Source organism: Amborella trichopoda, chromosome 11, assembly GCF_054954075.1.
Source record: "Amborella trichopoda isolate Santa Cruz 75 chromosome 11, AtrichopodaSantaCruz75HAP2 v2.0, whole genome shotgun sequence".
Classification (NCBI taxonomy): Eukaryota; Viridiplantae; Streptophyta; class Magnoliopsida; order Amborellales; family Amborellaceae; genus Amborella; species Amborella trichopoda.
The window spans coordinates 44,480,660-44,601,465 of NC_142346.1; the positions used below are offsets into that span (position 1 = coordinate 44,480,660).

A 120,806-nucleotide genomic window follows, 5' to 3' on the forward strand; every position below is an offset into this window, starting at 1 on the left:
TTTGGATCTGAAAAGTATACATGGGATTTAGATTACGAACCAGACCCGATTGGATCCAGAAATTTGGATATGAATCCGGATCTAAAAAGTATGTATGGAATTCGGATTCGGATCAGGATCAGGATCAAGATTCAGACCCAATTGGATCCAAATATTTATTTTATATCTATAAAATAATATATAACACAAAATACTAATATATATATATATATATATATATATATATATATATATATATATATATATATATATATATATATATAATATTTTAATTACTGGGTCGGATGTAGATTGTCCAAATTGGGTTATTTTAATTCTCATACTAGTTTAAAATAACCCAATTTGGTTTATTTTAAAGGGGTCTAAAGGGATATGGCTTTTGGGTGATGATTTGAGGTTTCAAGGTATCGGGTTGGTTTCTTATGTTTATTACACTCGAGATTAACTAGAATGATTATTTTATGAATTGAACAGGGTTGGATTTTATATCTAAAAAAGTAACTAGGGTTTATTAGGTTGTTGTGGTCCCTAGGTTAAGGAATTCAATAAAGATTAACCAATTCCAAAAAAATACGTTGCCTAAAATGTAAATTATCCCATTTTTAATTCTTAAGCACCAAAATTTGTTAATGATGAGCAGGTCGCACGCACATGGGGTCTTAAACATATTCACAAATGATGTTTCCCTAAGAACCTAGGATAGTGTATCTATGGTATATTATTTAGCAAGAGTTACCTAGGATAGTGTATCTATGGTATGTTATTTAGCTAGAGTTAAGGGGTGGACACTTGTCATGAATAGCTAGAGTTAAAAGGTCGACACCTGCCGCACGAAAATAAAAAAAGACTCTAATTCTATAAAAGATGTAAAATAAGAAGAGACTTCAATTCTATAAAAATTATAGTAGATATTTTAACCTTTAATTAAAAAACGAATAAAAAACTAATAGAAACAAGTCTCAATAATACTTAATGACTTTTTTATCGCCTCATGCATGCTAGAATAGAAGTAATGAAAAAGCGGATCAAAATCCATCAAAAACCCAACAACGGTGACCACTGGCAGCACATGCAATAACTACATGGACTCCCTCAACCTTGGGTAAAAAAAAATGTAGCGCTCAAGCTAACCCTAACTTTGGTTTAAAATGACAATTGTATATGAAACTAATGGACACGGTTTCTATGCGGCCAGTCCGCATATTGTAGAAATGCGGGTCTGACAATAAATATATATTTTAGATATAATTTGATTTTAATTTTTAAATAATATATAATCTTTAACATGGAGATCATGAATATGAAAAAAAAAAAAAAACTATGAATACTAATTATAGTAAGAAAACATTTGGGCTGGTAGTTACACTTGTTTTAAAATGGACCACCTATTTGCATCCATTGTAAAGATGTATGCTTTATACCTCTGGACCGCATATTGTAGAAATGCGGTCCAACCCGCATGAAACAATTTTCTGAAACCAATTGCATAGTTAAACTAGGTATCATTTAAATATGAAAAAAAAAAAATTTATGTAAGGTTGCAACCTTAAAATGTAGAATTAAAGGTGTACATAAGAAATCCATCATAAAAGGTTGCTTAGATATTGGAAAATCCTCTAATTGATCATCTCGACATCGATATGTATTAATATAAAAAGGAAAAAAAAATTCGCGTATGTGAAAAAGTGTCTTGCAACACATTATCTGAATAGTCCATTTTCTAGATTTTTATGTGTTTATAGATCTACTATATATATATATATATATATATATATATATATATATATATATATATATATATATATATATATATATATATATATATATATATATTAATAATTGGGTTGGATCTAGATCGAATCCATCTAGACCCGAATCCTACCCAAAATATGATTTCAATCCATAGCTGATCTATTTGATCCAATACTTGAATCTATACCCGGATCTAAATAGAGTGAAATTCAGGTTTTCGATCCAAACCAAGTAAATTCTCTGCTACACTCGTACTCTCCCCCCCTAAGCAAGGTACACCACCTCACTCTCTCTCCCCAAACTTTAACCCTCTCTTTACCCTAGGGGTGAGGAGGGGTCGGATTGAGGTTGAATCTGACCGGATCCGAAGACAATACATCGGATCCGGATTATATATATACTACATATATAAAATAAAAACTTACTATTAAAAAAATTGTATTGGATCCAGATTTGGATTTGGGTCGGATCTACCTGCACCCGGATCTGATCCAAATTCCAATTCGGATCTAACTTTTGGATCCAAATCCGAATTTAGATAGAAATTTTAGGTCCATACCGGGATCCGACTAGGGTCTGAAATTCGAATTTCAGATCTGAAACGGTTCAATTCTCACCCCTACTTCACCCTTCGTCTCTCTCTTCTCTCATCCTCTCCAAGCCGCTCCAACATTCTTTATCTTTACATAATCCCCCCAAAATCTCTCTCAATAAACTAATATAAAGAGGAAAAAGTTTGTATTGAGCCGAGGCTTTAAACAATCAAATCAGAGCCTACCTCAAAATTTTTATTAATAGAGGTTGTTTTGATGCCCAAATATCCTCAAATTGATCATCTCGACATCAAGATGCATGGACATGAGAAAAAAATGGATTTCAACTTTTGAAAATAGTGCATCTTGTAACGCATTTTATGACCGTTAATTTTCAAGTTTTCATAGATCTGCTTTATCTACACTATTTTTGAAGCTTTAAATTTTATAATTAAAGATGAAAATCGATGTTAAAGTTGTCACAAGATGTGGTTAGCATGCGGCCATGCCTACACATGTAGAAATGCGGGCGCTTTAATAAATTTATTTTTGAAATAGAATTCAATCCTGATTTTTAGAGAATATATACTCTTTAACATTGGAGATCATGAATGTGGATAAATAAATAAATTTTAAAAATTAAAAATAACAATTATAGTAAGAAACGTTTGGACCGTTAGTTGCAATTGTTTTTAGATGAATCACGTATATACATTTGGACCGCATATTTTACAAATGAGGTTCAGCTCGCATGAAACAATTGTTTTCTGAAGATCTTACCATTGTTATATGTTTTGATTATCAAATTTTCATGACAACTTCCTTTATGTAGGATAAATAATTAAGGGGATTTTCTACATCTTTGTATAATGTACATGCAGGTCACAATCATCTCCACTCATTAGATGTCAAATTGGATGGCTTGGAGTGAGTCACAAAGTCTGAGACTTTTTTTTTTTTTGGACTTTTTGTCTATTCGATATAGGGATGGCAATGGACCGGGACCCGACCCAGGTCCAGGTATGGGTCGGAATATTGGACCCAACAGGTCGAGTCCAGGTCCATGTGGTCCCAACCCAGACCCGACCTGAATAGTGTTATTATTTAAATAATATTTATTGTAGAATATTTTAATAATATCTAATAAAATTTAAGTAATATTTATATAAATATTACTTAAATTTTATTTTATATATCTAATATTTAAATAATGAAAAAGTATACAATGAGATCATTTATCTTTAGTACAATAATGAAAAAAATTTGCAATGAGACCATTTATTTTTAATACAAGGTGGTCACAATTAATCTTGACCATTAGATGTGAAATTAGATGGTTGTATTTATTCCATTAACCAAGATCAAACTTCAAAAGAATTTTTTTCGAACTTTGTAATACACCTAAGCTAACATATTTCACATCGGATGGTTGTAAGTAATTATAACATCCTTGTATCAAATGTAAATTGTCTCGTTGTATACAATCCTTTAAATAATACATGCATATATTTAACATAATATTTGATTTTTTTATTTTTTATTTTTTTTTGGGTCGGGTCCAATCGGGTTCAGGTCTAAGTCCCATAAATTTTTTTTGAGTTCTGACCCAGACCCGACATGACGCATTCACCACCCCTAATTCAATGATACTCTTACAATCACCCATTTTGAAATTGAAGGAACATGAATGATGGTGACCTCCTTGCACAAAAGATAAAAGGTGTGGTTTCCATAAGGTTGTAACATTAAACAATCCAATTAAAGGTGTAAGGAATTCTTCGGATTATCTATCTAAAAATCTATTTTCATATTTAATTATAAAATTTTAAACTAAAAGAATGGTTAAAATCAATTAAATATATAAACGTATGAAAATCTTGAAAATTGATGGTCTAGATAATGTGTTGTAAGATGCACTATTTTTGGAACTCAAAATTATTTTTTTTTATATTCATTCATCTCGATGTGGAGATGATTAATTAGAGGGTTTTTCAAAATTAAAACAATTATTTCTAATAGATTTTTTAAGTGCATCTTTACTTCTACATTTTAAGGTTGCAGCATTATATAAATTTTTTTAAAGATAAATGGTCTCTTAGTAGAGAATCCCATAATTAAAATGATCGCTCTCTCACCCTGTTTCTCTTTTGGAAATGATTGTATGTTGTTGGAATTTATGAAAATTAATTAGATGAATTATTTAAGAATAATTGAAATGAAATTGCTATAGAACTGGTAAATCATATCGATTTAAAGAGGGTTGTGCAAAACAAATTCCTGGAGTGCCTAGCCTAAAAAAAACATGAAAAACGAAACATCAAATAAAACTTTCATTTATGATGACAGCTGAAATGTAAGACACAATGATCGGCTTCTAAGATTTCACCTCAACTCTAGCTCCATGTCTATGCAGTAAGAAAAATAGGATTTCAAATAGACATACATATGTTTGTCTATGGAACAAAAAAAATAGCATTTCAAATAGACATACAGACGTTTATCAAGAAGGAAGAGACATACATGCATATGTTTATCAAGAATAAAAAGAGAAAATGTAAAAGTTTAGGCTCAATTATTAGGAAATCATTTCGAAGGGTAACTCAAGTATACCTCTCAACAATAATAGGATCTGGATCCTCTTTAAAAAAAACTGTACAAAAACTTGTCTATGTTTCTACAACTGCATAAACAACAAAAACTTTCACGGCTATTATTAACCTAGGTTAGACAGAGATCACGAGCCCATGGTTTTGCGTAAACCCCCAAGCGCCATTTCTTCGCTTAGGCTAGAGAGAGATCACTAGCCATGGTTTTGCGTAAACCCCCAGAGAGAGATCACAAGCCCATGGTTTTGCGTAAACCCCCAAGCGCCACTTCTCCGATTGACAATCGGCCATCAATACTTTGCCATCAATACTTTCTACAGTAATCCATATCAATACTTTGGACACTTCGTCATTTATGGAAAAGTAAAGTTTATGACAGAATTCTCAGAGAGATTTTAAAACGAGAGAGAGCTTGCTGCGATGAAAAAAAAAAAAAACGTACTCTTTAGATAACTAAAATAATATCGGTTAAGATTTCGATAGTAACAACATGATTTATATTATCCTATCTATCCCTAAATATTGATGTCCCTCGTAATATGACTTCTCTTAATCTACATACTACAAATCTTTCTACCCAACAAATTATTGCAAGGTTGTGTCCAAATTTATCTCTAAGAAAGTTGTAAGCACCGTGAAGAAAAAAATAGAAAAGCAAAATCTCCCATCACTAGACAATGGTATCATTTTTATTAATGATTTTGCCATTCTAACCAATTTCAGCTGGCTCAAAAAATATAAAAAATAAATAAATAAATAAGGCACAAAACTTTTGGGGTCTCGTAGTACTCATCTAATGTTTTCAAGTTTGCCTTAGCCAAGGGTGGTTGAGGAGATAACTTGATTGTGTCCATCGAGTCATGTCCGCCATGAAAATTGTTGAAAAATAAATAAAAGGTAAAATTTTGTGAAAAGATAGTATAATTTTTAAATATTTCATCTTTTATGTATTTTCTCTTCTTTTTCTATTTTTTCAATTATTTCTATTACTTACTTTTGATTTTTTAAAATTTGATTTATACAATGAATATTTCAGAAAAATCAAGAAAATCGAAAAAATAAAAGATTGGAACATGTCATAATAAAATTTCCCGAATCATACTAAAACCCCTTAAAATCATCCAAAAAGAAAGTGGTATTTTTTTTTTAAGAACTATTTTATATTTTAATCATATTTTTTTTGGTATCTCGACATGTTGCTATGGAATTCATCCCTACTCGGCCTCAGACCCAAGCCCGAGTTGCTCGGCCGATAGAGAGATTAAGAAAAGATTAAGAGAGACATAGATAGGGGAAAGACAAAAATAGAAATACAAAAGAAATATATAAAAGACTGATCAATATAATATAGAAAATTAAGGAATTGAGATTCAGAGGTAAAATTCCACCTAAATAAACATTCATCAATAAACATATTTATGATGGATTCCTTAGTCAAATTTGGTAAGAGAAAGGGATTTAAATCACTTGGAAATTCAAATTAATTAGGAATCCTAGTCTAGAAAAGAATTTAAAGCATGTGTGTGGTTGAGAATTTCAAATTATTTAGGAATCCTAGTCACAATTGGATCAAGTCCAGATCTATCGGAATCGGGATTTGGATATGAAAAGTATACATGGGATTAAGATTTCGATTCAAAAATTTGGATATGAATTCATATCTAAAAAGTATATATGGGATTCGGATCTGGATCAGATCGAGACCCAATTAGATCCAAAAAATCTGGATCAAAATCGAAAGTTGTGTTGCCGTTTTTCTTTTTGTGCGGTGTAGCCTCTTGCTTGTGGTTCCTCATTTCCGGTATTAGTGAACACTTTTTTTTGTTATTTAATTGTTCGTTGAAACTATTAGGCGAAACCAAATAAAAGAGTGAAAAGAGACCAACAGAAGATCAAGTAAATAGGAAAAGCGAACAATGCGAGTATACGTAAACATAGGAGTTTTATCAGTCTTATTATGGATTTCACTTTGTTTAGTCCTATATCGAAGGCACTCAAGGTGATCTCTGATCCAAGATAAATATATGTATTTACGTGAAATTGAGGAATTGAGAAAATTATTATTACTATATCCGCTGGCTGTGCTCCACATTAGAAAAAAAGAAAAATGTTTTTTGTAGCTAATAAATAAAATAAAATAATGTTATCTATGCACAAAAATTAAATAGTTTTTCAACATTTGACTAATTGACACTTCAATAATTTTAGGAAAAAGTTTATATAAGGTTGCATCTTTAAAATGTAGAATCAGCTATGCATCTCAAAAATCTATCGGAAAGGCTGTTTTAATGTTGAAAAATAGTCTAGTTGATCATCTCGACATCGAGATCTATGAATATTAAAAAAAAAAACTTTTTGAGTCCGAAAAATAGTGCATCTTGCAACACATTATCTACACCGTTTATTTTCAAGATTTTCATATGTTTATAGATCTACTTGATTTTAACCATTTTTTGGAGTTTAAAATTTTCTAATTAGATATGAAAATAGTTTTTAAGATATTTCTAAAAAAAATTTACAACAAAATTATGATAAATTTTGGAGGTGCACCTTAATTGGATTGTTTAAGGTTACAACTTTAGACAAACCGCACCCATAATTTTATATCCTTTTTGTGGGATTTGTTGCTATTGCTAAGGTGGCAATGCCCACAAAAATTTATGAGACTGGATCCGAGCCAAAAATCAAAAAATATATATATTTAAATATATTTAAATATTATGTCAAATAAGTACATATATTATTGAAACTAGCAGGAGCATATGCAGTGCACATAATTAATTAATAAGGTTGTATATAAAGTCATAAAAAAATCACTTAAAATCAATATACCTCTTTAGTCTCCTCCAATGTCCTAACATATTCCATATTCTATTATACATTGTAATCATAAACTTTTTAGTTCGCTAAACAAACTCATCTTCAACTTTTGATCAAATGTTAGCTCGCAAATTAGCTGGAAGTTATATAAATAAATGACTGAAAGGCTTATAGAAAATAAATAATAATAATAATAATAACTTATCACAACAAAAATATGTTATTCCAAAACCGATCATATTTAAAGCATGTGATTCCCAAATTAACAGTCAAAAGCACATAAAAGTTTGACAAGTTCATATGCCTTATATACTTAAATTTAAATTGTATGTTAATGAGATAGTTATTTGCATATTAAAGTAAAAAATATAGATGCATAAAATAAAAACAAGGGGAATGATTTCATGTAACAGTTGTATAGTAATATAATACAACCACATTTTTAAGAAACCATGTTTGTAGCATTTGTATCACCCCAAAAATTGCACATACCCTCTCTTCATTCCAATAGTCAATTTCCAAAAAAAAAAAAAATTGAATTTGCATCATAGATATGGTTAAAATGAGCGCCCTCTAACAATGAATCTATATCATTCATTTGGTCAATTTCAAGATCTAGGCTTTTACGATCTCAAAACCATTTTTGTTTATTTTCAAAATTGTTCATCTAATGATAACAAAGCTATTTAAAAAATTTGAAAATAGAAAAATCCTTCTAAGGCCTAGATCTAATCACCTTAACAAAATAGACAGCTTATGCTGATTGGGCTAAAATAACACTTCCTAAGGTGCATTTTCAAATTTTGTTTTTTTTGTGATTTTTCAATGGAATGACAAGAGTGTAGATTTAAAAATTGGGATCAAACAAATGGCACTAACATTATTTTTGAAGGTTGTTGCATTATATTACTATACAACCTTTACATGAAATCATTCCCCTAAAAACAATGATCAAAACAGTGGTAGCTACTATTTATGTCATCATGAAGCTCATGATTTATTGCCACCATATTGTAGACCTTCTTCAAAATTAAATTTTATCTCTGAATTCTAATACCCTAGATCGCACTATAGGACATTGAATTATACTTAGCCCCAAACCATAGTCCAGCCTTGGATATTCCGAGAATGTGCCAAAAATATCCTATTTTAGAAGCAAAATATATTTAGAAATCCCAAATCCTTAGCTTAAGAAAAAAATCACAAAAAAGAGGCTATTTCCGAGGGAGTGTAACTTGTCTAAAATAAGTATAGATAAGGATACGAAGTTCCTAGAGGGTGTACCAAAGCCAATTATAACAAATGATATTCAACCCTACTTATTCTAACCTCTTGCAAATAGATATTTTATATTTCCATTTCGATGGTTTCTCTAAATGAATACATAATACAACTTAATTTTTTTATATTAATATAGCTTAAACTTCACTCTTTTTTAAGGAGACTCCCCTTATATCCTCCTCTCCAGGCATATGGTGTCCTTTATTCTTGTGACACATGTCACCTTTTAACTATGGCTTAATAATATAGTATAGATAATAAATGAAAAGATTTAAGAATTGGAATGGGAAGGTATGTATGATAACAGTCCAATCTTTGGAAGAAGACAACTAAAAAGAACCAAGATGATGTAAAACTACCAACATAAAAAGAAAAGTGCCTCATTTTCTTAATATCATTTAGGTAAAAAGAGAAGAAAAAAAACTAAAAAAAAAAAAAAAAATCTGAGAAAAAAATACAGTAAAAACAAAAATCCAATAAAAAGACTGAAATAATATATTTAGGATTTCAATAGTTGGTTACTAGGGAAAATTTGGACATTCTATTGTACAAATTTAGATGGGAACTATAAACAAAAAAAAGGTAAAACATTTGCTCAAATAAGTAAAAAAAAATCAACAAAAATGAAAAGACATAATAGAAATCATTAAAACAATGTAGAAGATGAAAAAATACAAAAAAAGATGGATTATTTAAAAATTTGAGCCCATGAATAATTTTGAAAAATAAAAAAAGGGATCAAAAGTTTCCAATTCATCTTAAAACACCCTTAAAATCATCTAAGGACATATGTCTAATTTTTAAAAAAGTCACATTTACTTTATATTTTTAACATCTTTTTTGGTGTCCTGGCGAGTTGCCATAGAACTTGCCCCCACTCAGCCTCGACCACTGGCCAAGGTTGAGTTACTGAGTTACTTGCCTGAGTTGGACTCAGCCCCTGCGAGAAGCGATAATGGGATTAAGAAAAAAAATAAAAGAGAGAGAAAATGAGGATAAAAAATAGAAAAGTTAATATATATAGAGTAATGATCCTATGAGATCCCCCCACACCCAGGTAGTGTGAAAACTTTTCTAGATATCTGTGCTAAATTCAATGGTGATCCTTTAGGGTCCTATATACATGGGTGTGAGAGGGTCTCATAGGATCATTACTATATATATAAGTCTTCCCCAATGCCTATAGGCGAAAATGAATAGTGATTTCGTCTACCCTCATCACCGTCCAAAGTTTATCGCAAGGTCACGATTTGTCTAATAGTGTTTTATTTTTCATTTTTTTTCTACAAATCGGAATGCTTTGAAATTTGAACGTATGTACATCTTAGTGAAGCGCACCTAATAAAAATATAAAAAACAATAATTCAAAAAAATATATTGACCAAAATACCCCCGAAACTTTTAAGGGGTATTTTAATCAACATTTTTAATGTAAAATATATTTTTTTTATGAGCACATGCTCCAAATTTCAGGTCATTCCGATTTGTAAAAAAAAATGAAAAATGAAACACTACCGGACAATCGTGACCGTGCGCTGAACTTTGAACGGTAATGAAGGTAGGTGAAATCACTGTTGATTTTCGCATGAAAAATGAAACACTACCGGACAATTGTAACCGTGCGCTGAACTTTGAACGGTGATGAAGGTAGGTGAAATCACTGTTCATTTTCGCCTATAACCATTTTGTAGTATCTTCCTATATATATATTAAGCGAGAGCAACACCCTCTCTATTTTTGAGCTACGTGTCCTGCCATTTTAATAAGTCTCTCTCTCCCAACGTCTCTCTCATGTCATGCATGTTATCTCATGCCCATTCTCTCCCTTCTTTTAACCATCCATCTTTTTTAATAAATCCCCCCTCCCCGCTACATTTTTCTCTCATGCCTATGCATGTCATCTCATGTTTATCCATTTTCTCTCTTATCACATACAAATGTCACAAACACCTCTTATCACATACAAATGTCACAAACATCGCTTGCTAGAAGTGTGGTTTCATTATATTACAATTCCAAAATATGTGGTTATAAAGGAACATATGTTTTTTTATACAGTACATGGATAGGAATAATATTTAAATGTGAATTTAGACGAGATTTATTTAGTATTACGATGGTAAAATTACAAATGGTAAAATATAATGCCTAAAATTAAGGAATTGAGAATCCAACAATCACATATTTAGGACGTAAATAAGGAAGGGGGACTGAAACCCAACTAAGAGCACCATACGATAAGAGAAGAAAAAGAAGATCATATGTGACTAATTGATAATTAAATAAATTTTACAGGTGGGATGAATTGATCATTAAATAAATTTTATAGGTGGGATGAATTGATCATTAAATCATTTTTTATTTGTTGCTATAGAGTTATTGCATAAAGTACATAACATGGTTTTAATTTTTAACAAAATAAATACCCAAAAGTTTAACGCTCAAAAAAATAAAAAATAAATAAAGAGATATTCCCTTTGTATTAATAATAAGAGTAATGATCCTATAAGACCCTCCCCCACCCATGTATATAGGACCTTCAAAGGATCACCATTAAAGTTGGCACAAATATCTAGAAAATACAAGTCTCACATAGGAGAGGGTCCTATAGGATCATTTCTTTAATAATAAATGGAGGAATGAAAGCATGCAAGAATTGGAAAGAGGCTACTTGAATAATCTAATCTTAGAAAGAAGACGAGTAAAAAGAATCAAGACCAACAAAAAGTAGAAGAGCGTGTCCTCGCCTTGTTTTCAGTTAGGTAACCACCAAAAAAAGGGAAAAAAAAGAAAAGAAAAACTAAAAAAAATTGAAAATTGAAAAATGAGAAATTAACATATTAGGATTTCAATAGTAACAGTATGATTTAGATTATCCTAGCTATCCCTAAATATTGGTGTCACTCGTAGTATGACTTCCCTTAATCTACAACTTACAAATCCTTATACTTAACAAATTCTTACAAAGTTATACCTGCATCGGTGTCCAAATTTATCTCTAAGAAAGTTTTGAACACCTTGAAGAAGAAAAACAGAAAAGCAAAATCTCCCATGACTAGAGAATGGTATCATTTATTAATGATTTTACCATTCTAACGAATTTCAGATGGCTAAAAAACAAAAAAGAAAAAACAGAAGAAAAGCACAAAACTTTTGAAGTCTCATAGAACTCATCTAATGTTTTCAAGCCTGCCACAACCTAAGACCAGTTGAGAAGATAACTTGATTGATTCCATCGAGTCATGTCCACCATGAAAATTGTTGAAAAATAAATAAACAGTAAAAATTTGTTAAAAGATAGTATAATTTTTAAATATTCCATCTTTCATGCACTTTTTCTTCTTCCATATTCTTTTAATTATTTCTATTACTTACTTTTGATTTTTTAAAATTTGATTTATATCATGAATATTTCAGAAAAATCAAGAAAACAAAAAAATAAAAAATTGGAACATGTTATCAGAATTTTTTTTCCAAATCATACTAAAACCCCTTAAAATCATCCAAAAATAAAGTACTATTTTTATTTTTTAAGAATTATTTTATATTTTAAACATATTTTTTTGGTGCCGCAACTAGTTGTTGTGGAATTCCCCTCTACTTGGCCTCAGGCCCATGCTAGAGTTGCTCGGCCGATAGAGAGATTAAAAAAAGATTAAGAGAGAGAGAGGAGAAGACAAAAATAGAAATACAAAATAAATATATAAAAGAATGATTAATGAAAACTTACAAAGCCAAAGAAGAAGTTATTGTTGCTTCTCTTTACTTAGAGATACAATTCAAAGTGAGATAAAATTGATACAATTGAATATAAGATAAAATTGTTTGTTTCGTTAATATAGGACTTTAGTTAGAAGGGAATTAGGACTCAAGTTCGGATGTATATTGATGTCACAATATCCAAACTAAAGATAATTACCATATTATCCAACTTAAAGTTATACAATATAATATCCAAAAATTAAAGAATTGAGATTCCGAGGTAAAAATCCACCTAAATTCACATTGATCAAGAAATATTTATGATGGATTCCATAGCCAAATAAGGCATTTAAATCCTTCGCGTGGTTAGGAATTTCAAATTAATTAGGAATCCTAGTTTGGAGCGGGATTTAAATGAGGACAAGCTTTCTATGTTTTACCCTACAATATTGAAGTTCTATCTTCCTCTTATCCAACCGTCCATTCTAAATGGAGGGCTAAGATTGCCCCAATCACAATGTCATATCTCTAAACTAATTTATTTTTATAAACTATTTTGACACCGAATTTTGGGTCTCCATTCCTCTATTAAACTATCAGTAGCAAAAAATAAATAGAAACAAAAATTAAAAATAAAATACTTTGAGATGTTAGATCTAAGATCAAATGGTGAGTGGCTATCTTTATCAAAATTGGACGGCTAGATGGTAGGGGGAGGATAGAACTTCTATAAGGGAAGCATAGAAACCTTTCCATTTAAATCATGCCCGTGGTTAGGAAATTTAAATTAATTAGGAATACTAGTCCGATTTATGTGGAAAAAGGCTTGCTCTCACAATTGGATCGGGTCCAAATCTATCGGGATCCGGATTTGGATCTGAAAAGTATACATGGGATTTAGATTACGAACCAGACCCGATTGGATCCAGAAATTTGGATATGAATCCGGATCTAAAAAGTATGTATGGAATTCGGATTCGGATCAGGATCAGGATCAAGATTCAGACCCAATTGGATCCAAATATTTATTTTATATCTATAAAATAATATATAACACAAAATACTAATATATATATATATATATATATATATATATATATATATATATATATATATATAATATTTTAATTACTGGGTCGGATGTAGATTGTCCAAATTGGGTTATTTTAATTCTCATACTAGTTTAAAATAACCCAATTTGGTTTATTTTAAAGGGGTCTAAAGGGATATGGCTTTTGGGTGATGATTTGAGGTTTCAAGGTATCGGGTTGGTTTCTTATGTTTATTACACTCGAGATTAACTAGAATGATTATTTTATGAATTGAACAGGGTTGGATTTTATATCTAAAAAAGTAACTAGGGTTTATTAGGTTGTTGTGGTCCCTAGGTTAAGGAATTCAATAAAGATTAACCAATTCCAAAAAAATACGTTGCCTAAAATGTAAATTATCCCATTTTTAATTCTTAAGCACCAAAATTTGTTAATGATGAGCAGGTCGCACGCACATGGGGTCTTAAACATATTCACAAATGATGTTTCCCTAAGAACCTAGGATAGTGTATCTATGGTATATTATTTAGCAAGAGTTACCTAGGATAGTGTATCTATGGTATGTTATTTAGCTAGAGTTAAGGGGTGGACACTTGTCATGAATAGCTAGAGTTAAAAGGTCGACACCTGCCGCACGAAAATAAAAAAAGACTCTAATTCTATAAAAGATGTAAAATAAGAAGAGACTTCAATTCTATAAAAATTATAGTAGATATTTTAACCTTTAATTAAAAAACGAATAAAAAACTAATAGAAACAAGTCTCAATAATACTTAATGACTTTTTTATCGCCTCATGCATGCTAGAATAGAAGTAATGAAAAAGCGGATCAAAATCCATCAAAAACCCAACAACGGTGACCACTGGCAGCACATGCAATAACTACATGGACTCCCTCAACCTTGGGTAAAAAAAAATGTAGCGCTCAAGCTAACCCTAACTTTGGTTTAAAATGACAATTGTATATGAAACTAATGGACACGGTTTCTATGCGGCCAGTCCGCATATTGTAGAAATGCGGGTCTGACAATAAATATATATTTTAGATATAATTTGATTTTAATTTTTAAATAATATATAATCTTTAACATGGAGATCATGAATATGAAAAAAAAAAAAAAACTATGAATACTAATTATAGTAAGAAAACATTTGGGCTGGTAGTTACACTTGTTTTAAAATGGACCACCTATTTGCATCCATTGTAAAGATGTATGCTTTATACCTCTGGACCGCATATTGTAGAAATGCGGTCCAACCCGCATGAAACAATTTTCTGAAACCAATTGCATAGTTAAACTAGGTATCATTTAAATATGAAAAAAAAAAAATTTATGTAAGGTTGCAACCTTAAAATGTAGAATTAAAGGTGTACATAAGAAATCCATCATAAAAGGTTGCTTAGATATTGGAAAATCCTCTAATTGATCATCTCGACATCGATATGTATTAATATAAAAAGGAAAAAAAAATTCGCGTATGTGAAAAAGTGTCTTGCAACACATTATCTGAATAGTCCATTTTCTAGATTTTTATGTGTTTATAGATCTACTAAATATATATATATATATATATATATATATATATATATATATATATATATATATATATATATATATATATATATATATATATATATATATATTATAATAATTGGGTTGGATCTAGATCGAATCCATCTAGACCCGAATCCACCCAAAATATGATTTCAATCCATAGCTGATCTATTTGATCCAATACTTGAATCTATACCCGGATCTAAATAGAGTGAAATTCAGGTTTTCGATCCAAACCAAGTAAATTCTCTGCTACACTCGTACTCTCCCCCCCTAAGCAAGGTACACCACCTCACTCTCTCTCCCCAAACTTTAACCCTCTCTTTACCCTAGGGGTGAGGAGGGGTCGGATTGAGGTTGAATCTGACCGGATCCGAAGACAATACATCGGATCCGGATTATATATATACTACATATATAAAATAAAAACTTACTATTAAAAAAATTGTATTGGATCCAGATTTGGATTTGGGTCGGATCTACCTGCACCCGAATCTGATCCAAATTCCAATTCGGATCTAACTTTTGGATCCAAATCCGAATTTAGATAGAAATTTTAGGTCCATACCGGGATCCGACTAGGGTCTGAAATTCGAATTTCAGATCTGAAACGGTTCAATTCTCACCCCTACTTCACCCTTCGTCTCTCTCTTCTCTCATCCTCTCCAAGCCGCTCCAACATTCTTTATCTTTACATAATCCCCCCAAAATCTCTCTCAATAAACTAATATAAAGAGGAAAAAGTTTGTATTGAGCCGAGGCTTTAAACAATCAAATCAGAGCCTACCTCAAAATTTTTATTAATAGAGGTTGTTTTGATGCCTAAATATCCTCAAATTGATCATCTCGACATCAAGATGCATGGACATGAGAAAAAAATGGATTTCAACTTTTGAAAATAGTGCATCTTGTAACGCATTTTATGACCGTTAATTTTCAAGTTTTCATAGATCTGCTTTATCTACACTATTTTTGAAGCTTTAAATTTTATAATTAAAGATGAAAATCGATGTTAAAGTTGTCACAAGATGTGGTTAGCATGCGGCCATGCCTACACATGTAGAAATGCGGGCGCTTTAATAAATTTATTTTTGAAATAGAATTCAATCCTGATTTTTAGAGAATATATACTCTTTAACATTGGAGATCATGAATGTGGATAAATAAATAAATTTTAAAAATTAAAAATAACAATTATAGTAAGAAACGTTTGGACCGTTAGTTGCAATTGTTTTTAGATGAATCACGTATATACATTTGGACCGCATATTTTACAAATGAGGTTCAGCTCGCATGAAACAATTGTTTTCTGAAGATCTTACCATTGTTATATGTTTTGATTATCAAATTTTCATGACAACTTCCTTTATGTAGGATAAATAATTAAGGGGATTTTCTACATCTTTGTATAATGTACATGCAGGTCACAATCATCTCCACTCATTAGATGTCAAATTGGATGGCTTGGAGTGAGTCACAAAGTCTGAGACTTTTTTTTTTTTTGGACTTTTTGTCTATTCGATATAGGGATGGCAATGGACCGGGACCCGACCCAGGTCCAGGTATGGGTCGGAATATTGGACCCAACAGGTCGAGTCCAGGTCCATGTGGTCCCAACCCAGACCCGACCTGAATAGTGTTATTATTTAAATAATATTTATTGTAGAATATTTTAATAATATCTAATAAAATTTAAGTAATATTTATATAAATATTACTTAAATTTTATTTTATATATCTAATATTTAAATAATGAAAAAGTATACAATGAGATCATTTATCTTTAGTACAATAATGAAAAAAATTTGCAATGAGACCATTTATTTTTAATACAAGGTGGTCACAATTAATCTTGACCATTAGATGTGAAATTAGATGGTTGTATTTATTCCATTAACCAAGATCAAACTTCAAAAGAATTTTTTTCGAACTTTGTAATACACCTAAGCTAACATATTTCACATCGGATGGTTGTAAGTAATTATAACATCCTTGTATCAAATGTAAATTGTCTCGTTGTATACAATCCTTTAAATAATACATGCATATATTTAACATAATATTTGATTTTTTTATTTTTTATTTTTTTTTGGGTCGGGTCCAATCGGGTTCAGGTCTAAGTCCCATAAATTTTTTTTGAGTTCTGACCCAGACCCGACATGACGCATTCACCACCCCTAATTCAATGATACTCTTACAATCACCCATTTTGAAATTGAAGGAACATGAATGATGGTGACCTCCTTGCACAAAAGATAAAAGGTGTGGTTTCCATAAGGTTGTAACATTAAACAATCCAATTAAAGGTGTAAGGAATTCTTCGGATTATCTATCTAAAAATCTATTTTCATATTTAATTATAAAATTTTAAACTAAAAGAATGGTTAAAATCAATTAAATATATAAACGTATGAAAATCTTGAAAATTGATGGTCTAGATAATGTGTTGTAAGATGCACTATTTTTGGAACTCAAAATTATTTTTTTTTATATTCATTCATCTCGATGTGGAGATGATTAATTAGAGGGTTTTTCAAAATTAAAACAATTATTTCTAATAGATTTTTTAAGTGCATCTTTACTTCTACATTTTAAGGTTGCAGCATTATATAAATTTTTTTAAAGATAAATGGTCTCTTAGTAGAGAATCCCATAATTAAAATGATCGCTCTCTCACCCTGTTTCTCTTTTGGAAATGATTGTATGTTGTTGGAATTTATGAAAATTAATTAGATGAATTATTTAAGAATAATTGAAATGAAATTGCTATAGAACTGGTAAATCATATCGATTTAAAGAGGGTTGTGCAAAACAAATTCCTGGAGTGCCTAGCCTAAAAAAAACATGAAAAACGAAACATCAAATAAAACTTTCATTTATGATGACAGCTGAAATGTAAGACACAATGATCGGCTTCTAAGATTTCACCTCAACTCTAGCTCCATGTCTATGCAGTAAGAAAAATAGGATTTCAAATAGACATACATATGTTTGTCTATGGAACAAAAAAAATAGCATTTCAAATAGACATACAGACGTTTATCAAGAAGGAAGAGACATACATGCATATGTTTATCAAGAATAAAAAGAGAAAATGTAAAAGTTTAGGCTCAATTATTAGGAAATCATTTCGAAGGGTAACTCAAGTATACCTCTCAACAATAATAGGATCTGGATCCTCTTTAAAAAAAACTGTACAAAAACTTGTCTATGTTTCTACAACTGCATAAACAACAAAAACTTTCACGGCTATTATTAACCTAGGTTAGACAGAGATCACGAGCCCATGGTTTTGCGTAAACCCCCAAGCGCCATTTCTTCGCTTAGGCTAGAGAGAGATCACTAGCCATGGTTTTGCGTAAACCCCCAGAGAGAGATCACAAGCCCATGGTTTTGCGTAAACCCCCAAGCGCCACTTCTCCGATTGACAATCGGCCATCAATACTTTGCCATCAATACTTTCTACAGTAATCCATATCAATACTTTGGACACTTCGTCATTTATGGAAAAGTAAAGTTTATGACAGAATTCTCAGAGAGATTTTAAAACGAGAGAGAGCTTGCTGCGATGAAAAAAAAAAAAAACGTACTCTTTAGATAACTAAAATAATATCGGTTAAGATTTCGATAGTAACAACATGATTTATATTATCCTATCTATCCCTAAATATTGATGTCCCTCGTAATATGACTTCTCTTAATCTACATACTACAAATCTTTCTACCCAACAAATTATTGCAAGGTTGTGTCCAAATTTATCTCTAAGAAAGTTGTAAGCACCGTGAAGAAAAAAATAGAAAAGCAAAATCTCCCATCACTAGACAATGGTATCATTTTTATTAATGATTTTGCCATTCTAACCAATTTCAGCTGGCTCAAAAAATATAAAAAATAAATAAATAAATAAGGCACAAAACTTTTGGGGTCTCGTAGTACTCATCTAATGTTTTCAAGTTTGCCTTAGCCAAGGGTGGTTGAGGAGATAACTTGATTGTGTCCATCGAGTCATGTCCACCATGAAAATTGTTGAAAAATAAATAAAAGGTAAAATTTTGTGAAAAGATAGTATAATTTTTAAATATTTCATCTTTTATGTATTTTCTCTTCTTTTTCTATTTTTTCAATTATTTCTATTACTTACTTTTGATTTTTTAAAATTTGATTTATACAATGAATATTTCAGAAAAATCAAGAAAATCGAAAAAATAAAAGATTGGAACATGTCATAATAAAATTTCCCGAATCATACTAAAACCCCTTAAAATCATCCAAAAAGAAAGTGGTATTTTTTTTTTAAGAACTATTTTATATTTTAATCATATTTTTTTTGGTATCTCGACATGTTGCTATGGAATTCATCCCTACTCGGCCTCAGACCCAAGCCCGAGTTGCTCGGCCGATAGAGAGATTAAGAAAAGATTAAGAGAGACATAGATAGGGGAAAGACAAAAATAGAAATACAAAAGAAATATATAAAAGACTGATCAATATAATATAGAAAATTAAGGAATTGAGATTCAGAGGTAAAATTCCACCTAAATAAACATTCATCAATAAACATATTTATGATGGATTCCTTAGTCAAATTTGGTAAGAGAAAGGGATTTAAATCACTTGGAAATTCAAATTAATTAGGAATCCTAGTCTAGAAAAGAATTTAAAGCATGTGTGTGGTTGAGAATTTCAAATTATTTAGGAATCCTAGTCACAATTGGATCAAGTCCAGATCTATCGGAATCGGGATTTGGATATGAAAAGTATACATGGGATTAAGATTTCGATTCAAAAATTTGGATATGAATTCATATCTAAAAAGTATATATGGGATTCGGATCTGGATCAGATCGAGACCCAATTAGATCCAAAAAATCTGGATCAAAATCGAAAGTTGTGTTGCCGTTTTTCTTTTTGTGCGGTGTAGCCTCTTGCTTGTGGTTCCTCATTTCCGGTATTAGTGAACACTTTTTTTTGTTATTTAATTGTTCGTTGAAACTATTAGGCGAAACCAAATAAAAGAGTGAAAAGAGACCAACAGAAGATCAAGTAAATAGGAAAAGCGAACAATGCGAGTATACGTAAACATAGGAGTTTTATCAGTCTTATTATGGATTTCACTTTGTTTAGTCCTATATCGAAGGCACTCAAGGTGATCTCTGATCCAAGATAAATATATGTATTTACGTGAAATTGAGGAATTGAGAAAATTATTATTACTATATCCGCTGGCTGTGCTCCACATTAGAAAAAAAGAAAAATGTTTTTTGTAGCTAATAAATAAAATAAAATAATGTTATCTATGCACAAAAATTAAATAGTTTTTCAACATTTGACTAATTGACACTTCAATAATTTTAGGAAAAAGTTTATATAAGGTTGCATCTTTAAAATGTAGAATCAGCTCTGCATCTCAAAAATCTATCGGAAAGGCTGTTTTAATGTTGAAAAATAGTCTAGTTGATCATCTCGACATCGAGATCTATGAATATTAAAAAAAAAAACTTTTTGAGTCCGAAAAATAGTGCATCTTGCAACACATTATCTACACCGTTTATTTTCAAGATTTTCATATGTTTATAGATCTACTTGATTTTAACCATTTTTTGGAGTTTAAAATTTTCTAATTAGATATGAAAATAGTTTTTAAGATATTTCTAAAAAAAATTTACAACAAAATTATGATAAATTTTGGAGGTGCACCTTAATTGGATTGTTTAAGGTTACAACCTTAGACAAACCGCACCCATAATTTTATACCCTTTTTTTGGGATTTGTTGCTATTGCTAAGGTGGCAATGCCCACAAAAATTTATGAGACTGGATCCGAGCCAAAAATGAAAAAATATATATACTTAAATATATTTAAATATTATGTTAAATATGTACATGTATTATTGAAACTAGCAGGAGCGTATGCAGTGCACATAATTAATTAATAAGGTTGTATATAAAGTCATAAAAAAATCACTTAAAATCAATATACCTCTTTAGTCTCCTCCAATGTCCTAACATATTCCATATTCTATTATACATTGTAATCGTAAACTTTTTAGTTCGCTAAACAAACTCATCTTCAACTTTTGATCAAATGTTAGCTCGCAAATTAGCTGGAAGTTATATAAATAAATGACTGAAAGGCTTATAGAAAATAAATAATAATAATAATAATAACTTATCACAACAAAAATATGTTATTCCAAAACCGATCATATTAAAAGCATGTGATTCCCAAATTAAGAGTCAAAAGCACATAAAAGTTTGACAAGTTCATATGCCTTATATACTTAAATTTAAATTGTATGTTAATGAGATAGTTATTTGCATATTAAAGTAAAAAATATAGATGCATAAAATAAAAACAAGGGGAATGATTTCATGTAACAGTTGTATAGTAATATAATACAACCACATTTTTAAGAAACCATGTTTGTAGCATTTGTATCACCCCAAAAATTGCACATACCCTCTCTTCATTCCAATAGTCAATTTCCAAAAAAAAAAATTTTGAATTTGCATCATAGATATGGTTAAAATGAGCGCCCTCTAACAATGAATCTATATCATTCATTTGGTCAATTTCAAGATCTAGGCTTTTACGATCTCAAAACCATTTTTGTTTATTTTCAAAATTGTTCATCTAATGATAACAAAGCTATTTAAAAAATTTGAAAAGAGAAAAATCCTTCTAAGGCCTAGATCTAATCACCTTAACAAAATAGACAGCTTATGCCGATTGGGCTAAAATAACACTTCCTAAGGTGCATTTTCAAATTTTGTTTTTTTTGTGATTTTTCAATGGAATGACAAGAGTGTAGATTTAAAAATTGGGATCAAACAAATGGCACTAACATTATTTTTGAAGGTTGTTGCATTATATTACTATACAACCTTTACATGAAATCATTCCCCTAAAAACAAGGATCAAAACAGTGGTAGCTACTATTTATGTCATCATAAAGCTCATGATTTATTGCCACCATATTGTAGACCTTCTTCAAAATTAAATTTTATCTCTGAATTCTAATACCCTAGATCGCACTATATGACACTGAATTATACTTATCCCCAAACCATAGTCCAGCCTTGGATATTCCGAGAATGTGCCAAAAATATCCTATTTTAGAAGCAAAATATATTTAGAAATCCCAAATCCTTAGCTTAGGAAAAAAATCACAAAAAAGAGGTTGTTTCCGAGGGAGTGTAACTTGTCTAAAATAAGTATAGATAAGTATACGAAGTTCCTAGAGGGTGTACCAAAGCCAATTATAACAAATGATATTCAACCCTACTTATTCTAACCTCTTCCAAATAGATATTTTATATTTCCATTTCGATGGTTTCTCTAAATGAATACATAATACATCTTAATTTTTTATATTAATATAGCTTAAACTTCACTCTTTTTTAAGGAGACTCCCCTTATATCCTCTTCTCCAGGCATATGGTGTCCTTTATTCTTGTGACACGTGTCACCTTTTAACTATGGCTTAATAATATAGTATAGAAAATAAATGAAAAGATTTAAGAATTGGAATGGGAAGGTATGTATGATAACAGTCCAATCTTTGGAAGAAGACAACTAAAAAGAACCAAGATGATGTAAAGCTACCAACATAAAAAGAAAAGTGCCTCATTTTCTTAATATCATTTAGGTAAAAAGAGAAGAAAAAAAACTAAAATAAAAATAAAAATCTGAGAAAAAAATACAGTAAAAAAAAAAATCCAATAAAAAGACTGAAATAATATATTTAGGATTTCAATACTTGGTTACTAGGGAAAATTTGGACATTCTATTGAACAAATGTTGGGAACTATAAATTGTTCAAATGCAAAAAAAAGGTAAAACATTTGCTCAAATAAGTAAAAAAAAATCAACAAAAATGAAAAGACATAATAGAAATCATTAAAACAATGTAGAAGATGAAAAAATACAAAAAAAGATGGATTATTTAAAAATTTGAGCCCATGAATAATTTTGGAAAATAACAAAAGGGATCAAAAAGTTTCCAATTCATCTTAAAACACCCTTAAAATCATCTAAGGACATATGTCTAATTTTTAAAAAAGTCACATTTATTTTATATTTTTAACATCTTTTTTGGTGCCCTGGCGAGTTGCCATGGAACTTGCCCCCACTCAGCCTCGGCCACTGGCCAACGTTGAGTTACTGAGTTACTTGCCTGAGTTGGACTCAGCCCCTGCGAGAAGCGATAGTGGGATTAAGAAAAAAATAAAAGAGAGAGAAAATGAGGATAAAAAATAGAAAAGTTAATATATATAGAGTAATGATCCTATGAGATCCCCCCACACCCATGTAGTGTGATAACTTTTCTAGATATCTGTGCTAAATTCAATGGTGATCCTTTAGGGTCCTATACACATGGGTGTGGGAAGGTCTCATAGGATCATTACTATATATATAAGTTTTCCCCAATGCCTATAGGCGAAAATGAATAGTGATTTCGTCTACCCTCATCACCGTCCAAAGTTTATCGCAAGGTCACGATTGTCTAATAGTGTTTTATTTTTCATTTTTTTTCTACAAATCGGAATGACTTGAAATTTGAACGTATGTACATCTTAGTGAAGCGCACCTAATAAAAATATAAAAAAAAAAATTCAAAAAAATATATTGACCAAAATACCCCCGAAACTTTTAAGGGGTATTTTAATCAACATTTTTAATGTAAAATATATTTTTTTTATGAGCACATGCTCCAAATTTCAGGTCATTCCGATTTGTAAAAAAAAATGAAAAATGAAACACTACTAGACAATCGTGACCGTGCGCTGAACTTTGAACGGTGATGAAGGTAGGTGAAATCATTGTTCATTTTCGCATGAAAAATGAAACACTACCGGACAATCGTGACCGTGCGCTAAACTTTGAACGGTGATGAAGGTAGGTGAAATCACTGTTCATTTTCGCCTATAACCATTTTGTAGTATCTTCCTATATATATATTAAGCGAGAGCAACACCCTCTCTATTTTTGGGCTACGTGTCCTACCATTTTAATAAGTTTCTTTCTCCCAATGTCTCTCTCATGTCATGCATGTTATCTCATGCCCATTCTCTCCCTTCTCTTAACCATCCATCTTTTTTAATAAATCCCCCCTCCCCGCTACATTTTTCTCTCATGCCTATGCATGTCATCTCATGTTTATCCATTTTCTCTCTTATCACATACAAATGTCACAAACAGCTCTTATCACATATAAATGTCACAAACATCGCTTGCTAGAAGTGTGGTTTCATTATATTACAATTCCAAAATATGTGGTTATAAAGAAACATATGTTTTTTTATACAGTACATGGATGGAAATAATATTTAAATATGAATTTAGGCGAGATTTATTTAGTATTACGATGGTAAAATTACAATGGTAAAATATAATGCCTAAAATTAAGGAATTGAGAATCCAACAATCACATATTTAGGACGTAAATAAGGAAGGGGGACTGAAACCCAACTAAGAGCACCATACGATAAGAGAAGAAAAAGAAGATCATATGTGACTAATTGATAATTAAATAAATTTTACAGGTGGGATGAATTGATCATTAAATAAATTTTATAGGTGGGATGAATTGATCATTAAATCATTTTTTATTTGTTGCTATAGTGTTATTAAATAAAGTACATAACATGGTTTTAATTTTTAACAAAATAAATACCCAAAAGTTTAACGCTCAAAAAAATAAAAAATAAATAAAGAGATATTCCCTTTTGTATTAATAATAAGAATAATGATCCTATAAAACCCTCCCCCACCCATGTGTAAAGGACCTTCAAATGATCACCATTAAAGTTGATGCAAATATCTAGAAAATACAAGTCTCACATAGGAGAGGGTCCTATAGAATCATTTCTTTAATAATAAATGGAAGAATGAAAGCATGCAAGAATTGGAAAGAGGCTACTTGAATAATCTAATCTTAGAAAGAAGATGAGTAAAAAGAATCAAGACCAACAAAAAGTAGAAGAGTGTGTCCTCGCCTTGTTTTCAGTTAGGTAACCACCAAAAAAAGGAAAAAAAAGAAAAGAAAAACTAAAAAAATTGAAAATTGAAAAATGAGAAATTAACATATTAGGATTTCAATAGTAACAGTATGATTTAGATTATCCTAGCTATCCCTAAATATTGGTGTCACTCGTAGTATGACTTCCCTTAATCTACAACTTACAAATCCTTATACTTAACAAATTCTTACAAAGTTATACCTGCATCGGTGTCCAAATTTATCTCTAAGAAAGTTTTGAACACCTTGAAGAAGAAAAACAGAAAAGCAAAATCTCCCATGACTAGAGAATGGTATCATTTATTAATGATTTTACCATTCTAACGAATTTCAGATGGCTAAAAAACAAAAAAGAAAAAACAGAAGAAAAGCACAAAACTTTTGAAGTCTCATAGAACTCATCTAATGTTTTCAAGCCTGCCACAACCTAAGACCAGTTGAGAAGATAACTTGATTGATTCCATCGAGTCATGTCCACCATGAAAATTGTTGAAAAATAAATAAACAGTAAAAATTTGTTAAAAGATAGTATAATTTTTAAATATTCCATCTTTCATGCACTTTTTCTTCTTCCATATTCTTTTAATTATTTCTATTACTTACTTTTGATTTTTTAAAATTTGATTTATATCATGAATATTTCAGAAAAATCAAGAAAACAAAAAAATAAAAAATTGGAACATGTTATCAGAATTTTTTTTCCAAATCATACTAAAACCCCTTAAAATCATCCAAAAATAAAGTACTATTTTTATTTTTTAAGAATTATTTTATATTTTAAACATATTTTTTTGGTGCCGCAACTAGTTGTTGTGGAATTCCCCTCTACTTGGCCTCAGGCCCATGCTAGAGTTGCTCGGCCGATAGAGAGATTAAAAAAAGATTAAGAGAGAGAGAGGAGAAGACAAAAATAGAAATACAAAATAAATATATAAAAGAATGATTAATGAAAACTTACAAAGCCAAAGAAGAAGTTATTGTTGCTTCTCTTTACTTAGAGATACAATTCAAAGTGAGATAAAATTGATACAATTGAATATAAGATAAAATTGTTTGTTTCGTTAATATAGGACTTTAGTTAGAAGGGAATTAGGACTCAAGTTCGGATGTATATTGATGTCACAATATCCAAACTAAAGATAATTACCATATTATCCAACTTAAAGTTATACATTATAATATCCAAAAATTAAAGAATTGAGATTCCGAGGTAAAAATCCACCTAAATTCACATTGATCAAGAAATATTTATGATGGATTCCATAGCCAAATAAGGCATTTAAATCCTTCGCGTGGTTAGGAATTTCAAATTAATTAGGAATCCTAGTTTGGAGCGGGATTTAAATGAGGACAAGCTTTCTATGTTTTACCCTACAATATTGAAGTTCTATCTTCCTCTTATCCAACCGTCCATTCTAAATGGAGGGCTAAGATTGCCCCAATCACAATGTCACATCTCTAAACTAATTTATTTTTATTTTTATTTTTATAAACTATTTTGACACCGAATTTTGGGTCTCCATTCCTCTATTAAACTATCACTAGCAAAAAATAAATATAAACAAAAATTAAAAATAAAATACTTTGAGATGTTAGATCTAAGATCAAATAGTGAGTGGCTATCTTTATCAAAATTGGACGGCTAGATGGTAGGGGGAGGATAGAACTTCTATAGGGGAAGCATAGAAACATTTCCATTTAAATCATGCCCGTGGTTAGGAAATTTAAATTAATTAGGAATACTAGTCCGATTTATGTGGAAAAAGGCTTGCTCTCACAATTGGATCAGGTCCAAATCTATCGGGATCCGGATTTGGATCTGAAAAGTATACATGGGATTTAGATTATGAACCAGACCCGATTGGATCCAGAAATTTGGATATGAATCCGGATCTAAAAAGTATGTATGGGATTCGGATTCGGAACAGGATTAGGATCAAGATTTAGACCCAATTGGATCCAAATATTTATTTTATATCTATAAAATAATATATAACACAAAATACTAATATATATATATATATATATAATATTTTAATAACTGGGTCGGATGTAGATTGAATACATCTAGACCCAAATCCAATTCAAATTACTATTTATATCCATAGCCAATCTGTCAAATCCAATTCTTGAATCTATACCTGGATCCAAATAGAGTTCAAAATTAAAGTTTTGGATCGGTTAATCTATAACCCAAATAGAGTATGAAATTTAAGCTTTGGATCCAAACCGATTAAATTCTCAACGACACTTGTACTCTCTATCTCCCTAAGCAAAGCACACCCCCTCACTCTCTCCCCCCCCAAACTCTAACCCACTCTTCAGCCTTCGTCTCTTAGCTCTTTCATCATCTCTGTACTACTCCAAGATTATGGCTCTACAAAATCCTTCAAAATATCTTTCAACAAACTAATACAGAAAACCCCAAATCTTTTCATGAACCCTGAACTCAAGTCTCAAAACAGTAATTTTTTTGTGGAAGACAAGGATCAATTTTTGGTGTAGGATTGGCGAGGTTTATAGGTTTGTTGTGTTTTAAGTGTCCCTATTTTTTCATCTTGTACTTTTGTATATTACGAACTTAGCTCTATTATTTAATGAAGTCACAGTTAACACTAAAAAAACTACAAAGATAAGTTTAGATCAAGGGAGTAGTTTTTATAAGGTTGCAACCTTTAAACAATCCAATTGAGACACACCTCCAAATTTTATCATAATATATAATTTTGGTAAAAAAAATTCTCATGACCATCTCAAAATCTATTTTCATATCTAATTATAAAATTTTAAATTTTGAAATTGGTTATAATCCAATAGATCTATAAATATATGAAAATCTTGAAAATAGATGTTCTAGAAAATGTATTACAAGATGCACTATTTATGTGACTTTAAATCTTGTTTTTCTTTATATTCATATATCTTGATGTCAAGATGTTCAATTAGAGGTTTTTTCAACATTAAACAATCTTTTTTTAATAGATTTTAGAGGTACAAATATGTTGCAACCTTGTATAAACTTTTTCCTCGGAGGAAATAGGATGGTTATATTTATTTATGTTACTAGGAGGTCACAATTTTGATCTTAAACATTTAAGTCCAAGCTAAAATCCTCTCTTAGAATGAAGCATTTGGTTCATTACTCGAATCTGTCTGTGTTGAGTTCTGGAACATTAGAAGTTTCTTAAATTCTGGAACATTAGAAGTTTCTTAAGTTCTGGAACATTAAAAGTTTCTTAAGCAGGTTAACTTTTGAATTCTAGAGATGAGAACATCTTTTTATTTTTTCAGTATATCAATAGGGCATGCAATTTAGGTCATGTTTTTTACCAAATGTTACAGTTTAAGTTTCATCTTGGAGTTATAAATTTACTTGCTTGAAGAATTCAGTGACATTCACCTATTCTTTGTAAATGTATTTCTGCGTGGCCTCTTATGCGTCTATTGGTGAGAACCTATATGTGAAAAGAAAGGTATGGAGGTTAGAACCAATATGTGAAAAGAAAGGTATGGAGGTCAGAACCAATATGTGAAAAAACGAGAGTTGTTTTAATGTCATTTGAAAATGGACGCAGTTAGCATGTGGTCAAGCCCGCATATGTGGAAATGCGGGCCCCTTGATAAATTTATTTTTAAAATATAATTCGATTATAGTTTGTAGAGAATATATAATATGTAACATGGAGATCGTGAATGTTGAAAAATAAATAAATTTAAAAAATTAGAAATAATAATTATATTAAAAAAACATTTGGACCTTTAGTTTCAATTGTTTTTAGATGGACCACCTATATACCTTTGGACCGCATATTATACAAATGCGGTCCAGTCTGCATGAAACAATTGTTTTTTGAAGATCTCACCATTGAAAACATTCATGACAACTTCCTTTATGTAAGATAAATAATTAAAGGGATTGTCTACATCTTTGTACATGGAGGTCACAATCATCTCCACTCATTAGATGTCAAATTGGATGGCTTGGAGTGAGTTACGAAGTCCAAGAATTTTTTATCTTTTTTTGGAACTTTGTGTCTATTCAATATAGGCGTGGCAATAGACCGGGACCGACGGCAGGACCCGACCCAAGTCCGTGTACGGGTCCAAATATTGGACTCCATGTGGTCCCGACCTAAAGCCGACCCGAATACTGTTATTATTTAAATAATATATAATATTTAATATATAAAATTTAATTAATATTTATATAAATATAAGTATATATTTTTTGTTATAATATTTAAATAATGAAAAAGTATACAATGAGACTATTTATCTTTAGTACAAGGTGATCACAATTAATCTTGACCCTGTGAAATTAGATGATTGTATTTATTCCTTTGACCAAGCTCAAACTTCAAAAGAATTTTTCTCGAACTTTGTAACACACCAAGCTATCAGATTTCATATCTTATGGTTGTAAGTAATTGTAACCTCCTTGTATCAAATGTAAATGGTCTCATTGTATACAATCCCTTAAATAATACATGCATATATTTAATATAATATTTGATTTTTTTTTTTGGGTTCGGTCCAATCGGGTCCGTGCCTGGGTCTAGGTCTAAGTCCCATAAATTTTTTTTGGAGTCCGGACTTAGACCCGACATGACCCGTTGCCACCCCTAATTCAATGACACTCTTACAATTACCCATTTTGAAATTTAAGGGATAAGAATGATTGTGACATACTTGTACAAAAGATAAATGGTCTCTTTGTAGACAATCCCATAATTAAATTGCTATATCTCTCTCACCCTTTTTTTCTTTTGGAAACAATTGCATGTTGCTGGAATTTGTGGAAATTGCTTGGATGAATTATTTACGAACAGTTGAATTGAAATTGCTATAGAACTTGTAAATTATATTTATTTAAAGAGCATTGTGCAAAACAAAGTTCTGGAGTGCCTAGTTTTAAAAGAAAATCATAAAGAGAGAAACATCAAATAAAACTTTCATCTATGATCATAGCTGAAATGTACTATCTAGAATCAGTGATGGACTTCTAAGATTTCACCCCAACTCTGGCTCGATGTCTATGGCACAAAAAAAAAGAGCATTTCAAATAGACATACAAAATACTTTTATTAGACATGTTCACTGTTTGCCTTTTGCATATATATATATATATATATATATATTATGCCTAGCTAACCAACAAATACCCAAAGAATATCTGCTGGAGATGCTAAGGCTCCTACAGGTTACAACTTAAAACGTTACACCCATGAGGTCGAATATTGTCGAATATTGTTCAATGTGGATTCTGTTTTCTAACCTTGAAGAAAAAAAAAGACACGCATAGTATACAAAACACCAAAAGGGTCATGGGTCTATATATATATATATATATATATATATATATATATATATATATATATATTTTATTATTATTATTTTTTTTAATGCAAAAAATAGGAGGTGCAGAGTCGAGGGATAGTTCTGGTACACACTTATTGTTCAGGGAACTTATATGTTTTCTATGTTTTATTATTGGTAGTTCTATTTAGAGATATCCCTTTTAAACTTCCACATTCTTTTCTCTAATATATTTCGGCTCTCTTTTTTCTTATTACTGTGTCATCATAGAGAATACTTGGGTTGTTGGAAACATCCAACATAACTAATTTTGTATCCTGCGGATTATTTCACCAGATTGAAATTGCATGGGACTGCTGTGCTCTGCGTTTTGTTGGGGGGGCTGGTAGCCTTCCCAAATTTTATGAACGTGATGCATTTGAATCTGGACAGGTGCTTCTTCACATCTCTTACTTTTCATTGATTTGCTTAGGGTTAATCTCTAAGTTCTATTTTGATGTATGCATCTTTACTGCCGGGTCTACCCTGTTTCATTTTAGTGTATTTGAAGAGTTGCTGCATGTAACTGAAATGCCTAAGGACACTACCAATTTTTAATTATAAAAGTCTTCATTCAGATTGATGAATGGCTTGAATATGCACCTACGCTTTCGTCTGGGGCTGAATTTGAGGCAGCATGTGGCTACATTGATGGGTTCCTCTCCCTCCGTGCGTTCTTGGTGGGTCATAGTCTATCCATCGCCGACGTTGCAATCTGGTCTGGCCTTGCAGGTAACTCTGGACTGCTTAAGACATTTGTGCATGTAATATTTGCATATGTTTTAATTGAAATGGTTATCATATTTTATTGTTTCTGAAATATTCATATTTTATTTTCCTTAATAGAGTTTTGGTAGACGTATCAGGATATCATCCTTGTGAACTCCTGGAACTGAATTGGTCAAATGCTTCTCATTGTCTAAGCAGTAGCCATCTTTCTATCTTGTTTTGCAATGTGTTGTGTTGCTCTTCTAATTGCAAACCTGTCATTTTTGCAGGCACTGGACAAAGATGGGAAAGTATGAGGAAATCAAATAAATATCCAAATCTAGTAAGGTGGTTCAATTCATTAGCAACGGAATATCCTGCGCTTCTTAATGACATTACAGAGAAATATGTGGGTAAAAGAGGAGTGGGCAAGCCTCAAGCTATTAAACCAAAAGAAAGAGATGCGAGCTTGTCAAAAGGAGAGAGTAATGAGAAAGAAAAGGCTAGTGGTACAGCCTTTGAAGTTGCCCTACCTCATGCTGAAGTAGGAAAAGTATGCCTTCGATTCGCTCCAGAGCCTAGTGGGTACCTTCATGTCGGGCATGCCAAGGCTGCACTTTTGAACAGGTATTTTGCGGAGAGATACAAAGGCAGGTTAATTGTGCGTTTTGATGATACAAATCCTTCAAAAGAAAGTAATGAGTCTGTAGAGAATTTATTGATTGATATAGCGAGTTTGGGTATCAAATGGGATACTTTCACTTGCACGTCCAGCTACTTCAATGAATTGATGAAGATGGCTAAAAAATTGATTGAAGAGGGAAAAGCCTATGTTGATGATACCCCACGAGAGCAAATGCAGAAAGAGAGAATGGATGGAATCGAATCAAAATGTAAAAATAATAGTGTTGAAGAGAACCTGGCATTATGGAAAGAAATGATTGATGGAACTGAGAGGGGCCTGCAATGTTGTGTTCGTGGAAAACTTGATATGCAAGCCTTGAATAAGTCTCTTAGGGATCCTGTTTACTATCAATGCAACCCAGTCACCCATCATCGTGTTGGATCAAACTATAAGGTCTACCCAACTTATGACTTTGCATGCCCATATGTCGATAGCATTGAGGGGATAACACATGCTCTCCGAGCGAGTGAGTATCATGATAGAAATGAGCAGTACCATAGGATTTTGGATGATATGAATTTGCGACAAGTGCACATATATGAATTCAGCCGTTTGAATCTTGTTTACACTCTCTTGAGCAAGCATAAACTTAAGTGGTTTGTAGAGAGTGGGAAGGTTGAGGGATGGGATGATCCTCGTTTCCCAACTGTGCAGGGAATAATACGTAGAGGGCTGATGGTGGATGCGTTAGTGCAGTTTATTCTCTCACAGGTAAGAGCAGTTGTGAAACTTAAGCTCACTTACTCAATTAACCCAAGAATTTTTGAGTCAAGGGCAAGTTGTTGAGTGAAAGCATCGATGAATTGCCTTGGGATGTTGCAGAATGTTTATGCATATGGTTGTATACATATGGTGATTTTTCTGTGTTCTTTTTTTAATCTTTTTTATTATGCCCTTAACTTGGATTTCTCCTCTCTATTATTTTGTTCCCCTTTTTTTTTAGCTTCAATCTCCGAATTGCCCAAACAGAAAAACCAAAGTATTTATACTTTTGCACCGCTCAAAAAACACAAAAAAATAAATATTGAGAGGTCTAAAAATACAACCAATTGCTGAGAGGGACCCTTCCTCAGCTCAAGTTGCATTTACAGTACTTGAGTGGGGAAAGGTCCATCTTATCCATTGCTGTTGACACCATATGGTTTCTCTCAAAGAAAAAGACATTGAATGAGTTTTTAAGTTCGAAGTCAGCAAGTCACTATGGATTGTACTATCTAACAAATGCAGGCTTCAATGTTTGATGTTGGAAGTTGGCTAGAGGAGCTTGCCTTGTGTTTGTTTATGTTTGAAATTTTCCTGTGGACCGCTTCTCCAGATCACAATGGCAGCTCCTCATAAAGAAGTTTTTCTAACACCTCTGATTTATAGAATGGTTTGCTTTGTTTTTTCTATCGTTCTTGTAGCCTTTTTGGGACAAACCATTCAATATGATCCCATTTTATGTGAGGCAACAAAAAAATTCAAAACACACATACACATATTTTCATAAAGACTTATGTTTGATTGCCATTGTTTTTCCTTATTGTTTCAGGGGGCATCGAAGAATCTCAATCTCATGGAATGGGACAAGCTGTGGACCATCAACAAGAAAATCATTGACCCAATATGCCCAAGGCATACTGCTGTCCTTGAAGAAGAACGAGTAACACTGGTTCTATCTGATGGCCCAGAGACCCCATTTGTTCGGATCTTATCTAGGCATAAGAAATATGATGGTGCAGGGAAAAAAGCCACCAGTTACACGAATAGGATTTGATTGATGGTGCTGATGCATCTGCTATTTCAGAAGGGGAGGAGATAACATTAATGGATTGGGGAAATGTCATAATCAAAGAAATTCAGAAGGATCATAATGGTACTGTTACACTTTTAACTGGAGTTCTTCACCTAGAAGGGTCTGTTAAAACAACAAAATTGAAGCTCACATGGTTGCCTGAAACACCTGAGTTGCTTAGTCTTTGGTTAGTTGAGCTGGACCACCTCATCACGAAAAAGAAGGTATGCCCCAAACACCACATTAAGGCCCAAAGTCATTCATGTGTAGTTGTTTTTCTTTATATTATCTATGCCCTGGTTTAGAACTTCTTGGTAATTGTTTTTTCCCTATTTTAGAAGTGATGATGATTTTGGTTGAAATATTAGTTTGGACCTTTTCTATTACAAAAATGCATGTTGGGGCCAAAACATACGTATCACCTGTTATGCTCATGGGTTTGTTTCAATTCAAATGGCATTTGGAATGGCACTCCGTGTGTTCGTGTAAATCTGCTCATTAGAGTTCCAATTATGGGGGCATTATTTTCATTACTGGGATACAAAATTCAGCTGCTTTTTTGTGCATTTAGAACATGTTTTCTCTTAAATAAGCTTATAGTTAATGGCACAGAAATCAAGCTGAAACTGAAATTTTTGCTTTACTTATGAGCCGGTGATAAACCAGAATCATGCCTTTTCTATAGTAACTATCAAGTAATTTAATTAAGGGTGCAGTTTGCATACGGATGCATCCGTAGGTGTAGAGGTAAGGTGCACCTTCAAATTTTATCATGGTGTATAATTTTGATGTAAAATGTTCTTAGAATTATCTCAAAATCTATTTTTATATCTAATTATAAAATTTTAAATTTAAAAAATGGTTACAATCAAGTAGATCTACGAACATATGAAAATCTTGAAAATGGACGGTGTAGATAATATGTTGTAAAATGCAGTATTTCTAAGACTTCAAATCTTTTTATTTTCATAGTCATACATCTCGATGTCGAGATGATCAATCAAAGGGTTTTTCAACATTAAAACTACCTTTTAGTATGGATTTTTTAGGGGCATCTGTAGTTCTACATTATATAGGTAGCATCCTTATATAAACTTTTTCCTTTAATTAATTTCGTCAAAACACTGTCAAGTAATGCGATCCACCCTTCCTTTTTTTTTTTTTTCTATCTGATTGAAATTTTCTATTGGTGTGATACAGCTTGATGAAGATGAAGATTTTCTTGACGCTCTTAACCCTTGCACAAAGTGGGAGATACCAACCCTTGGTGATTCAAACATGCGCAACCTTAAGTGCGGTGAGATATTGCAGCTCGAAAGGAAAGGTTATTACAGGTGTGATGTCCCTTTCCTCAAACCCTCAAAACCCATGGTTCTAATGGCAATACCTGATGGTAGGCAGCAACCAGTACCAAGGCGCCCCTGCTCATTGTGACAGTTTTAATTTCAATGGAATATAACAAGGGATATTGGAGTATAAGATTACTTGATGTCTGAATTCGAATGGCCCCCTGAATTTGATTTGGTTGGAGTGAAATATTGGGGGCCATCTCCTGGTGGGTCTATCACAAAGGAATGCATGGTTAAATATATCAGATTTGTTCTCAAAACGGATGGAGACTTAACAGGTTTTCACGTATGGATTAGTTTCAAAGGAAAAAGAAATTGAAGAATCAGAAATCCCTAGCATATTGCAAGGTCTTTGATTATTCTAAGACAAAATGAATTAACATTCTGAAATCATATATTTTGGTGGTTCAGCTATAGGGTTCTAAGAAAAAATGAATTAACATTCTAAAATCATATATTTTGGTGGTTCAGCTATAGGAAACAAACTTAAGATGCAGTGTTTCTGATCATTAATGACTGCCACCCTATCCTTGTTCCTAGTCCCTGACTCATTATTAATTGACAGTGTATATGTTTTTTAACTCTCTCTCTCTCTCTCTCTCTCTCTCTCAGAGTATTGGCGCTGACGTAATGAAACACAGAGTATATCATATTGCCTCCAACCGTATGTTGTCAACACCAACGGATGAGATGCACCTTTCCACACTCAAGTACTGGAAATGCAACTTCAGCTGAGGACAGTTCCCTCTCAGTTATTGGTTGTATTATTAGGCCTCTCAAATATTTTTTTTTTTTTTGTGTATTTTGAGCGTTTTGAAAGTATATATACTTTCATTTTTCTTTTTGGGCAGTTCGGAGCTTGAAGGTGTTGGCCATCACCATCCCAAAATACAGACTGTTTTTAATTCTGAAAATTGTTTTGGGCCCATCAGTAAATTTGCCTTCTATTCATATCGAAAAGTATAGGGAGAGAATATAGTAATGGAACCATTGTTGATCTTTTACTATTTTATTAATATTGTCAATAAATAGTGGTTTTGATTTTATAATGGATGCATCAAACCAAGGTTTGAAAATTCGGCGATGTGGATTGAAATTGCCCAATTTGGAATGACAATCGTCTGGGCCGATGTCAAACCTGTTTGTTTTATTTTCAATATGCTTTTAACGTTTTTAAAATTTCTCTAATTCTTTGTTGTACTTCTTATCATAGTGAATCAGATCACTCAACTGGTTTATGTTGTGTTTTATTTTTCACACATTTTTTTATTGTTTGTGTTGTTTTATTTTTTTAAGATTTTATAATTATGGGTGTGGTTTGTTTAAGGCTTAGGCCCTAAACAATTAAGGTAAGGCATACTTTGAAATAGTGTCGAAAGGTATTTTCAAATAGTACAGAAAAGGTATTATTTCAGAACTGGAAATCTTTATGATGGCCTAAAATTTGTTTTCATCTCTAGTTATAAAATTTAGAGATTAAAAAATAGTGTAAATCAAACATAGATATGCACACTTGAGAATCTTGAAAATTGAAGGTTTAAAAAATGCATTACAAGATGCATTATTTTCAAGACTTGAAATCCATTTTTTCTTATCTCCATAAATCTCTGGAAGTTGATATGATCAAGATTCTTTAGCATCAGTAAATTTTTTAGGTGAGCTTTAATTTGAATTAAAACACCTTAACATGATCTAATCATATGGATGTAAAAAACTCCCCTTAAATGAACTAGCTGTATTTAGTTTCTAGATGGCTGAAGGGAAATTATTGCAAATGTATTTTAATTTAAGCTTAATTGAAAAAAACTCTTAAACTTTTGTTATCTCGTCTACACTTTTTTTCTTTATTTTTGGTTTTTTTTTTACCAAAATGACCTTCACGGTAGTCTTACTTTCGTAATACATATCATTTTATACGGTATTTAAAATACCGTAGTAACTTCAAGTAATATTACGATACTTTAAATTCTGTAAACCATGACCGTAAAGCCAATTACAGTACGTTAAGTACCGTAAAAACTAAAACCCTCTTATACGGCATTTAAAATGTAGTAAATCATTTTTTCATTTTGTTTATATTTATATTTTTCATCTCTAATTCTTTTTATGTTTATCTCTTCTTTTTTTCTCTAAGGAAACGAAGATGACATTGTAGGGAGAGAAAGAAGAGATAAAAAATAATTAGAAAGAAAGAAGAGATAAATATTAAAAAGAATTAGAGAGTGAAAAAGAATAGGTAAACATAAAAGAATTAGAGATGAAAGAGATAAAAAGAATGAGAAAATGATTTACGGCATTTTAAGTGTCGTGTAACATGAGTCAGTGTTTACGATACTTAAAATGCCGTATAAGGGTTAGTGTAAGTTTATGGTACTTAAAGTACCATATAAAATGCCCTCATTATTATGGTACTAAAGGTATCGTATAAAATTCTTTAAGTATTACGGTACTTAAAGTACCGTATAACATGCACTAACTATTATGGTAATACTATTACCGTGAAGGTCATTTTGGTAAAAAAAAACCAAAAAATGAGAAAATATGGTGCATATGAGATAAACAAAAGTTTTGGGGTTTTTTTTTTCCAATTAAACTTAAATTAGTTAAATTATATTTACGATAATTTCCCAAATAAAAACAAAAAAACATTTAATTTTCAATTTTATCGAACGTCTCCGAAGAGACTTAAATATTTTGTAGTGAGTGTAGGTGGAGTGGACCCTAAGCAGTCTTTAACATCTTTCTAACTTTGAAATAAGGGGAGGTTTTGGGGGCTGGTTCAGATACTTCGCCATAACCCATTTGATTCCCACTAATTCATGATCTAGATCACAAATTTCTTTCCCACCGATTCATGATCTAGATCACAAATTTTTTAGCACTAGCTTGTATTTTTTCTTTTCTTTTTTTAAAAGACAAAACTTCCCTTTTTCTTAAATATGTGATCCTAGGCAGATTGCAATAAGCTCATTTCATAAGACTTTTTTAGTATTTAGATGGTATTGCAGAATTGGATACGCTTCTTATACAAAATTCCTGTGCAGGCTGATCTTCACCAGCCATCAAACTTGATAATTGCTTGGAGCCTTGGTTAAGCTATAGCCAAGGTTCACTTTACTCTCTAATGCTTTTATTAGAGCTTGAAGGTGATGGAGCTTCGTTGGGGGGAAGAGTGAGAGAGAAAAAGAGCTGTTTACATGTGAGCCTCTACATAGTACAAACCAAAATGACAACCCTGGAATTCCAAAATTCCAATGTTGAAGTCATGTGCATAGAATGGGCATCCATATCCATGCATGTCAAGCATGTGTTGGCTTTACCACTAATTGCAGGAGACTTAAGCCTTGAATGTTATTGGGAAGGATACACTTTCTACAAGGCCTAAGCTTTATGAAAATAAAGTATAGCCTCACCATTAAGCTTCTTCTGAAAAGCATTTTGAGCATCAATAATCTCCATAATGGCTGTAAAACCAATTTTCAATATTGATTATGAAATTTGAAAGTAAAAAAACATATAGATCTTGGGGGTCCGTGAACATTTATTTTTAAGATGAAGTGGATGGTTTAGATAATGTGTTACAATTTACATTATTTTTAGGGCTTTGAATCTTTTTTTTTTTTTTACCACTATAATGGTCAAGGTCGAGACGAATAATTTAAAGGTTTTACGACTTTAAAACAACTATCTGCAGTGAGTTATGAGGTGAGGCTTTGCTTATTTTAATAAAACTACAGCCCTATCAAAATATTTTCCACTACATTTTCGTCTCCAAAAGGCATCACCTATCCATCTTAAAGATGGACGTGGAGTTGGGTCTCTCCAAGAAAACGTGAAATCAACAGCTTGAAATCTTCTTTCGAAAGATCATCATTTTTAGTATTCAAAGTTTATTTCTTTTTACACATTCATTACCTCCAGGTTAGAGATCATATAAATACCCAAAAAGTTGAGGAAAAATAACATATACGCTATAGAAATATTATCTATAACCCCTTGTTTTATAAATAGCCTATAGAACCCCTCAAGTTAAAAAAAAAAAAAAAAAGATGTTTAACCTCCTCCGATATTTTTTATTATCCAAATTACAATATTTACCCTTCTTTTTTCTAATAACCTCATTATATAAATGAAGTTTGTGATGTCTCTTTTAACTTGCAAGGTTAATAAAATGAGATAAAAATAAATAAATATTCATGAAAGTTTGCTAGAGAGAGATGGAAGAAGAGGATATGGTTAAAAAAAAAAAAAAAAAAAAGAAAGAGAGAGAGATGGAAGAAGAGGTTCACGGGTGAGAGAGGGGAGCTTTTTAAGCCTTAAATAATATGGTGATTTAAAAAAGTGGATAGTAAATACTGCAATTTGGCCAAAGAATAATGATTTGGTAGTCAACATTTTTTTAACTTCAAAGGGTTCTAAAAGCATTTGGATTAAACTCATTAAAGTTAGAGGGCGTATACATCTTTTCCAAAATCCAAAATCCGTCAAAAATAGATCATAAAGAGGGGACTTATATGTACATGTGAGTCCTAGGACGCATGAAAACTTTTGAACCTTTCGTTTAGCGCTTAATTCGTGCTTGACATGCAAGCAATTGCGCGGGGCGCGGGGTTTCGAAAAGCCCCTCACCGTCTCTCTCTCGCTAAAACCCTAGGGTTTTAGACAATCTGTCTCTAACACGCACGAAGAAGTGAAGAACAGAAGGTATCTCTCTCTAAGTTACCATTGTTTATGACGTATAAATGCTGTAAATTTTCTGTTAAATGTGTACAATGCCATGCAGAATGATTTCTCTCTAAATCTGTCAATTTTGTTGAATGCCCTGCTGAATGAGCAAAACAATGTTAAAACTGTAGAATGCCCTGTTGAATGATTTTGGAGGGTGGGGGTTAGTTGATTTTTTGTTTTTTTTGCTTATTAACATTTTTACTAAAACATTTTGGAAAGTTCAAATGAACAAAACAGGATTGTTTCTTGGTTTGGGCTATTGAGCTCGGTTATTCAGGAATCTTTACTGAAAATAAAGGTCCAACCACATCTTTATTTTATTTTATTTTATTGGTAACTGTACTTCATCAGTGACAAAACTGAAACACAATATTCATTTTCCTATACAAAATTAAAAGGTATCCATCCCATCACTGCTAGGAATCCTTTTCTAGTTGCGCGGATTCCACGTTTAAGACTATGAACAGCAAAATATGTTTATCTCCATCTTGCCTTCTCATGGGAACAAATGCTAGAAGATGAATAGCCAAATTTTTTAGCCATTGGAACCTCATCTCATACCGCTAAAACCAAGAGAATTACCAACTAATAAGAGTTTCTAAAACCATCCTCATTGAATAGAAGATCATGCTGCTTGGCACAAGTCTGACGTCATTTTACTTTATTTTTCATTGCATGCTTATGCATCATTTAATCACTTCTATGCTAGGCATAGAACTTTTGTGTCGAAGGAGTTTTTTTTTTTTTTTTTCAGTCCCATTGTGTTTTCTTTGTGAAGTTAGAATTCCAATCTAGGAAATTTGTTGGTGACTCAATGTTCTCAACTAGTTGTACTCGGTGTTCAAAAAGGCGGATTAGGCCCCCTAGGCAAACACCTAGAGAACTAGACGGTCCATATAGAGAAAAGAGGTGATTGGGCTCAATACCCAACCCCCTTAATTAAACTTCAAACTCTTTTATTTTTGAAAAAAAATGTGATTCACAGAGTTATTATGTAATTGTGCTATTTCAAACTCATACATACATGAGCTTGAAATTTAAATTGAATCACTAAAACTATAGAAGATTGAAAGTTGCCTAAAAGTCATCCATTACACCACAAAAAAAAGTCACAAAAACCATTTCATGTAGCTGATCTGTCATTAGATGCCAATATGCCATAGTTCCATAGCCAACCAGTGTTTAAAAATACAAGATGCGGTCCCGATGTGCTATTTCAAACTCATACATACATGAGCTTGAAATTTAAATTGAATCACTAAAACTATAGAAGATTGAAAGTTGCCTAAAAGTCATCCATTACACCACAAAGAAAAGTCACAAAAACCATTTCATGTAGCTGATCTGTCATTAGATGCCAATATGCCATAGTTCCATAGCCAACCAGTGTTTACAAATACAAGATGCGGTCCCGATGCGGTCGGGAGGCTGATGCGGTGATGTGGCTCAATGCGGTCCAGATGCAGATGCATCACCCCAATGCGGTCAATAAATATAAAAAATTCAAAAAAATCTCAAAAAATAGGTTAATGCATGGAAAACAATATGGAGGTAATTTATGTGATAGTAGATATTAAATTTATTCATTAACTCCAATATTATTAGCTATCAGAGACTCTGAAATTTAAATCCCCTGATGGAAGACATTAGAAATATAAAGTAGAAACTAGAAACTTGAAACTTGAAACTAACTTTATAGAAGACATCATATTATCATAATCCATAAACATCCAAAACCATAATCACAAATTCACAATTGCAAACTCTAAAGTTACAAACTCCAAAGCAAATTTTTTTTTATATCTTCAAATTCACAATTGCAAAATCTAAAGTTAAAAACTCCAAAGAAAAAAATTTTGATATCTTCTCCGCCCTTGAAACCCTCGATATGTTGACGAATCTATGCTTAGAGTTCTTCAAAACACCGCCCAAGCTAATGCCAGTCGAAAACAAACCAATGTCAAGAGCAAATTGACAATTTTTTAAAGAAAATTTCTGTCAACTTTTTTACCTCTTTGTTTGATCCAAAAACGACCACATTTATTGCTGTTTTTTGTGTTTTCGTGGGCACTATTTTTGGCCCACGAGTTATGCAGCGCATATGCTCCCCTACGCGATGCGCTTCGGGGCGCATAGCGCATTATGCAGCCGCATTTTAAAACAATGAAGCCAACAATTTACATCATCATTGCATCATTAGCAACAAACAAAAGGTCACAACTCAACAAAAATCAAATCTTGAAATAATTGAAGTCTTAACCAAAAAACTAAAAAATCAAAGGAATACAACAAATCCAATGGACTCAAATTGTTAATTGAGTTTCATCATCTCTACCAACAATGTCCCCAACCCTACGACCATACCTAATGTATTTGTATGTGATAATGATCTTAAGCCATCATCATCAAAGTCATCCTCCTTCCTCCATATATTCTTCTTCTTCTCTAGTCTCCTCTGTGTTTGCCTCCTCAACCTCACCCTCACCCTTCCCCTCTTCAACCAATTCCTTCTTCAACCAATTCCTTTGAGATTGAGATCTAGTGGTCCATACGGGGCTCAATTGCCTTCCAGTAGCTTTGTGAACTTACCCTAGGTCAAGTTCTCTTTAAAGATATTGGATTGTCTTCAGCAGTGACCAACCACTTCAATGTATCATCCTTATGTCTGACAATAATGAAGTTGATTACATTGCCATCTAGATGGTAGTCCTTCAACCTTTGATTATACTGAACAAAGACAAGGTCGTCAGTTCTTTTGCTCTAGCATGTTTCCCATTTTCGTATGTATTTATTGGATGATGCATGAATGCTTGATATATATATATATATATATATATATATGGAAAATGATCTTGTGAGCCAATGGGCTCACAAGAAAAAATGAGCCCAACGGCCGAGATTGAATCTGGGCCGATCTGACGATCGCAGATACCCAATAGTGTTTGAATTTTATTTTATTTTTCTACAAATCCAAATCACTTGGAATTTTAGGTGTGTGTTCATCAAACATAGGTGAATCTTCAAAAAATATAAAAAAAAATGTTTTACATAAAAAAATTAACCAAAATAACCCTGTAAATTTTCGAGGGGTAGTTTGGTCAATTGTTTTTTTGCGGATTTTTTTTTTTTATATATTTTTATTAGGTGCGGCTTGATGAGAAGAACACACGCCTAAAATTTCAAGTGACTTGGATTTGTAGAAAAAAAAATTGAAATTCAAAATCTACTAGACATCCGTGATCGTCAGATAGGTTAAGATTCAATCTAGACCGTTGGGCTCATTTTTTCTTGTGAGCCCACTGGCTCACAGGATCATTTTTCTATATATATATATATATATATATATATATATATATATATAGGAAAACTTTTCCCAACGCCTATAGGCGCAAATGAACTGTGATTTCGCCTATCCTCATCATCATCCAAACTTCATCGCACGGTCACAGTTGTCTTGTAGTGTTTCAATTTTCAATTTTTTTCTACAAATTCAAATTACTTGAAATTTGGAGCGTGTATATATCTTAGTGAGGTGCACCTAATAAAAATATGAAAAAATTAATTCACAAAATATAAATTGACCAAAATACCCTAAAACTTTACATGGTATTTTGGTCAATTTATATTTTGCAAATTATTTTTTTCATATTTTTATAAAGTGTGCCTCATTAAGATGTACACACGCTCCAAATTTCAGATCATTATATATATATATATATATATATATATATATATCTGAAAGACCTCTTCCATAACCACTTCGAACCACTACAAGTATAAGATTGATTGCTTTTCAATTTCCCAAGAAATTGAAGGTTCGATAAATCTTAGATTTAATCAAGGTTTTCTCGCTCAAGAAGGGTTTAATGATGTCTGGGGTGCCAAAATTCCCCGAACACTCGTTCCCCCCTTTTAAATTGGGGACAAATCTTATTTCATCCTTAGCTGAGTGCCTTTTTTAGCTCTCAGCATAGGGTTGTCAAGGCACCGCTTGGGCACCTAGCTATAGGCGGAGGCCTAGGAAGGCATCAAGGTCCTCCCCCTATGGCTACAGAGCGCTCCCACCTAGGCCCATGTGGTTCGAAGGCCTGCCCTCCCAAACCACCTAGAAGGCTGCATGATCTAGTTGTCGAACAGTGGTTGTAATAATACGTGGTGAATGATTGCTTAGACATTGTTTATTCATGCTCCAAATGATTGTTTATTCATCATATGAAAGAAGAATAGTGTTTTTTGCATTATTAGAGTTGTTTTCTTTGTTGGAAAGGTTGTGAATGATTATTTAAATATTTATAAGTGTGTGCAATGATGTGTTTGTAGTATTGATGTTTTAATTAATGAAAAAATCCTAGTCATTTTTTTAATGGACCGTGTGTTGGTATGCTTCAACATTTTGTCCTTTTCATTTTCTGCACCATTTTGAGTCAAATTTATGGTTGTGTCAGCTCGTTTAGATTTCAGGACTTGTAGCTAACATTTTGTTTCCCAATATTTGGATTTCCAGTTGATATGAATTTCAAGAACGTTAGAGTTCCAAAGGTGCCTGGGGGTGGTGCAGCTTCAGCATTGTCAACAGCTGCAGTACTTGGTGGTCTTGGTATATATGCAGCCTTCAACAGTCTCTACACTGTTGAGGGAGGACATCGGGCCATTGTTTTTAACCGTGTAGTTGGTATTAAAGACAAGGTATTTGATCTCCTTTTTCAAAGAGTGAATAGATTTAACTGACTCACATAGAGTACACTTGCTTTGGCCTATTTTATTTTTTCCAGTGGTAGGTGATACTTACTTCATGCTCGTAATTGATGAGTTTGCCATTGTAGCCCTGCATTTTCTTTTGAGAATTGTAGGGCTCGCAGCAGGCTGGTCCAGCCCTAGCCTTAGCCGGGTCCCCATCCTTATAGGGCCATTCTGAGCCCCACCCAACCGGGCAAGAGCAATTAAGAAAAAAAATGTTTTGGGCTAGGCTGGCTTGTTGTGGCCATGGCTCTGGTTTGGCCTGGCCCTCGGGCCACATTATGTGGCCCAGGCTCTGTTTTTTCTGGGCAGGGCTTCCAGCCCATAGCCACCCCTAGGAATTGTGTAGTAGTAATGCATGCTACCTAGATTACCAATAGTTTATTTGGTTATAGTTCTAAACTTGATAATGGAGGGAGGGGCTAATGAGGATTAAAAACATTGGTTTCTTCTTTTTGATGTAATTCCCAAGGCATGATCATTTCCTGTTATCGTAGTTAGAGAAGGAAATATTGTTCTTAGCTACCAATGTAATGTTAGGCTATGGCATTGTTGGCTCTTTCAAAATTCTATGGTATCTTAATTTTTAAAAATTAATGGGCACTTCCAAATTTCTATGGTATCTTAATTTTTAAAAATTAATGGGCCCTTCGAAAGTTCTAACTTTGTATTGACGCCACCTCTAGTCTCGTCAATCAAAATTATGTCATTTACGAACAACATACACCATGATACCTCATCTTATAGGTACCTAGTTCACTCTTCCATAACCTAAGCAAAGAGATATGGGCTCAACATTGACCCCTATGTAGGCCTACTATCACTGAAAATTCACTTGTCTCTCTACTAGTTGTCCTCACACTAGTTAGCGCTCCCTTGCACATATTTCTCACCATTTCATATACTCAGGTCTTTTGTGCTATCATAAAAAAGTAGTTTAGGAAATTATATATTGAGATTACTGCTGATGCGCCTCTCCTTTTGAGTTCCTTTATACATGCTTGAACTAATTATTTTTCTTTTATATGAATATGAGGAATTAGAAGCTGCTTACTGTGACATTGTATGATAGTGGCACCTGGAATGAGTTTATTTATTTTCAAATGAAAACTCAATCCTAGATCTGTTCACCTTCTCTCATCTAAGTGGCAATGGAAATCTATGTCCTGGTGATTCCTCCCAATGTCATTAGTGACCATTTTTAGTTTCCCCGTGAACTATACTTCTTCTTTATGTTGTTCATGCAATGTCTGCTGCTTTTGCAAGTTGGTGCGCGAAGAGAAACCCTTATCAAGCCCACCCTTTCCAACATCCCAATCTTTCAGATTTCTTTGTTCCATATGCCCGCCTCGATCACAGCCCTCTTGGAGCAAATCATGCACAATTTTCTTTGGTCTGGGACAGATGGCCACAAATAGCACCTCATTGCTTGGGATAAGGTCTGCTCTCCCATTGCTCAGGGTGGCTTCAGCATTCGGAAATTGAAACCTAACAACCTTGCTCAAAAGGGCAAGTAGTGGTGGAGATATGCCATCCAACCTGACCATCTTTGGCGACAAGTCACATATATTGCCACAGTAGCAAGGATTGAATCCCTCATTATAGGACCTCAGGCAGTATTTCAGGATTATGGAGATCCATCCTTCATAGTCGGTACCATCTTCTTGCAAACTTCCGCTTTCATCCTCGTGTGGGAGACAAAATTCAGTTCTGGAATGACCTTTGGCTTGCCTCCTCCCTGCTGCAAGACCTTTCCCCCCTCCTCACTCGCCTATCACGAGACCCCCAAGCAACTGTGGCTGATTGTTTCCCCCTTGGATATCCCGTGAGGTCGTGGAATCCTGACTTCCCCTTGTCTGCGCTTCCGATCGAGTCTTTCTACCCCTCTTAGGTGATGACACCCCTCCCCTTCAGGTTCTTTCACACTGGCCTCTATGTACCGCAAGATCACCTCGCCCCCTCTCTTCCCTCTTAACGCCCCTTCCATTGTTGCCAAAGCTTGGTTTTCCTTCACTCCTCCCAAAATGCAGATGTTCTGCTGGATTGTCCTGTCCCACTGTTCATATCCAAAGAAGAGGCCTCCACTTCCCCAATGTTTGAAAATTCGGCCGCCCCACTACCTAGGTGAAAAAAATTTAAAAACACCTAGGCGCAGTCTGGGCGGGGGCATTATGCGTTTTGCTTTTGGGCGCCTGCCTAGGCACCGCCCGGTGACAACTTGCTGACGGAGGAAGAAAACCCTTGGGTGAGGGTAAAAAATATAATTTTTCCCCCTAAAAAGGGGGTAAAGGGTTTTAAGGGATATTCTAAACCCCCAATAGAAAATCCGTGGCCTTTAGGGTGAGAAAAACCCCTCAAAAAGCACTCTTTTGTGATTTATCAAAAGATCAATAAATTTTTTATTTTCTCGATATCTTCCCAAAACAAAAGCAATAGTTCGTGGGTGGATTTGGAGCTTCTAATAGTTGATTTTGGGAACTTTTGGCGACCCCATAGACGAGGTTTGCACCGCGATTTTGATATTTTTATAGTATTATCATATTTGAAAGAGGGTTTTGATTTTATTTTGTACAACGTATTATGTTATGAATCATGTGTTTTTTCTTTTGCTTTTTTTTCTTTTACGATATATTTACATGTTTGTAGTTAAAAGATTGATTTTTTTGATGATTTACTGATATTTTTCTCACTTGGACGATGAAATTGAGCATATGTCGTATTCTTTTATGAATAATTGATTCCTTTTTTGTACAATGTGTCTTATTTTGATATTTTATTTTTTTCGTTTTAGTTTATTTGTTCACAAGGAGTTTGGGGCTCTAAAATTTCCCTAAAAACTCCTTAAGGCTTTAAACCATGGCCTAAGAACTCCCCTAGGCACCCAAACCTCCTAGGCAGCCGAATCCTTTTTTTGAGATTGCACTTGCCTAATAAGTGCGTTATGTGCACCATGGCCGAGGAGACAAATGACCACCTCTTCCTCCGTTGTGATTTTGCTAGCACCCTTTGGAGTAACTTGTTACAACCATTCAATTGGAATTGGGTTACCCTGGAATCCATCCCCCACCTCTTTCAGACTTCCCTATGGTCCAAATCCGGTCTCTCTCTTTGGGTAACCTCTATTGTTGCCACAATTTGGACCATCTGGCTAGAGCGAAACAATAAAATATTCAGGGGGGAAAGTAGAACGGCCCAACATTGTTTTGACAAAATCCTTGATCTCGTTACCTTTTGGGCCTCACCTCACGAGACCTTCAGAAACTTCTCCCTCTTCGATTTCCTCCAGAAATGGCAGGCCTTGCCGAATCTGCGTCCCATCAAACTGCAGTTAGTGATCTAAATAAGAAAGATAAAAAAAGAACACTTCTGTTAGTGTTGCTGCACTAAGTTTAAATTTAGATCCAGTTCTTTTGAACCTGGATTCAGAATATTATTTTCATCACAGGTTGATCTTTGTTCCCCGAGGCTCATTTATTGGTGTTGACCCTTCTAGAAGAAATCACCACATTCAATGTTTTAAACTTTGGTATGATAATCCTCAAGTTTTGAATGGTCCTGCATTTTTATTTTGCCAATGCCTTGAGAAGTGTTTTCCTGTCAATCGGGCAGGTGTGATTAATAACAGGTAGAAATGATGGCTTTGGTTACCAACTTAGCTTTTCTGAACTTTGGGGCTTAGTGGCAATCAATGAGGGATGTAAAAATTGTTGTTTACTTAGTGTGTAAAAATTCATGGCCTGAACACTCAGAAGAAATGGATGAAAGTTGGTCCTCTGAGTTGGTTGGAGAGTATGTATCATTTCAGTGGCTGCCATGGGCAAGGATCATAATGATGGTTGCAAGGGTTTTTAAATTTTCTTGAGCTCTACTACAAGATCGGTCTGGTTGGAACGTCTTCCCCAACCAACCAAACCTTTTTTGTTTTGAAGAAGTGGATGGGGACTAATTAGTAATTTTCTGTGGCCACGAGCTCTCGGACCCTGGGTTTTTGGTATTTCGCTAAATAGAGTAAGTTGGTGATGAGCTGAAGAGGGAGTTGTACCTAGAGACGGATGGTTGGGCCAAATCTATGAGATAGCTTGGAGGTGAGTTCAGGTTCATGGTGTGCTCATAGTTTAGAACTAGCCCACAACTCCATATTACTGTTTGTAAAGCAAGTTCGAGTCCAGTTTGTTCATGAGTTTAATTTCAAAGACACAAATAACTCCATATTGGGGTTTAAAAATTGAGTTTAAAGAAACTCAGCTGAGTTGTTGAGTATAGTCACCTAGGTTTTCCTATCTTTTCAGTGAGTGCAAGCTTCTCTGATTTTCTTTTATGCTACTTATTATGGAAGTTAAACCTTTTCTTTCTTTTCTTTTTTTTGGTTTGTTTTTGAGGGGGGTTCAAGTTGAGTTAACTTGTTGAAGTTGCAAGTAAACTTATGGCTTGGTCCGATTTGAATTTTAACTTGATTTTGAACAATGATTTGCATATCATGCTGTGGGAGAAGCTCAATGGAGCCTTTAGATTGCTGGCATTGGTTCTTGTACCTGTGAAAGGTGTGTGTTTTTTCCTACTATCGTTGCACAAGGTAGGCTTAACGCATTCAGTAAGAAAATAATTTGAGCTGCTAGTCTGAAATTGCTCGAACTAGAAACAGCCTTCAGCAAATCTAACATGTTATCAAGATTTTTAATTTTTCTAGCATGAAGATCATGGAGATCATAACATTTAGAAAAAAAAAAAAAAAAGATCATGGAGATCATAACATTTAGAAAAAAAAAAAAAAGATCATGGAAATCATAGCACCTATAACTTTTTTTGCTCATAAGCATAGCCCAGAAAACGGTCTAAGAAGGGTGATGGCGGACCAGGATTCGTGTAGCCAATGTGTCGGAGCTTGCTTTGGTTTGGTCTAAAAAATAAAGCAATTCGGTGCTTCGGCTAATTTGAGGAAAGGCTTCGAGTTTTTTTTTTTTTTTATAATTTTAAAATAGATATTTTTATAAACTTATAAAAAAATTATAAAAAAAAAAAAAAATTTAATATTAAATAAAGTTGTTACAAAATGAAAAATATCAAAATATAATATCGACTTACATTGAATTGATGGACAACATCCAGTGACTTAATATTGGTGGGCCTTTCAGAAAACCTCATTGAAATATTCAAACCGCTATTCAATATATCATCTCATTCCCTTCGTTGTAGTTTTGTACAAAGTGTCAAAGACCAATACGTGCCATCATTCCATATACATACAAAGTCAATCCCTATCATCATGACCAAAATTATTACCTTTTCAGTTTACACATGTCAACGTCATATGTATCATTTGCCAAAACACATAAAATTTTGGTGTAAAGAGCTAAGTTTTGGGGTCATGAATATAATTATTCGCTTCTCTTCAGTTGAGTGGATAAAACTGAAGGCTTTGGCCGTTTCGGCCTAAGCGAACCGAATCTAACAACATTGCGTTTAGCCGACCCCAATTAATTGGGAAAAGGCTATGATGATGAAGCTAGTGTTCATAAAATCGAACCGGAACGGTTAACCGGACATGGGCCCGGAAGCGGTTTAACGGCCTAATGGGTAAACCAGCCGATTCAACCATTCTAATCAGGCAAATCCTAGGCGGTCAAAAAAGTGTTGAAAAAATAAAAAAGATACAAAAAGAAATCTACTAAAATATAAAAAGCATATAAAGAATGATTAAAACAAAACACATTCAATGAAGTTGAAAACGTAATGAAAAAAATGGATTTTAATGAATCAATTTTTGAGTTAATGTGAGTATTAATTACCAAAACAAATTTTAATCTTTACCTAATGTAAAGAATATTAAAAAATGCATTACAAACCAAATTCCTTATTTTTGGGAATTTATATACATTTTGTTTTTTAATACCGGTCAATCACCAAAACCGCCCAAAATCGGAACTGGCCAGTGGCCGGTTCCGATCTAACCGGGCGGTTGGCGCTTAGATCGACCGGTGTTTCCAACAGTGGATGAAGCATAGCCCAAAAAACACATTTAACAGTTCTATAGGAAAGTTTGGTACTTACCCAAAAAAAAGAGAGGAAAGCTTGGTTCACTAGTGGCGAAGCAGCTAGTCGATGCAAATGCACCCACATCGATAACTTTTGAATGTTTCTAGCTGCTTTGAGTTAGCATCTGGGCTTACAAGGAATATGTCTAAAACCAAGATAATGGCTATTAGGATAAACACATCTGATTTACAGCAGTTAGCATGGCAAATGGCTGTGGAATTGGATCATCCCTAGCAAATACTTGGGCCTAGCGCTTTATATTGGTAGCCCAAGGAAAGCGCTTTGGAGTAGAGCCATAGAAATAGTTGAAAGGAAATTGGATTTTTGGAAGTATCGATATATTCTACAGGAGGGTGCATCACCTTGATAAAAGCTATCTTATTTAATCTCCCCTTATGCTTTGTGTTGATGTTTCAATTGCCTGCTTCAATACTAAAAAAACACGAGCACTGGCAACCAAGGCACAAGGAAATACCATTTGGCATATAGGAGTATTGAGAAGCCATTGAAGCACTATTGGAAAAATGGTTCTGGAAATTGGGGAGGACACAAAGGCACCTATGGAAGGTGGTCATAGCAAAATGTATGGAGTAGGTCCACACGATTGGCGGATGAAGAAATGTCCAAGTTTTAGGTGTTGGACAAGGCATCAAATTCACCAAGAAACAATTTTTGACTCATAACAGATTCCACATGGCTCTGGTACTTGTCTTAGGTTCTGGAAAGATTTGTGTTTTGAATCACAAACCCTTGCTGACAAATATCGAAGATTCACTGCAACTGCATCTAATTAATATCCCTATTTAGTAATGGTTGAGAAATGCGATGGTAAATTCATTGGGAGTCCTACTTTCAAGTGCAGCCTGAAAGAGGAAGAAATTGAAGATTTAATTGCCCTCCTTAACACCCTTCAGCAGGTATTGGTTCCACTCAGTGGCCAAGACAGGATGATTTGCATGTCCTAATATAATAGCAAAGGTGTCTTTCGGTTAAATGTTTTTACCAGACCTTACTTGTCTATATAAGCCATTATGGCCAGAAAATTGAGGAAAATCTCTGCCCCTACAAATTCCAAACTTTTGCTTGGCTGGTCGGTCTAGACAAAGCTCTTAACCGTTGACCATTTACAGAGTTGTGAATACCCATCTCCAATTGGTGTATTTCGTGCAGAGAAGCAGAAGAAGCAGTACTGCCTCTTCATCCACTGTAAAATGATTCAAGAAATATGGTTCCACCTTTTTTAAATCTTTTCGGCTTCCATTGGTCGTATCCAGATTTTATCGAGGGTCTCTTTCAACAATGGACTTCTCCACCAATTCCTACCCCAGGCCTGTTCTTCTGGCAAATTTGGATTCTTACTACCATTTGATCCATTTGGCAAAAGAACTTTCCAAATTATGTTTTCCAGCACATCAAGTATCAAAGAGAGAATCAAGGCTTTGGGGATACAGAAGTTTTGGGGTTAACCATAATCATTATTTTGGGGTGAGGAGATTCAGCTTTCAGCAAGCGTCATAACTCGGGCTAAAAATTATTGAAGCTTCCTCTGGTGATGACATATTGACGAAATACTAGAGATTGAGTCATCCTCTTTTGATTCTTTCCTTTTACTCTTGGAGAGAATCAAAGGAATTGGTTGACTCTGTAGCAATAGGAGGAGCAGACAGATCAAACTTAATCATTTCTTTGAAGGGATGGATGCAACATGCTTAAAGTTTTGTCCGCTTTCTTGTCAACACTTATATGCTTTAAGTTTTGTCCACTTTCTTGTCAACACTTATACCTGTTGATCTTTCTACAAAGAATATGCATTCAGAACAATACAGTTATAAAATAGAAAGGAGCTTTTAAATGAAAAAAATAAGCTTATCTTTTCCTATCTGATGGTTGTGAAATGCTCACATGATGAGCTTTGGGACTGATTCTTAGAAGAATTGATTTGTCTTCTGTCAGTGTTCTTCAAAAGCCATCATCAATGACAGGCTTTGCCTTGCGGCCTTGCCTTAAATCCTCCTTGGACACATAAATTCCTGGGCATTATGTCGTGAACTCTAATTCCCACCTCTAAATGTTCTCCCTGCTTTTCTCTGCCTATATTGTCTCACTTTCCTGTTCTTAGTTTCTTTGTACTGATTTAGGTTGATGTCTGCCATGGTATGAACAAGAACTTAAAATTAAGTTGGAGTAGAATTAATTGTAAAGAACTGAACTTCTTTCAGAATATTTGAACTGTGATTTGGGTTTTAATGGGATGCTTTTGGTTAACCTAGAGGTAGGTAGGATTGAAATTGGTATTCATGAACTGTTTCCTGTTAATGGGTGATAATGCTAAGTTAGAGTCTATTTACTGCATCTTTTTTGTGTGCTCACTAAAAAGAAAAATATGCTATTAAGCGAGAAAGAGCTTTAGCACATTCTGTTATCTGTAATGTGTCATCAACAGTAGTATGGCCTTTTTTGGGAGAGAATTATTTTTAATCTATTTTTGTCTTGACTTATTTGCAGGTCTATCCTGAGGGGACTCATTTGATGATTCCTTGGTTTGAGAGACCTATCATTTATGATGTCCGTGCTCGCCCTCACCTTGTTGAGAGTACTTCTGGAAGTCGTGATCTTCAAATGGTACATTCTGGAAGGTTATATAGTTATAGTTTTGGTTGCTCATTCTTCCACTGTTGATTAATTGGTATGTTGTTATTGGTTTTGGAAAAATTCTACCAGATTCTTATTTGTTTCAGAATATTAATGAAAATGCCACCCATGTTGACTCTCATTAGAAGGACCTGACCTCTCTCCCTCTCTCTCGTTTTGCACCAGAGAGAGAGAGAGAGAGGGAGAGAACTATTGATCTTTTGGGAAATTGTTGAACTGATAACAGTTCTGTTTATAGATCAAAGTAGTTAAAACTTTTGTAGAACTATTTTCAGAAAATGGATTTGTCAGGGATTCCTCTAAAAAGGATTTGCACTTTTAATTGATTTCGTTTTCTGTGAAATATCTGTTCTCTTACCTACCTTGCATTAGATTTTATTAGACAATTTGGCATGGAAACACACTACCTTTCACAAACTTTCTGTTGATCTTATCACAAAATAAAATAGGAAATAAAGTCTCTCTTTTGGTGCTTTCTTCAGGTCAAGATAGGTCTTAGAGTTCTTACTCGACCAGTGGCAGATCAATTACCAACTATCTACAGAACCCTAGGGGAGAATTATAATGAAAAGGTTCTGCCATCAATTATCCACGAAACTCTAAAAGCAGTGGTAGCACAATACAATGCAAGTCAACTGATTACTCAGAGAGAGGTACGGATTTTGAAGTTCTTCCTTTATGATGCTTCATCGTGGTTCTTGTATTGACTTCTGGTGGTTTCCTTGCTCTCTCCCACACATAAATCTGGTTCAATTGACATCAAACATATTTCTATTTATTTTTAAGTTTTTCTAATCTATTAAGGCTTTCAGGCTGTAAGTCGGGAAATAAGGAAAATATTGACAGAGAGAGCTGCAAATTTCAATATTGCACTTGATGATGTCTCTATTACAAGCCTTACTTTTGGGAAGGAGTTCACAGCTGCGATTGAAGCCAAACAAATTGCTGCTCAAGAAGCAGAACGAGCGAAGTTTGTGGTGGAGAAAGCCGAGCAAGACAAGAAGAGTGCTGTTATCAGAGCACAGGTGTGGAAAATTAGTCATTTATATACCCATGCCTTGAAACACTCCCCCCCCCCCTCTCCTCTTTCCTCCCTCTCTCTCTCTCTCTCTCTCTCTCTCACACACACACACACACACAGAGAATGCACACATATGAGGAGTTATTTTAGTAAGGAGTTTCTTCTGTTTTTCTGAAAATATAACTTGTAGTACAGTATTAGGTACAAAAAGTTTGCATTATACATAGTTACCGGGATCTCCTACTTTGGTAGGCGATCCCTACTAGAATCTCGATTATGTCTCTCCCGGAACGGATTTCTAAGGGATCTCGAATTTTAAATTTTGGGATTTCGTACCACATAGAAAAGGATCCCGATTCTTTCTGCTATGGATCTCGATCCCAACCTTAAAGACTAAAACAACAACAACAAAACTGATGATTTTCTTTGTTTATAGCCAACTAGCAACACAAATATTGCTTGCTTGCTATAAATAATGAGATCCCTACTTTAAAGAGTATGCATAATCATTGCTTATGATACACTTTAAAGTTGGGATCAAGATCCCAAAAGCTCGGGATCAAGATCCCCAAAAGGTTGGAATCTCGATCCATAACATTTGAGGATCTCAATACCTAATATGTGCATTGTACGAAAGGCGTTCCCAACCATAGGGTTCTTCTAGCATTTCACGATCCCTCGCTCCCGATCTCAATCCTGGTACCATTCTTGCTCCCGATCCCAACAACTATGGTATTATATACTTTCATCTTTATTTAAAAAAACTAGTGTTATATATCAAAATTGGATGTTTACAAAATCTGACAAAAATTGCTGTTTGTACAAAATTGAATGAAGGACACTTGTTTCTGTACAGCAATTTGGCTGGGGGGTTGGTTTTGGTACGTTCAAAATTTCTGTGTTATGGTTGTAATTGTGGTGGGGGTGGTCTAGGGTTTGTGAGATTGACTTTGGGGATGCCTGCCTTTGCTAAGGCGTTACCAATACGATTTTACTTTCTATCCAGTCCAAATTGCACTTGAAAATGTTGGAACATTAGGACAATTTGATCAAATAAATTGTCAAATGTCCAGGAATGGATGATGACTTCGTTGCCCAGGCTTTAGCATCGTGTTAATCTCCTTCCACAATCAATATTCCCTCGGAGGGATTGTAGAGCGTGAGACCTATCAGCAGCCGTTACACTTCTGCCGTATTGGAGTCAACGTTCCACTTCGGTCAGAGTAGGTGAGAAGCATCTCATCCCTTTTCATTTCTAAACAGACTCCAAATCCCTGAGGAGTCTGGTTTCCAAGGGAACAGCCATGAGTTGGCAGATGGGGCAAATGCCACCAAATCATGTTTTCCTAGTTGGAAATGAAATATGAGGTGACTCCAAGAAGTTTTTTATGAGGTGCCACTCAAGATATCGTAGATGTTAGGATGCGCTGAATGAAGTTTGGATTGTTGATCTCCATGCTTTGAAACGTTCAACGACTTCTCTCCCACCAGATGGCCAGAAGGTAGAGAGGATGGTGAGTCTCCACAGAGGAAGATCTGTTCTAGGGAATGGAGTGGTGAACCATAAGATGAGCTTCTAGACTCCGGGATGCCACTGGATGTGGAACAAACGTCAGAAATACTACCAAATAAGCCTAACTTACAGTGTAGGAATAAATGGACTGTACTTTCCTTGTCCTCTTGGCTGTTTGCACATGTAGATCAGTTGGGTAGTAAGATGCCTCTTCTCTGTAGCTGGTCCATTGTGAGTGCTTGACTTGATATCTCAAGCCAGCCAAAAGCTTCATCTTTTGGTGGAGATGGTATAGACCACACCTTGTTGATGATCTGTGGCTCGGAATTTGATGGAGTATGTTTAGAGTAGAAAGAAGGGACAGAAAAATGACCTGAAGATTGGGGTGATCAGGTGACTTTGCCCATGTCCTCTTTGTCGAATATTTACTGACTCTAAGGGTTCCATGACGCTCCATGGCTTACGTTTTATATCTTTGTCAAGGTTCCTTCGAACAAGGGGGTCGATAGCCTGCGGCCACCTTATTTCTTGAAGTACTGACAATGGTTTCTTCCTGTTCAGCAGCATCCGGATTGGGGAACGGTGGTTTCTACTGTGGTCAACCCATACCATAGGTCCATCCACAATATAGTGCAATCCCCATTCTTGGCTGCATATTGTATGTGTGGACAGAACAAGGGTTAAGAGTTGGCTGATCCAAGCCCCCAATGCCCTCCCATTGATAACACCTTGGGGTAGCCAGCCAAGAGGTTAGGTCCTTTATCTGTTGGTGATGACTACATGCCATGGTAGGTCCTCTTGTGTGGCAAAATTCCACCATCATTTTCCCAGAATGGCAAATCTCATTTCTCTAAGGCAAATAATGCCTAGACTGCCAACTAACTTGGGTTTACAAACATTTTCCAAATGACTAGGTGAAATTTCCAAAGAAATTCTCATTGGTTGCTCAAGTGTATGGATTACAGACATGGGCATGTAAAAGAGTTGCATCTGAATGATGGGGATACTCAAGAGCATTTAATAAGAGTTATGCAGCCTCCAACAATGGATGTCGGCATTTCCAGCTCACCACTTTCCTGTCAAACTTTTCGACAATGCTATCCCACTATTGCTTTGTTGGCTCTCCAAAGCACAATGGCAGGCCTCTGCAGTCTGAAGGCAAATGATCATACCCACTATCCATCCTCTATACAAGGGCAACTCTGGTGCCTTTATTTGTTACCACTCCTGATGATTTTAGTTTTCAGCATGTTAATGTGCAAATCAGAGGCCTGCTCAAAGCATCTAATGTAGAGCCCCACCAAAAATTAGGGTATCTACATATTGCAGATGGGATATGGAGGGGCTTCTCACAGAGGAGCATCACCAAAAATTAGGGTGTCCACATATTGCATATGGGATATGGAGGGGCTTGTGTGAGAAGCCTTGAAACCTAGAAGGAAACCATTGGTGCTGAGATCTGTGATTTATTGACTGAAATTGTTTTGTGATTGCAAACTGGAAGGGTGAGTAATGAGTCTTCTTATTGAGGACATTGGGATGCTATGAAGAAGCCATGGAGATTTTTTTTGAGGTGACAAAACCATGGAGATTTCTATTGAAAACCAGCTGACGAAATACAGGCATGTATCCACTATCTCCATCAGCAGCCAAACCCTTTTCACATCAAGGCACGGTATAGGATACACCAATCAGCGTGGTCATTAGCTTTCTCCAAATCCAATTTGCAGATAATTCCACAGATTTTGAGGTGATGTCTCTTATGGATGCACTCGTGAGTAATGAGTGCAGTGTCAAAAATTTGCTGACCGTTGATAAAGGCACTCTTTGGTGGTGAGATGATCTTGTTTTAGGACCTTTTGGAGCCTTGTGGCGAGGTGTTGGGGGGCCTTTGCCAGCAGCTTATATGAACTATTTAGGAGACTGATTGGCTTGGAAACTTGAGTTCTTAAGTACCCTCAATTTTGGGGATCGGGATGATGAAGGTGGTGTTTAATGCCGTGTGTATGAGTTCCCCTCTGATGCAATCCAGGGAAGAACTCTCATGAAATGTGCCCCAACAGTATCCCAAAATTGACGAAAGACTATCACCCGGAAGCCATCCGGGCCAAACACTTTATGTTTACCCAATCTGGGAGTAGCCTTGATCATTTTGTCCTTAAATGGGGCTTTCAGCTCCATGAGGGACTTCTAGGATATTCTGTCAAATTGATGGCTGGAGAGGGTCGGTGCTGTCTATCCTCAAACTTTTGAGAAACATAGGAGTGGTGATTTTGACTATCATAAACCTAACACAACCCAACCAAAATGTATTCTCTGAATTACATTAGTGAATTTTCCCTTGATAAATGACTGCAACAGTCTCTCCAAAAGTGATTTGCGGTAGTGAGCTTAATAATTTGCATCCAAAAGTTTTTTATGTTAATGAATATCACTATGGGATTTACTTACATGAGCAACTTTGTTTGTTTTTTGCCATAATCTGCACATATGTTAAGAGTATATATATGCCTTTCTTTAAAAATCTTCTTTTCTTCTTGTTGATATTAAACATGGTCCTTAAACTGTACTTCCATTATTTCCCTCCATTCTGAAATTAAGAAATGATTGTTGGCTTTATTTACTCTAATCTGTGATGATCAGGGAGAAGCCAAGAGCGCCCAACTTATTGGTGAGGCTATTGCTAATAACCAAGCTTTCATCACATTGAGGAAGATTGAAGCTGCAAGAGAGATATCACAGATCATCGCGAACTCTGCAAACCGCATTTTCTTGAACTCAGATGAACTCTTGCTGAACCTTCAGGAGATGAATTTGGAGACCCCGACTGGTTCTAAGAAGTGATGTTAAGCAAAATCCCTTTGTTGACACAACCAACAAGACCGTATCATATATCAAGTTCGGATAATTTGGTATAGTAAAAAGACTGTTTTTTGGCGCATGAAATTGCTTGTTTTGGCAAGGGACATTTTAGGACCAAGTGGGTTTGGCTGTTCCGAGATTTTTGAGGTAATTGATATCGTAGTCTTTGTTATAGAGAAGTTACGCTGTAATAATGCGCAGGTTTTATATGGATTTTTGTGAAAGTGAAGCTTGAATTACAGCAGCATGGAGAGTCATATCCCTTTTAAATGTAATGAAAATTTTCAATTTCCTTTTCTTTCATTTTTTTTGTTTTCCTGGTTTCTTGTTTCTTCTTACATTTCTTCAAGTCCTTTTACCTTACTTTTCCTTAGTAGGCAAAATGTGCCTGATCCATGCCCCTGTTAATGGGCAATGTTATGTCTAAAATATCAATTCCACTTTGGGCTTACTGCTAACTCTAGATTAATGTTGCTGATTAATAAATAAAGGAAAAATTGTTCACGAGTCAGCGGGCTAAACTAAGATGAGGTAAAAACCCCACGGGGCTAAGGTAAATATTGATGGTGTAGAAATATCCCTAAAAGAATCACATTTTAAATGTTTAAAATATTATTTTACTTTTTCGTAGTCACGATCATCTTAGCCTAGGTTGTGAACCCCAAAAATTTTGGATTGAAAATCGATCTTTTAAGTTAGATTTGAAATGGAGCCCTCATATGTGCGATATGAATTTTTTGGGTAATTTGCCCTTATCCAGTTTATTCAATAGATTAGGGAGTGACATTTCGAAGGTGTGACTTGGAGGTGTCAGTGGATACCACGACATGGTATGGTAGCTGTGGGGATGCTACTACCACGATCTTAGCCCTTTTCCTATATATACAATATGAATTGGCTGTTGCATTTGACCTTATCCAAAAGCCGAGAAGTTTATCACTAAAAGCTGGTTTTTTATGAATAATATGATCGTTAAAGTATGATATATGTGCAGTTATTATTAAAAGAAAAACTAATTTTGTCGTCTTTACAAAGGGTGCAATTTGCATACGGATGTATCTGTAGGTGTAGAGGTAAGGTACACCTCCAAATTTTATCATGGTATATAATTTTGATGTAAAATGCTCTTAGGATTATTTCAAAAACTATTTTTATATCTAATTATCAAATTTTAAATTTAAAAAATGATTAAAATCAAGTAGATATATAAACATATGAAAATCTTGAAAATAGACGGTAAAGATAATATGCTGTAAAATGCACTATTTTTTAGACTTAAAATCTTTTTATTTTTCATAGTCATACATCTTGATATCGAGATGATCAATCAAAGGGTTTTTTAACATTATAACTACCTTTTCTAATAAATTTTTGAGGGGCATCCATAGTTCTACATTATAAGGTAGAATCCTTATATAAACTTTTTTCTTTTATAAAAGCGTACTTGAAATTTAAACTAAAAGACAATGATGTTGTACTAATAAAGTTCTAAGAATCTTGCTTTCAAAATATCGTTTGTTGAAATCTCAAATACACTCTTATTGCTTATAAAAGAACCTTTTACTTAGAGCAACAAATTTGGTTGTAAAAACACCAATTACAACCCATATTAACTTTTGAATAATTATTGACAAACTCATGTACTGGTACATAAATATAAAATTAGTGGACCATATGCCAAAAACAATAAAATTTATAAACGATTGGTCATACAGATTGAGAGTAAAGGATAAGAGGTGGAAAACAAAGGCAATTCGAAATGTATTTGTTAGTTCTTTGCAGCCCATGTTATTGTGTGAGAAAGAGAGAGGCATTTCCAAATAGATTGGTTCTTTTAGGACATTTTTGGTGGAGGTATGGAGAGAGTGCAGCTCTGATGTGTTGGATTGTTGATCTAGATCAGTAATAAAAAATAAAAAAAGGGGTTCATGGGTGTTGGATTTAGTGGAGTTGGGAAAACCTAAGAAAATTATTAAAAAACTTAAAAGAGGAGTTAAAAAAGCATGAAAAGGACGTCTTATCCTCGATGGGTGGGGTTCAAAGTACTACTTTGATATATTATCATAACCACTTCGATCCTCGCATATTCTTAATACGATTAGTGGTTCCCGATTTGGATTATACTCATTTGATGATTTAGTACTCGGGAGTTGTTGAAGAAAGGAAAGTCTTCTGGTGCGGTTTGTATAGACTATAGAGCCTAGGCTCTAAACAATTAAATTAGAGCCTACTTTCAAATGGTATCGAGAAAGTGGTTTTAATATAGGAAAACTTTGTAATGGCCTTCAAATATATTTTTATATTTATTTATAAAGTTTAAAGCTTCAAAAATAGTGTACATAGACAGATCTATGAAATCTTGAAAATTGGCAATCCAAAAATGCGTTATAAAATGCACTATTTTCAAAACTTAAAATCTATTTTTTTCTCGTGTTTATGCTTCTTGATGTCGAGATGATCAATTTGAAGATATTTGAACATCAAAATAACCTTTTCCAGTAAAAATTTTCAAGATATGTTCAAATTTGATTATTTAGAGCCTCAGCTCTATATAAACTTTTCTCAATTAAAAAAAAAAAGTACACAAAGAAAATATTTTACTTCCACAAGGATGTAACAATCCCCTTTATCTGTCAAATTTTAAATGGGGTGGTTGCAAGTATATTGTTCACTACACACAGCTCAAAGGAAATTTCTTGCAATTCCTTACATAAGCCCTTCAATTTGACATTTATCACTTAGGAATGATGGTGACCTCTTTGAAAGAAAAGAGAAAGTTGTTTCATGTGGGCTTGACCGCAGTTCTACATAAGCGGTCCATAAAAGTGTAAAACATCTATCTTAGGTGTTTCATTTAAGAACAATAGAAACTAACATGGTAGATATTTTTTTATTAGAAATATTATTTTTAATTTTTAAAATTTATTTACTTTTTTATATTCATGATCTCCATGTTGAAGATTACTTGTTCTTAAGAATTAAATCTTAAAATCCAACTCAAAAAGAACTTTTAGTAAGAGACGCATATTTCTACATATGCGGGCTCGGCTGCATAGAAACCGGATCCTTCCAAAAAAAACGACAAATGGCCACGCAGTAAAGAATCCCAACTTGAAAAGATTTGAAGAGCGACAAAGATATTGAATAGTAAACTGGAGAGGAATTAAGGAGTGAGAAAGTGAGACCATTGGAGGGAAGTAGTACAGTTGGGAGAAAGTTTTAGAGAGAGAGAGAGAGAGGGGGAATGGGGAGAGAGAAAAAGGAGCCCCTAAAACCGCGAGCTGGACTTTTCCAATAAAGAAATGGCCGACGAAACCTCAGTTGAGCAAAATCCGGAGCGTCATTCAGTCTGATTACTTTCTCTCTCCTCAAATGGATAAACATCTCTCTCTTTACTGCATCTGTGTAGATACCCTCCCTCCCTCTCTCTCCTGTCTCTACCTAAACTGGATTAAACCAGAGCTCTCTCTCTCTAGTCTTTTGGGGTGCTATTTCCCATGGCCTTCCTCTTTCGCTCATGGCGATCGTTTCAGAGGCTCTATAACCTGCGCTCTTCCTTACGTTCTAGCACGAGAAGAAACCTAAGTGGGGTGAGCTCAAAGACAGAAGACGTAAGCGGATACCACCTTAGGGATGTCCCTTCATTCATGCGCGCTGTTGTCTTTTGGGAGCCAAAGAAACCACTTTCAATCGAAGAATTCCACTTGCCTCGTCCTAAGGCGGGCGAGGTCCTCATCAAAACCAAGGGTTCTCTCTCTCATTTTCCCTTTCTAACTTCAGTTTGCAGTACTTCAAATTAATGCAACCAAGGGTTCTCTCTCTCACTCAATTTCCCTTTCCTAATTTTAGTTGGTAGTACTTCAAATTAATGCATATGGTAATTGATTTCCATCTTCTTCAACTATTGGTATAAATTATGAGATGGATTATTGATCTTGGGGATAAGCCTCTTTTGTTGGATATGTTAGTCAGCATTTTGCAGGTCTGTGATCTCTGATTGGTATGACATTGTTAAGGAATAATGACAATGGTTGATCAGTTACTAAACACATAGGAGTGGGTAGGAAGTTTGGAGTATGCCCTCCCACTCAAATTTTGTACTTATAAGCAAGTGTTCTCCCCATGAATAGAGAATATTGGGATTCTATTTAGCATTCCTAGGATAAGTTGTAAAAGAAATTTCAGGTTCTTAAGATGTTCAAGGACTATGACCTTTGAATAAGATCCTTGTGATGAAATCTTGGAGTTCTTACTTCAGAGAATAAGATTTTGGTGTAATTGCTGCAGTAACCATGTATTGGGTAGTGATTGCTCCAAAAACTATTTATCTCACATGGAAATTCCTAGTCAAATAAGTTCTTGTAAAATATCATATTCTTTTGCCTACAGCCTTTCTTACTCTTGCTGCTGCAGATCCTTGGTCTTTACTTGCATAGGTACATATTTTTACTTTCTAGAGATGAAGCACACTCTCATTACCGAAGAGCTAATCATAGGAATCTTGCATTTGGGTAGCGTTTGGCTTTCCCAGTGTAAAACATGATACCATTTGATAGCTAAACAGTTCGATCCCTTGTTGCATAGACACGCAACTGCCCGAAAATGATGCTTGTGAAGTGTGAGATGTGATGGACTAAACTCGAGGCATGGGAAGGCATGTCTGTGTGATTACTATATCATAATAAGATAACATATTTTAAAATGTAACAAATAGATTTAATCTATTTATTTTAATTACACTAAGGTTTCTAAAAAGAGGATCGTCTGGGTGGATCAGTCCTCCACCGGTTCTGGATGCTGCACTCATTGAAAGCTGGAAGCTATGAATCTCAAGATAAACCTTTGGGATTGACCAAGGATTCACTATAAATCTGGTATTTTAGAAGTACATTAGAATATACTAATGTCTGGGTCACTAGTTATAAATACATTTCGCTGATCAATAGATGGGTGACAAGTTGAAATTTATGTTTCAATCTTTTCTATGGAATAATAGGCATCCGTAGCCATGTCTTTTTCACTTGTCACACTTCCCATATGGTATACAACAGTAATATGGAGGTAATTCCTTGGCTTAGGTATACATCCCATGTGGTCTATTAACAAATTCCTAATTGTATGCAGGGTAATTTGAAAAGAAAGCAGCAGAATAACATGGATTATAGAAATCTAGATGATTTTTACTGGTACTCAGAATTCAACAAACTAAGCTTGTTAGTCCAAGTGATGAAACTTACCTTTCCTTGTGTTTCTATTTAATCTATCAACTTTTTTGTAAATGAGGTCAGAGGGAGGGATATTTTAGGGGTTTTTTGAACTGTTCTAAAAAGGTGAAGGCTGTTTTTATCTTATACCCCAAAATTAGAGGCAGCTCTTGTCAATTTCTCATGGCTGGTGATAGTTTTTTGAATCTGTAAACTTGGCAGCACCCTAGTAATGTGATTCCACATCAGTTGCATTTCTGTAATGGACATCCTGTTTCTGGATAGATACATATTCATAAGTTATTTGTATGTTGAGACAAAAGCTTCCTGTTTAGGAAGTTGGTTTTGTTTCCTTGAGCAACGTATTCTTTTTTGGAATTCATCTTGATAAAACTTTTAAAAGAAAAAGAAAAAGAAAATATTAGCCTTTCATTTTTGTGCAAATAAATCTAGTTCTTGTTTTCTCTCTGAGTGCTATTGAATGGTTGGCAACCGATTTGCATGTTTCTTATTAGCAGAGTTAATACAGGTAGTCCAAGAAATATTAGATCAAGTACACCAATGCCGTCTCATAGTGTAAACTACATAATTTTCTATTGGTTTTGTGGTGCAAAATTAGTATTTGACCTTAGTTGCCATTATGACTGCAGCCTGTGGAGTGTGTCACTCTGACCTCCATGTCATGAATGGAGATCTTCCTTTTGCAAGTCCATGTGTTGTTGGCCATGAAATAACTGGAGAGGTAGTAGACCACGGAGCACACACTGACGTTGCAGTTGTGAAGAGGCAAGGAAAATGTATTTGATTTCAGCACCACAGAGATGAGAACATATTTAAGATTGGGAAAATACATTATCTTTCAAAGGTCTATTGGAAACCATAGTCCCTTGGTGTAGTCAACATTGGGTCGTTTCTTGTTTTGGTGGATCCACCCTGCTCTCCATCATTGTCCATCATTTCATTGGACTGTGATGACCCAATGGACTATGGATCTCATTATTTATTACTGATTATTGTTATGCTTTCCCCTTTAATATTTATTTCAATTTGATGGCCATTGTGATTCTGATACTAAATGCTATTGCAATAGTTGTAAGGAAACTTACAGCATGTTGAAGTGCAGTTTTAATTACTACTGTTGGCATATGTTTGCAGGTTTCCTGTCGGAAGTCGGGTCGTGGGTGCATTTATAATGCCTTGTGGTAATTGTGGTTTTTGTGTGAAGGTACAATTACTAATCCCTGAAACATTTATTGGTAAAAAATGGTTAGGATGATGATGCAGGAGTTGGTGCATTATCTCATAACGTCTTCTGCATCGACATGATGTTCTAAATTTTAATGCTATCAGGGTCAAGAAGATCTGTGTGAGGCCTTCTTTGCTTACAACAGGGCAAAAGGAACCCTTTATGATGGTGAAACTCGGCTTTTTCTTCGTAGTAATGGTATGCTTTATATAATTATCACCCTTCATTATGGGAAGGCCATGCAAGGCTTGTTGATACACTGATTATTTGGAAGTGAGTTGATGAAACTAGTCTTCTTGCTTGTGTTTATATCATAAACAACAACACCTTTCCTTTATTAACTATGTATTTCATTATAGTTCAGTTGAGGAAATACTTAGCTTTAATGCAATTCATAAAATTATTTTTGGATTTCTATTTGCACTGACTGCTACTTTCATATAATATTATTTGCTACATTTGACATGCCCACTACTGTTTTTGATTTAGAATTCTTATGGGTAACCTTCTCAGATGGAAATCATATTGCTTCAAGGCATAGCAATCGTTGTTGTGCAACTTCTTAGTTGGAAATCATATTTGTTGGTGAACAACTTAATTTCTTTCATGCATTAATTCACAAATTGTTGTGGTGCATATAGTTATGATATATTCACAAATTGTTGTGGTGCATATAGTTATGATATTATCATTATTTTTGTTTCTTAAATGATTATAGACAGAACTAACAAAAACATTAAAAGTGTTATGCTAGAATATGTCTGGACATGGAAATTGTCAGAGCCCAATTTCACACCTGAATTGCCCAATGCTGGGTAAAGATACTCATAAAGTTGTCAATATCATGGAATGAAGAAGGTTTGTTCTCCTGATTGCAATCCTTGAATTTCTGTAAAGAAACTTTCCAAATGGTCCCCATCTCAAAAACCTAATGTTGTTCGGTGTACTGTGTTGGATTACTAGGGATCTAAAACATCAAACCCATGGATTATGATTTGATCCCCATGGTATAATCTTTGCCACAAATGAATCGGGATCTGTTTTAGGCCTCACAAACTCAATTGACTCTGCATTGCTAATTTCTAAGTGTACCACTAAAGCCAAAAACAACATGCTTTGTAAATGTATGTCTCCTACGTCCATCTTTGCACATGAATTTATGTGGCAGCTAGAGAAATACGAGGAACTAATGACAAAACTACCACTAAGGAATGCCCATCTTAATAGAAAGCTCAAAGGACAATTGATTCGCCTAATGATGCCAATGGCTTACCTCATTGTTTTATGCTTTTGAGAGTTTATATTATTTTTTATCTTTAAGATTTACAATTATCAATAATTAAACATAACATAATGAATTTGCATTTTTGTTATCTTTAGTGTGCATGTGTAGGAGTTTATATGTATGATTAGTATAATGCTTGAAGTGCTGATTGTTATACGTCATTTTTGACGTACTTACATCCCTGGTACCCAAGACAACTTGGGCCTGTCGGTACCCAAGACACCCCCAGACTAAGGGAATACTGCAAAATAAGCCTAAAACTGGGCAACCATTGAAAAAGTACTGGAATGGCTTCAAAAGACATGAAAGGGGTAGTTTGGGATGCCCGAAGGACGCTCACAAAGTTTCATCACATTCCGATAAGTTTTGATATGATCAAGATGAAACTCGGTTCTCAATCCAGATCCTATCGTGGTGAAAAGGGACCTTATAACTACAGCCCCATTTTTCGAGTTTCTAAACAATACCAGACCACTGCCACTAGATCCAGAATGTCGAAAAACCCGCAGGGACTAAATTTGGGCTCAATCGGCTTTTTCAGGACCATTCTGGGCCCAAATTACTATAAATGGGTAGGTTTCAAACTATTGCGGTGCGGCCTCAGTGAACCAATTGTCATTTTTGGAAATTGCGTTTTCACCCCTCGGCAAGTGCTCATAGCTAGCTCGTTTGGAATTGGAACAAGCTCAAATTCAGACACAAGCTAAGTCTCGACAACCAGGTTATTTTGACATATGGCACGCATCATGGCGTGGCCCGAGACGAAATACTTTTTAGAGAGAAGATGACATCGAAACCATGAAATTTAGAATTTTGAAAAAAGACATCCCATACTTCGCGAAACAATAACTCAAGATCCGTAACTCGGATCGGCACGACATCGTGTCCATTGCGACCGCATCGCGAAGAGTTATAAATTTGATATAGATTTTACATTCAGTTAACGGCCGGATGGCCTGAATTTCAAGGTTTAAGATGACAAGAGTTTCCTAGTCGCTGGAATCTCATTTTCCGGTGACTTTCCAATTTGGGGATATGTTCAAACGGAAGCCAAATTGGACGAAATTTGGTGCAAAACGATTCTGACAATGTCCCCTTTAATTTGTGATCAAAATGAGGACTTGAAACATCGTGGATTGCACCGGATCGGTGGTCGAAGTTTATGTACTTGGCCGGATTTTTACTCCATGAAAAATCCGTTTCAAGACAATCAAAGGACATCAAAATGTTCAGAACAGATCGAGTATCAATTCTATGACGATGGATCGTTCAAATCACTGTTGTAAGCATCCTAAAAAGCTTCAGAAGTTCAGCAATGCCAAGAGGCCCCTCATGGAGGGAGGGTTTTACTCAAAAGAACTTAGGGGTATTTTGGTAATTTTGTCAAAAAAGGGATTTTACTTTAATTTCATTAAATTATAGTTTTCCACAATTTGGCTTAGTTTTGAGTATGCCACCCTTGTTTTGTCGTTGCTCTGTATAAGTGAGCTTAAGTCATATGTATACCTACGCTAGGAAGCGTAATAAAAATTGGGTTCTTGCCCCTTCAAGCCTTTGATTGTGTATAGCTTCCAACTTCAATAGAGATGAGAGGGAAAACTTTACCACCTTAGGTAATTTCCCTTGGACCTCCCACTTCCAACTCCCAACTTCCAAACCCCCCACTTCCAATTCCCAACTACCTAGAACTTTAAACTTCCTACTCCCCAGCCTTTACAACTTCCTACTCCCTACACCATATACCTCACCTTAGATCACCATACACCCTATCTCATACACTACCCTAACCCACTTAGGTCTATTCATCTTAGACTTAGACCCCAACCTTAGCCCCAAAGGTCAAGACATCTTTCTAAAGAGTGCTCAAAAGGGATCCTCAAAGGCGCGCACAAATCCAAGCCGGTTTAGGTCCACTCTTTCTCTTTCTCTTTCTTCCCTATTTTCTCTTTGTGCGCGCCAGCTCCCTATTTTCTCTCTGTGCGCGCCAGCTTCCTATTTTCTCTCCCTATTTTCTTTATGTGCCCGTGAGATCCCTATTTTCTCTCCGTGCCTGTGACCTTCCTATTTCTCTCCGTGCCTGCGACCTTCTTATTTTCTCTTCGTGCCCGCGACCTTCCTAATTTCTTTCCGTGCCCGCGACCTTTCTATTTTCTCTCCATGCCCACGACCTTCCTATTGTCTCTCCGTCTCCGTCTCCGTCTCCGTGTCCACAACCTTCCTATTTTCTCTCCGTGCCCACGACCTTCCTATTTTCTCTCCATCCGCCCTATCCCTTTTTATTCCTATTTTCTCTCCATGCCTACGACCTTCCTATTTTCTCTCCGTGCCCGTGACCTTCCTATTCCTATTTTCTCTCCGTGCCCGCGACCTTCCTATTCCTATTTTCTCTCTGTACCCACGACCTTCCTATTCCTATTTTCTCTCCATCTGCCCTATCCCTTTTTATATCCCCTTATGGTGCACGCATACCCAAGGTCCCTCTATTCTCTCCATCTGCCCTATCCCCTTTTATCTCCCCTTATCATGCTTCTCTTCCCTATTCTCTAATAAACTCGAGCACAACCCAATGCGGTCCCGTATAAACAACCTTATCTCTCTTCGTCAAGCCACTCTTCTCTCCTCTTTTCTCTCTCCAAATATCACCTCCTCTCTCTATCCATCACACAATCATTCTCTTTCCTCTTAGTTATTCATTCTCTCTCCTCACGCAACCATTCTCTCTCTCCTCTCACATTTTGTTCATTTCCTCTCTCTCTCTCTCTCCTATCTTCTTCGATCTCTCTTTCTCTCTCCAAATCCCCTCTTTTTCTCAACTCTCCCAACCATCTTTATCAACTCTCCAAATCATTTGTATCTAATTCAACTCTCCCAACCATCTTTATTTCTCTCAAATCTCCCAACAAACCGTCTCTATCTCCTTTGGCTCGCCCAAACCCTCATTATCCCACGTATCTCTCTTTCTCTCAACCACCTCTATCTCTTTCAATCCCCCCAACAAATCATCTTTATCTTTATTTCCCTCTCCTCTCCACACGCCCAAATCTCTCTCTCCCTTCAACGCCACATTTTTCTCCTTTTTTCTCTCTCGAATCTTCTCTCTCCCTTTATTGCACATACCTCTCTCTTGTCCGTCGCGTATCTCTCTTCTCCCTCACACACTTCTCTCTCCTCTTCTTCACGTTACTTTTCTCTCCTTTCTCAATCTTCTCTCTCCCTCTATTGCACGTACCTCTCCCTTTCAAATCTTTCTCTCCCTTACACGTTTACATCCCCCACACTCACATCATAGACTCTCACGTTCACATCATACACTCTCATGTGTGTAAGTGTGAGTGTGTGAGTGAGGGGATGTAGACGTGTAAGGGAGAGAAAGATTTGGAAGGGAGAGAGAAGATTGAGAAAGAAAGGAGAGAAAAGTGGCATGAAAAAGAGGAGAGAAGTGTGTGATGAGAAGAGAGAAATACATGAGAGACAGAGAGAGAGGTACATGCAATAAAGGGAGAGAGAACATTCGAGAAAGAAAAAAGGTAGCGTTGAAGGGAGAGAGAGATTTGGCTGTGTGGAGAGGAGAGGAAAATAAAGATAAGGATGATTTGTTGGGGGGATTGAAAGAGATAGAGGTGGTTGAGAGAAAGAGAGGTACGTAGGATAATGAGGGTTTGGGCGTGCCAAAGGAGATATAGACGGTTTGTTGGGAGATTTGAGAGAGATAAAGATGGTTGGGAGAGTTGAATTAGATAGAGATGATTTGGAGAGTTGATAAAGATGGTTGGGAGAGTTGAGAGAAAGAGGGGATTTGGAGAGAGATTGAACAGGATAGGAGAGAGAGGGAATGAACAAAATGTGAGAGGAGAGTGAGAATGAATAACTAAGACGAAAGAGAGTGATTGCGTGATGGATAAAGAGAGGAGGTGAGATTTGGAGAGAGAGAAGAGTGGCTCGATGGAGAGAGATAAGGTTGTTTTTACAGGACCGCATTGGGTGTGCGTGCACCGAAAGGGGATATAAAAAGGGACCTTGGGTGTGCGTGCACCGAAAGGGGATATAAAAAGGGATAGGGCGGATGGAGAGAAAATAGGAAGGTCACGGGCACAGAAAGAAATAGGAAGGTCGCGGGCACACAGAGAAAATAGGGAGCTCGCGAGCACGGAGAGAAAATAAGGAGCTTGCGGGCACAAAGGGAAAATAGGGAGCTGGCACGGAAAATAAGGAAGAAAGAGAGATTGGACCAAAGCCGGCTTGGGTTTGTGCAAGCCTTTGAGGATCCCTTTTGAGCGCTTCTTAGAAAGATGTCTTGACCTTTGGGGTTAGGGTCTAAGTCTAAGATGAATAGACGTAAGTGGGTTAGGGTAGTGAATGGTGATCTAAGGTGAGGAGTAGGAAGTTTAAGGTTCTAGGTAGTGGGAGGTCCAAGGGCAACTACCTGAGGTGGTAAAGTTCTCTCTCTCCTCTCTCTTGAAGTTGGAAGCTATACACAATCAAAGGCTTGAAGGGGCAAGAACCAAATTTTTATTACGCTTCCCAACTTAGGTTTACGGATGACTTAAGCACACTTATATAGAGCAACCACAAAACAAGGTTGGCATGCTCAAAACTAATTCAAATTGTGGAAAATTATAAATTAATGGAATTAAAGTAAAATCCCATTTTTGGACAAAATTGCCAAAATACCCCTTAGTTCTTTTGAGTAAATGACAAAACCATCCCTCCATAAGGGGTACCTTGCCATTACTAAACTTCAAGAGCTTTTTCGGACGCTTACGGTGGTAATTCAGAAGATCTATCGTCGTAGAATTGATACTCGATTCGTTCTAAACATTTTGGTGTCCTTTGATCGTCTTGAAACGGATTTTTCATGAAGGGCCAAAAATCCGGCTAAGTCCATAAACTTCAACCATCGATCCGGTGTGATCTACGATGTTCCAAGTCTTCATTTTGATCACAAATTAAAGGGGACATTGTTACAATCGTTTTGCATCAAATTTCGTCCAATTTGGTTTTCGTTTAAGCATATCCCCAAATTGGGAAGTCGTCGAAAAATGGGATTCTAACGATCGGGAAACTCTTGCCATCTTCATCCTTGAAATCTGTGCCATCCGAACTTTAATTGAATATATAATCTATACCAAACTTGTAGCCTTCGCGATGCGGTCTCAATGGATATGATGTTGTGTCGATTCGACTTACGAATCTCGAGTTATTGCTTCGCGAAGTACGAAATGTCTTCTTTCAAAATTCTGATTTTCATGGTTTCGGGCTCATCTTCTCTCTAAAAAATCTCTCATCTCGGGCCACACCATGACGCGTGTCATATGTCAAAATGACCGGGTTGTCAAGACGTAGTTTGTGTCTGAATTTGAGCTTGTTCCGATTCCAAACGAGCGAGCTATGAGCACTTGAAAATCATCCTCAGGGGTGAAAACGTAGTTTCCAAAAATGGCTACTGGTTCATTGAGGCCGCACTGCAATAGTTAGAAACCTACCCGTTTATGATAATTTGGCCCCAAAATGGTCTTGAAAGGTCCGATTAAGCCCAAATTTGGTCCCTAGGGATTTTTCGATATTCTGGATCTCATGGCAGTGGTCTGGTACTGTTTGGAAACTTGAAAAATGGGATTGTAGTTATAAGATCCCTTTTCACCATGATAGGAGCTGGATTTGAGAACCGAATTTCGTCCTGATCATATCAAAAGATATCAGAATGTGATGAAACTTTGTGAGCGTCGTTCGGGCATCCCAAACTACCCCTTTCATGTCTTTTGAAGCCGTTTCAGTACTTTTTCAGAGGTTGCCCAGTTTTAGGCTTATTTTGCATTGTTCCCTTGGTCTGGCGGTGTTGGGTATCGACAAAACCAGGTTGTCACTGGCTCTCTCCTTGTTTGCACCAGGCATGTAAGTACGTCAAAAATGACATAGAACAACTTGCGCCAACAGATGTTGCCCTTCGAGAGAAGCGAGAAGTGCAACATTTAGAATAAAATTGACCGTCGAAGTTCATCTAAGACGTCTTTATTGCCTCTCAACAAATATATATTTTTCCTTCTCAATCATCGGCATTAGCACAAGTCTTGAGGGGGAGATCATGCTAAGCTTCCTTCTGAAGGGGCAACCGAAGTGGACTCAAGCGATTTGGGATCTTGCTTAAGGGCTTCCTTTCCAATGCTACTGGAATCCTTTTATTTTCTGGGAGAGCGCACTGATAGGCTGCCTCATGAAGGGCTTACCATTCCATCAACGATGCCTCCTAATGGTCCAGCCAGCGAGTTCCCTTGGTAGGCTTTGCCCCAATCTAGCTGGTGGGGATGCTTTGGCTCTGGGGCCTGAATTTTTGTTTTAGCTCTGGGGTCGAGGATTTTTGTTTTGGCTCTGGGATTGGAATTTTGTTTTGGCTCTGGGGCCGGAATTTTGTTTTGGCTCTGGAACTGGAATTTTGTTTTGGCTCTGGGGCAAAGAATTTTTGTTTTGGTTCTAGGGTCGAAAATTTTTGTTTTGGCTCTGGGGCCGGGAATTTTGTTTTTGGCTCTAGGGCCTGGCTAGTGGGTTCCCTTGGTGGGCTTTACCCTAATTTAGCTAGTGGGGAAGGGCTGGTTTGGATTTCACTTAGTAGCTTCCAATCATCTATTGCAATTGGCTGAAGTCATCTTTAGCCAAAAACTATATCAACCTGTTTATTAGCCTAAGTGCCCTTTCGGGTTTTCCCCTGAACTGAATAGAAGTGGTGCCACAAAAATGGTTTTCACCAACTCCTTTTCATTGAGGTTCTTTTACCCATGACTTTGAGGTTTTGTTTTTCCATTTTTACTCAAGGCGCCCTTGCGGGTTTTCACCATGCCCGGTTCTCTTATTTTCAGGACACTCTTACTCATGTCTTCATGGCCATGCTCACCTGTCATTTTTACTCATGGGACCTTCGCGGGTTTTCACCATGCTTGATTTTATTTTCGTATTCTTTGGCACTATTACCAATAGCTTCGTGGCTATGTCCGCCTAAAGCTCCCACTTTTTACTCATGACAATCCTTATCGGGTGCTCATCATACCCGGATTGTCTTTGACAATATATAGGACAGAGGGGTCGTATTTGCATAAGGCTCGTTGGGGTGAGCTGGGGGTGAAAGTGTGACGGAGCTGCGCGTTTTGTGCAGGCAGGCACACCAGGGCTGCGACATGTGCATATGCGTGAAGAGCGGGCAACATCTGCGTATCCGGGTGTGCACGCAAGGAAGGGAAAAAGATTTTTGGACTGGAAAACGTGCGCGCGCGAAGAGGTGCGACGGGGCAATGGTGGCTAGCGGGGAGGCGTGATAGGGCCGCAGTGTTGCATGTATGCAGAGATGCGCGTATAAGAGAGATGGGGTGAAATGGTGATCAGGTAGGGGTGACCATTCAAGGGTTTAAATGGTGCCTAATGTGAGGTGAGGACTTCCTAAGGATGATGAGCGATGTGAAGCTGTGTGGAAGTGGTACGCTCAAGAGTTGGGATTTTGATGGGGAGCGAGGGTTTACTCTCACGGTTGGTGGTGGGTATGCATGAAAGTGGCAGAGGGGTGATCACCTCATTGAGGGAAAGTTTAAGGTCCTCACCCTTTTTAGACCAAAGTCGGGATGCTTTTAAAGTCCTCATCCTTGTTGGACATGTGCAGGGGGTCTTTAATCGTCATAACCCCTGATGGACGAACTCAAGGATCTTTTAACATCATAACTCTTGTTGGATGTGTTGAGGGAAAGTGTAAGGTCTTCACCCACTTTAGACCGAATAGGGGTGCTTTTATAGTCCTCACCCATGTTGGACTGTTGAGGTAGGGGCACACATGATGGAAAAATGGGTCACACATGGAAGTTTGAGGTGCCACACAGTTCGGGACTAGGGTAATGGTCCTGTGGTTTGCCCCGAAACATGAATGATTGGGGCTCAAGAGAGCCATGAGTGGTGTGACTCAATTGGGGAAATGGAGACCAGAAGAGTCGTGAGAGATGAAGTGGTTGGCGTGGAGCAAATGCTCATGGATGAGGTGATGTGTGAAATGGATAGGACAAAGTCACACAATCGAGATTGTGGTACGCCTCTAATGGAAATATTATCGTTTCATCGCGAAGAAGCGACGACGTGGTCCAAAGTCCCCTAGTCAAGACTGTGGTATGCCTCATTGGGGCTATCACCTCTGCGGTGTTGAGTTTGAGATGATGGTGATTTTCTACTAGAGATATTATGGAGAAGCGATTGTATCCTTATGGGGAGGAGTTTTCATGCTTTGAAGTCGCACAGTGGGAACTGTGGTACACCTCAATTGGGAAGAGCACCTTGGAGTGATGGTGCTCCTCTACTTGGGGAGTTTATGACGAGGTGAAAAACATGGTTTTGAACCACACAGTTGAGACTGTGGTATACCTCTTTTGGGGATATTGGTACTTCGCACAGAGAGGCGCTTGCATGCTTTAAGACCGCACAGGCAGGACTGTGGTATGCTTCACTTGGTGAGATTGCACTTTGGAGTGATGGCACTCTTCCACTAGGGATAAGACATTATAAAGAGGCGATTGCATGCTTCAAAGTCACATTGTCGAAATTGTTGTACCCCTCAATTAGGGAGAACACCTTGGAGTGATGGTGCTCCTTCACTGGGGAAGTTATGAAGAAGGACATGGTAGGGGCTATATGTAGCAAGGTGTTATGCGGCAACCCTATGGAGATGTGTAAGAACGAGAGGCAGTTTATAGTTGTGCAAACGGACTATATGTCGCTTGATTTAACGTCATGCCATAGGGACGCAAGACCATGACACTTTTATTCGTGATGCCTTGTAGAATAGGATCAACACGCCTTTATTTTGAAAACGAGTGTCTCGAAGGGTTTTCACCACACTCCTTTTATTTTGACACTTTTGCCCATAGTGCCCTTGCGGGTTTTCACAATGGCCTTTTTGTTTTTTGTTTTTTTGTGACATATTTGCTCATGGTGGCTTTCGGGGTGCACACCATGTCCGTCTTTTTTTTTTTTTTGTGATTCTTTTACCCATGACGCCCTTGCAGGTTTTCATCATGTCCATCTTTTTGAGGGGGCAATTTTAAGGTCATGCCGTCATGACCATGGGGAGAGCAGTTTACGGTCATGCCTTCGTGACCATCAATTTGGTGTGATTTAAGGTCATCTACCAAGACCTAATGGAGGCAAGTTTAGGGTCGTGCCTTCATCAAAAGAACTCTTGTGGCAGTTTTGCCACGAGGAATGCCTAGTGTCTGGCATGGCCATTGCTAATTGCTCATCAACTTCCACCACTGTGAAGGGATCTGATATTTTTCCATGATGTTTAAGAAAGTCTTCCATTCGCACTGCTCTGTATTCTTTCTACACAGTATTCCACTTCTTGAAGCTCGCTCACTGGAGTGGCCAAATTGATAGCCAGGTTGCGCCACCTTCTGATATACTCGATCACTAGCTCATGTGGCTTTAGCCTTACATCAAGAAGTTTATGAAGTTGCACATTCCTTTCTATGTCATAGAAGCGCTTGAGGAACTCTCTCTCCATTTGTCCCCTCGATGAAATTGACCCTGGTGGTAATCGAGAGTACCACTTGAACACGGCTCCTGTAAGGGTCCCCACAAATTGTCGGAGCAAGAGATGCTCATTGTTTGCGGTATTTCCACAAGCAAAAACAAAGTGAGCTATGTGTTACTGTGATGAGTTGGTGCCATCATACTTGGGAAAATCGAACCTTTGGTAGTTTTGCAGGAAGGGAGTTTGGTCAACATGAGCCGGGTAAGGTTTTCGATAACGATTCAACTCTTCAACCGCTGGGATATTGTACTCCTTCAATGCTTCAGCTACCATGCCTTTCACTAGTTCCTCATCCACAACCTGGGTTGATGAAGAAGGGACTGAGAGTGAGGGTGGTATGAGTGGGAACAACTCTTCTTTTGATGGCATCTTTTCAATGCGCTGACATGGTGGTCGGGAGGCGGTAAAGAGGATTTGGTGTGCCGAGGGAGTATGCTCAACCTCATGGGACACCAACATCTCTTGGTGCATGGTTTCCATTATTTCATCTTTTGTCGTCATCTCGGCTTGTACTTGCTTTAATGTGGCTTTAAGCTGCGCAATCTCGTCGCCATGTAATTCTGACATTTCATTTATCACCTTGGCATTGACAACGGTCATGCTTGAAGGTTCTTCTTCCCTTGAAGGGTTGAGTCGCTCAACACTGGAGGGTGTCCATCACGGGTTCAACTGTTGCTACTTCAACAACATCATTGATGACATTTGTTGGGCTTTCCCTCGGACCCACTTTATTTTTAAAGGCATGGATATCTTCATCATTGAATGAGAATGTGAAACTCTCATAGGACAATGAGACCACGTCATCATCGAGAGAACATAAAAAGCTTTCGAGCGACGAAGATAGCATGTAAGTGTCATCATAAGGAATCATGAGATCTTCGTGGCATGGCAAAGCCACTTTAGTGAGGTAACTAATAGAGGGAATGTGGCTCATCCCATCCACCATCAAGGGGTAGGTTTCCTCAAATGAGAGTGATGAGCTCTCATCAAAGGTAGGGGTCATTGGATGGATGAGGGTAATGGAAACCGCATCATCAACATCGGTCAAAGAAGAATCTAGTTCATCCGATCTCTGAGATTCCAGGATGAATCCGGGTAAAGGAGTAGAGGGGACAAACGATGGCAGAGCCTCTTCCTTATTCATGAGGTTTATCTTCGTAATGAGGCTCTCAGCCCTTTGAAGCAGTTTAAGTCGAGCTTTCAGCATCTTGGTCTCTCGACCCTATATCCGGGCTTCACCATTATTTCCCTTCTTGATGGGTAGGTAGAATTGCCGTCGAGCGAAGGCGAGCAAGTCTTCTGGACTCTTTTTATGTTTGCCCTCAGAACTAGGGGCAATATCAGACCTATTTGTGTGTGCAGAGTCCGAAGACGTGCTTGGGGCAGCCTGGGGGCCAACCCTTAGTGAGGTAAAAGGTCTGGCCTTTGGGATGCTGAACTTAGTGATTGGAGTGGCCTTATGGCCACCACTTTTTGCATGCCAGTGTATGTGCGCATTTGACCTACGATTGGGTCGTTGATCGTGTGCTCTTTGGGGGATGGCATTTGAGCTGCCCCGAGCTGAGTGAATAGTATGCAATGCAATTGGAGTGGTTTGAGAGCCACTCTTAACAGTGGGTCTGAGTCCCAGGAGACCCAAAGTGTGCGAGAGACTCAGGGTAGCTTTTTGCTTGCCCTGAGAAGACGAGCCAATGGCTAGGTAGCTAGTCGTGGTGGATGTTAAAGTTTGTCGAGAAAGTTTGTCGAGTGACCTTGTGGTCCTTCAACTGAGAAGGCCAGCGATTGAAGCACCAGTTTGGGGTGTGTGAGATGCGATGCTGAGACGGGCGGCACGCGTGTGGAAAGAAGAGTTGGGGATGACCTTCTTGGTACCCACAAAGGCAACGACTTTAGAAGAGCCGATTGCGAGAAAAACGGGAGTGGCTTTAGGGCCACTCTTAGACATGAGACTGGTGGAAGGTCCACCAGTAGCTGGGTGAGTATGTGATGTAGTGGTTTTAGAACCACCAATGCATTTGGCTATAACGGACTGACCGTTAGTGCCGGTATAGGGGTAGTAAGGGGTTTGAGGGCCCCTTCTCGTTTTAGTTTGGGCCGAAATCCAAGTGCGAGCTGTTTGGTCGCTTCGCAAAAGAAGGGAGGAAGATGCAAGTTGAGAAACCTTACCCCCAAGGGACATGTTCGCAGGTGTAGGGATCATGAAGTCCCCAACCCGGTAATAGGAAGAGTTAGTAAACTCCAAAGCCATTTTTAAGTGTAATCAAGTGTTGCGAAGGTTTGCGAGCAAATCGAACCAACGATAGGGTGGCGCATCCCCAGTGGAGTCGCCAGGTGGTTGGGCTTGATTTCTCGTCATCCCGGATCGGCCCATATGGGTGACCCAGTCAGAGGAATCATCTCTCAAACAACCGCAGCACACATGCACACATATATATTTATGTTAAGTATTGATGTATATATTCCATATTCTTTTACTCCTCACATACTGAGTTATTTAAGTCTTCAGAATTCTGTTAAGCATTATGGAAGTTCTAGTGGGCTGCATTACGTTATTATGTTGCTCATATTGTTGTGCAACACCATGTGCTATGTTGCTCATATTGTTGTGCAACACCATGCGCTATGTTGCTCATATTGTTGTGCAACACCATGCGCAAGTGTCTTATTCTTCTTCCTCATTCAAGGGAATTCTTGTGGTTTATCCCAATCGTCTTTGTTTTTCCATAACTCATTGGATAACATTATAATCTCTCTCCATATCATTTATCAAAATAATATTATTTTTTCTATGTAGCCTAGAGGAATGGTTAAATGCATACCATTGAATATATCTAGGAGCATTAATGCAGAGAGCTTGACATGGAATTTACATTTTCTGGCTATGCAACATGCATTTAATGTGTTAATATTTGCAGGAAAGCCAGTGTATATGTACAGCATGGGAGGGCTTGCAGAATACTGCGTGGTACCAGCCAATGCGCTAGCAACTCTTCCCAATTCATTACCATATACTGAATCAGCTATTTTAGGATGTGCTGTATTTACTGCCTATGGTGCTATGAAGCATGCTGCAGATGTCCGTGCTGGAGATGCTATTGCTGTCATTGGGATTGGCGGAATTGGATCAAGGTAAAGACCAAAGAATAGCTATTGCAGTGTCAATTGTGTGTTACCATCTGAGTAATGTTTCATTGTAATGACTTATGGTACAATTTGACAAATCAACTCTATTGAGAATATTCCAAAAGGTACCTTAAATTAATATTCTCATTGGGTGTGTAATGTTTTTTTAACAGCCCAGGAATGTGACAGTCTTAAAGGAAAACATTTATATACTGTTGCAACCTTGTAGTATAGAATGAGGTGCACCTCAAAAATCCATAGAAAAGAGTGTTTTGAAGTTGGAAAACCTTCCAATTGATCATCTCAACCTCGAGATGTGTGGATATAAAAACAAAAGAATTTCAATTCCAAAAAATAGTGCATCTTATGACAAGTTATCTAGACTATTTTCAAGATTTTCAAGTGTTTTTAGTCTGTTTGATCTGCACTGTTTTTGGAATTTTAAGCTTCATAATTTGTGTTCAACATGGATTTTCATACCATTATAAGATTTCCGATGCCTGAACTTCATCTTCCACCAAAATTTGTAGGTGCACCTTACTTGTGTAGTATAAGTTGGGCAGCTTATACAAAACCCACCCCCTTGTTAAATTATTCTAAGAAAGAAGAGTTTCTTTTTCTCATTAGAAGATTCTTGTTATTTTCTTCTATTCTAATCTAGATATCATTTTTACATAGAAATCATCTTTTTGGTGATTAAACATGGATTTTCTTCATATCCCACTGCAATTATCTTACTGTTCTGTCCTGTGTAACTTAGAGACATTATATATATAATTTCTGTGCTTGCCGTCCAGTAACCATGACTTGATTGCGTTGGTTTTTAGAGCCCTTTGGTGTTTGGTTAGTAGTACCTATGCAGCTATGCCTCTTGTTGCCCCAATACCTGTGCTATCTATGTTGCTTCCAATATCAGTCTTTCATCTTGCCTTAATACACGAACACATTGACTGATTTCCACGTATTCTCAAGTGGGTGTTAGATTTATGTCTTTGTACCTGAATTCTTATGACGTATTTTTGCCTTTTGTATTGATAGTACTTAAACTCTTGCATGGAAGGGATTTTGTTCTTTTACTCATAATTGATGATCATATTGTATACTTTAAGAGTTATCGTTCTTTATGCTCATTAACTGAATTGTGCAGTTAAAACCAATAATGCGGAATGAGGAAAACACAAAAAGCATCTTTGGTCTTATCATGAATTTTATGCAAACTTTAATTTGTTGTGGACAAGTAGGTTAGGCCTGTTCAAAATGAATTAGTTGATTTCAGTTTTTTGTTCTATTTAGTTTATTCTCAGACTTTTCAAACTTGTAAAAATGGCTGGATCGACCTATCAGGAATGTCAATTTGGGTTTCAACAGGTATCATGTTAAACCATCGAGACTGGCTTGAATGAGGACATTCACATGAACTAATGTCAATAAAGTCAAGGTTTGCTATATTCAACCAAAATGTTGGAACATTTTGTAATTTTCTGTGTATATCAATTGTGAAGTGATCAAGATAAATATTTGTTCTGAGGTAGTTTTATGATAAATTGTATTTGTTGTAGATAGCCCTATGATTCTTAGTATTATTGGCTTGAAAGGTTTGCTATATTCAACCAAAATGTTGGAACATTTTGTAATTTTCTGTGTATATCAATTGTGAAGTGATCAAGATAAATATTTGTTCTGAGGTAGTTTTATGATAAATTGTATTTGTTGTAGATAGCCCTATGATTCTTAGTATTATTGGCTTGAAATCTTGCATCATTCACAGTAATTAAATCTTTCATTTTGGTTGAATTTGTAGTGTTTTGGATGATTATGATCAGATTACTTGTCTCAGTTGTTTGCAGATAGCACGGGCTTTTGGAGCTAGTGAGATTATTGCTGTGGATGTTCAAGATGACAAGCTTGAAAATGCAAAGAAGCTGGGAGCAACTCACACCATAAATGCTATGAAGGAAGATGTTGTTGACAAAATTAAGGTAATTTATCTGATTGTGCCCGAGTCTTGAGTACTTTTTTTTTTTTTTTGATAATGATCTTGAGTACTAATTTTTCTGGTTTGAAATGGCATTTCATGCTAGACTATAGTTTGTAAAAACTGTGCGGGGCTTGCCCTTATAGTGGCTTGTTAGAGAAATACTTAACTCTCACCTCGGGCATATATGTCCATGCTTAATAAAAACCTAGAATACTTTTAACATCCTAAAAACATGATAAAATTGCTAAGTACCATAAACCCCTACATCTTAAAATTGAACTCTGAGCCTTTATAGACTTGAGTGAGATGTTAAGAAACTCTTCAACACTTTAATTATTGGACCCTCTAAAAGCCAAGCTCAATCAATATCCAACCAACCTCTGACCGTTGTTTTTTCCTTTTTCTACTTTCTCTTTTTCACTTTGCAAGTTTAACGGAAGTTATAGCTATTATCTATATTTTTGCATAATCTAGTCGTATAGTTTGGTGAATTTGGAATTAAGCTTCCTAATGTGAAGAGCATAGTGCTTAAACCAACCCCATGATAGGTTTTGTAGTTGCCTGGTGTAGCCCTCATGACAGAAAAATTGAGTAAAGATGAGGGGAAGAAAAATAGATAAAATACTGTACAACCCAGGGCTCTAATTCCCATGCAGTTGTACATAAAGCTAAAAATTTAGAAGTGCTCAATGCATAAAATCATGTATTTTGTCCAGGTGGTCAAGTGCAGACGTGTGTAGTATTTTAGCTTCATGCATTGTTTTAAAACCCGGAACTGGGTCCAGACTTTGTCACAAGTGGTAAAACAAGGCAAAACACGTTAAATTTGAGGATAAGGGAAAAATTTAAAAAATCATATGCGCATGGAGAGAAAAAATAAAACTTATGGATATAGAGGGTTTTAAACTGCCATACATAAATATTTTGTTGCGTGAGATTTTACTGCTGTGTTAAGTAATTTGCTTACAAGAAAAATAACATTAGGCTACCCACATATTGGGAGAGAGCTCAATACATGACGACTACCGACAATTAGGGGACTCATATCCAAGAAGTTGGGGATCACAAGGCGGTAACCTACAAATCATACATATTTTAAGGGGGCAAAAACTTTAGAGGGAGACAAGAATTCAAGAGGGAGAGACGGGTAGAGAATGATTAGCAGGAGAGAAGCAGAAGATAATCGAAGAAAAGGAGGGAGACCAATTGGTAATCTGTGGCACGGTAGTACACGCCAGAGCTCCCTCCTTAGCTAAGCAGTCAGCATCCTGGTTCAAATCTTTACTAACATGATGGAAAGTGGTCCTGATGTCCCTGTATAGATAGTATAGATGGTCAAAAAATTGGAGTTAGGCCCAGGGTATTCATGCTCTCTTTGAGCCCTATGCTTTGGCTTTGCTGTTATTCCCTCCCACCAGATCTGCATCGAGTGGAGGGCACTAGAGGAGACACATTTGAGACCATCTATATGGGCTTTGGACACTGCCATGTTAGAGAGCATAAATTCTAAAAATGAAAAGAGGGTATTTCCTTGGTAGCCCCAAATTAAGCCCCCTATACCAGCATGTCGGGATTACCCATCTAGCAACCATCTATATTGAGCTGTGTTCCCTAAGATTATGAATAGAGGAGGGCAAACCTTCAAATATTCATTTTGTCCTTTCTCTCCAAAATGATCACTAAGTAGCCATGACAGAACTTCTCCAGAAGTAATTTCTCTCCTTAAGGTAACGTGGTGAGAGGAAGGCTTGGAATAGCTGGATTATGGATTTAGGAAAGGCCCATTGCCAATCAAGGTCTTGAATTATGCTACATCGTAAAAAGAGGGCTACTTCACAATATAAGAACAAGTGGTCAAGCATTCTTCCTAGGTGGGCTGGCCATGTGTGGCGCAGACTCAATACAACACCTATTAGGAGGTGTGAATTAATTCAAGTAGAAGGTTTAAAAAGGGTAAGGGGTAGGCCCAAAAAGATGTGGTTGGAAGTAGTGAGAAAAAATTTGGGGACTTATGACCTTATGACCCTTAAAAGGGCAGAATAGCAGACCAAGTTTCGTGTAGCCTATCCCAATTAGTTGGGAAATGGTTTTAGCGATCATGATGATGTCAAGCATTCTTCTTGGTTGACACACATTACACAATGGTTGGCTAAGTGGAAGCCTCTTCAGTGTAATTGATCTACTATGAAGGTTTTTCCAGATAGTGCAATCCAATGAAATGCTTAAAAACTTCAAGCGATAACTTGATGGACCACACTTTACCTGCGACAAGAGTACAACTTCATTTGCCATGTGGCTCTTCTGGAAGTTGGGTTCCAAATTATGTTCCCCCCAACCAACCGAGGGCATTCCACAACACTAGCTACCAAGTTGTTGGGGGTCAAGAGCAAGCAGGCCCCCCTGTGCTAGTGTTCGATCCCCTTACTAAAGATCTTCCAAAACCGAACTTTTGCACTGTTGCCTAGGCTCTTCGCATCTGTCTTCTAAATGAATCCCATGTTCTCAAAATGCTTTTCTAAGCCCCTGATGCATTGTGCAAGGATGATTTTGGAAACTAGCCTGATTCCTCTGAGCCACACTAACTGCCTGCCAAAGGTGGTTTTCTTCATTGACAAACCACCACCTCCACTTACCCATGAGCGCTCTATTTACCTGTTCCAAACCTCTAAACCCTATCCCCCCTTCTTTCTTGGTTTGCAGACTTTGCGATGCGTGCATTCAATGGTCCAAATTGGAATACATAGCAATTCACATTCATTGCACCATACCAAATCACAAATATACATGCAGATTGATGTAACTCAAACTACAACCATTATTTATGACTCAGTCTACAAGCAATATGTTGACAAGGAGGATCGTAGCCATCCCAACTTTCTTCGGAATGGTTCAAGAATGACTTTGATGGTTAGGTAACTATCCTCTTCCCTTGCCCCTCCCCTCACACACACACACACACACCACCCCCCCAAGCCTCATGCTCACTCTCTCACTATGGTAGTGCCGCTCGCTCTTAGGGCCACTTCTGTCATCATCATTTGCTTCGATGGCCTCATCATCGTGATCGTCTCCTCCTTCATCTTCTCATTGCTCCTCAACTTGTACTGACGTTTAATGTTTTACAAATATGGTTTACCTAAGTTGGGAAACTTATTCACAGAAATGCTTTCTTACCTCCTTCATAGCTTCAATTTGCAGTTTTCCATCTCTCTTTAATCTCTCAATGCAATATTTTACACCCTCTAGGATCTCAGCATGAGTTGATTGCCCCGGGCCATAGAATTGTGCCATTTGAAGAAGAGACCTAGTTAACATATATTTAAGTCAAGGAAAAAAGTTTAAATAAGGTTGTAACCTAAAATGTAGAAAAAAGGCGCGCCTCAAAAATCCATCGAAAAAGTTTGTTTTGATGGTGAAAAACCCTCTAATTGATTATCTCGACCTCGAGATGTATGGATGTTGAGACTTCCCTCCTCGCAAATTCGAGTTGAGCCCCAAGCTCCTCATCATCTTTCGCTTTTGAAACAGGGGCATAGTATTTTCTATCAACCTCATCAACCATCATTTTTGCAGCTTTCTTCTTCTTCTCCATTGTCATAATTGCTTGCATTTGTCGCCCTATGTTCGCTAGTACCTTGTCATAACCTTCACTGGGTGATGTTTCAGGTGGTTGGTACTGCCACTCAACTCTTTTGCACATAATACACATCCAAACGTATCCTTTTTATTGGTAAGTACCCTCAAGCCATGCTCTTGAGTGGGATCTTGCGTGCGAAATGCTCCAAAGGTTAACCAACTAGTAACTTGTGACTAAGCAATCTTGGAACCTGCATCTACATACAATAAAAATAATAAAAAATCATTTCAATGCCCTAATTAATTGCTCAATATCAATTTTCTCGAAAAAATAGTTGTCTGCACCAAAATTTGTTTGGGTAGGGACTGGCAAAGCAACTCAATGCCCAAAATAATTGCTCGTTCCTAATTCTCTCAAAATATCATTGTTTGCTCCCAAACCAAACATTTTTGGATGGGGATTGGCACCCTTAAATGCATCTGGCACACAAAGACAGCAAAAGTCAAAAAAATAAAGCAGGTTTATGCCAAAAAATGGGGGAAAAAGTTAAAACGGAATAAAATGGGGGAGAGGTCATAAAATTGGGGAAAACTCTTGAAAATCAGGAATATTAGTGATAAATCAAGAATAAATTGGAGAAAGAAAATTACTGTAAAAAATATATATTTACAAACATATGCCATGCTAAAATAAAAAAATATGACATTTTTTTCATTTCTACCAGTAATTTCTATGTATAATACAAATAAATTAAATATTTGAATAAAAATAGATAATTTTGCTGTTGATCAACAAAGAAAAACTAGATCTCTGCTACTTGAAGCTTAGATCCATCTTGATCTATAGTATTTGAAGCAATAGAATCCGATCTAGAGTTTACAGTAATCTATGAAACATAAACATTGTAAAACGTATCAGTTTGATATCTGCCCTCAAGTCAGCAAAACTGGACCCCCAAGTTACTTTTCGAGCAAGGCTTCGGATCGACTACATCCTAGGTTCCCCAACACTTTTTCAACTGGAAATGCGGATTTCAGAAATTCTCTCGTATCTGTGAAATTGGTAGATTTCTCGTATATCCTGTTAAATGAATTGATAGAGGGCTGAAAACAACTCTAGTGATGTATTTTGAGGACTTAATATCCCTTGCTGGATGAAAATTGCCAACTTATTGTTTCTTTTTTCTCCTGCCAAAAGAATGGTGAAAAGAAAATGTCAGACTCGGAGAGTCATGAGCTACTCGGCCAAGACTCAGGGAATCAACCGAGTCCGACCAGGAACCCTGGAGCACCCATCAAAATTCAGTTCTATGGTTCCTGCTTTAGGCAGGATCCATTCACGTTTGTTGGAATTCTCATGGGTGTGGACCTTGAAATGGAATGCCAGCTGTATAAGTTTAAGGTGGAGAGAGAAGTGAATTCCCTCTGTAATCCCATCCAATTACTGTGGACATTAATCTGTTAATAAGCACTTCTAGTCGTGATTCTTTCCCCTAAAAAACTATCTTATTTTGCCTCATGCATATGGTCCAAACCAGTGCCATCATAGAGGCTTTCCTATTTCCATAAAGGGGGACCGCAAAGTCAGTAGGGCGATTTGAAAGTACAATCAAAGTGGCTGTTGGATGGATTAAGGGGAGACCCATACTGTGTTGAAGAGTTTTACAACGTTTGCCAGCCATTTCACAGTGTAGGAAAAGATGGTTGGCTGTTTCCTCTCTTTTATACATAATGCACTGGTTAGCTAACTAGACTCTTCACTGTGAACTACATATTGCCAACTACCACCTTTTCTTGTTTTCCTCAAGTCACACACAGTAACATGAAAATGAAAGGGAATGGGCTCCAAGGAACCACGCCAAGCACCCAAAGAAAGGCATAGTGGTTTGCATAAGCAATGGTCGAATAGCTCAACTAAATGGTTGTAGCAGTCGTCTGAAATAGATTGAACACTTGTTACCCATCGTACATAAGAGAGAGAAAAGGTTTAACAAATTATGTGGCAAAGATGGTTACTGAAGTTCTTGCATTATATCATTTTTGCTAGGGCTAGGGTACACTTCTTAGAGCCAAACGACCTGTAGAAAATTAGAAATTTTGCTAAAGAGAGAGAGGGAGAGAGTACTGACCATACCTCTCTGAGACTGAGCCTCACCCCATACTTATGTAGAGAGAGAGATTCCTTGTTAATAGCAGGTGCCTGTCGAGAGAGAGCTTATTTGGTAGTAGCAGGTGGATAAGGAGTGAGACACTTGGCAATCTTGGAAAGAAAAGAATAGCAAAATTGCGCTTGAAATGATCGCTTAAAGGGTAGGTCTGGTCATTTAGTAGAGGTAATTTATGGAATAAAAATTGAAACCTATCCTGATTTTGATAATTATGATGATACCATGGAGAAACCCCATAATGTCTAACAATTGGTTCCTGATTGGCTATTCTGCTATTATAGATCTTTTGATTATATAACACACACACACGCTTGCACACAGAGAGAGAGATTCTTATAAATTAAACAGAATCATATAAATTTGTCTTAGTTCTGGTCCTTGGTGAGGACATGTTAATTTGTCTCACTGAGTTTGTATTTGCTTTCATTGTGAAATGCTTTCTTTTGGCAGGAAATAACTGGAGGAATGGGGGTGGATATCGCTGTGGAAGCATTGGGAAAACCAAAGACATTCTTGCAAACAACTCAAAGTGTAAAGGATGGAGGTAAAGCCGTGATGATAGGACTTGCACCATCGGGAGCTGTTGGAGAAGTGGATATAACTCGTCTAGTTCGCCGCCAGGTAAGCCGCTAGGCTGTAGCCACGATTATTTCGGAAGGGTATTATGTTTGGGAAGTACACTGTAATCCATTGGTTTGGTAGTTCAAATGGGCATACACCAGCCATTAACAATGACTGACGGTAGAGATCAACTGTACCTGGATGAGAGTCCTCGTGGGTGCTACTGCAGTTATCTAATTCTATCATCAGGAACACCCAGATGGTGGATACCTGTTTATGGCATTGTTTACCAATCTCATTGGATCATGTCGTACTTATGTCATTATGTATTAGCTTGTGTTAACATACTCTTGACTGTGAATTGATTGTTCCTTTTGTCTCTGAAATTTTGCTTCGGTTCAAGTGTATGCAATTTTTGACATGCTAATCCAAACTTCAATTAGTTATGTTAACAACCATCTATTGTTCTTCCTATAATGAAACTTAGTGAAGAATTGATTAGTTCATGAAATCACATGGAACTTCTATTAAATAAGAACTTTTAGAGAAATTTATCAAATTGCGCATGAGAGATTAACAATTTAACTCTTTAGCCATATCTTTTGATTTAATTTCAAAATACATATAAAATAACAGTGTCTTGAGTTGGAATAGTTCCTAAATAGTTCATCTCTTGTGGGTATGTTGATAAATTTCCCGAACTTTTATTACTGTTATTATTATTGTTGTTGTTTTTGTTCTTATTATGAGTTGGACCTATCTTGAGATGTGTATTGTTGAGGAGTACAGATAAAAATCATCGGGTCTTATGGTGCTAGGGCGAGACAAGACCTCCCTAAGTTGGTGAAGCTTGCAGAGACTGGGATATTCAGTCTTGAAGATGCCATCTCAAGGAAATGCAAATTCGATGAGGCCGCAGCAGCTTATGACGATCTCAACAATGGCAAGATAGTAGGGAGAGCTGTGGTTGAGATCATGTAGCTCTCTCTCTCTCTCTCTGGTCTTAGGTTGCTGAGTCTTAAATTATAGCTCCACCAAGCATGAGGCTTAGAGCATATTTGAGGCATCAAGAGCACCTTTGATATATGCTATGTTAAGATAGTTCACCATATATGCAACAAGGGATTGTATACAATAAGACCATTTATCTTTGTTATAACGAGGTCACAATTATTCCTAACTAGAGGTTTAAAAAATGGATCGGTGACTCAGATCGGGCATCTCAAAAATTCATCCAGATCGGGAATCGGTCGGATTAAGCCTTAAAAAATATCTGAAAAAATTATTAAAATTCATTATAAATGTTGTTTTCTATGAATCCAATAAGAAATAGAGATATTCTATTAATAATTTTCATTTTTTTGCATTAATATGCGAATATTGATATGTTATCTCCTTGTATGAACTATTGTTTACCATTTAATTTACATTGCATAAAAAGATAAGCATAAAATTATCATGGATTAAGTGTATCATTATATATGGACTACAATAAAGCATATAATTCGTAACATGCGACTTAAAAATCTTGGTTACACTTATGCCATTGATTGAATTTGCGTAACAATTCATTGACTCGTTTAAAAACGAATAAGAAATACTTGTATAACTTCTTTCTTCTTTTTTTTCAAAAGAACTTTATATTTTTTACAATAAATTTTTTTTTTTTGATAAGAAAAAGAAATTTTGTTGTATTATTATTTTATTTTATTTACAAGAACCTTGGAATTTTACTTATTTTGATAGGGATGCAGCCCTATCAAAACATGTTCCTTAAAGCTTCCTTAGTTATAGGTTCCAACAGGGGAAGTTAAAAATCAAGATATTCGTTTGCATGCATAGAAATTGGTACTTTTAGAAGTCTTGTGCTTTTTTTTGTAAGAAATCATGCATTTTTTAGACAAAATCAAAATCGCCCTTACCTATCAAAAAATCAAATGACCAGAAGTGTGCTATTGACCTTGCTTGTTCGATAATTTTTTTTATTTTTGTTTTTTGAAGTTTTGCGATCTATCTTTAGCCATCAGAGATCTAATGGATGGGGTTGATTGCAACCTTATTGTGCCAAAAGTAAGAGGTTTATTGAGCTCCTGATCAACCTTTTTTAGCAGACTAAAACGAGTGCACAAATTGGAACACTCGTAAAGTGCTCTAAATTTAGCACCATGCACTTGCTCACGGAAAAGACGTGCTTGAGAGTATATTTTTCGTTCTCAAAATTTGGTACCCAGTATAAAATCTCTAGATGAGTATTTTCAAAGAAGAAAAAATTGAATTTCTAGTTTCTAAACACCTAGATCAGACCATCTGAAAACTAGGTAAGTTCAATATTAGGGCATTATCTTTTTTATAGCACATACAAATAGGATGCATATAATGTTCGTTTTTTTCCCTCTTTGCCTTTTGGTGCGAGGAACTTGGTCCCCCCAAATTGGGGTTCCCAAAGGTACTCTGGCATAGGATTTTTACATTTCACCTTTCAATTATTTAGCATTTTTCACTTTTACTTCTATTCCAAGTCAAAATCATGTGTAATTTGATGTGCATTTTGAACTTAATCAAAATACAGGAAAAAAAATGTTTGATAAACCAATATCTAAGGCATTTTTTGATAGATTTCCCTTAAATTATTAGATTGCTTGTAGATTGCCTATTATTCAAAGGCAATGCTAGCAAATGGGTTCCCTACAGTGCATTAGTACATCCCCACCCATTGATGTCAACAAGGAATAGTGTAGTGTGTGTTCATCTTCTTAAACTCGTGTAAGAAAATTGAGGCAAGCTTCAAGCCGAGAATGACAGTCCTCAACCGACAGCCTGAGTGGATTCACATCAGATTGTTGGGGAAGTGCACGCAAATTGTAAGAGACCCAATAGCTAGAAAAATCAAAGACTTTCCCATGACACATTTCCGCAACGTATCACAACAATTTAAGCTAAGAGTACCCAAGATGTTGTAAAGGAATGCTACATTATTAGCTCAATAGAAGTTTGAAAAGAGACGGCATGGAAAAATATATAGGGTAGAAGATACTTTCTAATCAAGAAGTCTGCTTCAATACTTTTTTCTTAGTGACCAACTCACTAAGAAAAGTAAGACACGTAGAATGATAATTCCAGACAATTATCATTCGAAGCTGCCAGAGTTTTTATAAAATTCACAAAAAATAAAAATAAAAAAAATGTCAACTCTTAGTGGCAATTTCAAACACACCTCCATTCCAAACAAGTTGATACTTTGCGTATATAAGTTAGTGGTCACAACTCACAAGAGCAGCAAACAGCCATCTTTCACAAAAATAGACTTTTTAAAGTAAGGGGACCAGCAGAAAAGACAGAGACCCACTTACATCTTTACATCCCAAAGTGTCCTCACATGAGACAGAGGAAACTGTACACCACGGTAGTCCTACTTGGGGTATGCTATAATTGTTGGGTAGGCTTCCTCCTCACTGCACCAACTTCCACATCTTTTACATGCTCTTCTTGTCTCGGATGTCTATTAATCATCTCGAAACGAATATGAGAACTCGAAAGAAGCAGAGGTAAAAATGGGGGTCATCATCCTTTAACCAGGATCTTAGCTGTTCCGTCCATGCTTGCGTTCTTGAGACCAGGGCCTGCCCTGCCCACCAATTGCCCTTAAGGCTGCAAAACAATTATCATTCCATACCCCCGCACATGAATGTGAGCTATTGTGATAGAGAAACAATGCCAGCACAGTTCAGATGCAGAAATGGAGTATAACCCTTTCTCGTGTTAATGCCCTCGGCTTGACACATCAACCATTATAGTGGAGCTTCTGGTTTTGAGTGCTCTGGTTCTGTTGCTGAGGGGCCTGCATGTTTAATGGCTGGGTGTTGTACTGTGTGAAAGGCTGAGAATATAGAGGATTCATCACCCCCTGCAAAAAAAAGAAAATCTCATTCATGTCCTGAATGTAGAATCCTATGATTAGAAAAATGTATATATAAATTAGAGACAGAGAGATTAATAATCCGCCACAAGTAAAAGATACCATTACAAGGTGACATGTGACCGGCAAAACAAATAACAATAGTTTTGGTAAGACATGGAGAAAAGACCTGTGACTGGAGGGGACCTGGACCAGCCATGCCAAAATGCGTCTGTGAAGAATCGTCTTGTGATGGGTCATTGAAGCCCACTTGAGTGAAGAGGCCTTGAGTCCCATGAGGCATGTAGTCCTGCAAATAAGTTGTAACATATATTCAACCAACAAAATAACAAAAATCCCAAAAAAACCAGAGGAAGCGAGAGGATATGAGAGAGATTATAAGGTGGGAGCATGCACTTTTGAGAGAGAGAGTACAAAAAACCAATAAATGAGTTACAGTTGGAAAACGTGTGAAGAGAGAGAGTGAGAGCGCATTTCTAACACCGCAAAAAGTGAGAGATTCTAACAAACCTGAGATATGAAATCACTTCCAGTTCCCAAATGGGAGTATCCAGCTTGAGAGTTCTGATTCATAAAACTCCCCGGGAAACCAGCTTGTGTTCCTTGGGTGACGTACTCCATTCCATAGCCACTTTGAGAAGCCTGTACATAGAATAGCACCACAAACCACAACAGAAGAATCAATACCGATGTCGCTAAACTCAAAAATTGGATTGGGGCTTTTACAGTGAGACTATCCTTTTAAGAGGAAGTGTGCCATAAAGCTTGCTTATGGTATATAGTATACCGCCAGGGCATCATCCATCCCTTCTCAGTGATGGATGGTAAACATAAACCATTCTGTAGACATTAACCATACTTTCTAGAACACCCCCGTCTGGTGGGTGTTATCTACTTCCTCCATGTACTCCCCTTCTTTATAAATAGAACAGTTCAACAGTTTCGAAAAAAAAAAACCATGCTTTCTGATGACATTCAACCCTGCAGGGTTGATCTCCAAGGTCCAACATTCAAAATGGATGGTAGATATCAAAATACGTGTCATATCAGATATACAGGTTGTGTATGTGATGATGTCCCTTCTAAGTAGTGCACATACAATGACAAAGGGAATAATAACAGGAGCCCCAAAAAAGCAATTGTAGATATAGAGCCTCATAACTTTACCAAAAGACAAAGGAACAAGCAACTATCCCTCAGCATGCGAAAACTTTTGCCCGAGTAAAAAAAAAGAACTATTGCAAATCTTTGAAGTAGACAACTACCATGCTCGTAGGTAGTAAAATGTGTTTATAGGTAATTTCGCAAGTTGGAAGCAAACAGGATTGGGATCAACTTGCAAGGCTATCATATGTAACCTTTAATTAGCTTTTTTCTCCAAGATAACTTCTTTATATATCTTTTTCTCTTCATGAAATTACTGCCAATCAAAAATAAAAGAATTGATAATAAGCCCAATCTTTTTTTTTGACCAGTAGTGAATAGTGATGCCCTCTCCTTACTAATGCCCATACTACATCCCACATCTAAATGAATAAGTCTGCCTGATTCTTATTAAACAAATTCATGGTGTTGTACTTAGATTTATATTTGTCACATTTTAATAAAGAATATATTTGCAGTATTTGTACATAACAATCCACACCATGAAATGCACTTATACATATTGGAAGGAGAATGTAACATCTTATTAGATTAGAGAAATTATTTGGATGTATCAACGTTGATAAATGCTACACGCGTGTGCAACGCTCCAGTGAAGGTGGGATGACACTGAAATCCTTAGGGGAACTAATCAAACACTATATATTAGAGTTCTCAAAGATCAGAACATGTCAAGGTCCTGATCACTGTAGATTTGGTGAGATACAGCTGAATCTCAAAAGACAGCTTGGTCACCATGACTCGGTAGACTCAGCGTAGCTCCAAGGCATGTCGACACGGTTGCCACCCAAGCTAATGCGCCAAATAAATTGAAAAGTTAACCATGGAGTGAGGCACCATATCAAACATCATCACATGTAATAAGGACTACAACGAATGCAATAACAACCAAACTCATATCATAAAATTTAGTATAAGGGAAAGAATTGGCAAAATTCAAGGAAATGGAGCTTCTAAGTACAACCAACATATAATTTATGAACAACCCCGAGTCCAACTACAGGACCAAGAGCTGGATGGACAAATTTTGCTGCAAATGGCTTGGGAATTACCACCAAGGGAGCAGCATTTGTTTTGGGAGGAAAAAACATTCTCAAAGTACAAATATCTTAAAACAGAAAAATAAGCTCTGTAGGCCAGCACACCTGGAACAGTTTCAGAAAATTTCATAATTAAGAACATGCCAAACATGTTATAAAGGATATGGTGTTAAGGTAAACGACAAAACAGTGTGATATGGAACCTAGATTTATAAGGCAATGGTGTTAAGAAACATTTTAACTTTAAAGATGAGTACTGCATAATCTTCCAACCTAAGACACATCGACAGACAGAAATCAATGGCTCCGATTGGGAGAACTAAACAACACACTTTTGGAATGCCAACCAAAATCGTTGTGTGGTTCCTGGACGTAACACAAATCTATTAAAATTTGAGGAGTGGGGCATCTGTCAGATCCCATTCAAATTTGATGCAAGGAAGCAGACTGTAGCATTCAGCCCCTCACCATACAAGCAGTTTATGGGGAGAATCAATGGATATTGTTTTGGAGTGAAAGCACTAGTGAAACCAGATAATTATAATGAGGTCTGCCGATAAACCCCATTTGTTCCTCATATAATTCTCAAGGGACTGGCTTCTACATACCCATAAAAATAGAATGCTGTAGGAATCTCCCAATAGAGCTTGAAAGAAAAGCAGACTTCTATAAGGTTTTAGGAAGTTATAGAGTTCTCCACAACCATCTGAATGAATCCAGAAATATTTACTATCGCATAGCGAGAGCAATCATCTAGTTTAATATAAAACTATCTTCACACACTTTCTCAGAATAGATATGGAAGTATCTAGGGTCCAATGAACCCATTCACAGACTTCAAGAACTAGCTGAAAATCGAAAGGAGGAAAGAAAAGGGTGGTGACATCATCTGCAAGCAAGATCTTAAAATGATTTCACAGACAGCAAAACTATAGAGCAAGCTTAATCAAATCATAATTCTCACAGCCAAGCGACACCCCAAGAAGGAAAAATAATAATGAATTTTCCATCACTTGTAATTTTTCATGCAATTTCATTATTGAATGGAAAGCAACTTTCTCTTGACTCAATCAATCACACATTACATTAGCATATTTAAAATAACGAAATGCAAAAAGACATCATAGGAGACTAATAATTGGGACTTTCACCTGAGTGGAGAAATCTGCAACATTGTATGCAACGTGTGATCCCTGGCTCTTGAAGTCATCACCAAGAAAATCCTAATCATAGAAAAGCACGGGTAAGTATATCATCAATCACATTCACAACCAGAAAGAACCTAAGAAATGAAGTGCAATGACCACATCAGACTAAAAATTCTGCATAGTCCATTGGATCATATTGTATATTACCATGAAGTAACACTACAAAATGGATCACTTCGAAAGTACCTGAGACATCCCACCAAGTGAAAATCCCTCACGGAAATTCTGGCTCAATCCTTGTACTGGCATCTGTGAAAAACATGAATAAGTGTAATGAGACCCAAAAGTTTTTCGTTTCCTTTTCCAATAAGTCCAGTTTTATTTTTCAATAAGTAAATGATGAGCCCCCCCTACCCCGCAAAAAAAAAAAAAAAAAAAAAAAAAAAACAAAAAACAAAAAACAAAAAACAAAAAACAAACAACAAAACAAAATAATAAACCTGACTCATAATTCCAGTTTGAGAAAGGGGGCCACCAACAGATGGTTGACTGTTAGGATTGTCCAAACCAGTAGGGAAATTGAAAGCCGAACTGATGGTTCCCAATGGTTGTTGAGAAGCCTGCTGATGAGGAAGGTGGCCACCAATAGGGCCACCAGCATTGCCACGACCTGCACCAAAGCCTCTGCTCCCAGCCTGAGGAACCTGAGGAACAGCACCAATAGGACCATGCACAGCCCCACGAGTCGGAATGGCATATGGCTGAGTGTGGGGTCCACCAGGGAATGGTGGGAGAGGAATTCGAGGCACAGGAAAGCCTGCAGGGTGGACAACAGGTTTGTGGTTGCCATTCGGTGGCCCAAATGGCATATAAGAATGAACTGCAAGAGAGAGAGAGTGAGAACATCGGTGAATATACCAATAATTATTCATGAAGAAATTTTCTTATGCCTGTGAATAAACCAATAAAGCAGTCTTTTTTGAATACCCCATTAAAGTCAGTTCATGTATTTCTTCTGCCATGAAAATAAGAACAATATAAAGCAGAAAAATAAAGCCCTAGCAGTACATGACAATTCTATATCCTGGGGCAGCATTCAACACATAATGCTTGACACTAGGATGCAGGAAACAAGATCAGCAGGGGCATCAGAGAGCTTCCATCTTTTGGAAACCGACTTTTTTTTCTTTTTCTATTTTTTCTTTTTGTTTTTGGGCCAGTATGCTGTGGGATTGGAACCCTTGGCATTACATTGTAGTTCGCCAGCAATGAAACTAAGAATATGTAATGCGAGGAATAGTTAAGGACCGAACTTGAAACTGTCGTGAAGAAAATCCAATTTGATCCAATTTAATGAACAGAACATGTCTCAAACTTAAAGAGAACCACTAAATAATTTCCGCAAATGCATAATACAATTTACGAAAGTAAAAGCAGTATTTGAGGGAGTTACAAAAAAGGGACAAACAGATAATACATAGAGCCCAAAGTTCCACTTGATTCATTGATTCAAACAGATAAAGAATATTAACAGAGGCATACCCTTAGCACGGCCGCCTCTTTTATCAGCATTGGGGCTTGAGGTCCCAACAGACCCAAAGTTGTCACCAGGGACAACTGGGGCTCCACTGGTAAAGAAAAGTCTGCGGTCACTGTAGATCTGTTTCACGAAAAACAACAGACATTGAGTTTGAAACAGTAGAAAATCAGATAGCAATTTTCAACATAGCAATCATGTAATGCATCTATAACCATGTCCTGTAGTCCTCATATCTGTCACTCGAAAAATAGCAAGAGGCAACACAAGACAAAAACAATAATTTATTTCAGTAGACTACCTTTTTTGGCTTTTGAAACTGAACCATACTTTGTTTCAAGTTATTCAGAGGACCTTCTACCAAGCATTCATGCTCCTGTCACAGAATCGTAAAATCAAAATATGAACAAAAATGATAATGAAGAATCACAGACTCCAAAGAGAAACAAGTCAATAGTTTTCCACAAAAAAAATTGAAGTGAAGTTTACCTTGTAATGTGTCAATAAGCTGTTCCAAAGCGGTTGTTTGCTTAAAACTTTGGGATTCCCAAGAATGACAATACCATAGCGAGCACGAGTTAGTGCAACATTTAGCCTACGTGGATCATTCAGAAATCCAATGCCCTAAACATACATTTGCATCAGTTAGCACACATGACCATAAGAAATTCGAGCCATATAAAAATAACTTGTTAATACAATGAGGAGCTCTGAACTCCATCTAATGTCCTAAAGACATGAAAGCAAAATATACCGCAGTGAAAGTAAAATATACCGCAGCCAAACACAAATAATCCATATGCAAAACCCATGTCCAAATTTTATAACCTAGGCAGTTCAATTAGACGAAATATAAACTACCAGAAGAAAAAGAAGAGCCAAATTTGGTTGCCGACATATTGTAAGTCTAATTTGATCACCCATCCCAATTGACAAGGAGACAATTTGAATCCTAGAAGTCCACAGAAAACCATCATGACTTATTCTGCTAAGCAGGGAATAGGTAAACAACTAAAAGACACAATAAAAGTACTTTTCAGGTCAGTGAATAAAACATGGCTCAGTCGAGAAAGTCCAGACTGGGGCTCTTACTCGCCCGAGTCATTAGGACCCTGCACACTGCCATGTCCCATTGAAAAACCTCAAGAACAAGTGAAGTTTCACCGGTTCCCAAGGTTACTATGTGTAACTTTCACAGACCAAGCTAAGCAAACTGGCTCAATCAGGCTCAGGCTCCATTGGCTCTAAGCCCAAGTTTGTTTTCAATCACTTACAAAAATCTCATGGCATTTCACACTCAAAAGCAATGATTCAGTTAAATTCCTAATGAAAATTAAGTTCCTTGTTTACTTACTAAGTAGGGAATACCCCTATTTTTAATACCCGTCAAACAGCATATATCTTTCTGATACATAAACACAAATATCACATATACAATTCCTATTTTTAACACTCGTCAAACAGCAAATATCTTTCTGATAGATAAACACAAATATCACATATACATTACCTAAGATAAAATTCTATATAGTGCTCAAAATGGATTATTTGGACATCTATTATGATTTATGAGTGTTTCTTATAGCTTAAAAACAAATTATTTCATTATACACATACTTCCTTTCATAGACGTCCAAAGGTCAATAGGCCCTTGACATTCAAATATCATAGACAATAGCGACCATCCAAACCAAATCTTGACAGCAACCAACTTAGGAAACTGGATAAAATTCTCATATAAGACCAACTAAAGTTCCAACACCAGACTTGTAAAGTTCCATCCAAATTTCCAGAGAAGCTTCTAACACTTGAATTACCATAATAAGAATTAAACAAAAATACCTGATGCTCATTACTCCTCACACAAGACAAAATAATATAATCTTTCTCCCTTCCCTGGAAGGAATCAACACTAGCAACCTGCACAAAATGCATTCGTTGGCATACTTGCACAACAAGCGGCAACTCAATTTAGTGCCAATGAAGATAAAAACTATGACCTCAATTTCTTTATAAAGCTGCTGTCTAAGAGCCCCATTTCTTGACATATAATTCACAATATAAGCACGTTGTCCTTCGTATGGTGTGATAACACCAATCTGTATGACCATAGAGGAGTACATATCAAAAAGAGGAGCATTAACTAAAGTGCAAAAACCATAGCACTTGATAGTGAAAACATAGAACAGAAACTTCTACCAAACTAGAAACACCAATTGAGAACCGTACCTGATTAGGAGTGACACCACACTTCAAGAAAGTGCTAACTATTTTTTCCACATTGGCAGCCTCTGTTCTATTTAAATAGGATGTGCCACTTGCACTTATCTCTTCTTGTCCCATCTACACAAAGTACAGCATTTATCAAATGAGACAAAAACACAAACAATGAATTATACTATAATTAGGTTTTAAATGATGTAATAGGCCCGAAACAAGCACACCCTTTTTTTTACCAGTCAGTACTCAGTACTCACAACCCATTTCACATATTCTATTCTATTCATTAAGTTACTGTTAATAATCCAAAAAAACTAGCTCCACCCATTTTAGTTCAATGCACACCTGGACATAGAAGAACATGGGACGGTTTGGAACTGGCCAAGGAAAATCTATCCCAGATGATTGCCTCTCATTGATGGTCACTCCATTCTGCAGTGTGCCTTCATAAAAGCTGTTCGAAGGAAATTCTGAGAGGGAAGGGTGCATACGATATTGAACCTGTAGTCAAACACATGGAAAACATTGATATATTGTCTCAGTTCAGAAGGTGGATGATAACAAGAAACATTTACCATAACTAGATATTAAAATGACCATCAAACCTTAGATGCTCTGATATTAGAACAAACAGGCATCTTATCAATGATGAGAAGAAAGAGGATGCACATATGAAAACATATTAAGTGACCACATCCATGAGGTAACAAGATGGGGGAATATAATCAATGAAACATGCAGTATTAAAAATACATGAACTTATGCTAAGAAATATCCCCCATAAATCTCACCTGCAACCTAAAGGGCTTCACTCCAAGAAGGACAAGACGCTCAAAGAGAGATTGGGCAAGACCAGCTCGAGCCGCTTTCTTACACATAATGACTGGACCAAGTTGGCAGTGGTCCCCAACAAGGACAACCTGTCATCAAAAGAAAATCCTACACTGCTCAGGAAAACCACCAGATGGGAACATCTCAATTTCTTTCTTCTCTTCTTTCTTGATTCAGGTTAAGTTCATCAGATTTTACTTTTAAGAAATTAATTAATGCTAGGTTCCATAGAATCTACCTGCTTCACTCCGAGAACCAAAGGAATGAGACATTCCGGCTCAGTTGCCTGGGTGGACTCATCAATAAGGACCTGCATAATAAAGAAGAGTTGTCGATTCAATGAACTAGCTGAAGAGACAAAGGTTCCTAACTTAAAGTTATGGACAAGTCTCAACCTGTCTGAATCTAAAATTCGCCAGACGAGGATCACCAGCACCAACACAAGTGCAACAAATGACATCAGCACTCTGAGAAATCTCCCTTTCAGTTGCCCTTTTCAGAGCCTTGTACTTCTTCTCATCACCGCTTGAAAGCTCACCTGTGAACAGTCCATGTTCATCACACACATAAACAAATGAATACATACATTACAAGTAGTAAGAGAGAGAGAGATATAATTCATGTAGCATGTCTTGCATGGGTTTATTAGTCATTCCAAATCAGGAAAAATGATTCGCATGATAAATATAATATTAATGCAAATCGTAACCATCTTTTAACCATCAACAGGAAAGACCAGAAGTAAGACAGTAATTACAAATTGGGCAGTGACAATCAAGGAAAGTATGACTGCTGATATACAATAATAAACACTTGGAACAAGAGTGGATTTTCTAGGCATGCAAAGGATGCAGCACCCAATCTATCAATGTTAAGAATTGTAGAACCCATGTCGCTGCATTACCAAGTCTCAGGACAAAAGAACACACACACACATACGCCCACGCACACACACATGGACACGCACACATGCACACGAACACACACACAGCCCCAGAATTCCCTTTTTCCTAGGTGATCATTTTGGTCAATTTCTTTGAAACTGCAAAAAACAAGACATTGAATCACCAATAAAAAGACAAGGAAAATATACCTTGTTCATCTTTCAGCTGTTGGAGCTTGTGAAGTTCACTTTTTTCTGATGTATCAAGGTGCCGGACCTACAGTTATCAGTGCAAAACCTTCAAAACAAGCCCTAACAGTTGAAGAAAGTTTTAAGACAGCTATGAAAAATTCCATCGAACCAACCAACCTGATAGTGCAGTGTCAAATGCTCGACAGGGGAACTCACTGCTTCCCTTGACTTAGCACAGAGCCTGACAACCTGGTAAAACAATGGCCAGCAAGGTTAATGAGAGCTTCAAAAAGGTATAAACCCAATATGCTTGTTACAAAAAGCATTAATAGCACACATATTTTTTAAGAACACAAAAAACACAGGGTGTCCATGGACTCATAAATTTTGCAATAATGATCATCTGCGCCTTTGAGAATGTCAAAAATAGGAACTAGCACCAAAAACCCAATTTACATGGCATCACACATTGAGAAAGAAACAATGAGAAAAAGAAACCAACGTTTAGAGATAGAAGTACCCAAAGAAACCTCTGTTAGAAATGCAAATAAGGTATGGAGAGGATAGGAGATTAATAACATAAAGGATGCCAATAGTCCCAAGTAAAATATTAAAAATAATAATCATTACCTTTAACCCGGTGGCACTTATCTTTTCTGCAAGCTGATCAACAGCCACATTACTTGGAGCACAAACTAAGACCTGAAATGTTCCAAAATGCCAGAAATGTTAGTAAAGAAAGTCATATCCCACAAATTTCAAATTGAATTACTCATGGCCTACGTATTGTCGGACATGAAGGCATGCAGTACCTGTCCCTGTCCTTGCTTTGCCATATGATACACTATAGCTGCAGACGTGACAGTCTTTCCTGTACCAGGCGGACCCTGAATCAAACTAACCGGCTTTTGGAGAACACTCTTCACTGCAAAAACCTGTACATGTACCAGATCAGTTAGTATTAGGAGAAAACAATATGAAGGCATGAAGAATGAGCGTTGCTGAAATTTTTCTCTAATTCTTTAGTCCTTATTAACATGCGCTTGTTCATTTGGTGATTATAAATTTTTTAAATTACCAACAAAACCCAGCAACCCAATAATTATAACAAATATGAACATACAAGGGAAACTTCAAAAAAATACTTAAATCACTTTGATGAGGAAAACGTTTATATAGGTGTGAGGGTCTAACAATCAAATTAAGGCGCACCTCAAAAATTCATTAGATGAGGTTGTTTCAATGCCCAAAATTCCTCAAATTGATCATCTCAATCTCAAGATGTACGGACATGACAAAAAATGGATTTCAAGTCTTGGAAATAGTGAATCTTGAATGCATTTTTGGACCGTCTATTTTCACGATTTTCAAATGTTCATTGATCTGCTCGATCTACACTACTTTTTAAACTTTAAATTTTAAAATTAGATATGAAAATAAATTTCCAGGCCATCACAAAGATTTCCAATATTGAAACATCTTTCGACACTATTTGAAGGCACGCCCCACTTTGATGGTTTAGAGCCTCGGCCTTATAGAAACCACACCCCCTTTTGACAAAGCATGATAAGCATCAGTTAGAAAAATAAAACTAACAAATCAGAAGTCAACCGCTAAGGTAACAAGACATTCACACATAGAGGTAAAACAAACGTGGGTAGAGGTCTAATCAACTTCAAATTAACAAAATCCAGTTAACTTTATCAATAAAAAACTAAGTAACAAAATCCCAAAATGCCCCAACAGAATACCATTAGGTTCAACATGATAACAGTTCAATGCATATTAGAGCCAACAAAAATATCTTAAATTCAGAAATTTGGAAATGTGCACATAGTAAACAATGTTGGGAAACCAGAGCATGCCAATAATACAATGATGCAATAAGAGAATGCATATTATAACAGAAAAGATAACAGAAAATGCATTACACTGCAAAAAAGTATATGCTAGACTGGCCATTAACGAAACTAGCATCATCAAACATACTTGAGATGCATTAAGCTCTGGTAGACCAGGCGCACCAAAGCGACGAGGTAATGAATTACGAACCACCTGAACCTCAACTTCATGGCCCAACAAGTGATGGTATATGTAGCTGCAAAAAAAGGTAAAATCTTATAAACTCACGTACCACAAATTACCTTCAAATCCTCGTTACAAAAACCAAGCAACAGACAGAAATGGAACATATGAATTCGATAAGGAAAAAATGAACCAGGACCATTCATCTGAAATCCATAACAAAGAAAGCATCTAGGTTTCTCACATATCCCAAAGCAAGCACAATGAAAAGACAACAATTTATTTACAACATACAAAACATTAATTGTTCAAAAGCTGCAATTCAGAAGTAATTAGCATCATTGGTATGGTAATGATCTGTAAGTTCCGTACAGAGACATCACAAACACAACATATACATGTTGCCAGGCAGAAACATTTGTCATCTCTAGAAAATCCATACCATCTGAATGGCCCTTGGTAATAATCAGGTAAGAATCTGTCTAGTCAGTGAACATTTGTCCTCGTAGAACACGTAACAATTTGAAAAATGAAGTACTCATCAAGTAACTCCTCTCGAGAGAAAAAGTACTCTATCTAAACTCTGAAAACGTAGATTGCAGGCATTCCAATTTTTCACACTCTTTGAATGTTAGCTATTATTCATATAGCAATTTCTTTTATGAAATTGAGTGAAAGTAATTCATATAGCAGATTCACTTATCAAAGAGTAGACAATGTCACCAAACAAGTATTATCTATACCTTTAGAACGAAAGCATGAAAAGTAATATCTTATAATTACAAACCCACCCGCTGACACTGGTTTCATCAACGGCAAAAGTCTTCATTGCTCCTTGCATACGATCAAAGCTGGTACTTTTCCAAACAAAATCTACACTAAAACCATGATTGACATCTACAGGAACACCCTGAAAAAATTGGAAATTGAAATCATATTTCAAAGTTTATCGAACCATCAAAGCAACAAAAACACAGAAAAGCGAACATGAACTGTTACCTGGCTGGCTCGCAGCTCAAGCGCAACCTCCTCCTGTGCGGTCAATTTTATCTGAAGGCAAAAAATTAATCACTAATGATTTGTCTGATCAACGTGCCCCGATCTCACTTATAAATAAATTAAAAAAAAAAGATAAAAGTGCATTAAGTCGCATGACATTAATTTCAGTTTCATGAAAAGAAAGAAAGAACCCACACGGATTACTCAAGTTTAACAAGTAGTTAATGGACCTCTCAGCGACACTTATATTACAGACATACTTGAGATGAAATGAATTAATATGTAAACAAAATAGAAAGAATAAGAAATATTATTGAAAGGCCTCCTCCATATAAGAAGAGAAAATACCACATGACCAACAGACTGCCATGCTGGATGAGCAGCATCCCCAGAATAGCGCAATCTCAACTCATCACCAGGGACGAGGCGTAATTCATTATCCTCCTACAATAGCAAAATGAAAATAATGAACATCAATATGGAAAAGAAAGAATTACATGTAGTAAGAATAACAATGGCTTCAATCTTGGCATACCAATGTTCTTGAGGGGAAGTATGTCATACACATCCTCTGTATGGTATACGACATATGGATGGGGCACCCGCCATCTTTTCTGAAAGGCAGGAGTTGGAGATGAACCATAGTCCCAGTGAACATTCACCTAAAACTATAGTTCGTCTCCATTTTCCATCCTCAAAACAGACACCGGATGCCCTCACTGTCTATGGTGCACCATATGCAGGATGTGTATGATATGTTCTCCTGCTCTCAAAGCTTTGGACATGGCATCACATTTCAATCATCGATGCAATCTTGAACTAGATTACCACAACACACTACCAAAAGAATATAGAATTATAACTAACAAACAAGCTACCAAAGAACCTTAAGTAACAAGCAATGAGGAGGAAAACTACCCACCTTTGGAAAAACGAAATACGCAATGCGTTTCTTGTTTAGACCAATATCCCAGCGTATTGTAACATTATCTTTACTTTGAGACTCTTTCATCATCTGAAACAACAAGAATACATATCAGTTCGATGGTCCAGATAGACGACCACTGCAATATAACATCGCCACACCACAAAAGGCAGTATGACATTCTCGATGCATCAAGTTGCATAGCATTAATTTCAGTTCCACCAAACACTGCCGTATTGGAAGATAAAACCAAAATTTTAGTACCTTATCATAATCTGCCTCTAACTTCACAAGGGGAGCAAATACATTTTGATACTACAAAAAGCCACATCAAACATGTCAGAAGATGAAGTATGAAACCCTGAAAGGAAGAATTTATTCAAGCTTGTAAACAAAGGCAAAAAGGTCAACTTAAAAGATTATAGACACCTTCAAGCTTGTAAATAAAGACTAAAAGGTCAATTTAATAGATTATAGACACCTTATATACCATAACCCCAACAAATCTTTGAAATACATGAGTCCGCTCAAGTAATCAATACCTGGTAAGCATCTTCATACTTGAGGACCACAGGCTGAGGTTCATCGTCCACACCAGGCTTCTCAAGATCTTCAAGAGAAGCATCAGGGTTTGTTTTCCAGAGCTCTTCAACCTTATTGATTTGCTGGGCACTAATTTGGCGCGCTCTCAATTGCTCTTGCTCTGATGGAATCTGAGGTCACATGCAAATAACTATATCTTTAGTCACCTAGGCAAATGACCCTAAAAATGACCAAGAAAAGAGCAAATAGGACATCAGACCTTAACAAGCCATTGAAGGAAACATCTATCATCAATGAGGGGGCACCACTGACTCAGGTCCCAATTCATATCTTTAAGTGCATTGACACTTAAACAAGGCTCCCGGCACAAAAGCACCACAACACTCTCTGTCTTTGCAGATATAAATCCAAGTAGAAACACATTACGACAGCCACAATTATAGCATTCGAGGATGGTCTCCCCCAAAGGGCTGTCTTTGTGAAGACAAACTTCTTTGTGTTTTGCCCGAACCTGATAAAAGATCCAAGAAGTACAGCACAGATAATCATTAAGTGTGGCTTAAATCCCAAAGAAATTATATGCATACAAGAAATTGACAATTCCTGCAGCAGATAATGTTGGCAGACATATGCTTCAACAATTTACAAACTACAATAGAAGTCATATTGATTTTTGCATATGAGGCTTGTACTCTATAATCTACATAAGAAGACATTGATTTTTAAAGGCAGGTTCATCATATTAACAAACATAAAGTTTGTCTATATTGGGAACCACCTGTGAAAAAATTTAGAATGAACAGCTTGTATAGGGAACCATGATTTATTTGCACGCAATATCTATACAAGAAAATTTTATTGCCAAATGGTGTAGTTATCCCACATGTATTGCATTAAGAAATGATAGACAAAACCTTGAACAAAACTAAATGGTGCAGAACATCATCATTGCTCTAACTTCTGCTTCCCTAAACCAAAATGACCCATAAGATAAACTTCCATGATGTATGTTTTCCTTATGATGAACAAAACTAAAAGAACGATAATACAACCTGGTCTCAAATGACATGGTGTAGTACCAGGGAAAAAAACACAAAGAAAACCAAGAAAACAGTTACCAGTCAAAAAATAAAATAAAACAAAAGGACGATTACCATGACAAAAGAAAAAAAGAGAGAACTGCTAAGTCTAATTCACCATCCCCAAAAATAAGCCTCAATAGCCAACTTCTTTTTTCCTGAAAGATAGACCATCTCCAAAAAGCTAAAGAAGAAGGCAAAAAAGTTTACATACGCATTGTCTCAAGGAAACTTTTCACTCTACTTTGGTCTTTTTGCTCTTTGCTTTGCCTGATTATTGCTAAGGCTAAGTGGAAACTGAAGAAACCATAACTCCTCAACCACATCTTCCTATGAAACACCGCAGGAGGAAAAATTCTTTTACAGGCTACATTACAAGAACATGGTTATGAAAATCCGTCTGAGTTGGATTCAAAGAATCCAACTCACCAAACTATATTGATGTAGGGCCAAATCTCTTGCCCTGACACAAGGGATAATAAGGCTAGAAGATGGAGGTTTAGGGTGAAGAATGTAGGTTCAGGGTTATGACTCTTGTTTCAAAGGGTTTGGGAGGCAAATATGAGAAAAATATAAGGGTTTGGGAGGCAAATATGAGAAAAAGATATAAACATGAACAGGGGAACTCAGACTTCAAAGAAAAGGTTTTGATACTTCTAGAACAATGTTTTTGCCATCCCAGGAAGGTCACCAATAACTTAGAGAAGGGTTCTCAGAAAAAGAGCAGTAATCTAACAGAAGGCCAGGTGGTAAAAGGATTTGAACTTAAAACTGGTTTTAGATGGCTGGAATGGGCAGAGAGAGATCTGGAAAGGTTACTTAGTCCAAGAGTATATGGGTATGGTGTGGGAGAATTATCCAAGATTGAGGTTGATGCCTGAAGATGGAACAAGTATCATGAAGGTTTGGGTTCATGATATTTGTTCCATCTTCAGGCATCAACCTCAATCTTGCATAATTCTCCCACACCATACCCATATACTCTTGGACAAGTATCATAAATGCATTTATAATATTTATATAGAGGTTGAACCTCTTTATTTTGGCCTATCTCGAACAACCAAGTAACATTCAACCTTCCTAAATCTTCTCTGAATCTTCTTTCCACAAAATGTTCATTTCCCAAATATAAGGAAGCATGGCCTAGGGTTTAACCCTAAGGATTGACCATTGTTTTATGGTCGTGGGACCCACCTTTGGCACACCACTTTTTGTGGGTGGGCCTAGGTGATCTGCCACCATATATTTTGCCTAGTCCAATCTGACACATGCATATAAGTCGTACACCACAAACATAGAATATATAAAACTGAATTTTAACTTTTGATAATAATATCAAATTTAGAAAAGGCAAGTGGACGCAAACCAAAGACATGCATGTCAAAATCATAAAACTTGTGCAGCCTTGCATGTCTTACAAAATGAACTTGTGGGTCTTACAATGCAGGCAAGTGTGTCTTATAAAATGAACATGCATGTCTTTCATCAATATGCAGACTTGCATTTCCACAGTTCAGACGCCACGCGTACAAATCCAAAAAATTAAAAAAAATTCCGTACACATCAACACAGATTTACTGTGTTACATGTCTACACAAGTGTCTAGCACATCAGCATGCCCGGCTCTTCTAAATGCACATGACTCACATATTTACAGAGTTTACAGGGAATTCATTTAGTTCAGCATAAAGAGAACATGCATCAGATGACAGAGCAATTTATCAAGATAGAGATGGTGAGGGAACAACTCAATGGACAGTGTTGACTACAAGGGGAGAGCAGACTGGGAGAGAATTGTAGAACAACTGTTTGCAGCGGTCATAGATCATTGAAAAACAGAGAGGAAGAGAGCAAATAAAATTAACAATGAACATCAAATAGCCAAGATGATATATCATCCTAATTAACAAATCAAAATATTGGGAATGTTAGCTTTCTCTCAAAAAAAAAATAAAAACAAATCTAAATATTGGGAAGCATGGCACCTAAAGGCAGCACATATAGAGAGAGAGAGAGAGAGAGAGAGAGAGCTATAACAAACCCAAATGATTATAAAACAAGACGTAGCTATGATGCTGACAGATGAAAGCCCTCAATAGACAGGCCAATAAAACCTAAAATGAGCTCTCAGAGGGGAATGAAAACGGGGAAAACTGGAAAGTTCGAATATTGGTTTTAATGATCAAAGAATAAGTCAGACAGTACTTTTTGAGAGCTCAAACAAAGTTAATATTATAGATTGAAAAACAACCACACGTGGACTGCAAGCCAACTAGAACAGAATGCCTCACAAAATGGCCTTTAGACAGAGAAATGAAGAAAAATTGCCAAGAGGATCAAAAAAAAAGATGCCTTTAGCATTTGGCTAAGCTGTGATCAATAAATGACAAGAGCCTTGCTAATGCTCCCAGTTTTTAAAGATACCCTGCAGTGGAATTTGGTTCACATGGCACACGCCAAAAGGAGATGTCAATGGAATAATGGATTCACTGAGTTAGAAAGTTTCCATAAACACCTGGTCAGGTACCCAAGGGTGATGACCAGTTACCCAGTTGATGATGTTTCTGGAGTCTCCCTCTACCTCCAAGGGAACACACACACACCCCACCAACCCCCCCCCCCCCCCCCCCCCACCAAAAAAGGGTGAAAAGATTGAATAGCTCGAGTCCTTATGGAAGGGTCAAAGCTCGGTACTCAACGAAGTGGTAACACCAATGACCCCAAGAAGGAGACAATCAAGGAACCATTGAACCCCTTAAATACCAACCCCTCAACCCCCAAATACTGGCAGGGGCAGGGATTCCAAAAGAATGATTGAAGTTGAACATGATAGAGCCTGACCTTGGAGGATCCTAGGAGGAGTATCAACTTTTCCACTAGCTTGCCCATTGAAGCACACAAGATTTTATACTTACAACAACTTCTAGTTTTCTCTCTTTCCCTTCAAAAATTCTTCTAATGTGATCGAGCCAGAGATTCTATAATGAGGCGCTCTCCAAAGCGACAGTCCTCCCAAGGAGTAGGAGGGGGAAAGAAAGCAACAAAAATCATTGAATGGATTCCGCAGTAGCCCAATCCAATCCAATCCAAACAGAATAAGCAAGCAACTCCAAATGGGCCAAACTATTGAGCAATGAAGACATATATATGGTCAGCAGTTTTCTCACTTTCTTTGCATAGCATGCATCTATTGGGGTCATTAAGCCTCATTTTGTTAGTTGGCTGACCATGAGATATTCTTGTGAATGGACAACCAACTGAAATTTAAACTTTTGGAGGGGCAGCTCGGATCTACACCTTACTAGCAACTGTGTTGGGTGAACCCATTATTTTGTGGTAAAATGATGGCACTGAGAAGATTCCACGTGAAAAGGAAACCACTGCAACTTGTCCTTACCAGACTCGGGGATGAAGAATGCTTGAAGAGATGAGAGGAGAGATCATATCTGCCTTCTACAATTTTCCAAGAAGTTCAAGAACTTACTGTTCTGATCCATGGATAGAAGGAACAGGCTTGGAAATAGAAGGCTAGCATTGCCCAGCCATAGGTCTTTCCAAAAGCGCACCTTGTTTCCTGTTTTGGGCAGCAATCAACTTCTGCATGAGAAAAGGTTGTAAGCTGAAGAAAACCCTTTCCACACCTCTGACACACGCTACTCGGGTAAAACCCTTTGGCAGCCACCCTGAATCATTGAGCCTTACTTGTGTTGGATCACCATCCTCCATAGTTGCTTCTCTTGGGGGGCTAAGCATCACAAACATTTACCCAGTAATGTGTTTTTCATGTCCTCTAAAGATCTAATGCCTGAGACCCTTTCGGACTAAGATTTGCAAACTGTTGCCCAATTGACAAGGTGGTATTTTTGGTTACCCACCGTCGATGGATGTAGGAATTCCCTCATTAATCATTCAAACGTGTTACCATAGACATTGGCATGGATGGAAACCTAGATGGAAAGAGATGCCTGAGAATGTAACTGATTGGGGCAACTCTTCCGCCTAAAAGAGAAGAGAGGACCTTTCCAAGAAGCCCAGCACCTCTTGAATCTTTGGATGAACCTGTCCCGTTGGTGTTTCCTCAGCCTACCAATACACAAGGGAATCAAATATACTTACTAGGCAAGGAGGCCACTCCACACGCTATTCTTTTGGCTAGTGAGACTGACTTGCTATCGACTCCTATCCCATTGACATGTTTACTTGCAGGCCCGAAGAGAACAACAGATGAATAACCATAGGACCATGATAAATGGCATACTGTATGTGTGACTTGGAAGGACTCCTCTTGATGATTGAAAACCTTGCAAAATATTTTGGTCATACAAGTAGGAACTACCCCTGCTGAAAACCTCTGCAACAACTGTGAAGAGTAATGGAGAAAGGGGTCCCACTAGGTAAAAATATCAAATGGCTTGGAAATAGCCTTGGGGATTGATGAGGGACTGAGAAGGATGGCCAGGATATGCAGCCTGAGATCCATTTTCCCCATTTGGGCCCAAAACCATCAAATGGAGCACCTCGTCGAGGCCCACAAATCCATGTAGTCGTAGCCTTCACCAAATCCAGCTTCTGTACCAAAGTTGGGTTCCTTGTTTGATGTTTGCGGTACATTTCAATCACAAACAGTTGCTGAATCGTCCAAAATTTAGGAGTCCTTTATGAATACACCGTGGTTAGGAGAAATAACTGCACGTAGCAACCTTCTAAGTCAGATAGCCAGGACTTCAACAAGTATCACGTAGATGCCAATTAAGAGGCTGATGAACCAAAAGACTTTCATTTCAACTGCTCTGTTGATCTTAGTCACCAATGCTACATTCCCTCAGAAATGACCCCACAGTGGTAAAACTTCACAAAGAAGGCCATGATATCTGGGGCCAGGGAGTCCCAAATTTGGTTGAACACCGCTACTAGGAGCCTTATCCTAGCCCAGATTTATTGTTGCTCGCTTGATCTCCTGTTCAAAGAAAGGTACTTCCAGGGAGGCAGCCTGGGTTGAAGATAAAGGATTTGAAATGCAGGAGTAGGGACTTTGGTCTGGGTTGATTACAGGCAGCGAATAAATTCTCTTAAAGAATTTGATTATGGCCCCATTGATTTGGTTCAGGTTGGAGTGGGTCTTGCCCCTGTCCAAAATTTGAAGTGCAGCCAGTGTTTCCAAAAGCGGACAGCCCAACGCCTGGGCGTGCGCCCAGGCCTAAGCGGCCAAATTAGGCGGGTATCCTCTGCCACCCACCTAGGCGCAGGCGCCCGGGAACCTGCCTAGGCGGCCGCCTGGGGGGCCACTCAGGGCCTGCGCCCCGCCCAAGGACGAAAATGCCGCTCGTTATCATTTTTGGGTCATTTTTTTAATACTAAGGGTGTAAAATTGTGGGTTTTAGGTTTCAAATGAAACTAAAACCCATTAGAGGTTATTTTTGAGAGAAAAAAACCCAAAAAAATAAAAAAATTTACTAGACCGCCTAGATTATGGGCGCCCACCTAGGCGCTGGGCGGCCTGGACCCCCCCCCCCCCCCCGCGATCGCCTAGGTGCCGCCTAGTGCTTTTTGAAACACTGAGTATAGCATTTGTTCTTCTTCCACAACTCATTTGTTCTTCTTCCACAACTAGAAATCATCTGGAAAAAGGAGGTTTTCCCGTACCCCTCCTTGAACCATTTGATCCTAAACTGCTAGCCCCAGTACAGTTCTTCTTGCTTAGACACTTCAAAGAACTCTAATTTGGCCTCCATCCAGTGAGACCTTTCTTAGTTGGAAAGGGTATTGACTTCTCCAGGAATGCTATTTCTCGAAAAAGGTTGTCCTTCTTCACATGAAAACTACCGAACTGTTGCTAGCTCCAATGCTTGATATTTGTTTTCAGCATTTACAGTTCCTTTGAGAGTCTGAAACCAACGCACCCCACAACCAAGATGACTACCAATGGGAAATGATGGTGTCTAGCTTTGCCTCAGTCACATAAAATCAAAACTAATGTCTAAGATCCCTAGGGAAGGATTGCATTTCTAGAAAAATCTTCGGATGGGTTCTAGACTGTGCCTTGAGAAACACTTAGGGAGTTGAGAAATCACTCTATTTTGGTAAGAGTGGGGTATTTTGGTAAGAGTGGCATTGACCAAATGATTAGAAAAGGCATACAGAGCCCCACAAAAGATAAACATCACCTGTGATAGCAGCCTATCTAGACAGAGAATGAGAGAGAACAGATCACCTGTGATAGCAGCATATCTAGACAGAGAATGAGAGAGAACAGACTAAATAAGACTGTGAAAAAACACCTAACCATGATTCTCTCAAAGAGGTACAGAGAGCGCAGCACTAAAATTATGAAGCAAAAAGGTTAACCATAACCGATTGTGGATAACGCATAACCATGATCTATGTGACAAAATGTTGCATAAGCTATTCGAGAGAATTTAGACGTGGCACCAATAGGCGATAACATGAGAAAGAGTAGACTTAAGTGGGCTGGACGGCGCCGACCAAGAACAGCACCTGTTAGGAGCTGTGAGGTAGTTCAAGTAGAAGGGTAGGCCCAAAAGGATATTGGAAGTAGTTCGAAAAGATATGGGACTTATGGTCTCACTGAGGATATATAGCCTTTAATAGGATAACCAGGATTTATGTAGCCGACCCCAATTAATTGGGAAAAGGCTAAAATGATGATGATGCTGCATAAGCTAAAATTATCATTTTTATCAGAGAGAGAGAGGATGGGGATCAAATAGATTATTAACCAACAGAAAACAGAACAATACTAGCATGTAAAGAGAGCACAAGAAAAAGATACAGATCAAACAAAAAGACTGCCAAACAACACAAAGCAGTGATCTTTGATAGCATAACCCTAAATGCATCAACTTCAAGGCATAACCTTAAATACACCGACTGCCCAAAGCATCAACTTCAAAGCACAACCCTAAAAACAAAAGCGAGCATGCACACACATACACAGATAACAAACTAGGTTTGATAGCAAAAATTACAAAATCAAATGACCCTTCCCAAAACCCTAGGACATATCATACCAGGTGATTAACAATATGCGACCCTGACGTGTTGCCCCTGGAATTGCAGAACCACTTCCTACATGACGCAACGTTGCACCTGACCACACATGCAGGGTTCGACACTCCACAGTACCTGCAAGCATGCTCGGTGGCAAAGTCACCCCCGGTCTTCCCAAATTCAAAATTATCATCCTCGCCCACCGGCCCTTCCTCAAAGCTCAAAGCCGCCATTCCTGAAACTAGGGCATCAGTGGTACGAGCCTTGCCAGAACCTGGCTCGCCTGGTAGGTCCATGGTGGGTTCGCCAACAGAAGTGTCCGGGTTCCAAACCCTAATTGAGGATGAAGAAGAAGAAGCTTGGTTCACCTCTCTGAAGTCGGGATAATCGAAATCATCCCCCTGTGTGTTGAATTCAAGGAAGGTGTAGGCGTCACCGGTGTCGGGTTGGGATGCGGTCTCATACATGTTTGAGACCACGGTTTGGGCTGCCATTTCGGGATTTTCTGAGTTGGGGCTTTCTCTCTAATGGAGGTTGAGGGAGCGCTGGGGTTTGTCCTAGTTAGGGTTTGTTTGGGGAGGATGAAGCGTTTGGAGGTGGTGGGCAATGGAAGGGGTAGAAACCAAAAGGGGCTGGTTTTCTAGGTTTTGGCGTTTAGAGAGAGAGAGAGATTTGGAGATATCTGCTTTGCATGAGATGCAATCTGATGAATTTTTAGAGAGAGAGAGAGCAAATGTGCGGGTTGAGATAACCACACTATCAACCAGAGTTTAACATATGCATCTATAGCAAAAACGTTTCGTGCCCGTCTCTGCCGATTTAGTCTCATTAAATTCAAGGAAAAGTTCGGGGGACGCAAATCTACAGTGGCATTCTCCGTCGCATAGTGCATCGGTTTTGGGTAAGTACAGGAGCTGTTGGTCCCTCTTAAAAAATAAAATTCAATTTTACGTATATTTTATTCAACAAATATCAATTTTTAATTTGAAAAAAATTTATATAAGGTTGCAACTTTAAAATGTAGAATAAAAAATGTACTTAAAAATTCCACCATAAAAGTTGTTTGGATGTTGGAAAACCCTCTAATTGATCATCTCGACATCGAAATGTATGAATATTAAAAACTATATATATATATATATATCGAGTCTGCGACATAGTGTATTTTGTAACACATTATTTGGACCGTTCATTTTTAAGATTTTCAATATGTTTTAAAATCTACTTGATTTGAACTATTTTTAAAGTTTAAAAGCTTATAACTAAAGACGAAAATAGATTCTCAAGCCATCCTAAAAAAATTTTATATCAAAATTATATTAAAGACAAAAATTAGAGGTGCATCTTAATTGGATGGTTTAAGGTTGCAATCTTATACAAACCACACCTTTAAGTTTTTATATATATACCTCAAAAAGTTAGGTAAAAAATACATATCAAAAATAGATTTTAAAGAGGGAACCATATGTACATATGAGTCCTAGGACTCATAGAAACTATGACCTAAATTAAAACTATAAATATTTTTTGGGCAAAAATTTAGCCAAAAGATAAAATCCCTAGGGAGCACATTGTGTAATTACTCCCTCAGATAAAATCCCACCTAGGATTAGCTTTGGGACCTCGAATTTTGGTAATATAACCTCTTTAACAATCTATTAACTTTTTTAAAAAAAATCCTAATTGCACCAATAAATTCTTAATTGCGCCCTCTAAGCACTTGAAAAAATAACATCTCAAGATTCAATAGAAACCATCTAGTTTTCGGATGGTGAGATCTAAGTGTAGAAAACTCAATTTTCAATTTTATTTTTTTTATTTATTTTTTGTTTGAGAAGAATCATCTAGTGATTCTAGTTTACCAAATTTTAGATTGAAAAAAACCTTAGGTCAACTGACAGAGGGAGTAGAAGTAAACAATGCTCCAGATGAAGCATAGTATGTATGTTCAAAAGTTTATATCAATGGTAAGGTTTGCAAAAAGTGCCACCTTATACTATCCTTGCAAGGTGCACCTCAATATTTTTCCTCATGACGTAGTTCAACTTTCAAAAACCTTGCGATGGCTTGAAAACCTATGATCAATTCTAATTATAAAATTTAAAAATTCAAAAAAGTTAAGATTAAACAAATATATAAACCCTTAAAAATCTTGAAATTAGATGGTTCAGATAACATCTTACAAAATGTGTTACTTTTAGGATTTAAAATTGTTTTTTTATATCCATACATCTCGATGTTGAGATCACCAATTTGATTGTTTTCCAACTCTAGAAAACTCTTTTTTATTGGTCTTCTGAAGTCCATCTTACTTCTATAATGTAAGGTTGCAAACCTATAAAACTTTCGCCTTACACATGACATAGAACTTTATATGCATTCTATAAAATTGAGGCGTACATGATAAGACGTAAAGATGTTATTTTGATGGTTGAAAATTCTTCAATTGATCATCTCGACTTAAAAAATGTATTAATATAGGAGAAAAGATAAAATAGTTTGAGGGTTTAAAAGATTGCATCTTATGATATATTACCTAGACGACCATTTATAAGATTTTCAAATGTTTGTATACATGCTCGATCTATATCACTTTTTTAGCTTTAAATAACATGAATAGAACTAATCGTAGATTTCAGCTTATCATACAGACTTCTACACAAGTGCTCCATCATACAATAGGATTTAAAGGTTTGTGTTAATTTGATTGTTTAAGATTGACTCCTTTTGTTGTTTTGCACCAATATATTTGAGACCCAAAGAGGAAGTGATGGAGTGAGATAACCCCAATTATATATGGCTTGTATAAGCTGAGGCCTTAGACAATCAATGTAAGGTGCACCTCTAAATAGTGTCGAAAAATGGCTTTTCAATAGCAAAAATCTTTGTGGTTGTCTGAAAGTGTATTTTCATCTCTAATAATAAAATTTAAAGCTTCAAAAATAGCGTAGATTAAGTAGATCCATAAACACTTGAAAATATTGAAAATTAACAGCCCAGATAATGCATTACAAGATGCATTATTTCCTAAACTAAAAATAAATTTGTTTCTACTTCTATACATCTTAAGGCCGAGATAATCAATTTGAAGGTCTTTCAACGTCGAAATAACCTCCTCCAATTAAATTTTGAGGTGTACCTTAATTTGATTGTTCAAGGACTCAACCTTATATAAACTTTTTCCTTTATATAAAAGTAATGTGCTTATCATAGGTTTCTTCTTTTTTTTCTTTTTTTCTTTAATTATGGCTCCACTAACGTGTAAAGCATACTATATTGGGATCACACACTGCATTATTCTTTCAGGCAAAAGAGCCTTTTAATGATACTACTTTCACATGAAATTTTTCCAGTCCACTTTAACTACCAAATTAGTTGTTGCAAAAATGAAAAATCTAGGTTTTGAGCTCTTGAGTTTCTAAGGCTTAGATCCAACCATTTAGAAATGGGATAATCTACAATTCACAACCCTTCAAATTACCTAAGTGAGTTGTGATAGGTGGATATACTAAATATGAAGTGTATTTTTTTAAAATTAATTTTTATGATATCTTACTCATCAAGTAAGGGTATTTGTGAAATATCATTAAAAAATAAAATGGTATTTTCATCTTTCTTATAAGAAGTAAAGTTAAAATTCTTACTATCGAACAATAGTACTCTCGAAAAAAAATTCCAAGACACTAATTTTAAAAATACGATTGTACTTTTGTAATAATTTTTAATTTGCCTTTATTTAATGATTAATTTACTTATTAAAATATATTTTTAAAAATAATGATTTTTTCAATAAATACACCCATCACAACTCATTATAATATTAATATGTGTGTTTTGAGGAGTTGTTAACTCTAAACAAACCCTTTAGAAATTATTCAAAAGTTCGATGGTCAATGTTCAATCTGAGGTTGTTAATTTATGTGGCCACATATGAAATGAAAATATTTCTTTTTAGATTGATATTTAAATTAAGAAAGTCACATCCATAAAATTTGAAATCTTAAAGATACTCCTATACAAGATTAAGATTTTACCTGGGAGTGAGTGGACGATGTGCTCCTGTGAAAGCACATAACTTTTTTTCTATTATATATATATATATATATATATATATATATTAATGCTACTCCTTAATTTCCCATTCTAGTAATTTTGAAATGTTTGTGAAGTACATTAATTTGGCTACTGGTTTCTCTTCACAAGTCTCTTTTTTTCTTCATGTTTATTTTTTAGCAACGTTTGGTTTATTCTGAAAGTTCTTTCTCTAGATCACTACTTTGTCATGTTTAATTTCTAGGAAAACAGTAGTTATTGTAGCGGTTGAAAAAAAGCTAAAATTACCCAATCTTTATCAGTTTTGTGATAAAAATGGCAAGTATTTTGTTTAAATTATTTCCTTTTCTGGTTGTTTATAATAGTAAGAAAGTGGGTCATCTTTACCTATAACTCTATGGTTTTGCAAGGAGTGGGCTCAAAAGAAGTGGCAAAAGCATGTCCACCTTTATGGTAGAAAATGATGCCATTTCTAAAAAGTATGGCTCTTTATCACCATTAAGCATTTGATGGGATGGATCATTCATTTTATGGTTACGATAAGTGTGCTCATGGATTTTCTGTGGTCAATTGGATTATCATATACATTCTTTTTCCAAATGACAATAACAATGCTCTTTTTCCTTTTTTTTTCTTTTTTTTTTTGTTTTTGACCGAGACTTCTTAACAGTAACAATGTTCATAATTAATAGCACTTTAATTTTGTCGTCCATTTTTTTCAAATAATAACTAAATTTCATTATTGTAAGAACTTGGGCAACAAGGAGGTTGTGCAATTGCAATAAAGAAATAGAGAAAAAAAATCGAAACTAACAATAAGGAGAAAAGGAAACATCCTAAAGGATTCCCCTCAATCCCTAATGTGCTATTGAGATGATATTCCACTCCCTTCACACCTTTCCTTTTGTACAAGGGTTGTAGAAAAAAAAAGGGAAAAACATGAATCAAACAGCCAAATCACTTTACAAAACCATAGTTAGTCAAATCATTATATTTAATATAAGGAACATGGCATTTTAAATTTCATCTTACTCAAATACCTTATTAAATAAAATAAAATTTGACTAAATCACCCCCGTGTAGTATTAAGAATCATGAACAAGCAGGGGGTAGTTTGGGCCCACTTAAGTAGGGCTTAGCAACATGAAACAAAAGATAGCAACATTGAAAGAGAGCTTACAATTAAAATAGAGTTTTGCGTTGTTAGCCCCAAACAAGTAGGAGTATTTTTGTTATTTGATAGTTATTTATCGTTAATTTTGACCAACCAAGGTTATTTTCATCATTTTACTCGGTTCATTTCAATGGGGCGGCGAGGGTTATTTTCATCATTTTACTCGGTTCATTTCAATGGGGCTAACTTACCGTAATGCTGAGCTTTTTGGGTTTCCCAAGGCCAAATAAGGGTACTTTGGTCAAATATTTTTTCACATTTCTTAAATAGGCATATGAGTAAAACAATTTTTTTAAAACAACACTCCTATTGTTAAATCGGTTTATTTGACTGCCTCAATGTGCGGACGTTTTGAGCAAACCCTACTAGACCTGACCTCATTACGTGTGAGCCAGACCTAAACCAAGTCTGCCCAAGTCAAGTGGATCTAGACATGGGTCATGGGTCAACCCCGATATCACCCCTAAATGAAAACTTCTCTTTAGGACCAGGGTGAAAAGTAGCTTTTATAGTCACTAATATTGTTATGGACACAGTTTCTATGATTCACCTCTTAAACTCTATTTTTGAGATGGATTTTTGGATTTAATTTTTAAGGATATGTAATCTCTAACATGGAGATCATAAATATGAAAAAGTAAATAAATTTTAAAAATTAAAACTGATAATTCTACTAAGAAAACATTTGAACTATTAGTTTAATTGTTTTTATATGAACCACCTATTTGCATCCATTTTTAAGGTGGATGCTTTATACCTCGAGCACCTCAAATGTAGAAATCCGGTCCCTGCTGTATGAAACAATTTTCCGATTGTTATCTATACGTCCATTTAGATCACAATTATTTGAAAAATTCGTAAAAGAAAAGAAATATTCAGCTCACATTTATATTGCATGATCATTTGCCTCTCACCATTACTTACAATTGATTGTTTCCTTGTGGCCCCCATTGCACCCATACCACACTGCCCTCATTTTAATGCCTTGATGACTTGCCCTACTCAACATCAATGATCTATTGTGAATCCTCTCTCTTTCCAAGAAAGGGAGAGAGGTTATAAAAAAGTGAAGTTGCGGAGGTCAAATGAGCTCAAATTGATACAAGTAAAGATATTGCAAGGGGGTACCCTGGTAAAGCTTTATTGTATGAAGAAATATATAGAGCTATTGAAAGCTTGATGAACATTATTGTTCATAAATAATGACCAAACCATGTTTAATTCATTATCAAAGAGATCAATATTACTTCTAAGAAGGCCAAAAATGAACCCCCAGAAAGTACCACCTATTCAATTAACCAGAGCTCAACAAGAAAGCAAAAATAGCTCTTAAGGACTAGGATTCATGGATCGAACAGGGTTTCTGAACCATTTTACAATGACTCTAGAGTCAGTCCTATTTGATCTATTTAGAAAAATAATCTACGCTCATTTCATTGTGTCAATTTATTTTTTCATGTCTTTAGGGCCTTGTATATAGACCCTAGAGCCTTGCGTGTAGACTCTACTCGAAAAGAAAGTCTCCCGTCCACATCATGCGGGTGGGTGCAGGGGTGCACAAGCACCCATTATACACCCTTCCACCGATTCAAATTAAATAAGGCCAATATCCAATGCTCAAATTTTAATAATATTTTTTATTTTTATTTTTTTATATATTATGTTTATCTAAATTTAAAGTGTAAATTAATTTCTATAAGAGGTACTAAACAAAAATAATATATTTTGAATAAAAATATGACCAAAATACCTCTAAACATGTTTTAGTAATTTTTTTTTGTTGATAATATTTTTTTTATTATTTATTTCGTTCCCCTTATAAAAATTAATTTACACCTCAAATTTTAAATAAAAATAATTATAAAATAAAGAACGAAATCATTTTGTAGCCCTTGATGAAAACTGGTTTAATCTGAAAGCGCTTGCGCCCTTCAAGCGTCCACATGCTGTGCAAATTATAGCCTCACATATCCTTGTAAATCAATTTTTTATCTGTGAAATGAATATACCATGAACTACAAGCAAAAAAAGCCACAACATTTTATGAGGTGGGATATAAGCATTTATGATAAGCTAATACTTTTGAGCCCCATAACAAATGAATAACCATAGACGTTATCTATAATGACCCCTTCATCATTTTTAGCATGAAGCTGGACATCAAACTTGGAAAATCAAAACAAGTGCATTTGATAAATGTTTGTACATGATCACACCTCATGTATGATTCAAGCTTCAACGCAAGAAGCAAGCTCAAACATAAAGAAAACACCAAGGATATCCCTTCCTTGCATTGGTTTATTACTTGGATTGCTTTCTGGCTCCTAATCCTCTTCCATCAATATTTGATTTCGAAGTATTTGCTCAGCAGGAAAAATGTTCTAAAAATTATTTCCTCTTGCTTTACACTTTTTGTTTGTTTTTTTGAGAAAACAATAGTTATTAAAAATGTATATAATAAGATCATTTACTTGTGATACAAATGTGAAATCAAGTAACTAAAGATGACTCATTAACGAGGTACAAGGTCCAAAACAAAATTTCTCAAACTGCATGACATACTTTAAGCTTACGAGACTACACAAGATGGCTAAGAATGATTGTGACTTCCTCGTACAAAAAGCGAATGAC

General features: G+C 36.1%; 5 protein-coding genes and 1 pseudogene across 11 annotated transcripts; 5 read left to right on the forward strand and 1 right to left on the reverse strand.

Annotated features, from left to right (window-relative positions):
* The first annotated feature begins 28,737 nt into the window (after window positions 1–28,737).
* LOC148779942 (glutamate--tRNA ligase, cytoplasmic-like) lies at window positions 28,738–32,173 on the forward strand. Its single transcript, XM_088850641.1, has 5 exons — window positions 28,738–28,797; window positions 30,977–31,072; window positions 31,258–31,411; window positions 31,678–32,014; window positions 32,119–32,173. The coding sequence occupies exons 1-5, from the start codon at window positions 28,738–28,740 to the stop codon at window positions 32,171–32,173; spliced, it is 702 nt and encodes a 233-aa protein (XP_088706767.1).
* On the forward strand, window positions 32,109–35,534 carry LOC18448381 (glutamate--tRNA ligase, cytoplasmic-like). The gene is made up of 3 exons (XM_020676048.2): window positions 32,109–32,783; window positions 33,604–34,070; window positions 35,047–35,534. The coding sequence occupies exons 1-2, from the start codon at window positions 32,178–32,180 to the stop codon at window positions 33,826–33,828; spliced, it is 831 nt and encodes a 276-aa protein (XP_020531707.2). The 5' UTR covers window positions 32,109–32,177; the 3' UTR covers window positions 33,829–34,070; window positions 35,047–35,534.
* LOC148779943 (glutamate--tRNA ligase, cytoplasmic pseudogene) lies at window positions 33,879–35,280 on the forward strand (annotated as a pseudogene).
* Window positions 35,535–39,726: 4,192 nt separating the features above from the next.
* On the forward strand, window positions 39,727–59,044 carry LOC18448384 (prohibitin-1, mitochondrial). Its single transcript, XM_011630284.3, has 6 exons — window positions 39,727–39,899; window positions 44,428–44,609; window positions 53,199–53,315; window positions 53,828–53,998; window positions 54,158–54,370; window positions 58,523–59,044. Exons 2-6 carry the CDS (start codon window positions 44,433–44,435, stop codon window positions 58,721–58,723), a joined length of 879 nt encoding a protein of 292 aa, XP_011628586.1. The 5' UTR covers window positions 39,727–39,899; window positions 44,428–44,432; the 3' UTR covers window positions 58,724–59,044.
* A 3,130-nt stretch (window positions 59,045–62,174) lies between these two features.
* Window positions 62,175–88,618, forward strand: LOC18448385 (GroES-like zinc-binding alcohol dehydrogenase family protein). 7 transcript variants are annotated; one of them, XM_088850831.1, is made up of 9 exons: window positions 62,292–63,615; window positions 63,866–63,927; window positions 64,596–64,731; window positions 65,101–65,170; window positions 65,296–65,389; window positions 78,948–79,161; window positions 80,993–81,134; window positions 87,328–87,498; window positions 88,228–88,618. In XM_088850831.1, exons 2-9 carry the CDS (start codon window positions 63,915–63,917, stop codon window positions 88,417–88,419), a joined length of 1,032 nt encoding a protein of 343 aa, XP_088706957.1. In that variant the 5' UTR covers window positions 62,292–63,615; window positions 63,866–63,914; the 3' UTR covers window positions 88,420–88,618. The 7 variants fall into 7 exon arrangements, with proteins under 7 accessions (XP_006858513.1, XP_011628587.1, XP_088706957.1 ...); XM_088850833.1 differs by having other exon boundaries at window positions 88,257–88,618; XM_088850832.1 differs by lacking the exon at window positions 63,866–63,927 and having other exon boundaries at window positions 62,292–63,395; window positions 63,486–63,615.
* A 2,012-nt stretch (window positions 88,619–90,630) lies between these two features.
* On the reverse strand, window positions 90,631–113,770 carry LBA1 (RNA helicase). Its single transcript, XM_006858452.4, has 29 exons — window positions 112,969–113,770; window positions 105,121–105,372; window positions 104,861–105,031; window positions 104,583–104,633; window positions 104,316–104,408; window positions 103,742–103,837; window positions 103,394–103,444; window positions 103,186–103,304; window positions 102,359–102,467; window positions 101,182–101,304; window positions 101,000–101,071; window positions 100,547–100,618; window positions 100,388–100,454; window positions 99,690–99,832; window positions 99,533–99,604; window positions 99,255–99,383; window positions 98,809–98,964; window positions 98,473–98,586; window positions 98,244–98,342; window positions 98,086–98,163; window positions 96,733–96,867; window positions 96,545–96,619; window positions 96,249–96,366; window positions 95,207–95,586; window positions 94,953–95,015; window positions 94,710–94,781; window positions 91,865–91,996; window positions 91,524–91,643; window positions 90,631–91,342 (listed from the first exon to the last, which is right to left on the reverse strand). Exons 1-29 carry the CDS (start codon window positions 113,440–113,442, stop codon window positions 91,220–91,222), a joined length of 3,759 nt encoding a protein of 1,252 aa, XP_006858514.1. The 5' UTR covers window positions 113,443–113,770; the 3' UTR covers window positions 90,631–91,219.
* Between the last annotated feature and the right edge of the window lie 7,036 nt (window positions 113,771–120,806).

Bases quoted from the DNA above. Each gene is read 5' to 3' on its own strand.
- LBA1 (XM_006858452.4), bottom strand. From the start codon at position 113,442: ATGGCAGCCCAAACCGTGGTCTCAAACATGTATGAGACCGCATCCCAA. The intron at 103,838-104,315 runs GTGGGTAGTTTT...TTGCTATTGTAG, and splicing joins CGTATTTCGTTTTTCCAAAG to GAGGATAATGAATTACGCCT. The intron at 98,343-98,472 runs GTACGGTTCTCA...ATGGTCATACAG, and splicing joins GTGGTGTCACTCCTAATCAG to ATTGGTGTTATCACACCATA.
- LOC18448381 (XM_020676048.2), top strand. From the start codon at position 32,178: ATGAAGATGGCTAAAAAATTGATTGAAGAGGGAAAAGCCTATGTTGAT. The intron at 32,784-33,603 runs GTAAGAGCAGTT...TTATTGTTTCAG, and splicing joins TGCAGTTTATTCTCTCACAG to GGGGCATCGAAGAATCTCAA.
- LOC18448385 (XM_006858451.4), top strand. From the start codon at position 62,239: ATGGCCTTCCTCTTTCGCTCATGGCGATCGTTTCAGAGGCTCTATAAC. The intron at 64,732-65,100 runs GCAAGGAAAATG...ATATGTTTGCAG, and splicing joins GACGTTGCAGTTGTGAAGAG to GTTTCCTGTCGGAAGTCGGG. The intron at 65,171-65,295 runs GTACAATTACTA...TAATGCTATCAG, and splicing joins ATTGTGGTTTTTGTGTGAAG to GGTCAAGAAGATCTGTGTGA.
- LOC148779942 (XM_088850641.1), top strand. From the start codon at position 28,738: ATGTATTTCTGCGTGGCCTCTTATGCGTCTATTGGTGAGAACCTATAT. The intron at 28,798-30,976 runs GTATGGAGGTTA...TTATTTCACCAG, and splicing joins ACCTATATGTGAAAAGAAAG to ATTGAAATTGCATGGGACTG. The intron at 32,015-32,118 runs GTATTTTGCGGA...TGATTGATATAG, and splicing joins AAGGCTGCACTTTTGAACAG to CGAGTTTGGGTATCAAATGG.
- LOC18448384 (XM_011630284.3), top strand. From the start codon at position 44,433: ATGAATTTCAAGAACGTTAGAGTTCCAAAGGTGCCTGGGGGTGGTGCA. The intron at 44,610-53,198 runs GTATTTGATCTC...ACTTATTTGCAG, and splicing joins TAGTTGGTATTAAAGACAAG to GTCTATCCTGAGGGGACTCA. The intron at 53,316-53,827 runs GTACATTCTGGA...TGCTTTCTTCAG, and splicing joins GAAGTCGTGATCTTCAAATG to GTCAAGATAGGTCTTAGAGT.